Source organism: Siphateles boraxobius, unplaced genomic scaffold (assembly GCF_051911475.1).
Source record: "Siphateles boraxobius isolate OS27281-9 unplaced genomic scaffold, OSU_SipBor_1 6, whole genome shotgun sequence".
Taxonomy (NCBI): domain Eukaryota; kingdom Metazoa; phylum Chordata; class Actinopteri; order Cypriniformes; family Leuciscidae; genus Siphateles; species Siphateles boraxobius.
The window spans coordinates 30,678,843-30,800,738 of NW_027509186.1; the positions used below are offsets into that span (position 1 = coordinate 30,678,843).

Genomic DNA, 121,896 nt, shown 5'->3' on the forward strand with positions numbered 1-121,896 from the left:
CAATGACAAAATTCATGACTGGAAAAATAGTCTGCAGGTGCATTTTAAAAAATGTTTTAACTAATCATCTTGTAATTGATGTCATTTCAGTTCTGTTTTATGAGTATGAATTATCAAATGCATTGAAGAACAACAATATACAAGCACTGAAAAGGTTTTGCCACAAACTCAACTGACTGACTTCTCTCCTGTGTGATTTCTCATGAATTATGAGCTTCTAGAACTTCTGATTGAGGCTGTGTGTGACCTCCCAATTGAACTCATTTCCACAAATTAATCATAGAAATAAAAACAGTATAAATAACAAATAAAAAAAAATCTTAGTCTTATGAAGTGCAAGTGCAACCATAATCAAAGTACTCTCTCAATATTCAAAGTGCAAACAGAGACCAAAACAGAGACCACTAGCCACAACTACACAGCCCAGAGATAGGTTTGATATTAGGAGACAGGCTGTATGTATGCAGCTTAATTTGACCACATCAGGGAGCTTTTACTTTCACTTTCAGATTTGCGATCGCACATACTCTGTGTACAGGGAGCGGTGTGTGTTGAGAGTGCATTCTTCAAGATAAGACATTTGTCAGACGCTTAGGCTCTGTTGCGCAAAGAATCCTCCGCCATCGTCATACAATCAGTGAACTGTGATTCCTGCTGCACTGTGCGACTGCAACTCGTGCTGGATGAGCAGAGCAGACATTTACAATAGTTTACAATGTTTTTTATTTTTGTAAAAACAGCAAAACGACAGTGGAGGAATGTGAATGTTGCGATGGCATATTCTATGCTAATTTCACCCTCACGCTCCGTAATGGCAATATCACCAGATTCACTCGACGTGAAATCATCACATTTGAGTCTTGCGAGATTTCGTGCCCCTACTCTCTATCCTATTACTGTTATCCTCTTACTGTAATAATATAGTGCATAATCTGCTATGGAAAAGTGTCCTGATTTTCTTTTTAGAACTGTATCATATGTAACAAATGTGCTAGTTTTCAGCTTTATTGTAACATTAATATTACTTTTCTTACATTATTAAGATAGTGGTTTTCAACCAGGGGTCTGATGCTTACTAGGGGGTCCTCGGAAGACTTCCAAGAGGGCTGCAAGATGATACAAATATTTGTAATTAAATAACATAAAAAACATAAAATAAAGATGTATAGCATGTAGACTAATATATGATCAAATAATATGTATTTTATATATGCCATTGTATTTATTTGAAGAACATGCAATTGTTAAAACGTTTTGAATCATGAAAGTAATCATGTTTAACTATAAACTGTCATGATTACAACAAGTAGTATCAGAATAAATAACTGTTTATCCAATATTGTATTGAATAATGGCCGGGTCTAGGCCTTAAAAAGGAGAATCACTGCTTTAAGATGTAGTTTTTGCTGATGCACAGTCTGAAAGAGTCCCAGTGTAGCAACACTTGAAACAAGAGACTCCCTTTTAGCAGTTGGAATTCCAATTATTGCGAATTATTGTCTCGGCCAGTCTGTTGACCAACTTCACTGTCTGCAACTACTGTCTGTCACCAGTAAACCTTTGCCCTTTCCTGCCACTCAAAACATTCAATTTACTCTTTGTTTGCACAGAAAACAATGAAAAGGGTTGGTGGGGCATAACTGGGCATGGAAGTTTGTGTCAGCGCAGGGGATAATGTGCTCCATGTGTTGAAATCCGACACTGTGCATTGAGGCACAGCAGTACGGAGAGGCACACTGGTGATGGAAGGCTTCCTCCTGAGCCATAGACAAGGGGCCAAAACGTGGAGAAACCCCTCTCTTCCACCCTAGCTTACTAAACTGCAACCCGCCTCTCTCTCCCCCTCCAAAAGACCTAGAACTAGACGTGAGAAGCACTAAAGGCCAGTGATTTAGAGCTGCCTGTCTGAGTTGAACCACATAGCAACTTAGTATAGCATGATAGTTTTCCTCTTCATCATGACATTCCCAGTTGCCTCTTAAATGTGCTCATCCTGAGAGATGGTTCTAGAAGGATCCTCAATGTAATTTACTCTCCCCTTTTGGGTTCTTCTTCTTCACATTCCGACTATTTCCTCTTCGCCCCACTAAGCATTCAGTAACTTCCTCTGTTCTGGTTTTGCTGACTCAAAGAAGTGACAAATATGAGCCCACAGTTAATGCTGGCACCAAGAATACTGTATATGTGAGTTAAAAGAATAATATTTGTCACACCAATGCAGAACTACTTTTTAACTTTTCATCATTTCTTCTCTACATGAAAATCTTGGCCAAGTTTTCCATGACAATGATTACAGTTCCTCTCATAATCACATTATGTCTGTGTAGCAAAGGCAAATTAACTGTAATCATAGCCTTCTAAGTAAAAGATGGAGGTTTCAGTCTGGACAATAGTGTGGGCTTGGCCGTCCATGGATTTCTTGCAGATCCAACTAATTCACCAGAAACACGTGGATGGGTTTTAATTAGAAACAGACGGACTGGATCTGTTCCCAAAACTCAGTCGGAATTGATTAAGAAAGTTGTGAACAATTAGCAGGCATATGCGCCTGCCTGAAAGTAAACGTTTGAGCTTTTTCAAATATTTAGAGAAATGTTTTACTTTCTTTCCATGTGTGATATGAAAGCTCTTTGTATTTATATTGGTTTCATGTTGCTTTGAAAAAACTATCATTTTAAGATACATTACATTTAATGACTCTAAAAATGTCATGTGGTGAAACCATGAAGTAACATGTAATAACATATTTTCCTTACACCTTGAACAATGAGTGTAAGTGTACACATCTTATTTATTATTTCAAAACATTATATTTTTAAGGGTAAAAAGTTGGTCGCACCACATGACTTGGTTGGAAAAAAAAAAATTTCCCCTCAAATATTTGTAATCAGTTTAGTAAAAACTTCTGAGAAATATTATGCCAAACTATTTAAATAAAATTTTATTTTCAATAATAAAATTATTTTAGTGAGGCAAATTTCTTTATGCTTCTTTCGGAACTATGGAAGCCCATTTTAGGAAAAAAGACAATAAAAGTGAAAATTAGCCTATGACAATTATAAATTGACAAAAAGTCAAAATAACAAGATAATTATGAAATATTAAACATATTATTTAAAAAATGTCATAATTATGAAAATAAATGTAATGTCATAAATATCTTGGTATGTCATAATTTTGATTTATGAAAATGAAATATGATTTCCCAAAGCCACATTTTTTAGAAATAGGCTTTCATACAGTTGTATCACCTGGATATTTTGATTTCATGCCTGAAAACAAATTAAGAGAGAAATTAAAAACATACCCATCATATTAAGTGGTATATTCACACCATAAACTGACTAAGATTATAGTTCTCTGTGGACATTCCCAGCCCTTTCTAAAGTGACATTACCTTTCCAAGTGGCATCACCTGAAATCTGTTTCACACACTCATGCAAAGCTCATGAGGGATTTGGTTTATTGCATGGAAACAGCACGCATGTTGCAGGCAGTCCTGCATGTGCAAGCATATGTGAGGCAAGAAAACAGACAGAGGGAAGGGCAGATGGATAGAAGCTCTGGCGCCTGGCTCCGCAATGTGGCCACAACTCCAGATGTACTCCATCTTCGGATCTACAGATCCCACCCACACAAAAACACACACACAGACAATGGTCCCAAAACAGAGGCCGGCCTGCTCACTCAATCCACAAACGCCCCCACCCTCCACGTGACTTGTGCACATGTGCAGCTCATTCAGATGACTGAATTACAACAGCAGAGTCTAATAAAAACATCAGACCCTCCAAGAATGAACTGATATACGGCATCATATTAGTTCAAACGCTGATGACCTGCCATGATAAGACCTTCCCTATTAGCGAATATGACATGCTGCCTGCGGATTGGATTAATTGGAGGTCTGCCTTTATAACCTTAATTCTGCTGTCTAATTATAGGCCAACGTTTCTGATTTAAGTGTAATTATCAATGTATGGAAGCCCATTTCCATCTCTCCGGCCCCCCCATTCATTGTTGTCACAGGCAACGGATTAATGCAATTAAAATCTATTGTTTCAAATCTTTCCCTCCATTCAATTACTCATGCCCCACTGGCAGTTTCTGTCTGGTAGCCCTGGGCATGAGTGTGTGTGGGTGACATTTAGATACACTGTCATCTCACATAAGACCAAGATTACTGCTTATTAATTCATTACAATACGAAAAATTGTTTACTTATTGTCAGTTTTGGTGCCTGGAAGGTTTCTTTTGCATTGAGTAATCCGCATTTGATTAGAGATGTGCTGCATAATTGTGGGCACTCTATCTCAACATCATGTAATCTTAGTTGTCGTTGTCTCTGAGCGAGAGAGCAGCCAGGGGGCTAAAATGACAGCCAGACAAATGCAGTCAGTGTTGGTTTATTTTGACGCTAAAATGCTGTCTGCTATCATCCGTCTGCACTGTGACACACTGAAATAGCTGTACACTTCAACGTCCACATGGATTGACAACATATGGCACCGAAACAGGAGAGGGCCGAGGTAAGGATTGTTCTCATTAGATTCTCATTGTCTTTTTTCTTTATTTTAAAAATGTGTAACAAATACTACAAGTACAATGAATATACTTTATATTTAAATAATATATATAAACTTAAATAAAATATCTTTGTTTTGTTTACATTTCAGGGAAGGGGAAAATGTGAAAATGAAATGAAATTCAATTGAAGATGATGCCAGTGAAAATGGCATTATTGTCATAGTTTTTACAATTTTCTTATTAGGAAATAAAATATGACCTAGACATACTCTTGACAGCCTGTGTCAGATTCACCTGTAAATATAGTCTTGTCTGGAAGTGTTTGGTGGTCTCCCTCAAGAAATACAGTAAAAGTCGTGCTAAGATTAAGAAAAATGGAAAGCGGGATGTTGGGGGTCAGCCAACAAAAGGTCTTGTAAAACGCATTGTTCTTCATCAGCATGGCTGTCTAACCACAGCAGCCCAGACGACAGCACAAGAGTCTTTCAACAAGCAATACATAGCAGCCAGAGAAAGAGTCATGTGACATCAAACACTAACCCAAAGGAGACTACAATTCATTCTCGGTTTTTTAAATGAGGAAGGGTTTGTCTGTCATGTGGCTCCAGTTCAATAAAATATGTAAACAGAGCCAATATTCCTCGCTTGTAACTAAAGTGCAATGCGGTTTACTTACCCCTTTACTTAAGTTTAAAGCATATCTTTTAACAAGCAATAACTAAATTTAGATTTGATAAAAACAGCATTACTTATGCTGACGCTGAATGTCCCAATAAATCTTTCAAGCCAGTTTTACTAGATATCCAAGAAAATATTCAGAGTTGCAAGCTCAGTATAGTCTATAACTGAATTTGAAGTTAGATCTAGGCTATCAGAAAGGGCCAAACTCAGCAAAAAAACGAAACAAAAAACAGATATTTAAATATGACTTTCTGAGGTAAAAGAGCCACTGTATTCCCAAAGCCTCCTAGACTTTGTAGGTTTCCTACTGGAAAAGTAATTCAGCTGATAAGCTGAAGAGTCTGAGTGTATTCGTTTTAAACCTATGGGGCAAACCCTTTGCCAATAAATGTCAGCTTTGTGGAATGGCTTAGACCCAGCAACAAAACATTGATTGTTTCCAATTGGCAGGATTCCTTCCCCTCAGGCAAGGACCCGGCCAATCAGAAGGAACCTTGATGGAAAAGAGTCTCCTCACCCTGGCAACCGCTTCTCTCTACCTTTCCCTGTTGGCAGGTTTTCTCACAGGCAGACAGTCATAACAGCACGTGCTCTCAACTGTGACTCGTCATTTCCTTAACATGAGGCGTTAACTGGTTTCTCTGCCTCTCTTAAAGGAAAGATTTTCCATGGATTTTTCAGGCAAAGAAAAATCCAGGTAATTTGTTGAGTGGGACGTTATCAAACTTTATGAGCACAATCTCCACACTGATTCAATTCATAATGTATGAAAATAGTAACAGCAGGTTTAGATGATCTCTGTTTTATCTGCATTGTTCCTTTACCTTTATTTTATACATTTATTAATTTGGATTTTATAGTGTTTTAAATAGCAACATTCACTTACTTTTTTAAACTTTTCTATGTTTTTATTATTATGTTATAAAAAAATATTATTCACCTCATTTTTTTCCTTTGTTTCCCTCCATAGTAGGGTAGAACAAGGCGAAGGCGGTCTGGAGTGCACGCATGTTATTTGATCTATGGCACAGACAATCATTTGACACAACAGAGGGAGGTGCTGAATATTCTCACACAGACGTGATATAGTTGAAAACCGTCAGTGCTGTAATAAACATACAGAAATTACAGTGCAAGCTCAGCAGTTTCAATGTGTAGACTGTCATGTTAAAACTACTCTCCGATAAGCTGTGTGAGCGGTGTGGAGAGGTCAGCTGTGAAGTATTCATGCATAATCTTCCACTGACCATCTGCTGCAGATTTTCCACTCACTGTTTGTTTGGCCTCTTTTTAATAACTAAATCTGTGAGTTTTTATGAGAGAACAGACAAATGGCATTCATAAAAACCACAGGTGCCACCCCAACCCAAATATATATATTTTTTCAAAATCTTCCTTACAAGCAAAACTACTAGCCATATTTAAATCCATCTATATGTAAAAATATATAGATAAAAAGTCAATGACACATTTTTATAAATAAATTAAATCATATATATACGTATATAAAAACCCCATCACTTTTAAGTACCTATATATATATATATATAGTTTTTTGTGGATGTTAAAATACTTTCTGCTTTCTCAGCTTAACATGTACGCAGAGACAAATTAAAATAAGCTTCTTCCATTTTCAAAATGTATTTCTTTAAACCATGTTGTTAACAATTACAAGACATATTTACAGTATGTTTCAAATATATTTAGGCAAAGAAACATGATGAATGGGTGGCGATGTTAGTGCCACAGAAATTACACACTTCACCTTTAAATAGATATTTCTAACAATAAAGTGTCTAAAGAAATACCTGGAAATGTTCCCAACATCTTAAAAAAACAACAACTGTACAACTGAATCGCAGCGTTTTACTGATATCCCTCATCTGACGGCTTGAGAGGGCAAATCTCTTTTGTTGGCAGTGTGGAAAGGTGCTATAAAAGAGAGATCTAACGGAGATGTTTTGGTTATGATGAAAGTGTGTGTAATAGGATTAGCACAGCTTAGCAGTCGAAGCCATGATCTGGTTACAACAGCGTATCGCAGTCCTGGGGTGAGCGCTTCAGAGCTTGACCTTTGACCTTGACAAATTATGATGGTCGAATCTGACTGCGCTAAATGAAACAGGGAAATAAATAACACTTTAAAACAATAATGATCATCAGCTGCACCTGACCTGACTTCAGAATCTTTACAGCAGCATTTATGAAATCAATTATGGAATTCAGACAGACAGATGACAAGCAAGAGTGTTTCAGTAATCCTACTTGATCTAATTTAGTCAAAAACAGTCTCGTCTCTTCGGAGACTGAAAATACATAAACTCCTACTCCAACAGTTTTCTGAAATATGTCTCATTATGGAAGTAACACATTGTGAAAAATATTTACATGAATGTTACACATGGCAGGCAGCTACAGATACAGCTTTCTATCGGTCCAAAGCCAATATGTGTGGGCTTTATGTCAGTAGTCTTTCATCAGTTTTCTGAGTCTCCACTCAGCCTGGATACAGTTTGCATGTCTCTTCCTGTCACGCCAGATTAAAGGCCTCTCATTCACATCAACAGTGTACTCAAAATCTAAAGCCTAAACACTAAAATTACCACTATTAACTTCCAGGACATTCCTGTTCAAGGGATTTAGGGTCAAATGGAATACTGTAGTATGTGGGTTATGGCCTGGGTAGGGTTGCACCAGCCGTTCGTAAGTTCTTTCTTAAATTGCAACGTAAAGTCCACACTAGAGGCTTAGTAACTACTAGCTAATTTGTAACTAACTCTGTACTATATTCTGTTGCACCATTTGTTCGTAAGGCAGAACGTAGCTAGTAGGTCGTAAGCTCTCCGTAAAGTAATGCGCATATTATGACGTTTAGCCTCGATGAATCAGTAACAGCCTTCAAATACGTGAGCAGAAGTTGTGTTGAATTTCAGTTTATCCTTCATTCTAACAACTTTTACCTCACGTTACTAACGGTAATAATAAGTTTCCATTAAATACGATACTTGATCATAACATAAGTGTTTTTATATGTAAATAACATTCAGAAACTGTATTTGAAATGAAAAAACAAAAAACGTAAGATATTAGTACGTTTATGGATTATGACTGATATTTGACATGCACAGCATGGACCGATGCACACAGTGGCGCTGTTTAGGACGGGTTGGTGTTAAAGAACTACTAACAAAGTTATCTTTTCACATCATGTTCTCTCTCTTAAAATGTAAGCGAGTGTAAATGTCAGCATTATCATATATGTCTAAAGAATTGAAGTATGTCAGGTAAAAGAAGAGCTTATTGATGCATTTTAGTCTGTCGATATTTTATTCCAACCGTTACTCCTGATCGGAGGCTGCCGTAAATATTTAGTTGTAACGTAGAGTTACGTTTAAACTAAGTTTAATGGTGCAACGTAAAAATATTTCGTAGTTCGTGAGTTGTAACTTAGTTCCCATTTACGTCAAACCTACCAGTAAAAAGATGGAACTCGGTTTCTTTTGTGAACAGCCCATTTTTATACTATTTACCAGAAATCTGGTAAAAAAAAAGAATTTAGGGTAATTTACTGGGTTAAATGTGTGAAAGGGACTATTTGCACAAATCTACAGTACCCACAATTATGTGTGAACAGGACAGTTTGAGAGTTACACCTGTTGTGTAAAATACTGTTGTGAGTCCCAGACTGGGACTTCTTTCTTTGAACAACCTGTCCTTCTTCTCTTACCTCCACATCATAACTCTTTCCATCTCCTCACAACTCTAAGAGCAACACGAACCTTACACAACTTCTGACCAACAGTTTCCTGGCTCAGGGGAAACAGCTCCTAGTTTAGCATGAAAAGACACATTCATTGATGCGTCAGTAAGGAACATTTTCCATGAGTTACAGTTCATTTTCAGAAAAGGTAGCAGTGATACACACTTCAGCTGAGAGGAGTTCAGAAATTATGAGCTGAATAACTGCAATTCAATTTAATCTATAATCTAAAATGAGAGCTCAATGATGCATCTCCTGCATTCAGCTTTTGTGAGGATGAAACTCATGCCCACAGGCTGTGATAATGCCATCCTGTCTCTCATACCCAAATAAAGCGCCCTCCATTAAGAGCAGAGAGCATGACTGACGCAAACTTACAGAAAAAGACATCTCTCATAAAGCCTGTGCACGAATTCAGCCTCACAAAAGCTGCGTCGTTGTACACTAGTGCGTAATCGTTCTGTTGTTTGTGGATAAAACATCAAGTCAATGTCTATTCTTATCTGAGAGAGGGGAAGAGACAGAGAAAGTGAGTCATGCTCATGGGACTAAGTGCATATTGTAGTTTTACTCGTTTGATCAGGACTTTTACGTCAAACATGTTGTGCATAACAATTGTAAATTTATGCATGCTGCCTTCGCTCATATGGTGAACAGTGTTGACTATCTGCACTGTTTGGTAAAACCCAACAAAATGTAATTATTAAGAGAATACATTAAAAAAAAATCAATGTTGAAAACTCTGTTCTTGCCTCGAAACATACACTCACATTAAAAAAAATACAACTAGCGAAAGAGAGGCCAAAGTTCATTAGTGCACCTTTGATATTTACATGAATGCATTTGGCAGATGATTTTATCCAAAGCAACTTACATTGCATTCAAGCAGTGGTGGCTGGTGATACATATTTTTTTTGGGGGGGGGGGGTAAATACAAATAAACTTCAGATAGATGTTTGAGGTCTCTTACCTCTGTTGTTGTCCACAAAACTTCAGTGCCGACACTTTGAAATAAAAGACAGGGAAAGCAAAAAAGGGCATTGCTAACATCACATCCAGCCAGCCACCTCCGTTTCTCATAACAAGCGCGGGTGAAGCTCCGGGTGTAGCTTCGTCCTCTGTCACTGGCCTGCTGCTGGATTTGTAAATCGGGTCGGTCCGGTCCGAGATCCTTTATCCTTTTTTTCCCTTCCAGCGAACGCCTTGTTAAAGGGTTTTTTTGTAAATCAATGACCGAATTTGGTTTAACTGCTGCCATTATCTCTACGAAAGTGATCAGCCTAGCAAGGTTTTGGCGGAGTCGCCTGCGCACTCGCAGTAGTGGCCAAAAGCGTAAAGTTGAATGACAGGTGACGAGAACCATTTAGATTGGATAAAATAACATGATTCTGATTCGCCAGGGACGCAGCGACCTGCGGCCCATGAAACAGCATTAAACATATTGAAAAACATAGAAAATAGTTAACCGATTAAAGCCAGTTTTTATTAAATGCTGAGGCTCTTACTATCAGCCTGCACATGGTAAGATTATTATTGTGTAAATAAAGATATTGTGGAATCCGGCTTGTCCTGTAGATGGTCTGCTTGCGTGCTTTAACCTTGCGCACGAGCTGATCCGTTTTCTCGCTAGAGAAGTGTTTTTTCCGCTTGCAAATTCCGCCATGTAAATAACAATCTGCCATGGCTTTTAAAGGGAATAGGAGATGAGACTCTGATTGGTTTATTGCACGTAACGCTCAAAACACACCCATTACTCATTAAGAGAATAGAGACAACCCTTTTAGACCATGCGCCGTGCTCACCGACCATTTTTCCCTCGTTAAATTAGCAAAAGTGGACTCGGACATGCCCTAAGTGCATTTGCGCCCTGCGCTTTAGACCATGCGTTTAGATCATTAAAATAGGGCCCATTAAGTGCCATAATTTTAAATAAGATGCACATGGACCTCCACAACGGTGACAACTGACAAACATCAAGTAGGCCTAACGACAACGAATTAACAGTGACAACAAAACAACAGCAGCATAAATAAAGCAAAACAACAATCCAATTATAGTAACAGCATCATTTATTCATGCTGCAATGCATGTTTGGGGCTCACAAACCCTTAACAAATCAGTAACATTCTATAATATGACATTGTTTGTTTAGAGAACTCTTTTAGGATAGTCTGGATAACATTTAGTTTAACATGCATTTATATTTTGAAATATATTTCAAAATATATTTCAGGTTTATGCTGAATGAAATGTACCAGTTTGACGTCAAAAGACATTGAAGAATTGAACTGTTCTGTCAAGAAACACACCTCCTTCAGACCATGTTTATCTGTGAGGTAGTGGAAACTCTAAAATGCATGTTAAATACTGGCACCTTTGGTGAAAGAGAAAAAGGATAAATCGGGCGAGGGAGAGAGAAAGCGTAGAGATGGAGAAATGAAAACTGAAATAGAAAGAGATCTTGACCCCCTGTTACTGTCACACTACAGGACGTCATCTTTGATTTGAACATCCTTTGAACTTCTATTTCAAAGCGTTTTAGCATTCAAGGACAGCAGCAAACCATGACCCTTCTGAAAGCATCCATTTTTGGAAGCAGATGAAACTCCAGTTATATGCTTAATTTACATATTACACAGTCGGCCCAATGAAAACATTTCTGTTACCGAGATGAATGGAGCGCCGTCAGGTCAATCTCCTATCAACCATCTAGCAACCATAGAACACCATTGGAAGAACTTGGTAACCCCCTAGCAACTATCCAAAACAGCCTATAGCAACTGCACAGCAACATGCTAAAAACCACACAAAATACCTTAGCAAATGCATGGCAAGACACCGGCAACTATGCATAACATGCATTTTGACATTGAGTGTTCCACACACAAGAACCACTCACTTTTTTTCTCCAAAAATGTAAAAACTGTATAGGCTCATTGCATTTTTGCTTTTTCAGTGATTGTAGGGAAGGGGAAATAGCTTGTATTTTAGCTCTGTAAAAAGGAGAAAAAAATATCAATACAACAGCTTCCTAAATATACCAAAATAATCCACAACCAGGATATGCCCAGGATGACAACATTAACAGAAAGAAAGTGATAAATAATGTTAGGAAGTCTATTTCTCCCTCAACGTTTTTTAAAAAAAGGGACTTCGTACGCAATGTTACTTTAGAATTATTAATATCTATTATAATACTTATTAATCTTTTTTTCACATTTAATTTTTTTCAGTTTTCATTTTACTCTGTTTTAGTAATTTTATTCTGGACTGTGTAACTCTCTAGCAGTTAAAAATCGAAACTGCATTTTGAGGAAGAAAATAAACTCACAACAAACATCCCACAGATAATGGTTGACACTGACTGAACTCTGTTAAAGAGCTACTAGTGGCAATTTCTCTGTTCAATAAAATACTTTACTTACCTGTTGAGTGATAAAAACACATTTCTGCGTCACAGCATTTCAAATCCCTCAGTTCATGCCACTTCCGAAAAGCCAAGCCAATGTTGATTCTTGTTTTACTACGAGCTCTGTCTTGTGTTATTTTTCTTCTTCTTTTTTTTTCTTTAGTTTTCGTTTTTTAAAACAGGTGATTCCCCGGAGGTTCGAGATTTGCGCGCTCCATGTCAACATTTCTTGCTCCTTGAGCAACTTTTCTCTATTCTAGGAAATGGTGAGACATGCACGGGCGAATGACGTAGCCTACGTATTTCCCGCGAAAACCGCCGTCAGAAAAACAAACATTCTGTCAGGTCTAAAATATAAATTCTAATAACAGGCTTATCATAGTTAATCAGGGTAAGACAAAAATTAAACGCTATAGAAGTAGGATTGATGATGTATTGATGTATTATTATTTTAAATAAGTAACACATAATACACAATGTGGGGTATATGTAGGCTACCTAATTTATTTGATTTCAGTTAGTTGCTATGGCAACATTTCAAGTTTTTTTACATTTATTGTAAGTGCTTCATCTAATATTATATTTTATTTTATTTCATCTTTATTTCAATTGATAAAAGCAATTAATAGTTTTAGTTTACAATATCAAAATAGTTAACAATAACAACATTTACATCTTACAATGTGACTTTATTTCTCCCTTTAAACTTTTTCTTACAATCACTTTTTAATTTTTTAATTTTTACTGTGAGAAAAAATGGCTTCTACAAACAATGTGCAGAAAACGGACACAAGTCGTTGATTGAACAGCCAATAAACATGTTATTTGCTTTTTTTTCCTACATAGATGTTCTCATGGTGTCTCTCCAAATAAGCTACTAAAATAATTACTCAAATCAATATTTTATTTAGTTTTTTGATCTGCAATTAATAAACAACATTTGTATATGATTCTCAGAAACCTCTGCTGTTAGCTTATATGCTACATTTTATATTTTCAATATTCTTTTGAATATTTGTCATTATTCTAAATACCCATTGACAGTGAGTCAGAAAACAGACATCCCATCCCTCTCCACACAGGGCTCAAGGGACTCATTCAAAGCACACATCACTCTGGTAGGAAAACAGAGTTTAGTCCTTGAATTTGAGAGAGAGAGGCTTTTTTGTTGACTTATTGCATCAGTGACACACAGAAAGAGCGCTGAACAGTCTATAGCTGCATGGGCTCTGTGCCACACGTGACTGTTTCACTCCGAATGGGAAACATGTATGAGCTAATGTGTAATTAGATGTTACTATTTTCACTGAACTCTGCCCTAGATGAGCGCAGGGCTGCTGTTTGAACTCCCTGTGCCAGGAAACTTAGGGGCCATCAGTACGGCTTTGGGTTATTGCAGTTAACTTTAAATAACTCTGTGTTCAGCATTGCTGTGGAAAACGATACGGCTGGAGAAACTTACTCAGAACACTCTCAAAGAAATATGTAAATATGATTTTCTAAAACACAAAGTTTGCACATTCCCCTACCTTCACATCCACATTTCAAATATATAACATTTTAAAAAGAGGTCCGGTTTCTTAACATGTGGAAGTCACCTTTCAAATTCACAGTGAAATTTGAATTTTATGTTATACATTTTTATCTGATATTACATACAGTATATATAAACAAAATAATTGTAAATAGGAATAAGTATAAAAAATGTAATAAAGACACTACATATTTTTCAAGAACATTATTTTCATTAAAAAACATTTTCACTCAAATTCTATTTACTGTAATGTGTCTGGTTATTTTATAACCAGGGCCTACTGTATATAATTCCCATCGTTCTCAATGTTGATTCTCATTTGATCCCAATTGATTAATTATAATCCCCATTCATTTCTAAATGTTTGTTTCAGATTCTGGTGGTAAAATATGACCTGGACGGTTCAAAATCTTGGGTTTGGTAAGATTTTGAAAATTTTTTTTGAAAACATTATTTTATTTGATCAGAAATAAAGTAAAAACTGTTATATTGTGAAATCAATGCTAAATTTTCTGCATCATTACTCCAGTCTTCAGTGTCACATGATCCTTCAGAAATCAGAAATCATTCTCATTTGCCGATTTGTTGCTCAAGAAACATTTCTTATTATTATCAGAGTAATATTTTTGTGGAAACGGATATTAATTTTTTCAGGATTGTTATTTGATGAATATGAATCAATTTATTTGCATACTTGCTGAATAAAAGTATTAATATCTTTAATAAAAAAATCTTACTGACCCAAACTTTTGAATGGTAGTGTATTCATGACCCTTCCACAAACGTTTAGGTCTCAACACAAAGTTTTTAAAGCCCGTTTCAGGGTTGGCCTGTCTTAACTGCACAGCTTTTCTCATCTGGGGGACTTGTGAGAAGGCTTTATATGCCTTCTTTTCTCCAAAAAACTCCCATACACCCATACAGAGTCCAGAGAAAACCTCTGGCACAACATCAAAGTTGAGCACGTGTCTGCTTCACTTCCTCCCCTTCATCTCTGGGGGAGATCAGCACATGTGAGGGTAGTAATGAGATACAGCCCCCTTTCACTTATTGTTAAAACAAAGCAATAAAAAAAAAAACTGTGCAGACTTGGCTCTCGTCATGAATGCTTGCAAATGGAGTGAATGAAATAAAAGCTCTGACATTGTGAGCCATTTCAGCCAAACCGTATCTGTAAAGACCTTTAAGGGTTTCCACACCTTTTCATCAATGCATTTCCAGTGGTTTGTGATCACTGAATTAAGTTTTTATGAATCATTTCATAGAGATTGCACTCCAAAGGAGCAGCTGATGCAATATTTCAGAGCTAAGTGCAACAAGATAATGTATGTTCACAATAGAAGTTTGCATTTTATAACTTTTCCAGACCCAACTCTTGTTATTCCCAGTCCCAAACGTGTGAACTTTGGCTGTAGAGGCTACATACATCATTATTGAAAGTTTCTAAAGTCATTTAGCCTAGTTCAGACAGTCAGTCCAAATATGATTTTTGTGCATATCCGACTGAAATCCGATCAGATTTAGCAAAAGTGAAACGGCAAAAAAAAAAATCACATGAAATGCGCTTTTTACAAATCCGTTTCGAGCTACATTTATAATTGAAATCGGATTTCACGTGGTTCATGTGATTTTCTCAAGCCACAACATAAACATGTTGTTATAGGAAACATCCTGAAATTTGCTGCAGAAACAAACCCAGACCGCAACTTAAGTGTCGGCCCCGATCCGGTTACTGTGTTCAATCAATTAGAGTGGTCAGACTAAAACATAATTCCAGAAATCTGAATGTAGCTCAAAATGGATTTGTAAACTTATTATTTGCCGTTCCCACTTGAATATGATTGGATTACAATAAGATTTGGAATTGGAATTTGGACCGACAGTCTGGCTTATCGAAGTTAGTTGAGACTAAATTGGAGAATATGCTGTTCTTTTTTGGTCAACTGTGGGCTGTTTCTTCTACAAAAGCTTTGTGTTGCTGGTCTTGTGTGCGGCTCCTGAGGGATTGGTAAACATTTGCGACTGAAGGCCATGTAAACTTTGAGATGCCGACGGTCACGCGAGACAAACTGAGAGCTCAGAGGGGTTTTCCAGCAACATTTAAGAAACGAAACCTGATCAGAGCAGACCTTGTAGACAATGTTTTATTTCAAGTGATATTTGACAAGCAATCATCAAATCAACATATAAAAACATCTGCACCATTTCTTGTCAAGCTTATGTCATGGCGCTTTAAAATAAATACTTCTTCAAGAGGAAATAATACAGACATAATATGCAAAATCCAAACCAGACAAAACAAAATGGCTGAGAAAATGCCACAGACGTGAAACATAAAAAGGGTTCATAAAACGTCAACGTACAGCCCCCCGAAACTCATCGTCAAAAAGAGTTGTAGAAAACATCTGAAGTACTTTGTAAAATACAGAATCTTAGCAAAAATGTCTTTTGTTTTTTCTCCCAGGTTTTCTCAAAATCATTGCAAAATATTAGCTGGTATCATAGCGAGATTAAATGTGAAGAAGAATGTGCTTTTTGCATGTTTTTTTTTATTAGTATTCACATATAATATATAATAAGTATAGACAAAGTCTTCAACTGGTCTGTATGGAGCAATGGCAGCCATATTGCACAAGGCTCATCTTCCTCAGGCACATGGAAGAACTCTCCTCTCGTTCACATGCTGCTTTAACAGGCACGGGTAACCATGGCTACCAGCGCCACTCGAATATGACGCCCTCGCACTCGATGCGCTTTTGGGCGGCCGTTGCGAGTGCCCGCACCTTTCTATTCATCATCTGCCAGCGACAGCGTCCGACAGAGTAAGACAAAGAACAGAAAGATTCAACTGAGCATGCGAGTCCAGAGTTCACATTCGAAATCCCCCTCTGTTTATGACACAAACGCAACAGGTTGCTCACATTTATTTTTTTCACACATTAAAAAAATTTGGTTCCTTTTGCTCGTCTGCCCACCGCAACGCAACAAGCCCTCACACGCTGGTTAAGAATACAGGTATACAGTACAAAAAACTGGTCCACGTCATAGATCATGTGACCTGTGAATGCAACCCTCACAAACACCCACAGACTGAATGTAAACAATCTCTCGCATGGCTTTCGATCCGAACCGGAGTGCATGAGCTTGAAAAATGTGTCGTTTTTCCACTGTACAATAACGAAAAAGCTTGCCACCATGCTTTAGCACCTCTGAATCTGTCCCAAATGTTATATAGTATTGAAAAAACATAACGTATCATCAAATACTACTATGCACCGTTGTGTCGAACAAGTCTCGAAACACTAGAGTGAGTTAAGCTACATTTAGTTCACAGCTGTTGTTAGTTTACTTAAAACAAGTTAAACAGGAAATCAATGCTTTTTTGAGTTTCTGTTGAGTTTTTCATCAAGGACCGGTGCTGGGCGAAAGCGTGTACACAAAAGGGTAAAAACAGGGTTAGTGTGTGTACGCCAAATGCCTGCCACCGTGTCGCAGAGCTCCGTTGCCTAGCCTCCGAAGAACATTCTCAAAGTGCAAAGGTTATGAATAGCCTTTCACAGTACGCTTCAATCGTTCACTTGACATTTGCGAGAGAAATGACATAAAAATAACATTTAAATTAAAATAAATGTTCTAGGCACTACTGAATGTCCAAAGGCGTTGCTGTAAATTGAGGAAGAGAGTGTTAGAAAGCAAATCCAAAACGTTTTAAAGTGATGATTTTGCGAAACACTTCTACACGTAGATACCTCAAAACCAGCCAAATAACCAGATAGACGAGCTTTCGGTAGAGTTTCTGAGAGGAAGAAGGGTCCATAAAGATGTACGTCAAGACAAAACTTCCTCAGGCCATGATTTTTTGTGGGATCTCTATGGAAGCTTTGAGGAAGATGGAGTTGTCACGGATGTAGTTCCTCTTCTTGATCTCCTCGTGCGAGATGAACTTGGGGTAGCCGAAACCCAGAGTGCTCTCGTCCAGCGAGTTCCGGCTGCTGCACGGTTTCTGGAAGTTCTTCCAGTTGGGATCAGGGTTGAAGGTCTCCGTGATATGCTGAGGTTTGGACAGCGACGGGTCGCTCTGGTCCAAAATGGAGAAGGTCACCTTGTAGGAGAAGGGCCATTCCAGCAGGTTGTCGTACTCGCCGGGAAGAACGCGGATGTAGATGGACAGATGCGAGCCCTCTCCGCTGCCGTTGCCGTTCAGGAACGCGGACACCTGCAGCTTGTAGCCGTAGCGGTGTGTGTAGAAGGGCGGACTGAAGAACTCGTGGTTGTTGCGGAGTTTGGCCTCCTGCAGCTTGCGGGAGTAGTCGGTCAGTTTCCAGATGAGAACGCCGTCGTGACTCACCGACAGCTCCTCCATTTCACGTCTCAGCTCCAAGATTTCCTGTCGCTGCCGCCCCACCAGATTACACATCATGGTTAGGTGGGATTTTGTGCTCTCCTCCAGGTGTCGTCCGATTGCCATCTTTGGGCACTATAAACCAGAGCACAGAACATATGCATAAGTATAATATGAATTTGATTGCTGACTAAAATGTGCTCATCTTGTTTTGCACAATGCTATTAACATAACTATAGACCTTGATTATCATAGTAGACATATTTCATTTGACACGAATCAATGAATCAATGTATCAATTGATAGTGTATTAATTCAAAAATATAAATGTAAATAAATAATGTTTTCAAGCTGACAAATAAGCTGACATATTTAAAAATGTTTATATAATTAATGTAAATAACAATAAATAAATTGATAATTAATGCAACATTTAAAAATAAAAAATAAAACAATTTCATTAAGATTCATTAAATAAACAGTTTAAAATATCTACTGATTTGTCGATTTGAAATGTGATTAATTATTTTACTGTTACGTCTAACTAAAATTTAAAACATGAACTATATAAACAAAACATGAAACTATATGAACAAAAAAATATTAAATCACTTTTCAAACTGATAAATAAACAGACATATTTAAAATGATTTATTTAATTACTGTTAATTACTCAAAAAACATTATTAATTAATTAATCATTTTAAATGCAACATTTAAGAATATAAAGTATTTACAAATTACTTTTTTTGATTATTTGTCAATTTGAAAAGTAATTTATTAATGAATTAGTTTAAATGTAACAGTAAAATAATTGCAATACGCCTATGTATTTGTCAATTAGAAAAATTATTATTTAATTATTTTAAGGTTACATTTAACAATATGCTTTAAGCATACTTAATTATTATTAAATAATTAAAAGGTTTTACATTTATTTTTTTCATTTGAATAGTGATTTATAAATTTTTTTAACTTTTTAAAATTCTTTCAATTAATAATTGATAATTTCTTTTAGTTATTATTATTTTTTTAACTAGCACTGCTATTCCTCTACTCTCGGGTCTGTATACTGCAAGTAAAAACAGGAGACCTGCAAAGTGCATTATAAACGTATTTCCCCGAACTCCCTTGATCTCAAAAACTAGGAAATATGATATCTCACAGCAGACAGCCCATCCTTAAAAACAGTCTTCTACGATAAGCTTCAAAGGATTTTTTTACTGACTCCCAGACACATAGTTTTACAGGTGTTGAGGAAGCAAAACTGCATTGGGCAGCATATGAATGCGGTGAAGTTACAGCGCCGGACTCACTCTGTGTTTGCAGCCGGCCTCCTTGAAGGGGCAAAGGATCAGTGCGCTGCCACAGCTCTCCTTCACGTGGTTCGCCAGATCCTCACGTGCAATGTTTGGGGTGCCGCATTGATTAGGACACTGCACAGGAAAGCGAGGGCAGTGGTACTGGTGGTTCTGAGGGATGAAAGGCAACAGTCAGCATTGACGTGAATCAGTAGGTTGTACTGTGATATCTTGAGCAATAACAGCTTGAGGTCTAAGATGCGAGAACTAAAATATGCATGGATTCATGACAGTCGCTGCACTCGCGTTCCTGTAGCGTGGCACTAGAAACGCCAAAGTCATGGGTTCAGTGCACATACTGATAAATGTTCAGGATTTGGATTGAAGTGTAGGCCAAACGTTAGTCATAAATTAAGAAATGATGCAACAAAAGAAAAACGAAATGTGAATCCTCCTCTGTATAAGGAAATTTAAAAAAAGACCAGTTTTTCGGTTCCAAAACCTACGGGTGCCTACAGAGACTGTATTTTAAGGCATCATAGGCGTTCACAACATGAAGTGCTGTGCAAAAAGGTAGGCGACTTAATTACGCCGCCTCCTAATATCCCTCGTTTTAACCAAATTCTGAGGCAGCATTAAATGTATCCATTTAAATGCACTGTGGCAAAGTCTTTTTAAGACAAGTCATTTCACTTGGCAGCCATCTTTGAAACGCCTCTCGGGCGTCAAACATCAAATTTGCCAATATAGGCTGTCAAAGGAGGGAAATAAAGCTCTCAGATTTCATTAAATACATAGATCTCCATTTGTGCTCTGATGATGAACAAAAGACTTACTGGTTTGGAACAACATGAGGGTGAGAATTCATTTCATTTTTGGGTGAACTAACCCTATATATAGGCTATCATTGTGTTAGCTTAGCAACATGCTAACATCAATATTAATTGAAATCACCTACAAATCTATTATTTCCTGCGGAGCGCTATTTGTATGATTTGCTGCTTATGTAGAGCACTCCCATTTTGGTCATGAAGTTCCATGTCAGATGTAGCAAGGCAGCGCACTAGGTTTTGGAACAGAGCTATAGTGTGTTAGCTGGGGTGCAGAATCTGACTGTGTTTTCAGAATGTATATCTCTATGTGTGTGAACGCAGGTGTTATGAAAAGAAGCAAGGCCAGTCCAAGCTGTGATTGGCACCAAACCTAGAATCTAGAATGAAAGCCAGCATTTATGTAGTCATAGGCCCACTGCCATCCCACCCTGTGGAGCCTCAAAACCCTTTTAATTCACCACTGAGCGGCTACTGTTCCATTAACACAAGGCGTTGGACGTGCACACAGAAAAGTCAATAAGCAAACATTATTTGTATCCATTTTTCTGTCGTACAGATGTAAGACCACAGCTGATCGCGTCACAGTCTAAGTCAAAGCACTGAATGATTTGGTTGTAGGGGTTCGCTGTGCCGTGTCACTCACCTGGATGGTGTCGTAGACAAACTCTTTTCCGCAGTACTTGCAGGGCTGCGTACGTTTGGGGCATTCTGTCATGGTGTGCTGGGATAATAGTCTCCTCATCATTCTTGCGCCACACTTGTTCTCACAGTACACGCTCTCCTGCGGACAGATGCCCTGGTGGTTCTGAAAGGAGATGGAGATGTGAGAGGAAGAAAAGAAACTAGATTTGCATTTTCTGAAGATATTGCCAAAGCTTGCAAAGAAAACCACTGTTGAAGATTTAGGTTAGTTTAGGTTTTCCATAAATGAAATGATCTGCTTTGTCGCTGTCGTGGCACTCTTTTTTGTCGGCTGAAACATCAACACCCATCCCGACACAGTCTTTACAGTGTAGAGGGGGCATATAGATGGTACATCAATGGTTCAATGAAGAACCCCAGCCATTGAATATTTCTATTGCACAAAAGGTTGTTTACAGTGGAATTCTTAAAAATGGTTTCAATTTTTTTTTTTAAATTGATGCCATAGAAGAACCAATTTTGGTTTCCCCAAAAAACTTTAAGGGAACAGATCTTTAAAGTGTGAAGAACATTTTAATAATCTGAAGAACCATTTTCCACTATAAAGAACATTTTGTGCAATGGAAATGTTCTATGGATATTACAGGTTCTTCGTGGAACAATACATGCCATTACTAAAAAAACTGTTTCATGAAAGGTTCTTTGTGGAACCTAATTTGTTATTTAATGACACATCTGTAGAATCTTTATTTTTAAGAGTATATAATTAATGGCAAAAGGTAAGAACTCTAGGAATCATACACTTATTGATTTTTCTAAACGGTTCCAGAGAAAAACTGAGCATTATACATTAAATGCCTCACTAACAGACCTTCAAGTCATTCCAAACACAAACTCATGCAGAAACATGCAACACCTTGCTAGGAGAGGAATGACAGATGCTTGAAATGACTTTTTTTTTTAAATCCTTTGACTAGATGGATTCATAGTCTAAAGCAGAGTCTGTGTCCGTAATACATTATGCAATTCTCTGTGAAATTTGTCAACTATGACTGCACAAAATCTGCAGACTGGCTTTGAATTTACTCTTTAGGCAACTAGTATCTACTCTCTCAAACCTCAGATCAAGGCAATAGTCATGTGGTTTATTCTAGCCCTGACAAGAATGTTTTATTATAGGGATGCACGATATATCGACCATATATCGATATCGGCCGATAAATGGTCTTTTTTGATGTTATCGTTATCGATCCGATAAGAAAATTTGGCCGATATATCAAAGCCGATAGATAATAGATTATTTACTTCAGTTGAGAGATGCGCGCTGTTCGCCATGATGGTTCTGAATGATTGGATTCACTTCGAAAAGGAAGATACAGTTCAGTGCAACATGTGCAGCACAAATCTGTCACATAGGCTTCATAACATTATAATAAAAACGCCTGTAAAAGAATGTTGTGAATTCTTGTTCGCCAGTGTTTCAGCGCGACGAGCGCGTTGTTGTGGAAAGAGCGCATCGATGGAGTTAAGCCTTCATGACAAGCATAGTCAAGTTCTCTTGAGCATTCGCAGCATTCTGTGCCATTGTAAGTTGTAATGTTTATTTTGTGTATATATATCTGTATTATTATATATATTATATATATTATCCTATATTATTAATCTAATATAGGATGCGTTTGGTTGAGTTAATGAACGATGCAGTAGCGCTTCATTGTACCGGTGATCATCTTTATAGCCTATTTAGCGTGCGCGAAGCTCAAACAGCAATGCACATTCCTAACTATAATTGGGACTGTCATATACATGCCATTATAATGACAACACTATTGTAATAAAACGTTGTGAATTCTCTGGGTTTAGTTGCCGTGTTTCAGCGCGTTGTTGTGGGAATAGCGCGTCCAGAACAGGGATTACTACAACATTGTGACCAGCACAAGTTCGATTGTGCATTCACGTCATTTTGTGCAGATAAGTCGTAATATAAAGTTGATGTAAAATAAATATCTGATTAATCTCACATATGATGCGTTTCGTGGATTTAAACAGCCTGCTAGAAAAGTTCTTCAGTTTCCCGGTGCTCGTTCTCTTCAGCTTAAGCACGCGCAGATTGAACAACAATGCAAAACATTAAAAGCTATGATTGGGACTGTCATATAATTATAATTGTATTCACTATTGTAATAAATTTGTAAATTCTTTGGGTTTGCATTCTTCAGCAACCGTTGAGTTGATTAACCTTCTAGCAAAGCGATTCGGTTTAACGTTCGTTCTCTTCAGCTTCAGCGCGTGCAGCTCACACAGCAATGTCATTTGAAACAGTAACTAAGCTATTAAAGATTTTTACTATCACTGTAATATTAAAAATGTTTAATTTTTTTCAAAAATATTGTGTTATAATTAATAACTACCATTATTTTGTTCTCGTATTATTTTCATCAACGATATGGTTTAATAAAAATAATTTCCTTATTGTCCGTGCAGAGGCGATTCCATTTTATTGATCCATTTTGTTTCTTTATATGCAGCCCAATGTTATCCAATGACTTGTTTGCATTATTTAGGTATTTTATTTTTTGTTAGGCAATAGATTTTTTGATAACACTTTACAATAAGGTCTCATTTGTTAATGCATTAACTAACAGAGAGCAATAGCCTTTGTTATAGTAGTTAATAAAATATGTGTGTTCATGTTAGTTCACAGTGCATTGACTAATGTTAACAGATACAACTTTCTTAAAAATGTCTTATAAAATTGTTGGTTCATGCTAACTAATGCTAACAAAATTAAACCGTATTATAAAGTGTTACCATTTTTTTAATAAAGAAAGTTGCCCATAGGAGTGTAAAATTTATTTTAAAAGTTAAGGAATCTTACACTGGTTCAAACTAGGCTGTACTGTATTGTATATGTTTGATTTATGTTAAAAGTGTTTGAGACAAGGCTTTTAATGGTGAGCCTTTTGTTTATGTATACAGGCTATCAAAGTATATACATTTTTTTAATTTAGATTTATCGGCCAATATATCGGTTATCGGCTTTCAAATGTAAAGAATTATCGGTTATCGGTATCGGCCAAAATGTTCATATCGGTGCATCCCTATTTTATTAATATCATATCTGCCTTGCAAGCAATTTCATAGCACAAAGAGATAGACAAATTTCACCACTGGCTATAAAGTGGCAAATCCCAAATAAAATAGTTCTTTACTCATAAACTGTAACAATTTAGTGCAATTTTGCAGGCTACCCACAACACACAAAAGAAAGATTCCCATAAAATCCAATTAAAAATGCTTAAATGCCCCTTTTATACATTGTGAGGTTTGTATTACATGTATAAAAATAGGAGTGGCACTATATTAGCGAACAACCCGGTCCAAGTGCTACTACGATAGCAAGCTGCCAATTTGCTAATTACGATTTCTTAGAGTTCACACGTTGCCGAATTACACCATGGTGAGAAGCACACAGGCCTCTTCCTTCAAGTAGGAATCCATATTATAGAGCACAAACTCACAGTAATCAAATAAGAAAGATAATACACTAATGCATCCAAAAGGCTAATATTCCAAACAATAGAGTGCTGTCGGGATGAAGTTAGAATCACCCTGGTTCTCTCAACAAAAGGAAATAGGATTTTTTTTCCACTGACATTTGGATTGTTGAAGAAAATAAGCTCTGCGACTAACAAAAGTTTATGATTTTTACACATTTTGTTCATCAAGATAATCTTTGCAAATTAAGTTTACTGTAAATGCAACGGGCAGAAGTAAATAACTCTTTCAATCTTCCAAAAACTCTTTCAATCTCAACTTAAAATCTACAAGTTGAAAAGTTTGAGTACGAGTAGAGCGGGAGTATAAACACAGCAAAGTTAGTTGTGACAACCTCTGTAGTCCCATTTAGCCACTTTTTAGCATGTGTCTTTTTCAAGACATGTAAAAGCTTAAAAAATTCAGTGTAATGTATTACTAATGTATTTTGGCATAGTATAAAATGTGAAAGTATCTTGAGCTTGTATTTATCACAGACCTTATTTTAGGCCTTTAACCCAAAACACATTTTCAGAACGATGGAACCAGAAGTGCTAAAATGCTTGTTTCCAGGTCTTAGGACTCTACAACAGGCGTGCAGCACTCTATAACAATGTGTCTCGGACGTGGTTTGACCTCGGTACCTCATAGGCCTCTCCTGTGAACTCGCTCCCGCAGAACTCGCACTTGACCTTGCGCTTGGGGCAGTCGTGCTGCAGGTGTTCGGGCAGGTCTCTGCGCGTCAGCTTGACGGAGCAGCGGTTGGGGCAGGGGATCACGTTGAAGGCGCAGGTCGAGAAGTGGCTCTGGAAAAGAAACAGACAAGTATGCTTGTGTAGTGTACATTTATGGTGACATCATTTTTAATTTAGGGTGAAATATCACTTTAACACAACAACACATTTTAAACAAATCAGTGCTAGCTAACAGACAATACAAGCAGATAATACTAGACACAATACAAGCAGATGCTATGTTAGGAGACTAGCATTTTCACAAAGCATCGAAAAAAAAAAAACGTCTGGAAAAAGAGAATGCATCAAAAAAGAAAAAAGCATCATTACCTGTAGCTGTTTCATCTGGCCGGTCCAGCGGCAGCCCTCTTCACTGTGAATACAGCGGATGGCCAGCGCCAGTATCTGCTGCTCCAGCTCAGGGTCAGGATAGATCTATAACACACCATTACACCAAGGACACATTAATCAACGCTGTCTACTCTCTTAGAACACACTCATATATTAACCACTCAAGGACAGGACAGAGGTCTGGATTTAAACATTCACTTATTAACTATGGCACAGTATACGCCTGTGGTGTCTCCCACGCTAAAAGGGATTGTTTGTGAATATAATTTAATTATAGTCACGTCATTGATTTGGATAGGTGTGAGTATTTGACTACTCGGAAATGACAGACATGATTGACCATAAAACACAATAAATGTGTAACTTTACTGAGTATTTCATAAAATTTCACACGGATCAAAATCATGTTAATCACATTATTTTCAGTGATATCTAGCGATTCTGACAGATAATTTGAGTGTCAGGGTTATGCTATGTAGTTTTTTTATTCCCTGTCACTGTTTGCCTAAGTTCTTGTTACTAGTTTATTTCCATGGTTTTTGATTGAGTTACACAGTTTCCGTTAATTATCCATTGTGTGTATTCAAACCCTCTGTTCTTTCTGTTCATTGTACAGTGTTTTCTTTGTTATTGTGTGGAAAGACTATGTGTTATTCTCCTGAGTGTTCGTCTAGTTAATGGTGGGGTAAGCTATATTTGAAAAATACTGTTTGAAAGTTGGTCTGACCGACACAACCAAACACAACAACAAACGTGTAGCCAATCAGCATTAGGGGGCGTATGACGGAGGAACAAGCAAGAGGGAGATTTGAAGAAAGACCGTAGAAAGAGAGATGCAGATTTTGGATTATCAGATTCTGCGTGGAAACCTAAATGCAAATAAATAATAATTAAAAACATACAATAATAATAAAATAAGTAATCTAAATACATTTTTATTGAGGTACATAAGTTTTCATCTGTGCTTTTAACTTTGATTTTCATTTCTATTCGGCAATTTTCGGCAAAATAAAGGAATTATGCTTAGGCACCAAAATGGCTTGCAGCGGCACTGCGTAGTTACAATAATATCACTTAGTACTTATTTGAGTTAGAACAATTAACTACATGTACTTACTATAGAGTTTCGGTTAGTTACTTGTAATTATGCATAATTTACTTGAATTAATTTGTTACTACGTCACCTTAAAATAATGTGTTACCTTTTCCTGGAAGTCGCAATATTTTTCGCTTGGGATGAAAACTGAATCCTGATTAACTGAAGTTAAATTAAATTCACAGCCAGTTTTTGTAATTCTGACACAATTTGAATCAATATTGACACTGTGGGGGAAATTCACTAATAATGCATTGTTCCTGTTGTTTTAGTGCTTTATTTAGTAATTAAATTATTCAAATTAGGTAACAAAATTGAACAAATATACTCACAAAATCTGTGATAACTGATGAGAAAGATTGCAAACCACATACCTAAACTGGCTCAACAACGTCTAAATTGAAGATATATGTGTAGTTATAATAAGATATATGATATCTATAAGATATATGCTCTTTCCATAAGTTTATTATAATTTGATCAATTACTGCTGCCATAATAATTTTTCTAGTGAAATTCCATATATAATCATCTATAACGAGCCTAATTTCTAAAGAAATCTAGATTTCTAAATTTAAGTTAAAAAAGTCTTCAATGTCTTTAATTTTTTTTTAAAATATGTTTAAATTGCACTTTTGTAGTCATTCATAGTCAGTTGTACATTGATGCTTTTATATTGTTATTCTACATAAACAACAATGATCAAACACCATGAAAAAAAATGCAAAGCGTAAAACAGATTTTGAGAGACAGGGAAAATAATTATGTTTTGTCAAAAACACAAATGCTGCACGATCAAATTCAATTTCACGGAGACGGATGGCCTCAACTAGAGCCCCGTGAAACGAGTGTGTACACGTGCGTCTGTGTGTGTACGTCACATTCAGCGGCTATTGCATCTTCCCTTCAGCATAAAGTCGATGAAGGATGAGACGGTACTCCATCCAATCAGCCCAAATCCGCTGCAGGCAGGATTCACACACACACACACACACACACAGACACACACACACAGACACACACACACACACACACACACACACACACACACACACACACACACACACACACACACACACACACACACACACACACACACACACACACACACACACACACATCTGCTGTGTTAAGACAGCACGTGAGGCAGCACTGAAGACGTGGCTGTTCGCCACCCATGTCATCCCATACGGAGCCGCTCTCCCTCCCAACCACACACACACAAATTCATTTTCATTGACAGATTACATACTAAGATAAACTCTCGCAACTGTGCCATGCTGTCATACACACAATCACTAATAATTGTTGGAAGATTTTTAGATAAAAAATAAATAAATAAATAAATAAATACATATAAGAAGGCAAATCTTCAGCATAAAAAATGCAGAATTGTACAGCCGCTAATTTGCATAAGTTGGATAACTTCAAGGCGCTTTGTCACTGTTAACCATTATCAATAATGGGGTTCCAAATTTAACGCATCTTTGCTGAATAAAAGTATTAAATTCTTTCAAAATAACATCGCAGCACTGACCCCAAACTTTTCAACGTTAGTGTACTTATTCACTTTTGACAGAGTAGGTATACCAATGAGACATGAGACGTGTGGTGAACCCAACCTCAAACAGGCAAAGACAGGCACTGAACAACAGCCCTGCGGAGGTGGATGGGTAATCTGTGGGCGACTGGACGGCTGTCAGGTCTTTAGAAATTACTGCTTGTGCTATAATTGTGTGTGTTTAGGCCTCATGAGCATCAGACGCCCCTCCTGCAGCACTCCAGGCTTTCCAGGATGAGTAGAGTTATCCCCCTGACTTCATGAAAATCACAGTTTCAACGGATTAGTGCGCTAAAGCTCTTTCCAACACAGAACTGGTTTAACTTCGTGCATGTGCCCTTCCAGAAGCGTGTCAAACGCACAGCATGAGAAGATGACTCAGATGTTAGAAGAGTAATAGGGCTGAAAGTTGAAGATGAATTTACGGCAAAAAAAAAAAAAAAACACAGACTGATTTAACGCTGTTTTTGATATCAGCAACAAAAGATTTGGGAAGCATTTTGTGTACGATTGTGTATTTTATCACTGGCAGCCAATCACTGATTGGAGTAGCTTTAAAATCACTGTTGTCAAATTCAAGCTACAGTATGCTGATGATCTGCGGAGAACTCTGAGGTTTCGTAATCTCACTTTCTGGGGCACCACATGAGTAAAATGACTCTTTAAAGACAGCAGACTCTTCTCAGCTCAACTGGATAAATCAACCAAAGGATAAAACGAAATATTAGCCAAAACTTTGATTAAAGATTTGGTGAAATTCCTTCTTTAATGTGGCATGGTGTAAATTGGCTAAACCGCAGAAGAAAATTGCCTAACAGAAATATTTTGCGAGAGGAAACGCTTACAGCGGAGGCTACTGTATTAATATGTAACACCTTCAAGAAGAAATCATTTTTAAATTTAACACAGATGTTGATCATGCTATCTTTTTAATTTTTTGTTTGTTTTTGAATTGATGCACAATTTATGTCCAATTAAACATGCTAAATGATTCTAAATCATTGTGAAAACAATGGTGTGAGTTCTTATTTGTCCAAACAACCTGGACTGTTTATATGTATATTTTTATTATTTAGAAATATATTTATATATTTATATATATATATATATATTCCATGCAGAAAAAACACACTGCAGCATTAAAGCAGCATAAAATATATTGTCATGTTCCCAGCAAATCTATGTGTCATCTCCATTTCTTCCTTTCCTCCACATTCCCAGGGAAACAAGTGGCCTGTGGTAGTTCATTAGTGTGATTACTCGGGTGGTTTGAGAAGCGTGGACGAAGGGTTAGCGCCTGGGGCAGTCACTGACTCACAAACATAGCCTGCTATTGTTGAAACATTAGCATTTCGTACACTCTTGCAGAGCCACTCACGGGAAGTTGTACAGAAAAAGGCCCCTGTAACTCCACTGTATAGTGCAGGGATGTAAATGACTGGGAGATTGAACTGTAATCTGTTCTACAGCAGAATGCATGAGAGATTAGTGCTGAGTGCATTACTACCTTGGCGTAATCCAGTGGGAGCTGGTCCTCCGGGCACTTGAAGACCCCCTCACTGCAAACAGAAGAAAAGAAGGATATATTCACAACTTCACTGAACAAATCAGATACAAATAATTGATTCAGTTCAGGGTTGTTATAAACAGCAGATTCAGTGTGAAAGCAGTTAGGGGAAACTAGATTTGACATATTTTCCTTGAAAACATATGTGCACACATCTTTAACGTCATTTTTTCAACACAAAGTTTTTAAAAATATGTTTTTCCAATGTTTCTTCTTTTTTTTAAAACAAATATCATGAATCATTAATTCAAGTTTTTGGGGACATTTAACAACCTGAACTAACCTTGTCCTGTCATAAAAAGGTCAAATTATCTGATATTTTAAGAGAGTTATTGACCTTGACACAGTCAGGACTGTCTGCAGGGGTCCCTCTGTGATGTCATTTTTGTCTCTGTGAGACATAATAATAAAAGATGGTCAAATGTTATTTTATTCTTTCCTCATTAATGAATTCAGGATAGGTGAATCATCCTGACATTTTTTATTTTATACCTCAAAAAATAAAACAGAATCAATTTCAATACAGAAATAATAATTATAATCATAAAAAAACATGCTCATCACAGAAAATGTACATTTAAAGTCCCCATGAAATCAAAATGGAAGTTTTATTGGCTTTTAGTACGAATATGTTGGCCTCAAGGTTATCTATAAGCTAGAGTGCTCCAAAACAATGACAAATTTCACATATAGAAGATATAAGCATTTAAAACTTACAGTCTCTTACTTCTGCCAACATGGACCAATGATTTTGATGACATCATTCTACACTTCAGATTTTCTGTCCAATCATATACTTTCTAGAATCTAAAGCGTTCCGCCCCTACACTATAAATAGATGCTGAAGCTGCGGCTGAAATCGGAAAATTTTTCACACGCACTATTTCCTATGGTGTATGTCAAGTCAAGTCACCTTTATTTATATAACAGTTTATACAATACAGATTGTTTCAAATCAGCTTTGCAGTGATAACAGTAAAATCATGCATTTCAACTGTTGTTCAGCTGATGTTCAGGGTTGATTCAGTTCCACAGTAAAGATCATCAGTCGGTCGAGCTGTGATGTTAACAAAATGCTATTGGCTATTTTAAAAGGAGGGGAGGGGCTGCTCGATATGTCCTGCAATGTCTTCCTGTTTCAGTTGAAATTACATCAAAACATTGAATAACTCTGCGTTTCAAGGAACTTCAGTGGGACTTTAAGATATTGTATGCATGCACCGCATTTTAAAGTATATTTAAATAAATTAATAGATGGGACAAAAAATGACCGCTATTCATGTCTGTAGTGATTTACACACTGAAGTCTAATGCTTAGGATTAGGGGTTTGTTCGAATCCCTTACTTTAAGTATGCGCACCAGTAATAGTGAGTCATGCCTTGGCAAGCACCACTAAACATTGCTTTTCTGTCTGACTGTTTTTTTTACAAGGATGAAGGTTAATTATGTACCCTAGTTGTGAACTGCTTACAACAACGCCAAAAGGAGCCAGAGAGAAAGACGCTGTGGTGGGACATGAAGAAGAAAAAGAAAGACATGAGATTTAGCCCGGCTGTGAGGTGACCAGCTGAGAGGGGCGTCGTGCCTCATTAGCGGGGGCCCCTCTGGCAGCATTGGGCGTCCAGAACACTGATGTCACCATGAAATATTCACATGGTAAATAATGGAAGTGACTGCAGATAGCAGTGACGGCGCAGGGGGAGGTATGTGTGTGTGTCATTGTGTCCTACTGTACAGCACTGTTATTTACATAAAAAGAATCCAAAAGGACCATCTGTGGAAGTGGTCCCGAGAGATGTGTTAATACGGCCCCTCAACTGCCTCTTACTGCCAACAGACAGTATATAGAGGCCATTAAACTGTGCTTATGAATGTGCCACATACCAGCTTTATTTTAGTATTATTTCTATACTACCATTACAGTATTTCATAATATTTTGAATTAGCTTTTATTATAATATTTTCATTCATTTTAATTTTAGTTTAAAGGGTAGGGTAAGCAATTTCACATTCATTCATTGATGGTTCACCTAAAATAATAAGAATGATGTCACATGACGTGGACTGTCCCGGGCTGATTGGGGGCCAGACGGAAAGGGTTTAACGCCTCAGGTGACGACAGAAATATCCATTAAGGTCAGTGTGTCAGTAGGGCTGCAATTAATACAACAGGCTTTAACAAAAAAAAAAAAAGTCAATTAATTACCCACCAGCGGCAGACCTACTAATGCAAATGCATGCTGGACTATATTACTAGACCATCAATGCGGTTCCATTTGGGGCTGTTCAGCTTTGCAGATGCGTTCTGATCTACAGCTGAGTACTGCCCCTTGACTGATAAACAAATATGAGACAGAGAGAGAGGTGGGGAAGGTAAACTGGATGCTCTTATTTTTTACCATGTAAATAAATGACTTGTCAGACCGATTGTTTCCAGAGAGGACGAGAAATCCAGGAGCTATGCATTCATCTGACGCAAGATTCAAGATTGCCACATCAAGACGCAAAGGATAAAAGTTCAATGCTCCTCATACAAAAAAAATGTGAGTTGAAACTGTACATTTAGGACTGTCAAAGTTAATGTGTTCACTTGAAATACCAAATATGTTTAACAAAATATTTTAAGATATTTATCAAATTGCTTTCTAAATACAGCCATAGAAATGAATATTTTTATTCAGTAAGGATTCATTAATATTTTAAGCAGCACAGCCGTTTTCAACATTGATAATAATAAGAAATATTTCTTGAGCACCAAATCAGCATATTAGGAGGATTTCTGAAGGATCATATGACAAGTCAAATAAAAAGCAGTTATTTTAAATTGCAATACTATTTCACAATACTACAGATTTGACAGTGTTTTTGACCAAATATATGCAGCCTTAGTGAGTAGAAGAGACCTCTGTCAAAAACACTTACAAACATTTGAACGGTCGGTAATGTAATATAATGTAATGTAATATGGCAGACACAATACGCTTTTAAGTTACTTGACTGCACCAATCGCACATGAGCAATGGGCCAAATAAGTGAAAGCTCAGTTTCCTCCAGCACGCGGGCCGGCCTGACAGATGTTCTGCTAGAAAGACGACCAATCGAGACGAAGGCCCATGTGCTGTAACAGCAGGACAGACGAGAGTGCCTGCAGGCTAATATATATTCATGTCTGTCCCCCTTCACCTAACACAGAGATACAGCCCTCTGATCTCGCCTCGAACCTCATCTTCTACATCGCATAGGCACATTAGGGTCAGCAGTGTAGCATTAACAGAGCAGTTCACTTCTAATCGATGATTCTTGATTGCCTCCCAAGCTCCTTAAAATATCTGCCTTGACCCACAGGTCAGATTAGTAAGCCGTCCGTTAGCAAAGTGATATAGATGAGGACAGGCGTCAAAACACTGCACTCACACCTTCCACATAGCCTTTGACAGGCAGACCACCGGGAAGTGGCCAATCGCTGTAGAGAAAGCTCAACAAAGGGAACCTTAGAAAGGCTGAGAGCGAATCTGATTGCCTTCTTTATGATGAAACATCTCTCTCTTTCTGTCACAGAATTGTATGGAGGTCTACAGTCATCGATTCAACAGACATGAATAGTAAGTGCACTTGAATACGGTTGAAGACAGCTAAATCAATCTCTGCCCTTGAAATGTGCACTCTATGTTCATTTGGATATAAGAAACCAGAATTGTGATATGTCAGATCTTACAAAAGATCTTTATGTTGTTCACTGCTAACTTTCCTATGAAATCCATTTCCATTTCACAGTCAAAAAAGAAAAGAAAAAATGATTGACTTCATTTATCAAAGTTTCATCAATATATATCACAATCTAACTTTACATCTCACACTTTTTCTCGTAATACTATTTGTCTAATTTATATTTATTACTTATAGTTTAATTCTTACATTTGTGATTTTGGTAACTGCACATTTAGTTTTCACTTTATTTCTCGCATGTTCTCATAATCATCACTATATTTCTCGTAACTCTCACTTTGTACCTCACAATTGGGTCTTCTTGTAATTGCAGCTGTATATCTCACAATGTGGCTTTGTAATCACAAAACTGCAACTTTTTTAGATTTGCGACTTTTTCTCGTAATTGCGAATATATTTCTGATTGTTTTCACATTTGCAACTCGACTTAATTTCTCATACTTCGCACTTAATTTCTTGATTGTCAGTTTGGATCGGACAACTGCATCTATATTACTTGTAAATATAGTAGACTATTTTTCATAATTATGACCATCTCACAATGTGACCATCTCACAAATGGGATTGTCTATCTCGCACCTGCAACATTCTTAAAGTAGATGACCATGTCATCATATTCTCATCATTTCAACTTTATTTCTCGTAATTATCAATTTATTTCTTGTAATTGCAACTTTATATCTCACAATGTGACCATATCTCATACTTTTACAAATGTATGAATTCTTTTAAACTGCAAATTTATTTCTCATCTTTTTCACATAATTTCTCACATTTGCAACAACTCATAATTGCAACTTTATTATCACTGTATTTGTCACTCCAGATCTTCCAACTGCAACCGTTTTCTTGTAATTGTGATTTTATAGCTCAAATGTGATTTTATTTACCAGATTCGACCAGATATGCAGATTACGTTCCGCCCTGTGATCTCATTCCTGCTCTCTCTTCCCAATGATCTCTTTTTCACTCTATACTTTCTCTATTAACAAAGTGAAAAAGCACAGAAAAGGCTGTAAAGTTTCCGACTTGACATTTAGGGTGGACAATAGTGTATCCGATCACTCCACCCACCTGACTGTGAAGATCACAAACCTCCGCAGGCGGCCTCAGGTCAGCACAACACCGTGACTGCTTTTAGATTGTGAGGGCTTGACCATCATAAATCTACCATGTCTGTTGGTTTACAACACAGTAGGAGCTGAGCACTTAACACCGGTACTTAACTGATACTCATTTTTTGCTGCCTACCCTTTTCATTGAATGTCCTATGCACTCATAATGCAAATCCTGTGCGTGGAGAAGATGAATCAACTGTACATTTATGATGATCACTCAGAGGAAGTGTGTGGTGGTGTCTTGGCACAACTCCGAAATCGCAATGGTGGGCAACGACCTGTCAAAATTCTGTGCTGGTATTTGACAAGTAGCATCATGGGTCACACGGGTTCATGCTTACGCAAAACCCTTCAGTTTTTCTCCACACTTTTCTCATCACTCTCTCCTCTGACACTGTTGAGACAAGCCATCTGGGATTCACACAGTCCCTCCGTATTCAAAGGTTAGCAAAATATCAGTCTTTATAGGAATGTCATATTACTAACATAATTTACATTATAATAATGTTGATTAAAAAAATCATAGTTATTTAAAACAGATATATTTACTCCTAAACACCCATTGATTTCATTCTTTAGAGTTTTTAGAGAATTTGAGGGGCCGTTTACATGACTCCGTTTGAAAAAAATGTTAAATACGGAAAACTTTTTATAAGTTTCGGCCATTCATTTTCAAAAGCGTTTTGGGGGCCTGAAAATGCAAACTTTTGAAAATGGGATACAAAGTGCAGGTTTTTGAAAACAATACTGTTATCATCTCCATGTAAATTACAAAAACGCAAATTTGTGAAAACGGTGACGTCATGTGCATGCATATTACTTGTTCAGCCTATAGGCTCGTAGTGTTTCTTTACAAAGTGACATCGCCAACTACTGGTGTGGCATGAATAATACAGCGTTTTTAGTCGTTTTTGCAGATCCGTGGGAACAGGGATCGTTTTTGACAACGCAAACGCGGAAAACGGAAAGGAAAATCGTTTGCGTTTTTAGTACATCATTGTTGTGTATAAACATACCCTTAATCCATGTTTGTTAGGTTTGAGGCCAATTATACGCTACTCTACTCCTAAAGATTTGACATACAGTATTGCTTTCTTTCACATGTTTCTGATATTTTTCTGCAATAATAATAATAACATTAATACAGACAACTTCTGAATATACAAAGATTATCTAGAACAAGAAATGTGCTAACTGTTCTTATTCATACCGATGGCTTGAAGTGTACTTTAGAAAAATATGTGACAGAATGAGGATAGTGGAAGACAGAATCTTTGATGGGAAGTTTTTTTTTTTAAGTTTAGAGCTTAACATATTTCATCCATCAGCAATGATGAGGAAGCCTGGAGGAGACAGGCATCATTAAACAGTAAAGGTAGGAGAGCCGCTGTGAAAATAAAAGTACTCCAAACCTCCATATTCTGCTAAAGTCCCAACTGTTTTTTACTACACTCGACCTTTGTGCGTCTATCAAGAAGTTCATCATCAGCATGCTTTTAGCATGTCTGTGCAACTAGATGAGTGACTGAACATTTGAAGGGCCTCTAATCCTCATACACTATAATGGCAAAAGAGAGATTTTCTGCCTTGCTGACTGTAATGGAAACCACAGTCAATCGTGATACTGTGTGACCTCAATGACAATCCACACTTAAATCTATACCCACAATTACTGGAGTGACAACAACAGTATCCAGGTAGCAGAAGCTCAGGTAAATTTGAACTGAATGCGAATGAATAAAATGAATATTGAATGCATGAATTCCTTTTTAGGGAGCACCAGAGTATAGCAAAATATATCAGGGCCACTCTAGGGGCATCCTAACCTTGACATCAGCATCTGAACGTAGATGTAAGAGGATTCAAGAGCAAAAGCTCACTCACGGAGTCTCTTTATGTAATTGGTTAGAGTACAGATGCATGAGGGAGGCAAAGGAAAATCAATTCCATCTCATTAAATGATCTGCACCAGGCCGAGCGGCTACTATTAGTCCTGACGGAGATGCCATTCGTTTACTTCCTCTGCCATCAACTCAGTCCAGCAGAACCAGCATGTCCAGTTCTGCAAGATTCTGCACTATTTGTAGGTTTGTAGATTCAATACGCAAATTTGTAGCATTCATCATCATGTCACACTTGTGGTGTTCATGCAGCTTTAGTGCTCCTGCAATTAAAGTAAGAGGTCATCCTCAAAAGACTAAAATATTATGAAAATAATATTAAATATTCACTCAAATTGTAATTCAGAAAATGTATCATTTGTAATGATTAAAAACAAAACAACTCTAACCTAATATTTTGATAATATAATACAATGTTAAATATAATTTGTAAAGAAATAATCATAAAAATCTAATCTTAATGTTAAAGGGGTGGTTGATTATGATTTAACTTTTTTAACGTAATGTTGCTGTTTAAGCATAAACAACATCTGCAAAGTTACAACGCTTAAAGTTCAAAGAAAAGGGAGATGTTTTCTTTTAAAGAAATTGCTTTTTAAGGACTACAACAAACAGCTGGTAGGGACTACACGAGCTTACTCCCGGGTTAGTGACATCACCAACCCTAAAATTTACATAAACTCCTCCCCTCAGAACACGATTTATAGATTATCATGACAGAATATGCTAATCAATGACTAGAAAATAACAACACATAAGCTACACATTCAGAAATGTTGTCTACATGTTGTCACTTCTTCTTGAGTCTCTCTATCTTTGCCTGACTTCGGTTTGAACATAAAAGGCTAAAGGTTTTTGGAATTCTCAGGACACAAGCTGTTGTAGCTCCGCCCCCTGTGCCGGGAGCAGCAGATCAGTTGCATTTAAAGGGACGGACAAAAACGGTGCGTTTTTCCTCACCCTCAAGAAGTGACAATTTTAACATGCTATATGAAAATATCTGTGGGTATTTTGAGCTAACACATCACATACACACTCTGGGGACTTTTTATACATCTTTTGAAAAGGGCATTATATCACCCCTTTAATATTAAAATGCAATTGTTACATTTTCACTCAAACTGTAATTCTGAAAATGTATATTTTTTATTGAATTTTTAAAATATCTCACCTAATCTAATACTTTGATAATATAATACAATGTAAATTTCAAATATAATTTGTAAAGAAAAAAATATGATCTAATATTTTAATAATATAATGCAATATGATCGTGTAAAATTTTGACTCAAATTTCCAATTCTGAAAATGTAATATAATTTGTAATGGAAAAGTTTTAATATTATAATACAATATAATCGTCTTAGATTCACTCAAATTGTAATTCTGACTATTTTAAATGTGATTTGTAATGAAAAAATATGAAAATCTAATATTTTAATAATATAATACAATGTGATATAATATTCCTGAAAGTTCACTCACATTGTAATGTTGAAATTTTAAAATAGAAGTTGTAATGAAAAATATATAATCTAATTTGATATAACATTTTAATAATATAATACAATATAATTTTCAAAAATTTTCTCTCAAATTGTAATTGTAAACATAAAAAAACAATTTAAAAATAATTTTAAACCTATTCTAGATTTGCTATTTTCATAATACAATATATTACATTTGAAACATTTAAAAAATAAAAAAAATAAAAAAATAAAAAGAAATATTAATAATAATATATATATTAAACTGTTATTTTCTTATTTAGCTGTGACTAGTTATTTTGGCACAATTATTGCACATTACATACGTAGACAAGGTAACACTTTATTTTACAGTGTTCTTTTTACAAACGTTACATGTAATTACCATAGTAATAACAGTACATTATGCATAATTACATGCAACTAACCCTCAACCAAATCATAATCCTACCCTAACCCTGTAGTAAGTACATGTAGTTGCTTAATATTACTCAGTACTTAATATAATTATACTGTAACAATGACAACTTAAAATAAAGTGTAACCTTAGACAATCCTTTAGAGACAAACTGGTGTAACAGTGCACACTATAAATGCTGTGATGGTCCTAAACATCTCCTAAAGTGTCTTACAAGACACATATGACCTAGCGCTGTCCACCTGATCAGATCCCCGAGAGAGACCGACAGATGCTAAAAGCAGGGGTAAATGGGGCCTGGCATTAGACCTGGAAGTGGTGAGCCCATGAAAGGTGTCAATCACGTATAATGGTTCCTGGTGAGCTTTTGATGGTGACTTGAAAGAGCAGTAGAAAGAGCCTGATCTCATATGTGAATGTTCAAAGTGGTTAAGGAGCGTTTCTCCATTCGACTTTGCAGACCGGCCCGTGTAGAGGTGCTAAAAGCTACAGTCAAGTGCAGATGTGAAACAGCCACAGCCTCTGCTTTTGATGTTCACTCGAAATTTCATCTCCTTTTCTACAGCTTTCTCCCACTCGTTTTACTGTCACTTCCTTTGTTTGCATCTGTCTTCCTCCCCCCTAAATAACCATGCATGTATATGTACATGCTGGCACACAGTCATGAAAAATGGCATGAATGCCAAACAAAGTTCCTCCGACAGGCTGCTTTTTCTGTTTAATTACAGACGGCAAGTCTAATTTTAGCTTCCTCGGTAAAGGGCAGATGTTTGCTGAACGTTCATCCGTGAGAAGGCAAATGCTTTGAGGGGTGCAGCGAGCAGCGACGCTATAGATTCCTGAAGAACGCACGCGCATGACTTCTGTGCTGACAGCTTTATTAAAAGAGACACTTTCCATACGCACCAAAGTGCTTTGATGTGCCTCGGCGATCCACCGTTTTAATGCTGTCAAAGGTCATTGTGGCGCTAACTATCACAATCGGGTAAGACGGGGCACAAGGAAGGCTTTGACGGGGTCAGACGAATCCGGCTCTAAAAATAACAGAAGATATTAAAGAAGTGTCACACTAATCCCAGATACTGAGAGGACGGATAACCAGCACATCTGATGGATGACTCCGTTTTATGTTAATCCTAAGATTTAAGACACTAGAAAACAGCAGTTCTCCTGAGGATAAATTATGGAGTCTTAAAGGAATAGTTCGCCCACAAATGAGAATTCATGTCATAACAAACCCGTTTGACGTTCTTTCTTCCGTGGAACACATAAGGCGATTTTTTAACAATGATCTGGTCAGAATAATGAATGTAAATGAGGACTGAGGCTTTAAAAAAAGAAGAAGATCAAAGTAGTTCTTTATGACTCATTCACAATATTAAAAGGGATAGTTCACTCAGAAATGACGTCAAACCTGTATGACTTTCTTTCTTCTGTAGAACACAAAAGAAGATATATTTTTGTATACAGTTATATGCAATTAAAGTCATAGGGGTCTAAAACAACATGGGACTCCACTGACGCTTATTGTATGAAAGAAAAAACAGACATTTTTCAAATATTTCCTTTTATGTTCCACATAAGTCAGTCAAACATTTGTGGGTGAACTGTTCCTTTAAATTTTGTTTGAAGAACAGACCAAAATAAGTTATTTAGTCAATTTAAGTTATTCAGACATTCACCAGTGTTATTTTATTACTATTATAGTTTTTATTCATATTTTAATTAGTTTCCATTTTTTATTATTTCATTTTAATTGCGTGTGCTTTTGTTATTAGTTATTATTGTTATTATTACATGTGCGTTTGTTTGTGTAGAAAGCCTGCCTTTATTAAGCAACTGTAGGAAGAGATTCGGAAATGTCAGCAGGATGAGTGCATCAGCGCGCACGGAGAAACAAGCGCACTTAACGAAGGCGCGCATGCACGTGTTTCGTTGTCACGGCTACATAAACAAATTTCCGAACACAGGAAGACAGATGTTATGGTAATATTTTACATGTATTTTAATCACAAAAATGAACGTTTGCATCACGTGAAAGCATCAGGGACATTGGCTACCAACATAATAAGCTATTTTAAATTTAAAATGTTCAATGCCATATCGCGCTGGTGTGACCGAGCCCGACCTCAACCCGAACATAATTTCTAAATATCTGTCCGAACCCGGCCCGGCCCGTCGGGTATCCATCTTCTAATGCACATGACAAAGACAAAGCCAGTCTGAATTAAAAAGCTCCTTAACAGTTCGAAAGGATTGTGAATTCAATGATGTGGATATTAGTAGGGAAAGTATAAGCATAAAGGACTGCAGGGTTAGCGTTATTTTAGCTTATCTTCCAGCTGCGAGCCCATCTTGCCCTTCTCATTCGATAGGCGCGATGCTGAAAAAGGTCCGGGTTTCAGATGGCTATGGGGCTAGATGCGAAAGAGTAAGCTCTCGCAGCTCATTCTGGGATGAATACATAATTCATTAAAATGAGAAGCTCTAAGAACAAGCTCATAATGTCTGTTGGATAATCTTGCAACGGCTTGATAAATTCAAAGGGTTTCTTTTGGAAGAAAAGTAAGTTTGAGAGCCTTTGAGGAAGTTCAGAGCTCTGGGTGTAAGATATGAAGCTTATGGCCAGCTCTAAATGTTGTCGACTTTGTTGTTGGGTCCAAAAGATAAAGGAGCTAATGCAATTGGAGATTATAATCATATATAGAGATACCAGCAAATATGAGGGTGCATATCAAATGATCTGCATGTTTGTTCCTGATCAATTCCTTTTAGTCTACACCGTGAAGCAGCACATTAAAATACTGTGTGAACCATAAAATAGAAGTCATGAAATTTGACACAGTTTTCGTTATCTTCTGTTCTGAAAAATGAAAAACTAAGAGTTGGGGACAAAAAATAGACTCCACAACCTCGTGATCCGCTAGAGGCAAATTAGCAGCATGATAATCCTTAGCGCTGGTGACTGAGGATGGGTGGATTACCCTCCTGAATGTCATGCGCTGTTCTACCATAACAGCAGGTGGAACGGGACAGATAATCCCGGCCAATGAATACTTATCAGGCAGAAATATCGGTCATTAGACTGCAAAGGACATACTTTTCTCTCCTCGGAGCACAACAGTGACTCATGACTTCTAAAATACTTGATTCTGACTGGTCAGTCACATCATTCTGTGGTAAATTATTGTTGCATAATGACCACTAAACTATATAATTGACCACTGTACCAAGCAATTCATTTTCTATAGCTGTACTAGTTTCATGTCTTACGAATCACTCAATAGTTTCTTTTTTAATATAACATCAATTTATTTATTCATTTATTATGTTTGGTGCAAACAGGGATAAAAAGTAGCCCATACCCACAGTTAAATATACCGCTGGATCTTTTATGTTGTGGGCCTGTTTTTTTTTTATTGCTGACATGGTATCATTGATTCTAGCAAATACCAACAGATAAAAAATCGAAACCTGATGGCCTCTGGTAGAAATCTTATAATGGGCCGTGGCTGGATCTTCCATCAGGACACTGATAGAAAGCAAACATCAAAATTAGCACAAAAATGTGTCACTGAGCACAAATTGTAGCTTTTGCCATGGCCGTCCCAGTTCCCTGACCTGATGAGTGGAGTGAACTGAAGAGGAGAAGCACCAACATGGAGCTGGGAATCTGAAGGACCTGGAGTGATTCTGTTAGGAGGAATGGTCTCTGATCTCTTGTCAGGTGATTTCCAAACTCATCAGGCATTGTGGGAGAACACTCAGAGCTGTGATCTTGGCAAAAAGAGGTTGCACAAAGTATTTAATAAAAGAGCGCCAATAATTATGGCCAACATGTTTTGGAGAAAAACATTTATGTCATAATGTGATTTCCACCCCACTTTCAATTATTTTACTTCAATGAATGATTAGATTTTTGCAAATTTTTGCAAAGGGTAATTATAAGGATAACAATGCAGATTTATTTTTACAGCCATATTTGATCATATTTACCAGAGGTGCCAATAATTCTGACCACAACTGTATTTATTTTCAGTGATAACGGCTTAAATTTTAAACTCAAATGTAAAAGATTTTCTTTATGAGTAAACTTAAAAAATAAATCAGAAAATAAATCATGTCACTGATTTTTTATATCTATGAGCTCAGCATCTATTCCCCCATATCTATTTCCACAATACATATTCCACTTATCATCAGCTCTTCATAATGCTGCATTTTCCCTCATTTAGAGAGTGAATAAAAACAAATAGCTGCCTTGTCATCCAGTGAGTGAATGTATTAAGCATCAACACAAAGCTTCTTCTCAGTGAGTCGAGTTGTATTGAGCCCCACAAAAGGTGGCTTGAATAAACTGTAAATGAACTATTATCTATAGGCAAGACTTGAGCGTGACACGCCATTGACTGACAGAGCTCTTTATTGTGCGTCTCTGCACGAGACGGTGTACAGTACCAGGTGCAGAAAGAATAAATGAACATACGTGTTGTGTGGGAGGCTTGATTTAGCTCAGCTCAATACACGCTCCAGGGAAAAACTCAACCACACCCCAAAAGCACAGTTACACCGTCTAATTATACCATGCATTTCCTCATGTGACCAAGAACCGTTCTGAAAGAGTGAGTGAAAATATCCACTTGCGGCTGCAGATACGGACAGCGGTGTTTATAATGCAGCAGTAAAAGTGACTGGAGAGTGGGTGAAATGCTTTGTGAAAGCAAAAGAATTTATCCTAGTTATCGGCTGTCTGAGTCACCGTGTGCTGGTGGACATAAACTACGCACCTAATACGGGATGAGTCACCTCCAGCGTCCCGAGACAACACCTCCCGAGCGTTCTCCGCCTGTCTCGGAGTTCCTGACTTCCAAAAGTTTGAAAGCCAACGTTAAACCCAGTGACTCCCTATGTAGGAGGATTATGTAATTATAATTTGAGTTCATTGATTAGAGGGAGACAGTCAGAGAAAGCCGAGAGGGCGGCTTGTCAGTACCTCATCAGGGATGCTGTGTGTGTGTGTGTGTGTGTGCGCGCCTCACTTGTCAGCGGTGCCACCGATTGGCTAGGCCCGGAACTTCAGTGGCCATGGTAACGGGGTGAAGGTGAGGCTCTTAATGCCGGAGAGAGAGGTGTGTGTATGTGTGTGTGTAAGGGAGCGGCGAGTCTGTTAGGAAGCTAGATGTGCACTCATGTAGCTGATAAGAACATGCTAGAACTCCTGTGCTCGCCGTCCTCCCACAGCGCAGGCAGTGTACCCTCACATGGAGCGGAAATACAATCCTCTCGTTTTCTCTCCCACATAGGTTCTGTCTTGCCGTCCCCTTTAAGTGATGTGGTGTTCTTTATGCACATTTTAAGATGTTTTTGCACTAATATATTACCAAACATGCATATACAATACATGCATACACTACAATATACACACACACACACACACACACACACACACACACACACACACACACACACACACACACACACACACACACACACACACACACACACACACACACACACACACACACACACACACACACACACACACACAATAAAAATGCATTTACATACACAACCAGAGTTGAACAGAGTTCAAAATGAAAAAAATACATTTTATTTTTAATCTTTAAATAATATAAGTTATATATAAATTAAATAATTTACATTTTTATTAAGTAATAAATTTATTAAAAAATATAGTCAAGGAGTTTTAAATTAATATTTAAATTCATATTAATATAATAAAAACAATTAAATTAAGATAACAATTAAAATTGTATTAGGATATTAAAATATTTTCGAATAAAATATGTCAATTTATATTAATGAATTAATATTAAAAACTATTATTATTATCATTATATAAGATTATATTACTATTCATATTTTAATAACATGTGACAAGAAAATAATATCACAAAAAAAGACATGACAAGGTCATTTAGAGATGTCACATGGTATAATTTCAATAAATCTTTACAAATATAAAAATGGGTAAAAATAAATAAATAAATAAATAAATAAATAGCATATTGAAAAAAATAAATTAACTGATTTGATTTGATTTGAGTTTACATTATATTAAGCAAGAAACTGATATGCAAGACAAACTAGCACAACTATGTAGAAAATCGGACAGCGCTCAATTATATAAGGTTATACAGTGGTCATTATGCAACAATATTTACAACAGAATGATGTGATTGACTTGTGTTAAAACTATTTTTTTGTAATAATTTTTTTTGAAAAGTTTATTTTTATAATGATTAATGAAAATAAAGACGTGTACACACCGTCAAATTACCAAAAAATGTCCATTGTCTGTCCTTACAAAAGCCAAAAAAGAGACAAAACGACATTAAATTCTCCAAAAACGAGTTCAAACAGGAAGCTCTTTAACATCTCTCTCTTCTCCAGCGGAAAGAACGACCAACGAGGCCTGGCATTGAAAATGAGGAAGTGGTTTTCTCAGTCCTTTCATAGAATCAGTGTCACTGGTTTAGAGTCGGGTTAGGACGTGGGAGCGCGAGTTTTTGTTGCGCTGACACATTTGAGAGTAAGCCAGGGGAGCGAGATGAGGGTATCGTGCCATGCTGGAACTGAAAGGGCATCTTTGAGCTGTTATATAGAGCGGATCTGCGCAGGGTAGGGCAGGAAGGAAGCGATCACAGTGCCTCTTTCACGAAGGGGAACCAATGGCTGTGACCTTCAATCCGGCCGGCCTCCGGAATTGACAGTCAATAACAGCGAATGAGTGTACGCTTTAACCGAAGAGCTTAACCGTTCTGCCAACACCTGTTGCACTCTACAAGAGAGCCTTTCACTGAGACAGGTGCCCTCGGAGCGAGAGACACCTCCTTCCTCAGAATCTGGCCACCCCAACTGCTCGCTCACCAGCAGATTCTTCACATGCCTGCCTGTCAACTACACAACAGATAGCATTCTCACACCAGTGGTCTCTCAGCTGTCTGAGCCCCCTTCAGAGCCCAGGAAAATGCATTCGGTTTTGATTAAACCATGTTATTCGTTGGATAAGACATGATGGAGTTACGGCAAAATGAAAAACACACAAGCTGCGTGTGCGGAACCGGATGCAACTGGGATTTAGAGGTTTACATTAGCACATAATAATTAAGCCGAGAGAAACTAATTGCATCTAGATGCTCTAAATGACCATCAACCGCCTGTCAACCTAGGGGACATTTTCTCTTAAAATAGATTTGTACATATGAAACAAAGTGTAGAATGTGCAATCCTCAACACAATATGACTGCTCAAAACTAGATTTTTCCATTGAGAGCATAATGCGTAATACTAATATATTATATGTTAAAGCTTTATTTAAATAACCAGCGTTTTTTTGACTGAAAAATTAATTTAAATCTATCCAACAGACCAGGCTAGGAGACCAATTAAGACCAGCAAACCAGTTTAGGCTGGATTAAAACTAAAAAATATAGAGGCTCATGTGGTCAAATGTTTTGGGACAGCCACATTATGGGAAGAGCACTAGCCGTTTAAACTTTGTCGGCTGAAGACCCAAGTTTGGTTTGAAGACGAAACGCATAAAAAGCACAATGTTCTCTCAACATTCCTGATTTCTAACACGCACTCACAGCATTCGGCATGGTCTTGCGGCTGTCAAAAGAGAGCTGATGTTCTCCGTATGTTTTTCCGTCGTCTCTCTCCGTTATTTTGTCCATTAGGATGAAATCTGAAAAAAAAAACATACATTTACCTGCCCATAGACCCTACCCTCGAAGGAATCAGGACAGAAGTGGTTGAAAGTGGGCAAAAGAGATGGATTAAAATACCAGATGTAATCGGAAATGTGTCTCCCTCGTCTACTTGTGATCCGATCAACCAAAACGCATCTTAATACCAGGTGTAAACAGGGCCTTGTTTCTATGTGGTTTGGTTCCTAGGGATTTATGGGTAGTTGCTAAGTCCAACTGTCAAGTTTCTACAATACGTTATATATCTCAGACCCCTCCTTCAATGACTTTTATCATCCACCAGACAAAGATCACAAGTCTACAACCTTGACAGCACAAAACATAACAGCACACAATTTAAGGCATCAATCACATCATCCATTGCACATAGAGTGGGATGGCTAGTGTTAGAGATTGTTTCATTTCCCAAGTATAAGCAATAGTAATAGCGATGTTTGTCTTATCACAAATTAGCTATTGTTTGAAGCATGCTAGCTTCTGGCAGGTCTAGGTTAAAGCAACCTGGCCTCAGCATGAATGGCGTGAGTGACAAACTGCTGTACTGCATAACTGAAATAGTTCCCTGCGTATCTGCTCCCAAGGGGAGTAAAGGTATGATTATTTGATTTCTCTTCAAATATAAGCATGCCCAGGCAAGTCCTGGATCCCCACGAACACTTCTATTGACTTTGTTTATGAACCCCTCACTAATATCACTGAGCGTCCCAGGTCGTCAAGCACCACGGTTTTTCACAAAGGAATGTTGTCTATGCGCTTGCAGACGATGGACATCTGAATGGGGCAGAAAATCCAGTCAGGAATGTTAAGAGCTCACCCACTTTTTGTGTCGCCCTCATTGAACCTCCTTTAGCTCCTAATAACACCCTCTACGATGATAATTAACACAGAACCCTTACCGGACTTTCAACCAAAGAAGCGCTGATGCAAAACATTTAAATGAAATGCATCGATAACAGCCTCACCCTACGCCAGCTTGCAGCTGTGTGGAAGGCATGGAGAACTTTAACTCCAGAATGTCCCGTTTACAGCTGGAGCAGAGGTCCACTGCACTCATAACAACATCCCTAAAGACTCATCTATGACATCACTCAGCCGAGACCTGATCTCAGTTCATTCACACCAAACTATGTACACTCTTAAAATTAAAGGTTCTTTATTGGCATCAGTGGTTCCATGAAGAACATTTAACATCCATGGAAAATTTCAATTCCCAAAACACACACACACACGCTCAAAAAAAAACCTTTTGGAAGCTTTAATTTTTAAGAATGTACATTTTGTACATGTATGAAAATGGTATGAAAATGATGTGAAAATCATATGATGAACATGTTTTTAATTTATGAATTAAAATTAATTTAAAGGCATAAAGTCAAAATATCAAGGTGGTACAACTCTCCTGATGTTAGAATGAAGAAAAAAAAGCTATATTAAAAGAATAAAATTCTTGATAAGAAAACTTTATTAAGTAGTTTGTCATAACCTTATTATTTCTAAGTAAAAACTATACAATATTTGAAAAAAATATACAAACAATACAAATAGCAAAATTACTTATTAATATTTGAAAAACGTTTTTACGTCTAAAAAGGGTGAAAATAAGGTGAAAATAAAATATATGATGACTTTATACTTGATGGTTTTCTTGTCTACATGACATTTTTTGACTCATTAAATGCAGTGTTTCCCCTCCCAGACAGCAAAATGTATTTGGGCCAGATTTGGGCCAGGTCTTCATTAGCATTTGGCGCAGATCCGCTAAACGGACCTGGACCGGGCTCATTCTTTCCAACGGCCCAATACCGGAACAGGTTGGAATTACGGATCAGAGACAGATCTGGGCCAGCACTGGCCCAGTACAGTTATTAATGCCATGACATGTGGTGCAGATCTGGCCCAGATCCGTGACTCATATTTTACATCTGGGGCTCATCTGGCCCTGGTCTGTGATTCATATTTAGGCTATCAGACAATTAAGGCACAAACACCCAGACAATTTGTAATTTTCAAAAAACTTTTTTTTATTTTAATCACATTTATTGCTCATTAGTTGGGTGTGACCGGGCACGGTGGCCACCCCCACGGTCGCATGCCAGATTGAACCACCTGATGTTATACTGGTTTATCTCGGTGTCTGTGGCTTTGCCAGACATGCGATTCTTCCTCACTGCTCCTGTAAGACGTACAAAAAGGACACAAAGCAAAGAAACAAAGAGTAAATATTAGATCCAATATTCAAAGATTCTTTATTACATGACATTATAGTACAATGCTTGCACAAATAAATAATAATAAATGTGACTTAAGTCTAAAGTGGTGTAGAATGTAGTAGTATAAAGGTAAAAGAGTAACAACACTCAAGAGCACGTAGATGTGAATTTGAAAACTTTTACAATAAATATTCATACTTGTACGTGAACATTTACACTCACAGCTCCAATGTGAAAACCTGTCAAATTAAAATCTGAAGTTGAATGTTGAAATTTGCACTCGCAGACAAAAGTCACAAACCTGTATTCTGAATTTGAAGCTGCAGACAAGTAGTCACAAATGTGTAAAAAGCCATTCACAGAAATACGACACGCACAAACTTGTAATATATATTTGCATTTAATCGCAGTACAACCTCAATTAGGCACTTGCAACTTCTCAAATCTGTCACTGCAATTTCAAATTTCGCGCCTTGAATTTTGCTACTCTTTTCGTGCAAGTTGCAAAACTAACTTGTGCACTTGCAACTCCGTGGCAGTAAGAGAGAAAGGGGGACGCCCTGAAAAGCTAACATGACTTAATGCATTAGACTGATATTTAAAGAAATAAATGATATTATCAAACTCAGTAAACACCATACTAATAATGCAATCAACAGAAAAGCCGATGAGCACAGAATATGACTAAATATGACTAAATTTGTGTTCAGAGCAAATAAACCTGCTGCCTGTGTTTTATTAATAATTTATAACGAATCGTGTTTTATTTTTTATAACTGTTGGTCCATTAAGCCTCATTAAGCGTTTTCTATGGGAGGGAGAAAACACCCCCCCCCCCCTTCTCTCTCGCCGCCACTGAGTTGCGAAAAAAGAGTAGCAAAATTCAAGGCGCGAAGTTTGAAATTGAAATTGCAGTGACAGATTTGAGAAGTTGCAAGTGCCTAATTGAGGTTGTACTGCGATTAAATGCAAATATATATTACAAGTTTGTGTCTGTCATTGTATTTCTGTGAATGGCATTTTACACATTTGTGACTGCTTGTCTGCAGCTTCAAATTCAAAATACAGGTTTGTGACTTTTGTCTGTGAGTGCAAATTTCAACATTCAACTTCAGATTTTAATTTGACAGGTTTTCACATTGGAGCTGTGAGTGTAAATGTTCACGTACAAGTATGAATATTTATTGTACAAGTTCTCAAATTCACATCTACGTGCTCTAGAGTGTTGATACTCTTTTACCTTCATAGAGTAGTGAGTGAATGAATGAGAGAGTGGTCATTAAGTAAAGTGAAAGGCATCTATATATAATACTTACGAGTCATAATAGCCTTGGTTGGTTATGATGTTTTTGGTATCTCTTCCACCAATGAAGGCCCGGATTCCCACCTGTGGAAACAAGAGACTAAATTAGTGAGAAGTAAAAGATTGATAAATGAAAGCGAGGTATGGGCAACATATTCATAGACAGTATATTTTGATTTACAGGATAACAAAAGTAGATGTCCATAAATCCCTCTGTAATTATTTCTCCATCTAATATGTGAACACAATGAAAAAATAATTTTGAACCTAATGAGAGAAAATGTTTTTGCCTGCCGTGTCTAGATCGTCTTAAGAGGATTTAGCATTTCAAATTTATGCATTAAATTATTATTAGTATGACTGTATTATTATTATTGTTGTTGTTATTATTATTATTAGGGAAGGCCTACTTTTATTGTTAAATTGATAGGCTATTATTATTATTAATATGCCACGCAATAATTTAACTGCGCATCACCGCATAGACACGCTGGGAGGATAATAATATTATATAGGAGCTTGCTTGGGCTGAAAATTATCTAAAAACATTTAACGTTAGATCGATTATACAATGAATTATAGGCCTATAATTAAAGTTATTAACAGCCTATAAATAGTATGTCCGAACACTGCAATAATCAGTCATCAATGGAAATTAAAAACCGCTTTAGGCTATTTCACAAACAGCTTGTTTAACAAATTAATAAAAGAGGCACATCGCAGTGGCTTAGAAGACGTGGGTAACGTTAATATGGTTTATCCATTTTGCAACACGAACTGGAGGTAAGCAACAATAATTTGCAGGTAGTTTGATAGCTAACATATCGACATATCACATATATGTCGCACTCTACAGCCGGTATAATACAGTGAGAATTGATATGATACTGACGTCGAACTAGTTTAATGTATTTGGACGTGGGAAGTCATTAATTTGTTATTGTTGCAGTTGCTAGCAGCGGTCACCGCTGGTAACGTTAGTGGGTAGGCTAACGTTATACGATTTTGCAGATAACACACAATGGACACGATATTCAGCAATTTTGGAGAATAATAAGCAAATACCCCCCATTCAGCCTTAAAGCATATGTTCACATTAGTTGTGGATGTTTAAAATAACCTATACTACCAGCTAACCGCCTGCTACTACCCAGCTTATCTGACACGTCTCAGGTTGTAAGAATGTCAGTGTAATCGTTTGTAAACTTTTATTTTTAATATAATTATGTAACAGACTAATATGACATCAACACCAGTTTACTTTTATAATGTACTTACTAAATTATACGTGTATAATGCACTTACCAATTAGCAGAGACGGTGCAGCCTGCACTCTTCCACTCTTGTCAGCGGGTTTATGTGGGGTGCCGCCCGCGCGTCCGGTCTGCGCAGCTCGCGCGGCTCCGGTCCACAACCGGCAGGCGGACTCAATTCAGTTGTGGCGCGTATGGTCTGCGCAGCTCGCACGGATCCGGTCCAAACCCGCCAGGCGGACTCAATTCAGTCGTGGCGCGTATGGTCTGCCCCGGATCGGCGCCGCACCCGCCGGACGGACTGTCACAGTCGAGGCTACTGACAAGTCTGGCGCAGAGTTGGTGCAGATCTGCATATTGAGTGCGACTGCTGCGCGAATCTACTGATTCGAAAACGGACCTGGCACAGATGTAAATGCTGTCTGGGCTACCATTGTTTTGGGGGGGCGCCCCCAGACTAGTGTGTGTGAATATTAAAACACAAAGACTATTTAAATACGAATCCTGCATGTTCTGTGTGAATGAATGGTGCCGCCGACGCGCAGTTTCATTTACCACACACACACACTGAAGCACGTGTGACGCTGGCGCTATTTTTTGGCCTATATGAAGACACAAACGCATGAACTTCCTCTCCAGGCTCTAGATCCACTCTGAAAGTCACCAAAACGACCCCCCGCCCCCCCTAAAATGCTGACGAAATCCAGTCATAAAAAAGGAATTTAGTGTATAACGCGGAATTTCACGGAATTTGTAAATTTGAGGAAAAAATAGAAAGCAGTTCAGTACACTTGAAATCAAATCGCGATGTAGACTAGTGTGTGTGAATATTAAAACACAAAGACTATTTAAATACGAATCCTGCATGTTCTGTGTGAATGAATGGTGCCGCCGACGCGCAGTTTCATTTACCACACACACACACACACACACACACACTGAAGCACGTGTGACGCTTGCGCTATTTTTTGGCCTATATGAAGACACAAACGCATGAACTTCCTCTCCAGGCTCTAGATCCACTCTGAAAGTCACTTCGTAATAGGGTTGGGAACCGAGAACCGGTTCTTATGCAGAACCGGTAGTGTTTTTGGTTCTGATGCGATGTGTGGACGAAGTGCTGGGAGCTTATCCTTTAATAGCGACGTCTCACCACATAAATATTAAAATTGTAATGAATGCACTGTCCCTCGCGCTATTCGTATAACAAGTTAAAAAAAATTGCGTCAGATATCAACGCAGAGAGAGAGAATAAGACAGTAGAGCAGCACCATTAATCTTTAAACGATCTCGATTCAAACACCCACGCGATCTTATTCCTAAATGACAAAAACTTCACACCGGGACATTCAAATCTGTTTGCGCTGTCGCTGACATGAAACATCTAACGTTAGCTTTACTGTCTTTTCAACAACACAGTATCGATATTTCTGTGTTAAAAATATTCAAATGATCACAGAAGTACTGAGATAAAAGTTTATAGTTCGAGAATAAACACTGATGTTAAAACAGTTAATCACCTTTTGAAAGTCGCTTCAAATAACGAAAATTCGCTTCAGAATTTACAATATGTATATAATGAGCGATTACATCATGAATGCCTTTTTTCAAAACGTGTTTTTGTCTTATCCTGAATCACTACGGTAAGGCTGTAATAAGCGTTTAGACTCAGACTACTTTACACTGGTCGGTTCGGCACTGCTGCGGAGTAGCCCAGTTCCTGCGTGACTCACTCGCGTCATTGACATAAACATAGAGAAGTAGCTCCGGCTACAATGTTCTTCCGCAAGACGCATGCATTTCTGTTTATTAACTGCTAGAGCACTTTTATCCAGTAAGGAAACAAGTGAAGTTTCACAGAAATCAATCATTCAAACCGATTTAAAAAATATTATGTTTCACCTGTCTGGATCTTACATGTGTGTTCAAGCATATTCTACCCCTTCTGAGAGGGTATTCCACTGCTGGATATACAATAAGATATAGGAGAGGTCCCAAATTATCCTTGAGAATGCAACATTTTTTATTTTCCTTCAAAAAAAAATATTTGTCCCAATGTCCCAATGTAATAATACACTAACACTAATCCAAATAAATTATCATCAAAACTGAAATTTTTAAGGAATAATCCATGTTTTAATTTTAACAGTAAAGCTCATTGTGGAGCAAGTTATTTGACAAAAAGTTTATTTAATTTCACATGATTAAAATTGATGATAAATGATACAATTTTTGTTTTATGTCTTCATTTTATTACCAGAAAAAACACAACACAGAATTAGTGTTAGTGTGAATTAGCGCAGAATTAATTAGTGTGACATTTTTTTTCATATATTTTTTAAAAAAGTATTGTTTAATGATTCATAATACATGATTTCAATTAATTAGACATGCTTTTTGATTGCAAAAAAATTACACCACGTATTACACAATTACACCCCCCCCCCCCCCCCCCCTAAAAAAGAATCCTAGGGGAAACACTGAAATGTAAACTTTTCTTTTCCTTGAATCTTATCTTATCTGTCATGGACCCAGCTAACAGATGAGTTATATGACCAGTGGCACCTGTGAGAGGATGTGAGGGTCTTTGATGAGGCTGCGCAGGAAGTGAGAGAGGATGTCCATGTCACTATTCATCTGACTCAATGGCTTGAATCCTGAGGGGGGTTGCAGACTCCCAGCTGTCATACCCAGTCTGGCTTCCTCTCAGTGGGCACAAATGCTTCCTCTAAATCTCCCATTCCTAAAAGAACCTCTCACTATCTGGGACAGGCCAAAGACGCTTCTTTCTGTATCTCAATAGACAGAGGGCAATTCATTTGAGCTTTAATGTAAAAAAGATGTAGTTCACACAGATGGCCCTGGCTGGAAAGAAGTCAATCTTTCTTTTCCCACTTTGCCCATCACCAGTTACCCTGTTCTACCCTGATTAAACCCATCCTTCCGTTGCAAGGCTTTAGTGTTCACATGTTGCAGACCATCAGCTCTCAAGAGAACGCAGGAGGGCTTGAGTTCAATAGAAGACACAGAGAACTCTATTCAGACTCTCTGTGAAAAAAACATTCTGTTTGAGAAAATTAGGCTTTTTGTGCTCCTTACACACCAGGATATTCAACTTCTGTACTTTTGTGCTCCTTACACCAGGATATTCAACTTCTGTACTTTTGTGCTCCTTACACCAGGATATTCAACTTCTGTACTTTCTTTGGATACAAGCAGCTTCTGAATGGCAGCCTTGTCACGCATGCTTTTTTATAAGGCAAGATACTACAGGTGAATATGGTAAAAATTTGAACTAATACCATAGGTATCACCATATTTCCCCAGTTGATTAATCACAAAACATTAAGACAATTGTTTTTGTATTTCAAGTTTTCTGAAATGTTATGTTTAAATATACAAATAAGGGTAGTTCAATTCTAATTAAATACTAATTTGCATGCATTTCCAGAACCGAAATCTAAACATTGGTTAAAGCCAGATTCAATATTCTTAATTTTGTTAAGATATTATAATAAAGAATTGTACAGAGAGGGGATTTTGGATATCTTTTTTATATCAGAAAAAAGATGTCAGATGATATCACCATATATCAGAAAATACTGATAACAGACAGAAGAATACTTTTTTTTAGGAATAAAATGTTATACAAATCAGCTGAATATATATATATGAACAAACCCTTCTGTAACAAGTGCTCCTGAAGTGGAAATTTCTGACTTATTTTGAGAAACAGCCTTTATTGTAATAAATAGATATAATTTAGTAAAATTAACACTTTAATATGGATTTTGGATTACCTTAATGCATCACCCGAAGTTGTGCAAAGCAGCAAGAGAAGAAAATCGTAGATGGAAATCTTCTTAATGTTCTAAAACCAAGTGAGCTGCCTACCTAGACAACATAGCTTCATAAACTTCTCCAAAAGGTATTGTTTCGGCCAAATTCTAAATAAACATCATGTTTATCCATTGCCGAGAAGGCAATCCTGTGAAAAATGGTAAAAAAAATAATCCATCCAGGATGGCAGACTGAGCAGAGAGAAATGCTGCCTACTAGAAATACATTTCTTTTTTTATTATCAAACAGTAACAATAAAAATAGGTCAATTGATTTAAAAACAGAGTAATTTAAACTGCCTACTCTGAGTAATCTGCCTACTCTATCTGCTAACATCTAATGCAACAGGAATTTATAGTTTTGTCCCAAATGGCTTATGCACTAGTGCTCAACTGCCTAGTCTAGTGTATGACATTCAGACAGCTAGTTTGTTGCCCAGCATGGAGTCTGATAGCCATCCTTCTCCGCTATGTAAATAAAGCCGCGAATTTTGAGTGTATGAACTTGTGTCTAACATTCCACACACTTAGTTTTTTCGGATAATTAGGTGCATCACCCGGGTTTTTGAAGTGCAATTTTTAATTGTTGGAATTTTCAGTTTAAAAACACTGCTTCCACTATTTATAGAACAAAACAGCAGAATAGTGTGCGAATTGGGACACACCTAATGTGTATTGTGAGCAGAATATGTACACAAAAATTTCATACCCAAAACAAACAAAGCTAAAGCTTGAATAAAAGACTACAAACCAATAACCGTTATCTCACAAAGCACCAAGTGATAACATTCCAGGGTTTATTTGACTCGACTCGCCTAGTCTAAACCATTGATTTATGACATTAAGGGTGCCCTTGTGTGCATTCAGAGATGTTAGCCCATATTATGAGAACTTCTTTTGTGTTATGCCCGTGAACCAAATGCCCTCAGTTCAAGGTTCACCTACTCTGCATTAGCGTCACAGTCATGTGACTTGAGCTGATTGCGGAGTGATAAACCCTGTGGGTCGGCCCCTCCTGACCCTCCCGGCGCTGATTAGGTCTTCTGAGACAACCGCCTTTCTTACACATTCCTTCTTCAGCGGAAACACGCTCCATTTACAACGCAAATAGCCAACAGTCAAAGCGTGTTGCCATGAATGGGACAAATCCAATGCTATCAGATTTACACCTGAATCGAGTTTTACAGGGCAAGTCTATAGGTGTACATGTAGCGTGAGACTCAACCTGAAGTAGCTGGAGGCCCTTTTCCAATAATGGTTAGAAGGCAGCAGATGGTGAATCATAGCTGGGTTTTGTTGTGCAAGAGCATAACCCATGTAAATCCTTGCACATATGGCAACATTTCCCAAAGTGACAGCAGGTCTGAACTGATCACAGGCTGACTGAAATAACGGATGGAATAACTTTAAATGTGTACTGTACACAACAAAGAAGAAGTAAATACACGGTTTTCACGCAATGTCAACAAAGCACATGCTTATCCTCATGATCTGCCATGTGAGTTTGTGATTCACAATACTCATGGACCATGATTTAAACACCCCTTTCAAAATAATTCAACAAGTAATGCTTAATATAATCAGAGCTGCCAACTTTTGAGTTTTGCTTGGAGTGAGATTTGTAACGGGGGGGTAGGCTACTGTATCACGTGCCGTTTGAACTGACGCGCTACATCGATCTGTCACATTTAAAAGTGCCAAAACGTTATTTATTGTGTGAATCTCGTAAAATATTGACAGAATCTGACAGCTGAGAATTTGTTCCATATCAAAAGTAACCTTCTCTGTCTTGTCTGTCGGTGTCAGTGTCCTCTTTGTCCACGATTTTTCTCTGCGTGAGAAAATGAATGTGTGACGTGAGAGCGTGTGAAAAGGGTCGATTGCGTGAGTCTCACGGTGAATGCGTGAGAGTTGGCAGCTCTGATAATGTTTAGATCAGTGGTTTCCTGGTAGTTGAAACTGAAAGCTGGTAGCATGAAAAAAAAATCTTATAACATTTTAATAATTTACAAGACATTTCCAGGTCAATAAATCACACGTTTAAAATGAATCTACCTCCTATATCCAGATATCCTATACTGTTCTTGTTTTGTCTTAAGCTGGGTGCAGACTGTACGATTTTGGCCACGATTTGGCAGTCTGAGACAAATGTTAAGATTCCTAAAAAATTCCTCTAATCCTAGGTCAAAACCTGAAGTCTTTGATCTCTAGTTTGACATGTTCGCCGACACCAGATCAATGACTGCTGTAATCAAATTTTACCTCAGATGAAATTCTAGCAGTGTCAGAAGATTTGACTCCAACAAACAGTCCTGCAGTGTAACTTCTCCGGCGACAACCGTCAATTGTGAAACCCATTAGTGAGACAATCACAAACCACCTAGGGCTGAAACGATTCCTCGAGTTACTCGATTACAAAAATTCCTCGAGGCAAAGTTAGACGCTTAAACATTCGCTCGAGTAAACATTTTTCAACGTGCGCGGAAGACGTTCGCGTCATTCGCGACGCCCAGCGCGAATGATGCGTCTATTCGCGTCTTTGAACTGACTTTGTACAATCTACTCGCGCAAATAATCAAAGTTGCGTTCGGTGAGTGAACCCCTTCACTCACTCACACACACACACACACACACACACACACACACACACACACACACACACACACACACACACACGTCTACGCGCCAGTCAGATCAATTGCGGCAATGCATCACATATGCTTAAACTTTCATGTAGCCACGCAACAATAATTTCAGCATGTATTCACTGTAGTGATCGACCGATGTATCGGTTTACCGATATTTTTCCCGATATTTAAGCATTTTCCCATAATCGGGAATCGGTTTTGTAATATCGGATTTTCCGATAAACGGCGCCATCTTGTGGCCGTTTTGAGAATTCCGCCATTGCAGCCCGCGTCTGAGGAGATCAGTCAATAACAACTCTGTGCACAGGTAAAGTATATGTTCTACTTGCTTTGCTTTAATTATTCAACTTTATTTAACATAACAGACATGCATGCAGAAATGAGATTTGAGACATAAATGCCTGATATAGTTTATTTATGCAGCTTGGTTCTAAAAAATTGAGACTAACTCATTTAGCCAGGTAGCGTAATCCGTCATGTCCTTCCCCAATAAAGACGTAACTTTACATTAATTAAATAAAACAGACATGAATGAGTGCATGTTGAAAATAAAAGCGCTGAATTTAATTCTCTATCTGTTGTATTTGCTCACCATTAGTCTCGAAAAAAAAGTTCGTTCATATTGCTGAGCACTCACTGGGTTGATGATCAGGAATGCTCGAGCACGGCCACTGAATGAAACTTTTGACAAGATTATCTTGTTTAAACACCCTAGATTATATTATCATTTACTACATAGCAATTATTTCGCTAATACACATCTAAATATACCGCTTTGTGGAAATTAATTATTTATTATCTGCACGCGCGATCGCGGTTGAGTATAGCCTAATGTTATAGTTATGTGTAAATGCATAGATAAACAGCACTTTGTCATAAAGCATTTCATGATCTAGACCGTCAAAAATATTAATAATAATTAATAACATACTAGTTGGAAAATACAATGCTGTTTTGTTTGTTACTTTCCTGATGTTATAGGCTATTCCAGCTAATATTATGCAGTGAATTAATATTACCCAGTGAATTATTCCTCACTCTTAGTTTAAACCTATTAAACGGCACATAAACCTTCTAAAACTGTTTAAAATGAATTACATTTCTGCAAAGGTGATATGACTCCCCTGTCAATTATTTTTTCCATATGAAAACATTAGACTTTTAACATTTATTTTGCCTATTGTTAACATTTTTGCTGCTGATGCTTATAAATGATATGTATAATTTAGATATAAATTATATAATGTAATAATATAAATGTTTTTATTGTAATTTGATTAGTTTACCATTTATGAAAACAAATAAACATATCCAAATATGTTAGAATAGTTTTTGTGCTTTATTTTTTACCTCATCAAAGCTTTTATTTTTAAACAAAGACACTTAGTAACAGTGCACTTTATTTTTTGGACTCAGACCCCTCTATTTATTTGTGTATAAATATAAAGGGTTTTTTTTTGTATGCAAGGAGGGAGTGATTGTTATAAATAAAATGGTTTGTTCAGTTCATTTGTGTTGTAATAATTGTGCCAAAAACAGAAGTATAACAGTAAATAAATATCGGTTCTGCATATCGGTTATCGGGCACATACACATGCAAATAATCTGTATCGGTATCGGTTATAAAAAATCAATATCGGTCGATCACTAATTCACTGTATACACCGCAACGTGATGGAGGAACAAATATTGTATTGCAGTCTTTGCGAGACCTTGTTTATATGTCACGTCTTCCAAATAGTTACAGACAACAACAAAAAATGAAATTCCCCAGCCTGCTTCTCCAAATCCACTCGTACTTTTGGGGAAGACATTTTAATTGGCTACCAAAGTAATTGAGCATAGAACAATGTTGACACTTATACTAAATGGGTAAAAATTGCAATAAATAGGCCTAGTTTTGGAGCCAAATGTTTTTTTTGTTTGTTTTTTGAGAAATAAAAGCCAAATGCTTGATCATTTTACAGCCACTTCATTTTCGTTATGCATTATTTGTTTTATTGTTTAAAAACACACAAAAAATTATCAGATTACTCGATTAATCGATCGATTAAGTCTTAGATTAATCGATTACAAAAAGAAATGATAGCTGCAGCCCTAAAACCACCACTTGCTCCACACACAGTCTTCACTTCACTACATTTTTCTTTTCAAGACAAGCCATGATCAAAATGAATGCTAGATATTGTTTTTGTTTGCTAGCCACCATTGCTCGGTTAGTGCTGTTCATTTGAATAAGTGTGAACACTGCAATCCGAACCCTGGTGCGCACCAAACAAGTGGACCGAGACCACTAAAAAGTTGCTTCAAAAGAAACTCTGGCACGGCTCAAATGAAACATGAACGCAACACAGACCAAAGACATGTAAACTAACCAAAAACGGAACATGATGTCACAAGATGCGACCCTAAAATAGACAGAATGTTCAAGCATACTTGTTTTTTCTCGTCATAGACGCGATGTTGAACATCAGAGTTTGGTACAGACATCAGAACAGCGTCTCCTCGAAGCAGATCTTCGTTTGTGTGTGTGACGGAGAGAATTCCTGCCGCTGTTTTGACTCCTTTACACATTTTATAAGCTCTTCACGAGTCCCTTCCCTATGCCTTTAGTGTTAAAATGCTAAAATGAATGCTAAGCATACAAGGAGTACTTTTTTTGGTCCAGACCAAACTTACTGAACCACACCCTAAATCGCGCATGTAATGCAGCTCACAGTCACCAAACATGTCATGGATTGATGATGTAAAACTCCATATGAGTTTTCGTGTGTCCGTTTTTAACACGTCTTGACTGTCGTACAGTCTGACATTAATGACAACTGAGATCCTACAGTGGCTACAATGGCTTACAGCGGGGATCATGTTCATACAGTCTGACAAGCAACAATCGTAAGGTACTATTATAAAACATGCAGTGGGCTCCAGGCTTTATTTTAAGTAATCTTCAGGTCTCATTGGAAATTTGTTAAGGCTCCATAGTGGGCCCCGGCCCTCTGGTTGTGAACCACTGATTTAGATCAATTGTTTGTGTTGTGGAGGTTCAAATTATTGTAGTTTTAATTCAAATCACTTCCAAATTCTCAAAAGACCTTTCTAAAAAAGAAACTGCACTTTGTGCTTCTAGTCCCTTTAACTAGCTTTAACTAGTGTTAAAAAGTCACTCATTAGCTGGTGAAAAAAAGTAGATCAGATTTCTTCCCGGTGACACACTAATGACCCAATGACTCATAAGCATTGTCTGCTTTCATTCAGTCTTACTGTACATTAAATGTCTTTTATTTGTATTATCTCAAGCAATTCTGAGAAAATGAAACTGAGGAAAGCTTCATAGCGTTCTAAAAGAATCTTTCTCCTATGTAGGCGTGAGAGGAATGAGATTTACTGAGAATAGAACAAACATAAACACACAGAGCCTTAGGCAAAATGCATCATGTGTTTTCTTCTTCCTCCCAATATCCAAAAATGTACATGATAATTCAGTTTCTATGATTGTCTCTATAGTGGACCTTGCATTCACTGTAATCTGAACGAGATGCAAACCTGACCTGAAACCTCTTATCTTTCACCGCAGCATCAGCACAAGTTCTGTTTATACTCCACAACATGCAGACAGGAAAGAAAAAAAACCTGTTTGGATATGTGGGAAAACTAGATAAGATCTTTGTGACTCGTATTGTGCCTTTGTCGCAATTGTTAATCTGTCAACTTTCTAAATATATATAAATACAAAGATATTCTGTTAGTGTGCAAAATTTATGAAGGCATAATGTGATCTATTTGCACTGACATCCTATTCAACTGGATTCCCACAGGCCAAATCAGGCCCATGTAAGGCTGCCAGATAACTCACCTTGTTCAAAAGTTTGTGTTCATTTTCTAAAGAAATGAATACTTTTATTCAGCAATGACACATTAAATTGATCAAAAGAGTCAGTAAAGACATTTACAATGTTTTAAAAGATTTCTGTTTCAAATAATAGATAAATAATCTGCCATGGTTTACTAAAAATATTAAGCGCAACTGTTTTCAAAATTAATAAGAAGAAATGTTTTTTGAGCAGCAAATCAGCATATTAGAATTAATTCTGAAGGATCATGTGACACTGAAGACTGGAGTGATGATGCTGAAAATTCAGCTTTGCATCACAGGAATAAATAATATTCTAAATTGCAATATTTCATAATATTACTGTTTTTACAGTATGTCACAGGTGAAAATGAGCATCTCAGCCGTCAAACATTCAGTATGTCATGTTTACATTGTCATCATGTCATTCCCCGAAGCAAATGACTTGATGATACTTGCATAACATTATACACTTATTAGTGAAGAATCATTTAAAGGGCACTCCTGCTTTATAACTGTTAACTGTAAATGTTCTGTTTTGAACTTCCTGGTAGTTGAAACTAAAAGCTATAAAACCGATGTTTAATGTATGTCGACAAATACTAAAACTGCTGCAGAGTTATTTTGTTGGCCTTGAATGCCTAAACAAATTTTTCCATTTGACTTATTATTAAATTTGAGCATGTCTATTTTATGCATTAAGTCGTTCGTACATGACCTAGCAAACAAATCACATATATCACAAATTAGTGCTGTGTCAGCGGCCAGTCTTCCACCACACTGATTCCAATAAAGGTTTCGCTTCCCAATCCTACATGTGAGACTGACTGCCCCCCTCAAAGAGCCTTGTGGTGCCTCAGGTCAAAATGACAGACAGGGCCAGAGCTGAGGGTCTCTACTGCCTGAATACACACACACACACACACACACACACACACACACACACACACACACAGATCCGAAAATATTTTTCTCCCGCGTTTATAAAGGTAGACCACAAATGGACAGGCTCAAGGAAAAATATTCAAAATATTTTCTCCACAAGTAGGCTACTTATTTTCTGAATGTGACAGGAAATGCTTCGCTAGTGATGGACCTGCTCTTGTTTGGTATACAAGCTGGAACTACTGCAATAATGTTGGAGTGCAGATTTTGATAGTAGGATTTCATTAAACAGGTAACCCACCTGTCCTCTCTTCTTCTAAATGAAGTGTCTAGTGTCTCGTGACACTAAACAGCAACTAACTTCATTTGCAATATATTTGCATTCAGAACACCCCCAGTATCCTATTGGCCGCCAAATCAACTCAAGGCCTACGGGCAGAAATAAAAATGTCAACTGTAGCGCAAATATGACTGACTGCCATGTGTTGAAACGATAATTGATGAAACTCATTCGAATACACTCCACTGCTTACAAGGTTGGTTGTGTGTGTCCTAGCGTAGTTGTTGTTGACACAGCTCATATACGTTTCTCAAATGCGTTTCCTTACCTGAGAAATTCCTGGAGACATGTATCGCAGAATCTGTGTCCACATGTGGAAACTTGGACGGGTTCCCTCATTGCTTTGCTACACAGAGGACACTGAAAGCGTCTCTTGGGCTTCTCCAGGAACTTGTAGTCGAACCCCGGCATTGCTGGTTTTTACACTGAGCGTCTATAGGGACTGTCGTTTGTTGTCCTTTGCAATAAGGCGCTGACAGAGCGCGTATGAAAACTGATATTCACTTGCCAACGACAACACAGGCTCGCGCTCCCAAACCGTCGGTATTGTTCCTTCTCAGCTTCCTCTTTCGAGCAACACGGCTCGATCCACCATCAGGATGACAGCTTAAACCCGACGATCTGTCTGTATGACGAGGCTGTCAATGCAGCGCTCGAGCTCTTTGATGAACCGAGACGATGCGCGCGATGAGAAACCTTCACAGCGCCTGTCGTGAATAACACTGACAGCCTGGAGACAAAGCTCGGATCCCATCTGTTTAGGTATATCAGGCCCCACCCACTATTCATGAGGGAGGAGCCACGTTTAAATCCCTCTCAGCTTCGCACAAATCAGAAGGGCAGGCTTATTTACAGTTATTTACAGTAATACTGACTGTGAGCGTTATAATGTAGCCATTATAAGGGATTATTTTAATAGAATTTATGCCAGTAATGGCCGGGATTTCTCTCGAGGTCCCTCTCGCAACCGAATGGGTTTTAAACAAAACGATTTTTGTGGTATGCATGCTTGTAATGTATTATCAAGTCAAAATAGGCTAATAACATCTGTGGTTGCACTTAAAATGTTGTTCACTTAAAAATACAGGTTTCAAAAGTTTTTTTTTTTTTTTTTGCAGTAGGCTAATGCCACAAAAGAACTGTTTTTGGTTCCTCAAAGAACCTTTGAATGAATTTTTTTTAAAAAAAAATGTGTGAAGATCAGTTTAAAGAACCCTTTTCCACTTTAAAAAAACTTTTTTGGGAATGGAAAGGTTGAAGGATGTTAAAGGTTCTTCTTGGAACCAATATTCAATAAAGAATGGAAAGGTTCTTCATGGAACCACTATGTCGATAAAGAACCTTTTCTTTTTTGAGTGTATAAAAATTCTTTTAAAATGTATTTGTGCTTACTATGTAAAAAAAATCCCCTTCCCCATTATTCACATCTTGAATAGCCTATAACTATACAGAAGTTGTATTCCTGCCCAATTGTAACATGAAGATATTTTTTTAAAATATTAAATGTAGGCTACATAAATATACACGCAGTAATATAATATTAAAAACGATATAAAAAGCGAATAAGGAAGAAAACGTTTATTTATTTATTAAATAACACTCCAAAAGTGTGCATACAAAGGCAATAACTGGTAACAAAAGGTTGCAGAAAGTTATCAGTAAGGCAAACGAGTCCCTCTATCGGTGAAAAGCGCACGACATTCGTGCAAGAGCAGACATTACGTCAACAGAACAACAACAGTAAACGAAATCATGGAAATAGAGTAAGACAGTTTATTAGAGTAAGACTATTTAATAGCTCGGCTACATTTAAACATATTAAACTCTCGTCAACGATAAATATGTTTTGCATGAAAAAGGGCGCGTTACATTAATGACACGCTCTGAGCATCACGTATTGCACAAACATTACATCATAGCATGATGGACGCACGAGCTCTCGAAGTGATTCAGCTGAAAATAAAACAAGAATATGCTTTTTAATATGCAATATTCATTAATTTGCATTCATATTAGAATTGTTATAGCTAAAAATAACATTGCTAAATAGTTCAATATTCTAAGCTTTTATTTATTAAAAAAATATTTTGGCAACAAATAAGAACTCCCACATTAGAACTGTCATAATGTCCAGCAGGCATGCATTTATGATATACTTTAGAAATTGTGCTTTAACTTCCAAATTAAGTGGAAACATAAGCAGCACTTTATTATCTTGACAAAAATCATTTTGCATTGTTTTCTTCCATTCAGTCCGGCCTCAGTGAGCAATCAGGAATTATTTAACATACTACATATTTATGATTAATTTTAACTTAATTCAGTCTAATGTATGTACACAAAATATGTAATACTGCAAATAGAGAATTAGTGCAATTCTGCTGTTATAAGTAAACAGATATTTACATTTGTTTAAAAAAAGCTTTACATAGCTGGAAATCATGTTGTAAACGCAACTGCATGGCTTATAATTCTCAATGAGGCGATCCCTCAATCCTTATGCCTCTTCTGCGGAGTGTGTGGAGGAATTCGGGCAGAGGCAGCGCTGTCACTTTGAAACAGGCTCTTCAAAAAATGCTGAAGAAAAGAGAGAAATGATGAGTAAGAATATAGTCACTGTGTTTTAAGGACTGATGAGAGAACAATGACAACAACATTTGTAATGCCAAATCAACAATAGATAATTGCAACAAATACAATACAATAATGTCTAGATTCTGTAAACAGTAATTATAGCTGAACATTACGTTTCACAGCCAACAGTGTGTTTCCATGGCAACAAGCCACTGACGTGACAGTGAACGGGTGGCTCTCATCCAGCTGCACTGTCTTTGGTATCCCAGAATCCTCTTCTTTCCTTCCAAGTCGACCACGTGCCCCTTTACCCCAGGTGTACACATCCCCCTCTGCCGAATGAAGCAGCAGAACATTTACTCACGATTCTGACACAATTTGGCTGAATAACATCTTTGTCAGTCTATTTCTCTGCATGTCAAATCCTGTGAGAATCATGAATGAACAAAGACAACATGAAACAATAAAGGTCTTCAGAGTCTTCTAAGCCTCTGGGACACAGTCGGGGTTACATGCTGACCTTTAGCCACATGTCACATTAATTAACCTACCTGCCCCCACTAGAGCACATTCTATGACAGAAGAAATTGATGGCTTGATAGCAGCCTTGTCTGGGATGCATTGCATTTATTTTGAGCTGATGTAGTTTGGTTGTCTAGTTCAATGTTTATCCCAGTATCAATATATATATATATATATATATATATATATATATATATATATATATATATATATTCTACTTACACGAACCCTAACACCTATAATCTTAACCTAACAGTTGACTGATACTCTAATGAGAGTTAGTTGACATGTAGATGCAAAGTTACTTATAGTTAGTAGAATGTCTAAAATGGACCATCAAAATAAATTATTAGCATTAGCATTTTTTAGGCTTTTGTTGAATTGATACTGTTATAAATAAAAACCAAAGCCAAGAGGTTTTTACCCACGCTGGATTGGATGTAACATCAGATTTACCAATAAACATTAAACCTGAATGGTTTAAAATAGCTTTTAAAAATTAGAGGGTTGAAATACATTGTATTACAGTATTTTTTCACACTATCATACTATAAAAACGACTGTATTACAATAATTACAATACACACTTATTAATCATGGGTGAAAAATCAGGATCATCATGTCTGGATGCATTGCAGTAATGAAAATTGGGGCGGAAGTATACTTTGTTGTCATGAAAAGATTCATGACAATGGGATTTTAAAAATCTTCATTGTCCTAAAAATAGGCTTCATCAGACTTCAATGTGACCTGTTTTGTGAGATTCACCAGTATATGTCTTGTTTACCTGCTCCAATAGCCAGAGTGAACGCATCGCCACACGCGGCCATGGTGATTCCTTGCAGTCCTGAGACTTGATAGGGCACTCGACCGGTTCTGCGGGAACTGCAGCCAAGCTGCCCATGCTGGTTACTGCCGAAGGTGAAACACTGACCTTTCTCTGCATTTAGGGCACATACTCATAGACTGTGAGTCGGTCCTCAGTCTAAATCAGAACAGCACATTGAGTTGTAATGTGAATGAAGTGCCTGTGACTTACCTGTGACTGCAACAGAGTGTGCTGTGCCGATGTCTACATAAACAATCTTCTCAACATTTAGAGGAGCAGACTGGACAGGCTGGAATGTGTGGACCTCCTCCACCTGACAGTGAGATGATGGCTCCTCTGTGCCTGAGACCTTATCCAAACCCAGCTTGTTAAATCTGCATTTAAGATGGTTATTTATTCATTCAAATATCAATTTAGCAACTCTCTGTGAAAAGTATTGGATGTGCACTTGTAGTGTGCTTCAGTATATAAAAAAATCTACCTGCAGATAATATAATACTTCTCAAATAAAAGGCCATTTTAGTGTACTTAAAGAAAGTACGTTTAGGCCTGGTTTCACAGACAGGGTTTAGATAAAGCCAGGAATAGGCCTAAGTTCAATTAGGACATTTAAGTAGCTTTTAGAAACATGCCGTAGAAAAAAACATTACTGGTGCGCAAACAATGGCACTGACATATTTTAAGATATGTTAGTGCAAGTAGCTTCCAGTTAAAACAGCTCAAACATGCATTTTAGTCTGGGACTAAGCTTAAAGCCTTTGAAACCAGGCATTTAATGTCATTGTTTCTTGAAAGACTTGTGTACATTTTTCAAAAAGTGAACTTTGTAATCATGTCAAATGAGAGGTTTTACTGAAGAGTACATTTTAATTTTGAATAATCGACTGGTCGTGCTTACTAAAGAAGTACACTTACTTTCGATGTATTAACTAACATACTAAAGCACTTGATTATAATTTTAATGCAGATTGCTGTTTGATATTACATTAAAAGGTAATGTATTTTAAATGAAATAAACTGCAATTTCATCATTACAAATGTAAATGGCAAATATATTACAAATATTTGTATAATATACAAATATATTTAAACACATTACTTACAGAACAAGATTCAATAGAAATGACTTTAAAGTATATTTTAGTGTTCCATAAATGCTTGTCAGTACATTTGGCAGTACACTCTATTTAAGACAATAGAAGTAATTGTGAAATGACATTTAAAGATGTACTTAAGTCTAAAGTGGGTCAAAAAGGCACTCTAAAGTTCAGCTAATTGTATTCAATACAAAATTTAAACTACAATAAAAATTTTATAATTGCCATTAACATTCATTTAAGTGTCAATCAGTGTTCTTTTTTAAAGTATGGTACAGTTTACTTCTTTTTCACAAAGGGCAACGGGTTTATTATGAAAATCTGCTCTAAGTCTGTGGGGGTCATAAACAATGATATTTAGCACTCCAATGGTGCCGCTGACAGGGTGTGACTGTTATTTAAAATATGGTCATTGTGTTGGTCATTTCCTGTGATGAAATGTCTTCATATTTCGCAGTCTTTTCAAATGCTGAAGTAGGAATGAGGAGTGTTAACTCCCTAAACTGGTTTGGCAATCTGTGAAAAACTGCCTAACATAAGCAAAACTGCTTAGCAAGACATTCATGGAGATTTCTTTTTTTTTTTTTTTACATTTTGAGATGCATTATTATTTATAATTGCAATTAGACTCATACCAGGATTTTGAAAAATCCACTTTGAGGCTCATTAACCGGCAACATGCCAAAATATAGACAGTTTTGAGAATCTGTGACAGTCAACACCTCAACCAACCACATGCCATTTGAAGCTTTGGTAAATTACGCTGCCTTCAAGTCATGAGAGCACATGATGTCATCATTGCTAATGGGAAATCTGGGTTTTCTGTGAGCCTTTTTCTGTCTTAAAGATGATTAAAGAACTGTCAATAGCAAATCTGAACTGGAAAATAACTTTTTATTAATGCTGATTATATAATTTAACATGTACATACTTAATATATATCCTAAATATGTGAACTAAATATCCACATTACCCATCATTCAATGTGGAAGACCGAAAATAAATATAGTAAATAACAAATAAATAAATAATGATTTACTTTGCATTTTGTTGCAATGTTAGGAAAAGTTTCAGGAAGTAAAAAAGAGAGAAATAATATATATATATATATATATATATATATTACTGTTCAAAAGTTTTGGGTCAGTAAAAAAAAAGTAATAGTTTTATTCAGCAAAGATGCAATAAATTGATCAAAAGTGACAGTAAAGGCATTTATAATGCTAAAAAAAGAATTAAATATTTCTATTTCAAATAATTTCTGTTCTTATGAGCTTTCTATTCAAAGAATAATAATTAAAACATTGTTTCACAGTTTCCACAAAAATATTAAGCAGCACAACTGTTTTCAACATTGATTATAATAAGAAATGTTTCTTGAGCAGCAAATCAGCATATTAGAATGATTTCTGAAAGTTCATGTGACACTGAAGACTGGAGTAATGATGCAGAAAATTCAGCTTTGCATCACTGGAATAAATTAAACTTTAAAATATATTCAAATAGGAAACATTTATTTTTCATTGTAATACTATTTTTTTAAGTTTTTATTTATGAATAAATAAATACAGCTTTGGTGAAAATGAGAGACTTCCTTCAAAAACATTTAAAAAATGTTACTGACCCCAAACTTTTGAGTATTATATAAAAATAAAAATAAATAAAATATAAGCATCCAGCCAAAATCACTTGAACAGACATTACTCCATTTTCCCAATGTAATATGTTTTATTAAAGTAATATGATATTTTTCATTCTGTTTTTGTACATAATGAACTGTGAGAAGACATATGGAGTACCTGTTGTTCCCAGAGGCCAGGATCTGGTGCTGTGTGCTCATGATCATGGAGCAGTCCACCCCACACAGCACACGCTGGGCTTCAAAATCAGCTGGCAAACTCACCTGCCGCGGAGAGTTGTGGCAGTCGAGTGTGGCCAAACCAAGCCGGCCTGTCAAACAGAGACATAATACAGAGAGTGTGGCGGAGAGAGAGAACTAGAACGATGGAGCACAAAATGCCAGGTCTGCCTGGAGGCGCTGCTGCTGCTGTCTGCAAGAGTACAAAGAGAAACACAAAGAAACACAGTATTCAAGTGACAAGTGATGTTGCTCATTTACCGTTGTCTCCTCGCCCCCAGGAGAAAACCTCTCGCTCATTGGTAACTGCCAGAACGTGGGATGCTCCACAGGACACTTGGATCAACTCATAACCCAGAAGAGCCTCTACTATCTTGGGCTGAACACAAAGACAGGAATATGGAGAACTATGAGTATAATTAACACTAGATTTTCACATTTTGTAAGGAAAACACTAGAGGTGTCCTGATTTGTCGAGCTCCGTTCCTGGGTCAACATATTTTGTTGATCCTGGAACAACATTTCTGTCCGAAAATGTAATCCTAACCATATCCCTAGGTGTTGGGAAGGTACTGCTATGCAGTTGCTAAGGTGTTTTTTAGCACATTGCTATGCAGTTGCTAGGGCTTTCTGGTTGGTTGCTAGGTGGTTGCATACTGGCCCAAGTCTCTATCAAAAGCCCAGGCAGGATTTTTCTGATGGCAGTTTTGGGCCAGTAGTTTTGCTTGCTCTACCATTGTTTTCACGTAAATGTATTTTATATTTACATGCTATTGTTATTTGCAACAATAGCTATAAATTATTATCACTGTACAGTAAAAACTTATTTTTTAAAGAACTATATACTATTATTTATATTTTAATTTTCAGTTTTCATTTTAATTTTAGGTTTTAGTGATTTTGTTATGTGTTTTTTATATATTTCTATTAGCTTAAATTTTCAGGTTTAGTAATTTTAGTACTTGAACTTAATTTATTATTAAGTTTTTCATCTAATATTCATATTTAATTTTCAATTAACAATATTTGTTTTTATCATTTTAGTTTCAGTTAACAATGAGAACAATCTCACAATGATCCCAGGTCAGCGGATCATCTTTATTTTTTAGTCCTGAGGTCAATACTTAATGTCAGTTTGTTTAAATCCTTAGCTTACCTGAGCAGACATCTCTAAATAAACCACTGCAAACAAAACACAGATAATCTAAATCTACCTGTGTCACATCGTTGAAGTTCCCATGTCCAAGACAACCATTGCTTCCACTTCCAAACGTCATGATTATACCTCTGTCTGCAGAACCGAAAGTAAATTAGGCAGATTGTAGTTTCTCTTGCATATAAACAAAGAATTAAACAACAATTGTTTCTCTGTCAGTGCAAACCGCTGCACAAGAAGAGCATCTTAGCTGGAAGTCAAGCCCTTTAATCCTCTATATCTGCTGGGGACTAATGATTCCCCTGCAGAGACGAATAGTTATAGCATATCCTTTACTCTAGAGCAGACAAATGTACACTGCTGTGCTACAATGCCAGGGGACAAGAGATTAGCTTTTGCAGTGTGAACAAAAGCTGCTTAATTAGCTCTGTAGGAAGGAGAGTAAAAAGTGGTGATTACATTCTCCTTTCATCCGTTTTTCATTTCGTCGTAAATGTTTAAATCACTTAGTGCTTCATTTTGCAGAGTTTGATGGACATGCAAAGTGACTAAATCTTGTTTGTTTTGGTTGTATGTGTCGTTAGGGCCCGGTTGATTCTGAAATCGATGATGCCACAACCTCTGTCGGAAAATTCTGGATTGTAAGAAGCATACCTGTTAGGCAGGTCGTGAAGAGATCACCACATGAGACAGATTTGATCGTGACACCAGACTGTCCCTCCAGGAAGCGGGAGATAAACTGGGGCTGCATCTGCTCAACAGCACCGGGCAGAGTGGGCTCAGTGGATCCAACCGAGGGGGCCTGGCATAGAGTCAAGCAGAAATAAAAATTAAAAAACGGAAATAAAATATGACTGATACTCAAGAAAAATCATCATTTCACCTCCCATGTGATGAGCCTCCCAGATTTGGTGATGCCCATCTTCTGTGTGCGGCCCAGGGACACTTGTATAACCTCTGTATTTAACATGGGCAGACGCAGAGGAGTGGAAATGCCACTGCCCCACGTGTACACTGAAGATAAAGGCAATGGGTGCATCATCTTTGTTGAAGTTAGACAGGACAGTCCTCCTAGAAGATGAAATGGAACAAATGGCACCAGAAAATCCTCATGCTGACGGTCAAACCAGCACAGCTAAATGAAAGCTTACTATGAACTGCAAACCTGATGTTTAATCAGCAAAGCCCAGGTTGGATTAATACAATATTCGATGATGCTTTAAAACATAACATTAGTAAATAAGACAATATTTAGGGAAATAAAACCCCACCTCTGGTTCTGGTACTGGTCACGCGTCCACCAGGTCTTCCATGAGGACCTGTCTGTGCAGTAGAAAGTGGCTTTTCTATTCTAAAAAGAGAATAATTGAATCAATTTAGTAGCCAAACAAAGTGCATAAGTACATTTACAATACTTAACGTGTACAATTAAATGCGATAAATAAAATAAATCTACCTGCGCATTTTGACGTTGCCTATGTCAGTGTAGAGATTGAGCAATGGCCTAATGCAGATGGGATGAGCCATTATCTCATTGAGCTGGGGTCTTTTGGATGGGTCCAGATTCAGCATGTTGAGAATTAGTTGTCTCAACTCTGGGCTGTAACGATCTGAAATGGGGGCAAATGTGCCACTCATGATCTTCAGCACCAAGGCTGGCAGGTTCTGGAAACAGAGAAGTTGCTAAGCTTGTCATTCAACATTATTTTAATTTGACATGTTTGGATTCTTCAAAATCAAGACAACCAGAAAATAAGAAAATATATCTTACTGCTGCCTCAAAAGCTCTCTTGAGACTAGCAAGCTCATAAAGCACACAGCCTAGGGCCCAAATGTCACTCTTCTGGTTGTATGGCTTTCCTTCACAAAGTTCTGGAGAGATATAACACGGTGTCCCGACAACCTGTCATGAGAAGGAGAATCTGGACTGTAACCAAATCGCATGCTGTCAAACTCAAATCATTGCAGAAATACAAACAATTTTGTTACTTACAGTATAAGCTTTGCTCTTGCTAACAAGAATTTTTGAGATTCCAAAGTCTCCTATTTTGACTATCATCTGGTGCTTGTCTAGGAGAATGTTCTGGGTTTTGAGGTCCCGGTGTAGGATGAGTTTATTGTGCACATGATAAAGGGCCAGTAAGATCTGAACAAAGAAATGTAATATAGTATCCTCATCTAACAAGGAGTTGCAGCGTTTCTGTATGTAATCAGCCAGGGTTCCACCTAGGATAATCATAAAGAGAAAAATGATAACAGATCCTAAGGTTATTGAAGCATAATTCAAAATGCTTATTATATTACCTATTTATTTATTATATTTTGCATAAAGAAAATTATTGTCCATCATATATTTTTTTAATTGTGACATTACTGTGATGACACTTTTTTGTATTAAAAGGAATACAGATTAACGGCTTTAAAACAACTCCTACCATACACTTTAAATATTTTTGTATTATTTTTGCATCACAGTAATAAATATTATGAACTTTGTCCCTGACTTAAACTGGACGAACATATTAAGTGACCATCAAAAATGAGTGAAGAAAGTGTATACCTGGAGCATATTCCATAGCGATCATTAGCGCCTTGTCCTCCAGGAAGTTTTCATAATACTCAATTATGTTGGGGTGGCTGAGTAACTTGAGGACTTGGCATTCATTCTGGGCCGCGAGACGTTCATCACGGGACATCTGCTCAACTGGGATTTCCTTCAAGATCACGAGCGCGCCATCGGTGCGTCTGCGACAAAGGTGCACTATCCTGTGTCAGATAAAAAAGTCAGGATGCAGGTCAATGTGTGGATTCACCGAATGTAACAATTTCAAGTTTAACAGCTGAATTTAAAGTTTAACAATTCAAGGTTTCAGGATAGAGGTTGAAATAACAGGTTAAAGTGTACTGACGAATGTAATGACAAGCATGGTAAACGACATTATACTTTAATGTCATTTCTACTGAAACTTGTATTTAAATATATTTGTAATTACACTTTTGTAATGATGAATTTAGAACTTAGGTAGCCTAAGACTTTATTTTAAGGTGACCTTGTTACAGTGTAATTACACAAATTAGTACTGAGAAATTAACTACATGTACTCACTATATTGGGTTAAGGTTAGTTGCTTGTAATTATGCATCATTGTTATTACTAAAGTAAGTGCATGTATCAGCAAGTGTCAGTAATTATGCCAGTTTAAAATAAAGTGTTACCGAATTTAGTTTAATTAACTTTAAATTAGTGCTGTCTAATCGATTAATTGTGAATTTTAACACACTAGTTAAAATTGAAATCAAGTATGTGTTTTCAATTTTAAACAGGAGTAGCTGCACAATAGAAGCACACGAAGAAGAAATCTCTAGAACAGTCTTTAATACAAAAACTCAAAGTACAGGCAGAAAAAATTCAGGGAATCACTGGAGGAAAAAAACATTAACATTAACGAGACAAGACGAAGAACTGAACCCTAATTTTAAATGTACTTTAAGATTTTCAAAAATCCAAGTCAATCCAATTTAATGCACTTCTTTACCACAAGGTTTTGGTTTGATCAGTTTCAAAAAGCTAATAAAACCTTACTACTTTTTAATTTACTTAGCCTACTTTACTTGAATACAAATTAAAACATTTTTACTTCTCCAATATATGTTTTTTACGCTAGAAACTTAGAATTTTGAGCAGACAACAATTTTCACACAAAACAGTACCCCACATTTTAACTTAGCTTATAAGTGAGAAAGTGTCATTTCTAAGTACTTTTTTTACATCATGTTTGCAACTGGACCGTTAAGATTCCAAATTTCGATACTAATTCCATTAGGAAAGCTGTAAACATTCCAGGGAAATTTAAAACGAGTAGGGCGAGCTACTCATCATTGCCCAACAGTTCCTTTTTCCATTTGAAAGGGAGAGTGTCGAAATCTTATTCAAACTCTTAATGCATCTGTTACTCGTTGAATAGGATGATAATGGCTCTGTAACTGTACTGATGGAATGCGGAAACGCGAGACAGTGATGCGCTGTATATTCCGCTACAGCTCGCGCTCGCGCTGATTCTGAGAGGAGAGCTGCAGATTTAAAGCTCTTCAACTGAGTTTCTCAAGTTAAACTTCAACCGAGTTTAGAACGTACAATAATATTTTTGTGAATCGACTAGTTTAGACAGACGAGTGCACATCAATAAAACCATTTCACGAACCAATAACGCGTTCGTTTTTTTATTTACCCGAATGCTCCTCTGCCGACCACTTTAATCTTCTCGTACTTCTCCATGTTTTCTGGATTCTAAACGCGCCCCGTCACTATAGGCAACACTTCCTGTACCCCTACAGAGTTCTAGAGGGGACAAAATACAGCAAATTAGCAGAGGGAACTGACTCTGAAACCAGGGTTATGTTACTTAAAATGTCTAATTTGTGAAGTTTGTGTTCAGTTATTACCCAGCTTACAGAAAAATAGTCTCAAGGTTTTGCTAGTATGGGTAGCCTATTGTGGGAACATTACTTTTGAATGTTCTCAGAAGTTTAGAACCATCTAAGTAGTTGTACGTTTAAACATTAGACTAACATCCAGTTAAAATGTTTCAGAAAAACTTTCCATGAATTATATAAATAACATTTTTGTAGGCCTAATGTTTTGATTTTTACATTTATTCATTTAGCAGACGCTTTTGACCAAAGAGGATACCAATTTAGGAAACAACAAGCGATTCATCTTAAAAGATGCAATAAACACGAGAAGTGCTTGTAGTTTCAGCCATCGCTCAGGGCTGTGTTTCTTAAAACCATTATGAGCTAAGTTGATCGCGGAGAACATTGGTGACAAAGGTCAAGTCAGTCACCTTTATTGATATAGCGTTTTTTACAATACAGATTGCTTCAAAGCCGCTTTACAGTGATAACAGGAGAATAATGAAGAAAGAAGAAAATAGCATCATAGTCCAGCTTAAGTAAATTCAGTGATGGTTCATTTTTGTTGTAAAAAAGTTATTAATTTAGTTCATTCATGTATATAGCCGCTCTGGAGAAAAAAGTCATCGTCTAGCTCAGTTCAGCTCTCATATATTGGTGTCAGTGCAGGCAGATCAATAATATGCCTGCATCTTCACGATCAACTTGGGCTCACAATGCTTTTGGAAAATGTATCCCAGGATAGTAAAAGCTAGAATGGGGAGGGATTAAGATAGAGCGACAAAGGAATATGGTGAAGTAGTATTGTGAAATAGAATTTTGGGAGGGTTGGGAAGATCCTTCCACCACTGAACGAAAACGTTCTTGAGAGTGATTTTGTGCCTCTCTGTGGTACCACGAGGTGCCGCTGGTCTATTAAAGACCAGATAACATTTAACAACGGTTGTATTTACATTAACTGGAAGGACGATTGTTCATAAGTTTGAAATAACCTTGCCAGAACGTTAGGGAAGTTCTGAGTATGTTCCCTGTTGGGTAGATATCAGGCTTTGATGCTGAACAGACAATTCTGATGTCTGTTCCTAAAAGCTAGCACCATTTCTGCATCAGATGCCATCGCAGCACAACAGCTAGAAGCTGTCTACACTGGACATGACAAAGCGACCGTTGCAAATGAATTTGTTCTTCGTACCAGAAGTAGCGCAAGCACTTGGGGTCATCAAAATTGGACGGGGCATCAGTTTACTGTTGGGAATTTGTAATTCTCAAGACAAGTTCTGTCTGTAACTTCTTCCCTCAGCATGGCTTCCCTGGCTTCATGTTTTTGGCCTATCAAGACCAGATCTTTAAAGGGGGTTGAATCACATTCTTCTCAACACCACATAACACACGTAAAACCATGGCCAGTGGACTGCCTTTACACAACCTAACTATTATGGTGTCACTTGATTCTCAATAAGAAGATTGTTCACTGTTGATTTAATGGCCTGAGATAAAGTGTCCACAAAATATTTTCTTGGCTTATCTTTATGGTAACCTCCTGACCTTTTTGGCCGTCGGAAGGGATTTAGACCTCAGTTAGATGCTTTTAAATCTTTTGCTTTTTTAGTTCCTATAAATAAAATAATTATGTTTGATTCATTTCACAAGTTTCAAAACAGGATAAATCATCTTCATCATCTGAGCGTGCTGACAAAGTTCTAATATAAAAACACATATTAACCCAAGATGAAACTCTTTCATTTCAAAGGCTATTTTCAAATTATCCAAGAGCATTTAAAAAAGGTAAAAGTATCAGTACTGTAAAGAAATATACTTTCGCCTCATATTGTTCTCTTAAATTACAAAGCAGTTCCGGTGAGTATATAAACACTGAACATTCCTGATCACTGACTGTCACATTCTGAGGCATGAAACATTTCAAACTTGGATTACAGTGTGCTTTATGGGATGAACCAAATATGTAACCAAGCTGGTAAGCATAGTTTCAAAACAGCGAGGATAGCAATAAAATAAGTTTCAGCCTAATGTTCTTTGGTTTATATAATTTTGCTGTATTAAATGACTTAAATGTCCTAAAAATATCTAGGTCATAAAAATAATCTTAGGTTGAGCACAACTGACCTGAATGATTGGATCGAGGAGGGCTAGAAAAAACACTGACCGCTGTGAAACAACCTTGGAGGTTTATGCTGTCCTGTCATGCAAATTACTGGTTAGTTTCCCTGAGAATTTCTGCAGTAAATCAGCCCTGAGCAATTTCTCAGTTCTCACACTTTGAGACTCAAAACATTTATAAAATTCAAATCATGTAAATTTGCTTAAACTGTGACTATGTAATTTAATGCTAATCTGAATGAATTCTTAATATCTTTAATAAACATTTCAACTAGAGAGTATTGGCCATATTAACACTTGGTGTAACATTATTAATCTGAATAAATTAGCATGCACTGTGCATGCAAGTATCATTTATTCAACAAAACCTAGTTAAAAGACTATAGGGTTTGGAACACCCACGCACAGGCTGCACATCGATAAAGGATCTGATCTTCACAATCTGTTCATTTCATTGTCCAGACATCGGTTCAACAAAGAGAATGTAAAATCTGATATTCTTTCAAGTTCCACCACATTGTAACCACTGATCTATATAGACTGTTATTCTATTTAGATCAGTGATTGCAACCGACTTAGTCATTTGGATAAGGAAGAGCCCGCCATTATATTTTTTCTGTCTGCTGCCCTCTTGTGGCTGATGGCAAAAAAAATATCTTACAAGTGGTGGAATCAATTAATTTAAGCATATTAACTCTACACAAGATTACATAATTATATTGATAGATAGCCTACATTTAAATATTTTTATGCTAACTTTTATAATCCGTAAAAGGTTTTGTTGCTTTTTGCATTTCACTTACAACTCATTAGACTGTTCTCGGACAATTGCATTTTGAAATTATTTAAATTAATATATTGAGAACACAACGGGTTAACGTTTCAGTTGCCTAAGGGCAATGCTATGCATTACACTTAGGCTATATAGGGTTAACATAACATCAAAAACACCGACTCTGGTGGGACTCGAACCCACAACCTTTGAATTGCCACAGTCAGCCTAGAAGTCCAATGCGCTATCCATTGCGCCACAGAGCCGGACCATCTATGACACGTAAAGATTATTCTCCCCGCTTTATGCCTTTCGAGCACTGAGTTTGCATGCTCTGTGGGCAAGAGTGGCAGGTCCTCGGATCTCTGCACAATGAAGCCTGGTTCAATGCAGACGCACGACTGTCATTGTCTCCAAAACCCAGCCCAAAAATCCCAAAGTGCAGGGATCCCGGACCTACCCCAATGGATTGCAAGACGTCGCCGCCTTTTCGCGACTGTTGATCATTCTTATAATGAGCGCACATTTAATAATAAACCGCTGGGACTCGAGCCCAGGATATCTTGTTTACTAGACAGGCGCTTCAACCAACTAAGCCACGGCGCCAAAATGCAAGAAATTTTCAGGGTGCACCTCATAATGTCTGATGGTGGCGCTAGAGGTTTGGACGGGAAACCTTCAAATAGGTCTGGCGACAGTCCCAAGTTTCTTGGTTTCTTTTTGAGTTATTTTATAAATTTGTCACAATAACTGAGGTAATGGTCTTGTTTATGGATTGTGATTCTGGTTAACTGGAAATGGATGATATAATTAAACTTCTCATTCTATTTAGAAAAAATCATATATATAAAGCAAAATGAATATCGACTGTAAGACTATTTTCCACTGATCTGAAGATTTTTTATGACTCTCTAACTTCAATACAAAACAATCGAAAAGCTCTAAAGACATCAAAACTGTTGAAAAGGATACATAATGTATTAGAAACATGATTGATATCTGATATAAGATGCAGAATTGTGATCTTTTTGTTTTACGGATTCAAATGTCTCTGTATTCCCCCTTACTGTTATCTCAATAAAAAAATAAAAAAAAAAATAGGTCTGGGGACAATATTGTAGGCTACTCCATTTTTCTAACAAATAAATTTCTCTAATAAAAACAACATTAAGCTGCAGTTTATAATTCCAACATTCATTCTAATCACATAAACTACATGCTACTTCTATTCTATAAATTCATTCAATAAATTCATACAAAAATGCATAGATCTTTGCAAAGCTGAACAGCGATATCAGGCTAATATTAGGCTATATATTATAATATTCCTATATATTAATGTTAATTTATATAGTTGTGTAACATTATAAATGTCTTTACTGTCACTTTTGAATAATTTTAAATGTATCCTTGCTGCATAAAAATGTTAATTTATTATGATTTTTAATTTTACTGACCCCAAACTTTTGAATGCTATCGGGTAGGCCTAGGCCTAAAACCACTAGCCTATGGTACAACCCAGAACTTTTTGCAAGGGATGACACAAAATAATGAAAACAAACATGTTAATGGAGTGCAAAACGTTTCTAAACGTTTTTTTTTTATAGAAAAAAATCAACATGTTTTTTTTTTTTTGCAGCGTTTGCGTGTTTAAGTTCTATCTTTAAAAACAGATGACCAAACCCGGTCATAACATGTATAATAACATACTAACCACATTATTAAAAGAGATGCACGGTAACAACCGTATTATAACAATGGCTGTAGGGGGCGTTTGCTATCCCTCTTTCCTGGTTTTGGAGAGGAGAGACCGGGGGATTGGAGGAGACGGATCATCTGTATGCAGTTCCCAGCGCTTCCGTCGGTCCGAGACGGAATACCCTTCCGTTTTCATGAGAAAGTTGGAAACTGTACGCGATAGATGAATGCGTCTCTCCCTCCAGTTTCTTTTCGTTTTTCTTTTTCTTGCATTGAACTTATAAAAGCATTTCAAACTTCTTTGTCTCAAGAAGAGAGCGCTTTACATTCACAGTAGCGTCCTGAGGTAAGAAGCACACGTTTGTTTGTAGCAACAGTGTTACGGAGCACGGATATGATTTTGGAAAGATGGATTGAAGATGAAGGTGGATTAAAGAATGTATCGTTTGTTTTTAAAATGTGACGTTTGGAATGTTTATGTACATCATGAGTCATAAAACTCATTAAGTAGCTACAGTATTTAATAAATCGTATATCCTTTATATGACTATGCAGTAAGCAACACATATTTCACCAAAAGTAGACACAAACAAGGTCAAACACGTTTTGTGACCAAATGATGTGTTTTTCTTTGTTCTCAGATTGACTGGGATTAACGAATTACAGATTAGTGAGTCATCATCACTCTTCTCGCTATTTAGTTACCAAGTAGGCAACTATTTAAAACTAAGCAGTTCCTATATATTCGTTGACGGTCAAATTTACACATAAGCTAAACTAAAATAAATATTCTTATTTTATTCATGCTAGTCTTCCTCTCTAGAGCCTCATCCTGAGCAGCCATTACTCATTCCTCCTTTTAATGGTGTGTGCCATGTTACAAAACGCCAAGCTGTGATTCATAACTTAGTGGTTCTCCTGCAGGAACATCATCATGAGTGTACTGCCCCCTGTACGAAAAGACCGCATAATCGGACAGCTTCCTAAGGTACATGTTTTACACACAATGCACTGATGGTAGTGCTGGTTCTGAAATTCCTCCATTGGCACATTTCCTCAAGTGCTTCCTGAAGTAATGAGTGTAAATATTCCCTCCTCTTGTAGTGCTTCAACAAAGGCGCTGCTTTGAACACAGAGAATGAATTCCACAGCAAGGTGAAGACGGCCTGTCAGCAGCAGAGGACAGGAACTGTGGGGTGAGAAGTTATCTTTTGTTTTGTTGCATCAGTGGTTTATGCAGCTTTGTTTTATCCTGTGCTTTTTGTCCAGTAGGTTTAAAATCTCTAAGGTCATTGTGGTGGGTGATCTGGCAGTGGGGAAAACCTGTTTGATTAATAGGTGAGCAAAGTTGCAGAATTAACTGATTACGTCAAAGCAGTCAGCTTGCTTTTAGTTAGTGTTTGGCAGAATATAGTAATTAATTGGTAACACTTTACAATAAGGTCTCATTTGTTAACATTCGTTAATGTATTAACTAACATCAACTAAAAATGAGCAATACATTTATTACAGTATTTATTCAAATTTGTCAATGTTAAATGAATAAAAAATACAGTCGTTCATCGTTTGTTCATGTGAACTAATAAAAATGTATTATAATAATGTATTAATAAATGTTAAAATGAACTAAGATTAATAAATGCTGTAGAAGTATTATTCATTCTTAGTTTGTCATCTAAAGTTGATAACTAATGAAACCTTATTGTAAAGTGTTACCTAGTAATTTAATCTTTTTAAACTTTTTTCTTTAGATTTTGCAAAAATGTCTTTGACAAGAATTACAAGGCCACCATTGGTGTGGACTTTGAGATGGAGAGGTTTGAAGTTCTTGGGGTCCCCTTCAGTCTACAACTGTGAGTTTGACCCAAATCTTATGAAAGCCTAATTATTTCTAAACAAGTTATTTATACAGCTATATTTTTTGTTTTTATTTTTGAGGTGGGACACTGCAGGACAGGAGAGATTTAAATGCATTGCCTCTACATACTACAGAGGAGCTCAGGGTAAGGAGTGGTTGACCAGAACATAACATTAAATAGTACAAACAAACAATATCATTGTTTAACTAATATTTTTTATTCCATTTTTATACATTATTTAATGTAACATAATATTAATGTTAGTAACGGGCAATTTTAGGATTTCAATATTAGGGGGGCACAATAACAAATTTTTGTACATTTTTTTTGCACTGAAGTACAAAGTATAGCAAGAGTAGGAAAAGTCATAAAGTCTCATGCCAAAAGTAAATAAATAAGCCCAGATTTTACAGTGGATGAGAAACCATCTTGAATTGCCCCCGCATCATATTATGTATACTGCATTTACGACAAAGAACTACACAGATGCATATTTGATAACAATCTATCAATAAATGCACACACGTTGTCCTCTGCCTCTGACGCTGGCTGCTGCGGATTGAAGAACACACTGAATATCTGACTAAAAAACGGGGCTGAGCCAAAGCCTGTCGTTGTTTTCATATGAGTTTTAAAGGGGACTGAGGCGATCACAAATTAGTGTAGACTTAATTGCAAATTGGTGGGGGGCTGGGTGGAAATTTAGAGGCTAAAACCCTCCTAAAATGGGCATAGTGATGACTCTGGTTAGTAATAATAATGAATCATTTTTTCCCCATTGAAATGTTTGTGCCCTAAATTTTGAGATACAACAATTAATATTCTTTTTAATTTCCTGTGTCCAGCTGTAATCATTGTGTTTGATTTGACGGATGTAGCTTCACTGGAACATACAAGGTAATTTTATTTCAAAATATTGCAGTTTTTATTACAAATGATTGATCCACGTGCATCAGTATTTTTTTTAAATTCATATGCCTTCATTAGCGTCTCCTTCCCTTCGCAACAATATTTCTTTTCTGATGAGGTTTGCACCAGTGTGTGGGTTGAGCAATAATCCCTTACCTCCAGCAATCTGTCACTCACATGATATCACAGCAATTAGAAAACGACCACGATTCAATCAATGCCCAAAGGATCAAAATCATTTTTTCTAGTTTACGATGCTGTATCACTTGGATATAGACCACAATAGGGAAGAAAAGACGATTTTTTCCATTTCATTCTTGCTTCACACATTGAAATGTATCATCCTCTTCTAAAGGCAATGGCTAGAGGATGCAATGAAAGAGAATGATCCTACAAATGTATTGCTTTTCTTGGTTGGCACAAAGAAAGATCTGAGTGTGAGTGACCATTTTTATTTTATATCAACATTACTGTATATTATTTTATAATTCATAATTGTAAATAAGTTACATAATATTATGTGACTCCATTAATATGTTTTTTTATTAAAGTTCAAGGCCATGCATACAAAATATGTGTATATTTATGTCAAACCAATGTGTCTTTCCTGCAGTCTCCTGCACAATATACACTAATTGAGCAGGATGCCATTAAACTGGCGGATCAGATGAAAGCAGAGTACTGGGCTGTGTCCGCTTTGTCTGGTAAGTTCTTAACTAGAGACAATACTATAGAGTAGTATATTTTAAATCAGGGATCTGCAGTTTCAATTTTGGAGTCATATTAAGTATTTGGGAAACCTTAGATCAGCGTTGCTACTTTTAATGTTGTTAAATTATTGTTTTTGTGACTGTAGGGGAGAATGTGAGAGAGTTTTTCTTCAGAGTGGCGTCTTTAACATTTGAGGCCAATGTACTGGCAGAACTGGAGAAAAGTGGATCCAGACGGATTGGGGAAGTTGTTCGTAAGTACAATAATACGGTCGTCCAGTAGTGCACAACACAACAAAATTTAAAAAGCAAACATAAGTTCACAACACGATGAAATTAAGCCACAACACAACGGAAAATGTACAACACAACAAAATAAAGCCGCAACACAGCGGAAATGCTCCTGGCCACTAGAGGGCTCTCGGAGCACGATAAAGTTCGTTTTCCTTGCCATTGTTCTATAAAGTTGGCAGTCTCAATATATCAATACCACTATTAATTTTAACAGTATGTAACCATTGTATATTGACATAAAATATACTTCAAAATCGCCTACATGAATTAAAGCTGCGTATTTATACTCGAGAATGCTTTGACGCGCTACCACAGCGCATGATCCCTAAGGGAACGTTTGGTGATTCCACCAAGTGGTTAAAACGTATAATTTATTATAATATACAGTAATTTGATTGAAATTACCTAAAAAAATAATTGATTACTGTAAATACATGAAGGTAGGTATTGGAAAAAAGTTAGCTGTAGTAAGTCAGTCTAATACCAATATAATCAAGCTTGTATGAACATGTATGTTTTTGGATGTTAAAAGTGATTTTGATTAATACAAATTATACGTTTTAACAACTTGAAGGAATTGGCAGACGTTCCCTTACGGATCTGCGCAGTGGTAATGCGTCAAAGCATTCTAGAGTCTAAATATGCAGCTATATTGCACTTAGGTGATTTTGAATTAATAAATGTCGATATACAATGGTTAGCTACATACTGTTAAAACTCATCGTGGTTTTGATATATTTTTTAGACTCTATAGAACAGTGGCATGGAAAACTAACTTTATAGCGCTCCGAGAGCCGTCTACTGGTCGGGAGCATTTCCGTTGTGTTGCGGCTTTATTTCGCTGTGTTGTACATTTTCCGTTGTGTTGTTTCCGTTGTTTCGTGGCTTAATTTTGTTGTGTTGTGAACTTATGTTTGCTTTTTAAATTTCGTTGTATTGTGCACTACTGGGCCACCGTTCAATAAGATTTTTATATCCATGAAATTTGATTGAATCATGAAAAGTTGGCGATGACATTAATGGTTCCTTGCCTGGGTTGCCTGAATTTATTAAAGAAAGTCATTTTCAAAGGATGAAAAAGTTATTGCATTTTTATAAAAGGTTATGAAACAATGGTTTTCTGTAGAACAACGTTGACTGATGAATAGTACATTTAATCAATATTGCATTTGTATTTAAGTAAAACATGTAAACCTTTTTTTATCCACACAGAAATCAACAGCAACTCAAAAAACCTGTATGCAACTTCCAAGAAGAAACAGCCTAACTGTTGTCAGTAAAGACTGACATTATGAAAATGCAAACATTTGCACCAAAAAATAGGGTACCAAAGCAAAACATGCCTGCAAACTTACATGTACGTACAAAGGGAGAATATAAAAAGTAGGATTGGCCTCCCACAACAGTGTGGTTTATTATTCATAGGGTGTAACTGAATATCCGCTGGATAAAAAAAAAACATTCCTTTGTTGGACAATCTGAGGTTTGCATTTTTTGTGGCAATGGCGGTATTCTGTTTTACCTAGACTATGCACAATTTATGCATAATAGTCATTAGTGATTAATTATTATATTGTGTTATTTACAAAGACATTTTTTTTCTTCACATTTCTGCTTTACCGTCAGCAGTGATTTTAAAAGGTACACAAGAGAATCATGCATGAGTTGCACAAAAAGCAATAAACAGTGATAACTGTATTTTTCTATATAAAGATTCCTGTTTATTAAAAGGGTCATTTATCTTGAAGTTATATAGGAATTCATTCATAAAGCTTCAAAATGTGTTTTGCTGTAAAGACTTATAAGTATTAGGACATGTATACATGGTTTTCTGTGACTCATATTTTTATTCTAAATAAAATGCTTTTCCTTTTTCTTAAAGGAGCCGTTTATTTATTTTAAAAACCTCTCACAGTAAATTAAAGAGGTTTTTTTTTTCAAAAGTCCTAATATTAACTGTATTGTCATGTTACAGGGTTTCTGCGGGTCTTAAAAGGATCTTAATTCACCGTTACAAAAATGAAAGCCTTAAAAATGTCTTAAATCAGAGTTTATAATGCCATGCCAATAAATGTATATCTTCCTCACTATTCATATCCTGTTTCCTATACAAATCTAAACATCTTTAAATCAATATTAATTTACTTGAGATACAAATGCAAAATTAAGTCTGGACAAATTGAGCAAAATTAAGCGAGTTTATGCTTTTTACTCATTGTGTTTCTACTTTGAAATTTACATTTAGGGAACATATTGGCGTATTGTTGTCCCTTCAATTTATTCTTTACATTTTTACAATTGGTCTTAAAAAGGACTTTAAAAATCCTTTAATTCATCTTCATAAAACCTGCAAAAACCCTGTATTAATACTGTTTAATTAACGTTTCATTTACATTCAATTCATCATTATTGATTTTTACCATTTTCAAGTTAGTAATAAAGTTAGAAAGTTAAATTAAAGGTTATATCGTAACACACCTCAGAATATCTCTATACCTATAACACTATACCTCAGAATTTCCTATTTTACTATTATAGAACTGGATGGTCCAGTGTGGTGGTGGTGAAAGGAGCGAGGACTCAAGTGCAGAGATGATGGGTTTTTTATTAATAAAAATAAAACCAGATACAAACAAAGCTACCCCATAGGGGAAAACAAAAGACTTGACAGGACACAAGGGGTACATTCGACGACGAAACAGTACAGGACTGCAAACACTAGGAGAATAAATGGGGAGAACAAACAAAGGAGGTAACGAGGGAGGACAGGCGGGGCAAATTAACCAATAATCAGGTAACAAGATGGGAGGGGCTAGACAATCAACTGGAGAGCACATGGCACAAGGAAACATAACATGAAAAGCCATGTGCTCACACCAAACATGACTAAAAAACACAAGCACAAAACGAGACATGAACACGCAGCCAATGAGAACAGTCATAAGCCACGTGTTCACACCAAACTTGACAACATGATAGCACACAGCTAGTGAAAACACAAGCTGCGTGCAACACAGAACAAGACAAAACATGAGTGTCAGGGCTCTGTCACAAAACCAAGAAATAGACTAGACAGAAGTGACTGAACCCTGACACTATAGTCATTGATGGAAAAATGGTTGAATTTCTGCAGTCATTATGTAGTACAATGGGATTATATAGTAAAATAGGACAGCAGAGCTGATCGATAATTTATAAAACACTGCAAACATTGTATTTAAAAATATATCTAATTTGATTTTTCTGTTTCTGTTATCAACCGGACTTGAGAGTAAAGGTCTTTATTGGCACTGATGGTTCCATGATGAACCTTTATAATGGAAAAAGGTTCTTTAGATTATTAAAATGTTCTTCAAACTAAGAAAAAATGGTTCTTTTAAAGAACTGTTCACAGAAAGGTTTTTTGAGGAACTAAAAATGGATCTTCCTTGGCATTGCTGCAAAAAAAACCCTTTTGGAATCTTTATTTTTAAGAGGGGCATTACATTGACATATATACGAGTTTACATACATGAGTACCTGGCTTTAACACATCAACACGCACTTCCATGCGTTTCTCTCGTCCAGAGTAGTCGTTGTAGTCCTGGTTGCGAGTTACAACACACAAGTGACCTGCTTTTCGAATGGCCAAAACTCCTTTTCCTAAAGTCATGGCCACAGTTGACCCTGAAATTGGAGGAGAAAGTAAAAAATAAAAGTAAACAGTTTTTCAGTTATTCATTCATCTCAAACTAGTGATTAGATAGGCTACTATATACATTTCATTAAGTCAGGCCGTGAAATATATCCCACTCTATATTTAGCCTATTCGCCCAGGAGTTATATTTACTTTTCCTGCAACATGTGAACTGAGCTAAAAATATCATCTCTCCAATTCAGACTGCCTTACCCCACACCAGCTACAAAAGAGAAAGTTTTATACCGAGGATGAAGCCCATGGCATCTATTCCAGCCACCAGGTCAATGGTCTCATTCTTGAATGGTTTTAGAAGATCTTTTACACAATCTGACAGTGCCTGGATCAGCCAGGAGTAACAGATAACAGAGATCAGAAACTGTAGTCAAGTCAAGTCATCCTCATTTATATAGCGCTTTTAACAATGTAGATTGTTTCAAAGCAGCTTTACAGAGATAAACATATAATTTAAGGTAACAGAGATTGGTTTGGTTTTATAGTGGTTCTTGAATAATGTTTTTCCAGCTAAAGTTAGTTTTGATTGATTCACTTCCGTCTAAATGATCATTTGTTATTAAATTAGGGGCCGCTAAGACGACACCGTTCTCTCTAAACAGACTTTAAACGTGAACCTGTGATAGACGCTGATGGCGTTCACATGCGCATTAAGAATTGATTCTATAGTTATGTGCGTTTGAATATATGTGCGCAGGTTTGTAATTCCTTACAAACCATGCCTATACAAACTACTTGTCTTGTCTATAAATTTTGATGCAGAATTTTATTTTATTTTATCACTTCGTGCTGGTACGCAAACTGAAAAATTCCACAATGCTTTATCTGCAGAGTGGTATATACTTAAACAATAAAGCCCATGGCTGTCAATCACACTGCTTACTTTACCTTCCAGACTTTAAGATACAAAGTTTCAAAAGCTAAGTTATTCAATAAAGTACATTGTACACTATAAGTTTTGCATGCAACAGGAGCGATTGTTTACCTGTGATTTGCAATAGAGTCTTGATGGATCAAGCCATGCAAACTTTGGTCCCTTTGTATTTGGTGCCATAAGAGAGAAGTGCCAGCCGTATTCTCTCTTTTGGGGACCTGCGTAAACATCCATTCTGGAAAGACCACTAGACTTCTTAAGACTCACCCTGGCAATGGCCTGTACAGCCTATTCGGTGTCAAGTTTAACTAATCTAAAGAGGGCGTTTACATGTCTCTTCTAGAGTAATCCATTAGCTCCAAACCAGACTCATAGGCACTGGGCAGTGTGTAAAAGATTACTTAGACATTCACCATTTTAGTAAATAATGAGGTAATGAGAAAATCTTCAATGCCTGTTTCCCCCCCCCCCCCCCCCCCTCAAATTTTTGGAATTTGTAAATATTTTTTTCTGAAGAAAGACAAACATAAATAGTGATGAAAGCCAAAATATTAAATGTAATATTGTTGTGGAAATTCTCAATACGAATACAACCTATTTATCTGACTTCTTAACCACGGACAATCAAGCCATCACGGACTTTCAGTTGTTAATGATAAAATAATATACCAGAGTACCTTAAGGTAATTCCCTTCCCGAATACTTACAATACAATCTAATACTTCCCTGAAGAATGGTGACGGCGTCCCATCAAAAAGCTACTATTACTACCTCAAACCACACATGAGCACTATAAAATCTCACTGTCCTTCTCAGCTGTACGCTGGTCCGACACGGGATCATTTATACTAACTCAGAGTATTACAGCCTCAAGAAAAAGAATCTTTAGCACTTCTATTCCTCAGCAGCGCAGCATATACCTGACACGACTCCCAAGTTGCTCTTTGCAGGAATAAAGTTTTGATCGCGGCCAGGAGCTCTCTGGTCGCAACAACCAAGAAAGACTATTAAACAGAAAGATACATGTATTTTTAAATCTTACAGTTAAGTAAAAATCAATGTCACTCAAGTCTTCTTCACTGTAATTTGTTCGGGCGATTGGTTTATAGTAATCTAAGCTAAAGACTTATAGTTCTGTTTTAAGTACTTTTTGGGGAAGTCTACATTTGACTGTGGGTGTCTACATTTTTCTGTACATTTCATGTTGAAAAACCCCTTTGACCACTTCTGAGGCCATCACATCAAATATTTCTATCACAATATCGACTGAGTAAGCCACTATTTTTGTAGAGTGGGGTCAAAATTACAATTTGGAGCCAAATTACAGGGGGGTAAAATGGTTTTAAAAAGATAAGGGCATCGTTATTTTATTTTTACTCAGGGATTGGTAGGTCTATTAGTTAAATCTTTTTTTTGCATTATATGCCAACAGTGACCGTTCAAAATGGGAAAAAGCACTTGTGTTTTTTGACCCAAGTTTGCATGCCTGTAACTCAAGGAGTATTAAAGATATCTTAATATTCTTTTATATTTTAGTTTTTAATGAAAATTTCTTGTGGTATCTTCATGATAAAGGCACTGTATGGTTCAGTCCCAGAGATATGGAGATCTTAATGCGCCTTCATGAGTCAATTGGTCGAACTGATGGAACAACTCTTAAGAAAGATTATTCTTCTGGCCACGAAGTATAATCTCCTGTTTTATATAGAACCAACAGTACAAAAGCTTGTAACAAGAATCAAACGTTTAGAGTGACTCTTACGAGCAACAACAGAGGCAATCACGCGTGGACATAATAAATGGCTTTAATAAATAAAACGGAGAGAATATATACATATATATATATATATATATATCTATACGAAAAGTAAAGAAAGAAGTAGAGAAGATCAAAGAATGGCACATTTTTAAAAAAGGTTAACTTGAAAGCAAAGTTTCCGGAAAATCAGGAAGGGGTCAGTCTCAAGGGAATAAGCATCGATGTTCTAGTGTCAGTGTTTTTTAAGGACAAATCAATCCACATTCCACATATTTTGTGGTGGAATGACCAAGACAGGGATGTGAATTTCGAGAGGGAAAAAGTTATTTGTCTCCCTTCCAGCCTATTTTGCATGTTTTATGATGGAGTACGAATTGTTACAGTTTTTACCCCAACTTATTATAAAACAACAACAACAACAACAAAAATTAATTAAGGCATAAATAAATAGAGTAACATTGTAAGGCCAAATATGATAGGATTGGAAGACATTAAAAGAATGCCATGCCTACAGTCTCACATCAACGTAGGCTATATGTGCCTAGCATAAGTGAACACACCCATGCTAAAGTTGACTAAAAAGAGGAATAAAAAATCATCTTTTGGAAATTGATCTTAATGCCTTAATTTAAAAAATGAGGAAAAATCCAACCTTTTAGGACACCAATTTTCTTTGTAAATGAATAATGTATTGTAAATAAATAAATGTTCTTCCTTAAAATACAGGGTGCATAAGTCAGTACACCACTATGTTAAATTCCTATAGAGGCAGGCAGATTTTTATTTTTAAAGGCCAGTAATTTCATGGATCCAGGATAATATGCATCCTGATAAAGTTCCCTTGGCTTTTGGAATTAAAAAATCCCCACATCATCACATTCCCTTCACCATACCTAGAGATTGGCATGGGGTACTTTCCATAAGATCATCTCTCAATCCAAATCATACCAGCTATTAGCCTAACTGAAATAAACGCCACGCCAATCTCTAGGCAAACTTTAGTGTCTAGTGTCCTGACTTACGCAACCTGTATTTTAAGGAAGAACATTTATTTATTTACGATACATTATTCATTCACAAAGAAAATTGGTGTCCTTAAAGGTTGTTTTTTAAATTAAGGCATTAAGATCAATTTCCAAAAAATGATTTCTTATTCCTCTTTTTAGTCAACTTTAGCATGGGTGTGTTCACACACTGTGTGTGTATATATATAATATATATTTAATATTTCCCTAACATAACTAAAGAATCACAATAGGCTAATATAACATGGGGACATGCATACACTCAGGAATATACCATATAACCTACATGTTGGGATATAACTTGACATGTATTGGTACCGCCTTACATTCTCCTTTGCCACCCTCTCGTACCTAGCATGGGGTCAGTGGGTTAAAAGGGGAGATCTTTTGAAGTCACCAAGGAACCTAAAGGTGTTTCTGTTTAGCATCTGCAAAGCAACTATATGAAAAATCGGTAAAGACTCATCGGCGCTTGGCCTGTGATTTACACGAAGAAGTCAGAGTTTAAAGCAACACCACGGAACTTTTCCTCTGCGGTCGCCCTACAGGTTGGAAGCAGAATTGTCCATTACCGCTGTCGTAAATAATTTAGCCTACCGCAACCTACTGTCCCACGCGCTCGCTCGCTGTTTATCCAGCACCGGCTTTGGAATCAACAATGGCCACAGACAAGGTAGAGTATGATGCATGATTTTATGAAAGACATGCCGTAAAGTAGTCGAATTTTGTAGTTCTTTTTGTGCTCCGGTCACTACCCGAAACCTGAAGTTACATAGTGCCAGTAAAAGCGATACAGACCACGTCAGGCTATGGCAGACGTGTCATTTAACCTATTGTAAAGGTGATGATACACAGGGCAACTTTTTGAGCAATGTTGCTGGGCAATGTTGCCGTAAACAGGGAACCAGATGAGACACAGGGCCCACGACCGATCTAAATTATCCAGATAGAAATGTATTGCCCATTTTCAGTGGGAAAGTGCCCAAGCAACAATCGCTTGGCTAGATTGCCCAGCAACATTGCTCAAAAGTTGCCCTGTGTATCATCACCTTAAGTCGATGTACCATCACAAGGGTCTTGGAAATATATTATGAAGGTTGAAAAACTACATAGTGTTACTTTAAAAGCTTTGCTGAGCTTATAGAGTGGAATCCATCATCGCGATTCACTCCATGTTACAGTATGTGGATGTGTTTATGTATACTTGCTGGTTGTTTTGAATATATTGTTGTGTGCATTATAGCATCAAGACATCAGTGTGTGTGTGAGTGTGTGTGTTGCTGCATATTCATTCATCTCACATCCACTGTGGCTGTTTCTCACTAAAACCAATGAAAATTTGATGAACAGTTTATGGTCAATTTAAAGACATAAATAAAATAATATTAATATTTAATTAATTAACATTAATGTTCATAAAACATCAACATTAGAATTTTTCTTAGCTTCGAAAGGCTTGCACAAACTTCACAACCTTGCACAACTAATTTGTGAGGTTCCTTCTGGTATCTAGTCCTGATGTCCATTGTGATGTGAAACTTAAAAAAAAATATGTTCTGCAACTCTGAAGATCTTTAAAATAACTTTGAATACTTGATACTATTAATAACAGGTTTATAACAGGTGCAAGTTGATGAGGCTAAGATGAACATAATCTGCATATAAAAGATTAGAAAGGGCTCCTCCCCCTGTCTTTAGTTGGTTAGCCATGCCTGTCTGGTGATTGGTTGACCAGAGACCAATCAGTGACCAGGGATTACTCATATAATAAAAACATGACATTTTATTGGTTTAAACCAAAAACCATGTGATGTCCATTCCAATGACCCAGGGTCTGACTGGGTTAAGCCAGAGCCCGTCTAGGGAGAGCCTGTTCACTCCCTATTAAGTCCTATTGTACCGAATTTTGGTTGTAGTTCCACCAGAGTTCCACTGGGGGGCGATCGCCCTGACTGCAAAATGAATGGGAGTCTATGGAGCTAGACGGCTAAATTTGTCTCTTTCACCTGATTGCCGTTGAGAAATCTCAGATTTGATTGTAGGTTTTGCAAGTTCAACATGGGTTATAGGTCGAAAGTTGAATGGACGAGTACTTATGTCCTTTCGATTTCTTACAGGTTGAGTTGTTGTTGCCCATTACACCCTAGAATTCTGCTAATGAACGTTGATTGGTCAGTGAAGGACTGATTACGACCAGAGATACCGCTTGATGGCATCGTGGCATCCGAAGCGGGACCAGAATGTGTGTGTGTATTTTCGGCGTGGTGTTTAAAAACAACAAAACAAAAACTCTTCTAGCACGTGTATTTACCTGTGTCAGCTGTGTTGTCGATGCCTCGAGAGAAAAGAATGTGCAGAGCGCGAAAGCACCAAAGTGACTGAAGGATTGCCGTAAAGGAGTATCTCTGGTGGTACGATGTGTATGACGTCATTGACATTTTAAAATACTTTTTAAAGCAAATAAGTGACTCTAAAAAATCTAACACCCAGCAATGAACATTTTTTTGCATCTCCTTTCGAATACAACATTCAAATTACTAGACAAAAAATTATATCCTGAGAAAAGTGGATTTTGAGGGGTATATCTCATAGACCTCCATTCAGTCTGCACTCGTCCTGTGAGCGCCCTCATATGAAGCCAGAGTGGAACTGCAACCAGTTCCGAAGCCAGAATTTTACTGAGGGTGGAAGTTCTCCCTTTATTAGACATTCTCTGGTTAAGCTGTCTCTGGGTAGCTAGGCAGCAGCCCCTGCGGCCTGCGCAATGTTTCTTATATGGTAAAATAACTATTAGGCCTAAATAAACAAATACAATTATGGACCCATACATTTAGGATCTGTTTTAATAGGAAATGCCCAATACATTCCTTTAGTTGCGCTACTGACGCATATGGCCAATCGGACTGAATGCTCCCTTCCTTCATATCATCAGGATATCAATCCGCATTCTCACTTGTGTTGCGAGCCCTGCACCGGACTGTCACTGCGGTGATCAAGCACATGAGCCAAGCAAAAATATTGGCCACCTAACAGATTCAGAAAGAGAGAGGATCAAACACATACGACTCCTCGAACAATAGTTCTTCTTGCAGAAAAAAGACGTGACGTAGGCTAGTTCCTCATCAGTGCAAGTCAGTCATGAAATTTGAAGGAGTGAAGATGAGCAGAAATAGGCGAATACTGTGGGATAGTGGCTTCAAATAATCAATGAACTATTATTCACCAAATTATTTCATGTTTGTTTTTGCAACATGTTTTCCTTTTTTTAAATCTGTTTTTCCCTTATTTTATTGACGACTCCTAATGATGTAACAGTACAGACCGTGCAGAGGAAGTAGTAGGCTATTACATCAAGCTAGGAAAAAATAGTTGTCTATGCACATTGTTGCACGGGGTTACAGGAAAGCTAAAACATCATGATATTTATTTTCCAGATTAATTTCAATATTCTTATTATTTTATATAATTTCCAACATACGAGATTTAAGAATTTATTAGCTTGTCTATACGCTATCTTGGTGTAGGCTAAATGGAGTGTTTGAAAAAGTGCAATGAACATTTTACAAGATTTAAGGTTTTCTATATTGGGTTGTTAAAAAACAGTGAAATCCATAAGCAATATCCTATAATCAGACGGCTAAGCATCTTTATGTGAAAGGTGCCAGGAGGCGCCTGATTCCAATGAATTGGACCTCATTTTGCAGGTAGCCTAGGCATAGCTTACAGTACATCCACACAATGCACAACAGATCGAAATTATGATGCTATGGACAATTGTATGCAATTGAATAGTATGGTCTTTAATATATATTTTGCAGAGATTTCTCATAGCCCTCATATATTAGAATTGATCTCATATGGTGTTTTCACTTTAACCGGCAACTTTTTAGATTTAGCCTATGCTGCAAGAACTGAGAGAAATAGGCTATACTGTATCATAAACATGAAAGAAATGTGGTGTTTCGAAATTGCACAGTGAGTTTTGATGAAATAGCAATTCGTCAGGTATGTGAAACACGCAGTGATTAAAATCCTGGCAAAGGTCTTTAATGAGAATTAAATTAATAATACATCGTGCGGATTTTCCAACAATGTCGCATGTTGCCTCTGCTGATTTTACATCATTTGTTTCCACCCCCATCAATCCGAATTCCTTGCCAAAGCCCACTGTTGGAATCAGTGCGGGAGCTATTTGAAAGCCGACCATAAATATTTTTGCATAAGGGCTTGCACATACCAAATTCTGAATTATTCTTATTCTTTTCTTGGTTCGTTGTTTGAACCCCTTTCAACAATGTAACACCATTTACAAAAAGTATAGGCTAACTAATATAGTAACATATTCCTGCAAAAATCGAATCTCAGAGAATTTAAGTCATATCATCTTTTTGTTCTTTTCTTTATTTCTTATATTTTTTTAAATAAACAAAATACAGCACTGGAAATCTAAATATTTAATTGCTTGATCGCAGCAATGTATAATGTACAAACGTGCATTTGTACACGTTTGCATTTGTACCCCGCCTGCTACCATTAAAGTCCCAAAGTTAAGATCCATGTAACCATAGGAAAAGGCTGACTGATGTTCAATAACTGCGTGGAGATCTTCATTGGTCTGCATTGAAAAAGCCCACTGTTCCAAATTAGGTCACTACCCATTTCTTTTGTGAAACTAGAATGCCCAATCTCGTTGGGTCGGAAGAATCACCCCATCTCTTGTTACTATGGAAAGCGCCAAAGGAACCTCCTCCTTTCTGCGTCACCAAAGTAAATCTCGAGGTGTGGAGAGCGCTGGGGTTACTTGCGGTCAACACACAGATATCAATTACACCCTTCATTCATTGGGATTACATTATAATGATGCTCGTGCACACAACAAATGGGTTAATTAAAAAAGAACCTTGCATTCAAAATATTTTTGCATTTCATTTAAAAATATGCTATGACTATTTGTAAATATGATGTGATATGATTGTTTGTACCTCTGTGCACGGAATGACTTTCAGGAGGTCAAAAATCAATCATTCTGCCAATATGTTCCAATTTTTCCGCGCCTATAGCACACTCAACTATCTTAAAAAATTTTAAACGTGATAAATAATTACTATAAGATACTGATCATACAAGCCTATAGGCTATAGGTGATGTGGGCGCTTATTTAGCGTTGTAATCTAACTTTTAATGAAAGGTTGTTTGAAAACCCACATCCCACGTATTTTGTTTGGCATTTCTATGCAGAGTTCATGTCTAAATGTCATTTAAATAGGCCTACTTGTAATTCTCATGTCGTGTGCATTGTTTTATGCTTGCAATTGAAATGTTAGCTTTCTATTGTCCTTTAATTGAATGAATAAAAAGAAAATAGCCTAACACAAAAGGTGGTTTCAACAAAACCTTGCAACATGTTCCTCTCGCAAATACGATAAATAGAATTTGCCTTTTGCAAATCTAAAAGGTTTTTGCATAAAAAATGGGCAATCATTGAACATTGTTCACTTGCCACAGAGACGAAAGGAGGAGGAAACAGATGCACCAGGCTATTTAAGTTCATAGGAGGAGGAAAGGGTTAATTAAATGACAGACCCCTCCCATTATTGACCGGTAATATATGAATCCCCGCGGGCGGCAGACAAGAAGAAGCCGGTCCTCGCTGAACAGAAGAGGACAAGGTGCTGTCTGAGTCTCCGTGGTGCTGAAGTGCCGCCCGCCGCGATGTGGTCCGTGTTTTTCGTGTTCCTGTCTTATCTAGACAGGAACTTTGTTAAAGGCGAATTCTTAAGCCAATCTTTAGATTCCGAAAAAGAGAGCAAAGAGCTATTTTACATGCTCAACAACACTCTTTGCGCCAAAAGTTCAGTTGTCGGAGAGTATCACCTTCACCAGGTTACCGATGGAGCTGAAGAGGTTCGCTCTGTGCATGACTCCGAGGGCAGCCTGGTCGACTGCTCTGTGATCCAAAACGAAATGCAAGTTAAATCCTTCATGCATGTTTGCAGACTTGGTCTAAGAAACCAAATGAGCTCCGATTTAAAGATGAGTTTGACTGGGGTGTTCGAAGCGAAGGCGAACTGTAACAAGTTGAAATCAAAAGGCGACAGAAACGTGATCGCGAAAACAAAACAAGCAGAAGAGCCGAACTCTGATGGAGCGAACAATAAAAAGACGAGAACCAAGCGAGGCTTCACTTATCCCGGGACACTTTGGTGTGGTGCAGGAAACATCGCGGATCATTATGAACAGTTAGGTGAGTTGATTTTAATTAACTTAATTGTGTAATGAGTAGAGATTTTAATTTTCGGACTGTAAGCAGGTGTTTAGCCAATAGTGCATGTATTTTTTACCTACAGGCGAATTCGAAGAGACCGACAAATGTTGCCGCGTCCATGATCACTGCCCATACATCATTCATGCATTCTCCTCCAACTATGGTTACACCAACTTTAAATGGCACTCCCTTAGCCACTGCGACTGCGACAATGCGTAAGTTAATGTGGTCGACGATATGCAAGTTTGATGACAGCACTGTCCTGCAGCATGCATGTTATACTTTTTTTTAAATCTACTTTAATTTAAAAAGAAAAATCTTACTATTGCTTACTTGTCGTTTTTATGAAGTTAATTTAATTGAGACATGGAAATGTTTTTTTTTTTTTTACAATTTCATGTTAAGACTAAAAGGTGATTAAAATGATTTTAAAAAAACTGGACACTTATGCAAAATTATACATTTTAACCTAAAATCTTGATGATGTTACTACCTACAGTGAAAGAAATGTTAACCTAAAATGTCCATATAACTTAAGTTAAATTAACTCAATGTTATTCAATGCCAAATTATATATTACAATCAACATATTATAAATAGGTTACACCAGCAAAACAAAATTTAAGGGTTCGATCAGGTAGAAATAAAATCAAATTAATGATTGCTGCAGATTACCACTTTTTTTTGGTATGTTTTCAAATGAAAATTTTGTTTAAGCGTGAGATTTACTGCTAAATTATCTTAATGTGAAAATGCTCAACAAATCTATATTTATATGTGCTTCTTACAGCTTAAAGGAATGCCTAAGACTTGTAAATGACACTTCATCCCGAGTGGTCGGACAGGCTTTCTTTAATGTGATCGAAGCTCCTTGCTTTGAATTCTCATTTGAAGAGCAGTGTGTTGAGCGTCATTGGTATGGGGTGTAAGTATCAAATTCCAGGAATTTGAAAGAAAAAATTCTTCTTTATGCTCCGGTATACTCTCCAGCAGCCAAATTAATGCAATTTTTACTCTTTTCTCCATCATAAAGGTGTAAAAAGTATGACAGAGTTCCCGTTGCAGTGATTAAAGAATCAATCCCATATGATTTCGGGGGGATTGATGTCATTGATGTATTGTCTATCGCTCCTCATAAGGAGAAACAATCAGACGAAGAAAAGCAGAACAAGACTGAAAGTACAACACAGTCGTCATTCTCTGAATCAAAGACCGCCACCCCAGAGGAGCCCTCGCTTACAAATGTGGTGACAGCTGCAGAGGATTTCATTAAAGTCCTCGCCACAGTCTCCACCTCGCAAAGCTCGTCCACGGACACAGCTAAAGGAGAAACTCAGGCGTCAGAGAAGAAGAGGAAGAAAAATTCTGAGAAAAAGAAAAAAGAGAACAAGAAGAAAAGAGGGAAGGGTAAAGGCAGGAAGAAGAATAAAAAACTTGATGCCGTGTTAAAGGTCGATGAAGGAACGGCCGGTGCGCCACCGCCAACCGGTCAAACAGAAGAGGTCATGGGTAAGAACAACTTCAAGGAGGAATCAGCGAAGATGAATCGGTTTAGCATTAAAGAAAACAATTTCATGAACACTGAGCTAGACTCTGTAGGAAACGGGCCGCTTTCCAATAAGATGATGAGAGATGATCCTCAGAGGACAATGAGTGATAATCAGAATGTTGTTGGCATTACCACTTCAATAAAGCCAGATAAAGAACCAGAGATTCTAGAGCACAGACAAGCAAATGACACAGAGTTATCCTCTTCCTCTCCTACAGCTCACATAGCTGTCCGTGATAAGATCAGAGCTAAGCTCAGACAAAGAGGCGGGAAGAAAAAGCGAAGAAAAAACAATCCGTCCACAGAAGTCACCCAACCTTATTTCAAGAAAGAAACGCTCTCAACAAGTCCGACCGAAGGCGTTACCCTCGCAACGCCAACAACCGGAAGTCCAGGTGATACCGTAAGAAAGGAGGTGATGAAAAGTACACAGTACACTGAAGAAAAGGGACCTGTAGTCACTACACAAAAAGCACCCATTGTTAGAACCAGAAGGCCAGGTTCAAGGCAGAGAGAAGGAAGAAAAAGAATGAGGAAAATCATTGCTTCCTCTACAGAAGAACCCCCTCATGTTATCAGCTCTCAGGATCTTCTATTGTTCACAAGTTCTGCGACTGTCGGGCCAACTGACATGCCAGAGAACCTGGGGTTGGACCGACTTGAAAACCCAATGGAAAGCTTCACATCATCATCATCATCATCAACAAAAAACGGACAACAAGGTTTGAAGGACACCAAGGGAAGAAGTGGAAGGCGTGTGATCAAAATCTGCTATGAAGCGGTTTTGCCTGACGTTGCAGACACAACACCCCTCCCGACCCTGATGGAAAAGGACACTGCGTTTCAGTTGAAGGATCCTGAGATAAATACGGCATCAATGTTTCCCCTTCTACAGACTAACACTCCGTACATGGCTACCCGCAGACCTAGGAACACGAAAATGAAGAGAAACAGGGAGCGCGGAAACCAAGAAAAGCGTGGAAAATTTAAGAGTGAAATTCAATAAGCTCCACATGGTGTGACCTTATCTTCTAGGCTGCCTTATGATATGCAGCAAATTTGTTTTAATAAGCAGCATGTTTTTACCTACTCTGTTTTTATAGCTCCATTGATGGTAGACTGACAGATCAGATCAATTTTATAAAGCATGTGTTTCTCGACATGATTGCTGAATAAAGTAAATAAGAGCACTGGTGGTTCTCATATATCGTTGTTTAAGAAAACATATGGGTTTTGTTTTTAATAAAACAGAGTTTTAAGTGTTTAGTGTACTTCCAGGTAACCTGATTATTTACAGTACCAAAAAAAAAAAAAAAGTTTCTGTGCTAGCACAGACTTTGGCCTTCCTAGGCCTTTGACAGTGGACTTAAGCAGAAAGGATCACATTCTTTTCAAAGGATAATCCGGTTTAGGTGCCTCACCCACCCTCCGACTTGAAATGAGTATTGTAACACTGGACTCAAATCTCCCATCAGCTGACCCTCACATGCTCTTGTTAAAAAGTGTGGCCTTCGCAGAATCGCAGTCTGAAATATGCCATTTCAGGGTGCGAATTATGGGGTTTGGGGGATCTGACCTATATGAACTATTAAGGTTGGGGCTTTTGAAAGTATGTATGTTTCAATAGGGTTTTTAAATGTCTAAGTAACCACAAAAGTTGGTCAAGGTGGAAATATACATATAGGCATATATATATATATACGTGTGTGTGTGTGTATGTGTGAGTGTGTGACGATTACACGGTTAAAGAGAGCCAAATGTGAGATTTCCATTATTCAAATGAGGGACCACCCAAATGTATTCATATTATGGCCTGAGCAGAACATCACACCATTTTGCATCACACCCACTTCCTCCTCCATGACCCTGCTGTACTCAGCAGTTTCAGAAACGAGCACATGAAAACAATGTGGAGTCTCATACCAGCTCCCTGGTTCCCAGACATGGAAAAATAATCCAGCATTCGGAGGGTGTAGGCATTATGAAATAATATACATTCCAAAAACAGTACAATAGTATCACTTACAAAGCATAAAAGACAATTCATGATTGATTCCACCGCGTTTCCTGCTGTTACGGTCATGGAAATGGTGTTAAGAGGGCGGGAACATGTTCCCATGAGAACAAGAGGCTTTTGCTGAGTAACTGCACGTTCTGTCCACATGCTGAGACAAGACAGGTCATCGAAAGGCAGCAGAGGAACTAGAATGAATGTGAGGGGGTAAAACGTATGAAAAGTGGCTAAATAACTAAATAAAAGACACTAAATAACTAATATTATTTTAGGTTTGAAGCAAGATAATTGTAATCCGCTTTACAGTTTTAATACTTTAATGGCAAAACAATGAGCACTTCATGCTTCCCTTATAAACTTTGGACAGAACATTTCTGGTTGCTCAGTAACTTTCCTTGAGATGCCACTCATGCATGAGGAAACATTGGACCAAGAGCAGCAACAGATTCTTAAAACTAATGCAAGAGCAACATCAGTCATCATAAAGGAATTGGAAAGCAACATTTACTTTTTAATACCTTTCATTATTATACACTCTAAAAATGCTGGGTTGTTTCAACACAAATTTAGGTCAAATATGGACAAACCTAGCCGTTGGGTTACATTTTCAAATACATTTTTTAACCTAATAGTTGGGTTTGTCCATATTTGACCCAAATATGGGTTAAAACAACCCAGAATTTTTTAGAGTGTACTATACTACTGTTGTCAGTAGTGTTGTATAGTAAACTTAACAAGGTGTCACACTCTTTCACTAACCTCAATCATATTCGACAAGTTAAATAATTTATTAAGGTGTTGTTTTCAGCTCTTGGCGTGATAAACGTTGGCAGTACTTTTAGTACTTTTTAATATTCAACAGCTGTCACGCTTGATTTCAGAGAGAACCAGAAAAACCAAGAAAAGAGCCATTTGGTAGTTTCTTCACACACACTTTAGGAATCAAAATACAATTCATTTTAAAGTGAAAATCAGGTCTGGTCATGGATATAATAGTGCTGTCAATTCAAAAATGCTGATCTGTCATTTACTTACTTTCAAGTTGTTCCAACTCATATGATTTTCTTTACCCGTAAAACAGAGGTAAATGTTTGAAAAACCTTTGCTGTTCTTTAATATAATGAAAGTGAATGTGATGTATAAATGTATCATAAAAGACTGCACAAGTCTTCACAAGCGAATGTCTTAGTTTTTTATCATCATTAATTCTTGCATAATTTGTTCAGTTGTTAATGTTTCTTACTATGTAAAATTAAACCAATCTTACTGATTCCACAAGACAAATTTTCTTTTCAAAAGTGCATTAAGGTATTGAGTTAGGTAATGCATCAGGTTACAAGGGTTTATGAATTTGTGTTACTAAACTCAATACCTCAGTCAATGTTTTATTCAAGCCAATAATGCAATGCTGAGCTGTAAACTCAGATCTAAAGTAAAGTTTGTGAAGAAGCATCAGCACGGGTTCTTTGTCTTTGAATATTCATCAATACGTCATGCAAAATAAATGACACCGATTCTGCATTTTGCAAGGCAGATAATTGTTCTAATATTTAATTAAAAAAGAACCAAGAGTATTTTAGTTTCTAAAAATGTAGTCTAAATAAAATGATAAAACAAAATTTTACTTCAAGGTGAGGCAGAGCAGTGTTTTCTACTTGATAATTGCCACAAGGTGTCAGAGATTCTTGATCCTGTTGATCTGTTCATGTTACATCAGATGCTCAACGGGCGTTATCTCAATGTCACCAATCTACACAAAGAGATATAGAGAAAAAAAAAACAGCCATTAAATAAAGATTTTACCAAGGAAATTCCCCACTGCTGTTCAAATTGATTCTGTATCAGCATAGAGAAAATAGATTTCATTCTCCATCTTGTCACATGAGGCTAATTTCATCACCAAAGTATCCCATTCACCTCATTATCAGAAAATTGTGACTGCAAACATTAACCGCAAAATAGTGATAAATGATTCTTACTTGAACATGAGGAGGAGCACTTAGGACATACCCCACTGCATTGGTTATGTCAGCTGCTTGCAGACACTGTGAATATGATATTTAAATATTTAAAAAAATGATGACCTAAAACGTGTAGAAAGGAATAAGAATTTGTCTATACCTTTACACTTTTGTACATAGCAACAGCTTTTTCTGGGGTTTCACAATAAAGCCGGTAGGCAAATTCTGTCTCCACTAAACCAGGAGATATACACTGTTAAAGAAAGAGCAATCTTAGTGCCAACAAGTCTTAGAACTTTAGTTTTAAAGTTAGAAAAGTTTTCATCCTGTTCTTACTGTGGCACGTATGTGGGTTTTGGCCTCGCGTAACTCTTGCCGGAGACCTTCAGTGAGAGCAGTCACAGCATATTTGCTGGCAGTGTAGAAGTGTGCATCAGCGTTGTTGATAACCCGGTGTCCGCAAATACTAAAACACATTTTAAGGTCCTGAATGCTTGGTACCTGGACATAAACAGGAATATGCATAAAAAGGTGCAATGGAATTCTACTGTACCTGTTAATATTGATGATATGGCCATCGTCTACTTTTCTTTCTTTCATGGAGTGGTAAGCCTCACGGGTGCATAATGACAGGCCAATGACATTCACCTGTAAAAATGTAACATTTTGAGATGAGATGTCTAACATCACACTTTCTTTTTATTGGCAGATTAGGAATACCTGCTTATTTGTGTTCCTGCTGAGTTACTTACATCCATCATAGTCCGCCAGCCACTGGTTTTGCCACTCAATAGAGGCTCTGGGAGAGCCAAACCAGCATTATTAATGCACACGTCAATGCCCTGATGTTGAACTTTGATCCAGGAGAACATGGATAACACTTCGTCTTCTTCAGACAGATCACATTTATACGGGAACAGAGTACCGCTGAATCCATTGCTGACACACTCTGCTGCCAAATTCTGCGAAAGAAAAAGTTCTTAGAGATTCATATCTCATGACGGGTTTAAGGTCAGAACCATTATTACTGCTGTTGTATCATATATTTTGCAGGAATCCAATATAGGCCTACTGTAGGCTACATTGCATTGTTCTTATTGAATAATCTTGGACATTTTTGCTAAGATTGGACACCTTTTAAACATCTTTTAAATTACATGATAGAAATTAAATTCAAATAAATTATCAAGGTATTTAATAAATAGTGAACACAGACTATCTCTGTACAAACACTTTCTTGCCTGCTCATGTCGTGCGAGGCGTCTTTAATATCTTCACTACCTTCAATTTCCACACGATGCCGTTTTTTTGTCATCAATCAGTATCATCGGCAAAGCATTTTTCAGCAGATAGCTGTATAATTACCTCAATTTGGTTCACATTTCTGGCACATCCGACCACCTTCATGCCATGCTCCACAAGAGACTTTGCGATTGCAGCTCCGATTCCCACTGAAGCCCCAGTGACAAGAGCAACCCTGCCTTTCCAGCGATCCATGTTACAAGTTCACAGAAGTCTAACAGAAGAGCTGCTGCCAGTCTGTAGTCAGAACTTCACTGCAGCCCTTTATGTAAACGAACACTCCCTGAGAATCTAACCAATAGCAACACACTTCCGATTCTCCTATAATTTCGCATAAAATAGGCTAATGCAAAAGACCCCACGGTATTTACAATAGCAGCAATTTTGTCTAATTCGTAAGCAATTGTCCCAACTATAGAAATAACTAATAATAGCAAATCAAGATCCATAAACAAGGCTTTAATCAAAGTAAAACATTGTAAGTGACACTAGGAAATATTCATGACAGCAAAATTCATTGTGCGGCAAACAACAACTCTGCATCCCAAACAAACTCACTTGCGTTTGAATTGAACATAAAAGCGTCCCGACCCGTGCAGTGATTTGTATTTTACCTTTGCCCCGATTCCCTTCTGGCCAAAAGCCTACTTAAAGGGGTAGTTCACTCAACAATGAAAAATCTACTCTCCCTCGTGTCGTTCCAAACCCGCAAGACTTTCGTTCATCTTCAGAACACAACACAACGATATTTTTGATGAAATCTGAGAAAAGTTCATTAAGAGGTCATAAAAATTCATATAATGAGCAGGTTCCAATACATAAGATGTTAGTTTAAAAAAATATCTTTTTTTATATCCTTGATATTGCATGCTTTCAGTTCGCTATTGAATATTGGCATTTTTTTTTTCTTACAAGAAAACCAGAAAGAGCTATTGGAAAACCACATAAAGTAGGCTATCACATTGTGTCAAATTAAACCTTTAGCTACTCATTAACACCAGCATATTTTTTCAAATCATTTCATTTACTACAATAAAAATGTAAAAATCATCATGAAACAGAGTAGTGCTTTGTGTTTTTACAAAATGCATTTAATTTAATGTAGAGACTCGACAATTATTTATTCGATTATATTGGACAGTAAGAACAGGATAGATTACAGGATAGATAAGAACTGTCTTTGATTTCATGTGAATGCTGGTCCCTGATATTGGTACTTGATCCTGTTTATCTTATGTCAACTGCTCCACTGGTCTCATCTGAATGTCACCAATCTACACAGAGCAAAGGAAAAACCTCTAAATTACAATAAAATAATAAATAAAATAAGTTTACACCTAAAAATATGTGGATATAATAAAATTTAACAAAGTGTGATCTCATATGACTGAAAGACAGCAAACATGAACATGTTAATGCTGCAGCACAATAGTTTTCTCCAGTGATGGATGACACTTACTTGAACATGAGAAGGTGCACTGAGGACATACACCACGGCGTTTGCTATGTCATCTGCTTGCAGGCACTGTAAATATGATTTCCAAATTTTATAAAGGTAAACAATGACCTATTATGCTCTGCAGACAAGAATCAGGATTTGTATTATACTTATACCTTTATACTTTTGTATGTAGCAGCAGCCTTTTCTGGGTTTTGACTAAAGAGTCGGTAGGTTAACTCTGTCTCCACTAAACCAGGAGATATAGACTGTCAAAGAAAGAGCAATCTATAGTGCCAGCACATTTGAACATTGGACATGTAACACTCATTTTCATAGATAAAGTGTTTATCGAAAATATGTCTTGTTTATCCTGTTCTTACTGTGGCACGTATGTGGGTTTTGGCCATGCGCAACTCTTGACGGAGACCTTCAGTGAGAGCAGTCACAGCATATTTGCTGGCAGTGTAGAAGTGTAAATCAGCATTGTGGAGAACACGATGTCCACACATACTAAAATATAGTACGATATTTAGAGTCAGGATTCTTTGGTGCATGCCACAGGAATATTAATGCAGAAAATATGTCTAAAAATGTCAATTAAAACATTATAGTACCCATTAATATTAATGATATGGCCATCATCAATATATCTTTCTTTCATGGAGTGGTAAGCCTCTTGGGTGCACACTGACAGGGCAATGACATTCACCTGAACATTTTGAAAAAAATGGACTAAAATCTCATTCTCTAGCTGCATGTTGTCAGAATGGAAATACATATCTATATATTTATTATGTGATATTATACTTACATCCATCATAGTCCTCCAGCCACTGGTTTTGCCACTCAATAGAGGCTCTGGGAGAGCCAAACCAGCATTATTAATGCACACGTCAATGCCCTGATGTTGAACTTTGATCCAGGAGAACATGGATAAAACTTCGTCCTCTACAGACAGATCACATTTATACGGGAACAGAGTACCGCTGAATCCACTACTGACACATTCTGCTGCCAAATTCTATAAATGGAAAAACACTTTGAGATCTACATTTCATGAAGGGTCAAAGCTCAAAACCATTGGCAGAGAAACAGCAAGCAATAGCAGAGCAAGCAAACAAATTGTGAATGAGGTTAATTATTATAGCATGCCTACCAATTTTTGAACTTTTCCTTATGAACATATTGTTCCCTGAAGCATATGTCTTATAAGAAATATGAAATGGTTGTAATGTAAAGCATTTCAAACATTAAGATTAGCCTATATTATTAAAATGTGATGTGGCCAACAAAAGACATAGGTGTTTAAATGATGACAGAAATGTCATAGTTGGCTTAATTTTCTCACCCTCATATTCCTCTAAACCTGTATGACTTTTTTTATTGTGTGAAAAATCAAGTGAGAAATTTAGAATAATGTTCATGCTGCTTTTTTCTCCATTAACTGACTAGAGTGTTGTCAAACTTTAAAAAAGTAAACAGAAAGGTAATCACTAATGAATCAACAGACATTCAGTTCATCATATACGCAAACCTTTAATCCTCTGCTACAAATGCGTAATGTAAATTACCTCAATTTGCTTCACATTTCTGGCACATCCGACCACCTTCATGCCATGCTGCACAAGAGACTTTGAGATTGCAGCTCCGATTCCCACTGATGCCCCAGTGACAAGAGCAACCCTGCCTTTCCAGCGATCCATGTTACAAGTTCACCAAAGTCTAACAGAAGAGCTGCTGCCAGTTTGCAGTGATCTTTACTTCACGTGCATTCCCTGTTGTTAATGAATATGCACTGAGTCTTAAGAATCTAGCCAATAGCAATGCACGATCTACTGTGGCACGCCTGATCACTCCCACTGTTCCTCCGAGATTTTTTGCGGTCTCAAGTAGGCCTAACTGTTGTGAATTCAAACAATAGGGCTCGCTCTTTTTTTTTTTTTTTTTTTTGCAGTTTGCTAATGCATCTTCCGCATTTTCCAGTGTAGCAGTAAAATACAGTACAGTAAACGTGTATAACCGTTAAGATTGTTTCTGCAAATTCTGCGTCCCATTCTGTTCTGAGTCACTTTCGTTTGGAAACATCACGTTCCTGCAATGCTACAAAATTCGCCCTCAATGCAGTAGCTATATTGCATAAATTTGTATGAAAACTTAAGTGCTGACTGTATATTCAGTTTTAATGCCACTGACAGCATGGTTATTGGTGGGTTTCACTGAAAAACAACAATTAAAAAAAACACTACACATAACCTTTCATGTTTATAAAAGCAGCTAAATTCAGCTATTTTAAGCCTGTCCTCAACCATGTTTGTAATAAAATGTATTAATTTATTTCTCCTTGACTTCATAAATTTTCTCTGTCCAACAGCTGGCACTTTACATTTCAAAGAAAAAAGCTATTTGATATTTTCATCACAAACAATTTCAGAAGAAAATCATGATAAAAATCCCTCCTTTTTATTAGCGCATTCAAAAATAGCAGGTCAGAACTGCAGACACAGAACTAAACAGAAATGTATAAAAAAAGATTTCCTGAACAATCTACAAAACATACACAGTTGTGGTCAGAATTATTGGCACCCCTGGTAAATATGATCAAATATGGCTGTAAAAATAAATCACAAATATGTGCTGAGTATTTGCAAACATGCAGCACATCAGAAATATGCTGCATATTTCTGATGTGCAGCAAAAGATTGTTGAGCTTCACAAAATAGAAAGTGGCTGTAAGAAAATAGCTAAAGAACTGATAATCTCCATTTGGACCATCAGGGCAATAATTAAGAAGTTCCAATCAACTAAAGATGTTACAAATCTGCCTGCAAGAGGACAGGTTTCTATATTGTCTTAATCCTTATTGTCCTTGAGGAGGAAAGTTCAAGTGGCTAAAGACTCTCCAAGGATCACATGAAGAATTGCAGAGATTAGTTGAGTCTTAGGGTCAGAAAGCCTAACATATAATAATTAAACAACACCTATATCACCAACATATAATAATTAAACAACACCTATATCACCACATGTTGTTAAGGAGGGTTTCAAGAAAAATCCTCCTCGCTCATCCAAAAACAAACTTATTTTTTTGGATGATTCAGCATATTCAGTTGTCAGACATGACTGGAACTTCAAAAGGCAGCAGATTCTATTGTCAGATGACACTGACGCTTTTTTGCAGCAAACCCACCAGATGGGTTTGGAGCAAACAGGGATAAAAAGTATATACCCATGGTTAAATATTACTGCTGGATCTTTAATGTTGTAGATCTATTTTTTTTGCTGGAGGTCCTTGGACTTCTTGTTCATATACATAGTATCATGGATTCTAGCAAATACCAACAGATAAAAAATAAAAACCTGATGGCCTCTGGTAGAAAACTTATAATGGACCGTGGTTGGATCTTCCATCAGGACACTGATCCAAAACAAACATCAAAATATGGATTCTGGTGATTCAGCAGTGTTATTTTTATTAGATTTAATCATACATTCCAGACTTTAATACAATTTATCACAGGGTGCTGCTATCGCGGCTAGAGGAATATGTTGGGATTCAGGGGAAGGCCCTAAATTGGTTCAGGTCATACCTGACTGCTAGAAGCATGGCAGTGAGATTCCCCCAGTAAACATCAAGATCTACATCACTTATATGTGGGGTGCCACAAGGCTCTATCCTGGCCCCAACACTTTTTTCGCTTTATATACCTTTGGGAGATATTTTTAGGAGGTACGACATTGCATTTCAGTGCTATGTAGATGACTTGCAAATATATTTACCATTAATAAACGGAAGTAGCCTGGAGCCTTTAATGTCCTTCCTGTCTGATCTTAAATCATCACTGGCTTCTAATTTTTTTTATATCTTAATGAAAATAAGACTGTGGTTGTAGTGTTCGGACCCAGAGGAACCATGGGCGCATGGCGCAACAGAGTTACATTTCGGCACACTTTCAAAATATGTTAAAGAACGTGTTAAAAACTTGGGTGTTTATATTGATAGCTCCCTGAAGCTGAATTCACAGATAAATCATGTGGTAAGGACAAGTTTCTTTTATTTGAGAAACTTGGCTAAGATGAAATCATGTCTGACATATACGAGCCTTGAAATTGCAATTCATGCTCTTATATCGTCAAGACTTGATTATTGTAACTCTTTATATAAGGGTATTAGTCAAGCATCCATTCTACGGCTGCAAAAGGTTCAAAACGCGGCAGCAAGATTATTATTGAATATCAAAAAACGTGAACACATCACTCCATCTTTGATCTCTCTACATTGACTCCCTGTAATATAGGATTGATTTTAAACTTCTTTTATTGGTTTATAAATCACTCCATGACCTTACACCGACTTATTTGTCAGGTCTGTTAATGGAGTATCAGTCAGGAAGAACTTTGATATCATCAACTCAAAAGTTGCTGAAAATTCCAAGGACCAAGTTAAGCTAGAAAGGAGATTGCTTTTGCAGTAGTAGCGCCAAGACTTTGGAATAGCTTACCATTATATGTTAGGGATGCTGACTCTATACATGTTTTTAAAGTACAACCTAAGACATACTTGTTTGCCATGGCCTATTCGTCCTTTTGATGGATTTTTTTAAAAATTATTTTATTTTGTTTTATTCTATTACTATTGTAGTATTTTTTTCCTACTTTTCGGTGATGATGTAAAGCACATTGGTCAACTTTTGTTGTTTTAATAGTGCTATATAAATAAAAGTGACATTGACATTGACAAAATCAACACAAAAATGTGTCACTGAGCACAAATTGTAGCTTCTGCCATGGCCGTCCCAGTTCCCTGACCTGATCAGTGGGTTGAACTGAAGAGGAGAAGCACCAACATGGAGCTGGGAATCTGAAGGACCTGGAGTGATTCTGTTAGGAGGAATGGTCTCTGATCACTTGTCAGGTGATTTCCAAACTCATCAGGCATTGTGGGAGTACACTCAGAGCTGTGATCTTGGCAAAAGCTATTTAATAAAAGGGTGCCAATAATTATTTATGGCCAGCGTATTTTGGAGAAAAACATTTATTTCATAATGTAACTTCACCCCCACTTTCAATTCTTTTACTTCAGTGAAAGGTTAGATTTTTTGCTATTTTTTAATGAAAGAACAGAAGGATAAACCATGCAGATTTGTTAGCCATTTTTGATCATATTTACCAGGGTTGACAATAATTTTAACCACAACTGCATGTTCACTTGTGTATGTTGATAAGTATAATATAAAGCAAAAAATTACACTGATTCTGCATTTTGCAAGACTGTTAACTCAATATTTGATCCCAAAACCACCCAGCGCACTTTGCATAATTTCTTCGATACTAATTATAGTCTTTTTTTATACAACATATAGATTTAATAAGTAATTGTAAAATGTAAACGTTATGATTTGACAGATCAGTGTTCTGTGATCTTGTTATTTGCATTTCAAAAGATCTGGAGTGCAGAAACAGTTTATAGGGACATTTCTGTAGCTTTCCCTACATTTAATATTTGAAACTATATATTGAGCTTTTAAGATTATTGAGATGTCAGCGATGCCTGTTCCTGTTTATCTCTTCAAGTTAAGTCAACTGTTCCACAGGCCTCATCTGAATGTCACCAATCTAGAGATGGGGAAGGAAAATAACAATTACAGGAAATCTTCCTAGAAAATACCCTGCTGAAAATGACCACAGCAGCTCAAGCTGATTGTATGTATATGAACAATCTCAGCAATCATTTACAGCACAATAGTTTTCTCCAGTGATGGGTGACACTTACTTGAACATGAGGAGGAGCACTTAGGACATACACCACTGCGTTTGATATGTCATCTGCTTGCAGGCACTGTAAATAACATTTACATATTTAAAAGTGCAAACAATAATCTACAACATATTGTATAAACAAGAATCAGGATTTGTCTACCTTTATACTATTATAGGTAGCAGCAGCCTTTTCTGGGTTTTGACTAAGGAACCGGTAGGCAAATTCTGTCTCCACAAAACCAGGAGATATACACTGTTAAAGAAAGAGAGACCTTAGTGCTAACAAGTCTTAAAACTTTAGACATGTAATAATCATATTACCTAAATAAAGTGTTCATCCTGTTCTTACTGTGGCACGTATGTGGGTTTTGGCCTTGCGTAACTCTTGCCGGAGACCTTCAGTGAGAGCAGTCACAGCATATTTGCTGGCACTGTAGAAGTGTGCATCAGCGTTGTTAACAACCCGGTGTCCACTCATGCTAAAACATAACAAGAGATTTAAGGATATCGAATGGTTTTTGCCTTGGCACACGCAGGAATTTGAAGACAGGCAAAAAAAATTTGATAAAACATTCTTGTACCTGTTAATATTAATGATATGGCCATCGTTAATATTTCTTTCTTTCATGGACTGGTAAGCCTCACGGGTGCACACTGACAGGCCAATGACATTCACCTGAAAAAAAAAAAACAGTAAAATTCTTTATTTAATGAGTTTAGTCTGAAGAGTTATTTTTTAAAACCAATCTGTAAGACATTTAGGAGTAAACCAAGCCATTGATTGATAAAGCAAAAAGTTACTTTAAAATACATATGATCATGTAAGTTTTTAACAGTTTAATCAACATATATATAAAAACAGATGGTTTTAATAGTAGGCCTACTATATTCAAACAACATTCAAATTACAATTGTAAATGCAAATTTATATTTCGATTCGTTTTTATAAAATGGAGCATACAACAAACCGAATGTTGACACATGCATTAAAAAAAAACTTAATAAAAAAATTTAACCAACACCCCACCACAACTTATGCCTAATATGCACGCCGGGATGTCAGAGAGCCCGTCATGACGTAAATGAATCACTGACTCGGAAAAAATCACTAACTCGGTCAAATCGGCTCACTGAAAGAAATGAAATGATTCACTAACTCGCTATGTCGTGCAACATTATTCAGTTAGCCTACTTACATCCATCATAGTCCGCCAGCCACTGGTTTTGCCACTCAATAGAGGCTCTGGGAGAGCCAAACCAGCATTATTAATGCACACGTCAATGCCCTGATGTTGAACTTTGATCCAAGAGAACATGGATAACACTTCATCTTCTTCAGACAGATCACATTTATACGGGAACAGAGTACCGCTGAATCCACTGCTGACACACTCTGCTGCCAAATTCTGCGAAAGAAAAAGAACACGCGATTCTTTAAATAGTTCGTATAGTCTTATATGGTGCGTTCACACCGGACGCGAATAGCGCGTCAGGCGCGAGTGAATTCAATGTTAAGTCAATGCAAAGACGCGTTACGCGCGTAAAAAATTCCTGCGGCGCGAATGAGGCGTAGAGCGCGGCGCGGTAGACGCGAATTCGCCTCATTCGCGCGTCAAGTTCGCGCGAATGGCGCGAATTAAGCGGCTGGCGCGTTAAGCGCGTTACGCGCGAATGATTTAGTTAGTGCTATTTGTGCATTCACGCGTTTGACGCGAATTCGCGTCTGCCGCCCGAGTTGAAAAATCTGAACTTCTGCGTCAATTCGCGCCGCGTTAACCAATCCGGAGCCTAGCTGCATGCTGCTGTCATGTGGTGAAGTATCTGGAGGCTTCAATAAATTATTTTGTAATATGACTGGTTCTAATGCACAACAAAGCAAATATTTTATCACATAAAACTTGATTTCAATATATGAGACATATTCATTTTGTATTGAATGCTATTTATTCCATATCTAGATATATGAAATATTATTAATGTAAAGACAACCAACATACTCTGCATAAGTTCGTGTCTGGACAGTGTTGTTCGAGAGAGAGAGAAAAATCACAGGACAGATTAATCACTTTTGGAGGCTGGCTCCATTTATCATCAAAATAAAAATAAATGACAGATTAGGTGGATGAGGGCGAGGGTGCTCCTCGCTCCGATGCGGGACAACAGGTCATCAAGCTGGGCGCGGGACAGGCGGAAGTACCGCTGAAAGCCGCCGTCATCCAGGCGCAGCTCCTGGAGCGAGCCAATGGTGAAACTCGCCACACTGGGTTCGCCTTCGAAGGGTCTGATGGACACAAATACGGCGACGATTACCCCTACGCCGCCGTTCTGCTCTCCAGAGCAAATACAGAGGGGTGACTCTCCGATGAATGCTCGATCAACATAAAAAAGATTGCCGCCAAGTTGCGCCAACGGGTTTCGATTCTGACGCGCGTGACGCGCGTAAATTTCGCTTCAAACTTTTGTTTTTACGCGCGTCAGTTTCACTCTTGACACGCGAATTAACACAAAGTGGTCAAGCGTCAAACTAGACGCGGTAGACGCGAATTTGACGCGCTATTCGCGTCCGGTGTGAACGCTACTCGCAAGTTTATGCAGTTAACCGCACTGCTGTTTGCTCGTTAACGCTAGATTACCTGTATTTGCTCTAAATTTCTGGCACATCCGACCACTTTCATGCCATGCTCCACAAGAGACTTTGCGATCGCAGCTCCGATTCCCACTGATGCCCCAGTGACAAGAGCAACCCTGCCTTTCCAGCGATCCATGTTACAAGTTACTCTTGGGAAATCAAGTGGTCGACAACTGACTGTGCGGTCACACTTCTTCAAATGTGAGTTTGCAGTGATGATCAGGGTGTTGCCAGGTCCAGCAAAGCTTTCCAGGCCATGGTTGTTTTAACACCTCTAGACACGACTGCTGGATTTCCATCCAGGACCTCAAAGCACACATTTAGCATAGCCCCCCCCCCCTCCCCCCCCCCATTTACCCCAGTCTTTTTGATTGTCCAATAGTTTTATCTGTAAAATCCCTAAGGTTCTCACTTCATTCTCTCCCTCTCATCTCTTTTATTGGTTGCCAGATATATTCAATACCAAAATCAAATCCCTCAATTTGGCCTGTCAATGAATAATCTGTCTCCAGAGAATCTGGCCAATGAAAACTCACTTCCCTTTTATCCCATACAACTAAACAGGTGCAGTAAAGTCTAGGTAGACAGGGTTCAGGCTGTAAAATCTTCACAGGGTTAGTTATTCATTATTGAAATAAACAATTACCAATGAGTAAGATAATTTATTTGTTTGTCTATGTTTTTTTGGGTTTCTTATTCATTTAGTTTTTTAATCGTTTTACAATTAGGACTACCAATACAGAAAAACAAGAATACAGTATTTAAAATCATAAAAATCCCCCAAAACACTTTGTATACACAAAAGTATTGTCTCATGTGAACTTTGTTTCTCTATGTCCGTATACTTAATGGGCTGTGTCCTTTTGCACATACATTCCACAAATATGATTCAAAATAAGATAATATATATTTCACATTCTTATAACAGACACAGCTAAATATTGTTTTATACAACAGTTTTTTTCAACAATATCAGTTCAATTATGACTTTTGTATAAATAATTTTCATACATTCGAGAAGGCCTGATGTGGGATATGCTTTAGGGTCATTTTATGTTAAATAATAGTAGCCGAACATGGCTGGACAACAATAAAGTTTGATTTGTCTTGAATTAATAAGAAATTATTTTAAAAAAAAACATTGCCATAAATCAGACAGTGAGAACATAGAGTGATGTGAAAACAGAGCTGATCAATAAGGCAGTGCTAACACAAAAAACAAAACTCCTAGAATAAGACACCTCACGGTCATTCCGCAGCTGAACGGGCCGGTATGTGTTTACCATGGCAGTCCCATCAGAAAACATCAAGTTTGAAAACACAGAAAGCTGCAAGAAAAAGATATGGGTTATATTGTATTTATGGTATGGTACGGCTATATGGTATCCTTTCATTCTGTGTTAAAATTTCACTTGTTTATCCCCCTTATTTTTACATTTGTAAATTGAATTTGTCTTGCGTCCAGTATCATCCGCTTATTGTTATTTCTAGCTGTACGAAACGGCTCGGTATGCTGCCTGATATTGCCAACTGACTGTTAATGGCACTACGTTATTCTTCTAGTTATAAGAAGATAACTTTTATCTTGTTTTCAGGCGAATAAATTGGAAGTCTCGAATATTCACAGAGCTTAATTTTGCGTCGCAAAATAAGGTGGATACATATAATAAACTACCTGTTCTTTGCTGAGTGGTATGGTTTTCTCAAATATTGTCCAGACCACAGCTTCAGAGCAGGCTGGTGTGGTGAGAGACCCCTGGTAGCGATAGTACTTCTCCAAGTCATCATGGGGTAGAATAAGCATGTCCAATGATACATCTCCAAGTGTTACATTGGTGCCTAAAAAAGATGTGGTCACACAGGGTCCAATTCTCACTATTAACTATAACTATTAGTTGCCGCCTGTTCTATCAAAACATTACACGCAGAAGACAATATTCCTCCGCCCAGGCGAGCAACCACCAAGAAAAGGTGCTAACACCAATTCTCGCCCAGGACAACTGGAAGCTGCTAGGGACTGGAAGATGCTGGCTGATCTTGATCAATGGCTTATTTTTCCAGCTGAGATTGCCACCACTAACCTACGACCAGATATTGTTTTGTGGTCTGGATCAGCACGCATTGTTCAACTGATAGAGTTAACAGTGCCATGGGAGGATGCGGTAGATGAGGCATATGAGAGGAAGAAACTGTGGTATGCTCATCTGGCCACTGAAGCAGAACAGCGAGGATGGATAGTCCAGGTTTATCCAGTGGAAGTGGGTTGTCGAGGTTTTGTGGCACACTCTACAACCCGGTTCCTCAGAGACGTCGGATTCAGTGGCCAAGAGTTGCGTTCCACAGTAAAGAACTTATCTGAAGCAGCAGAAAGGAGCAGCAACTGGCTTTGGTTGAGAAGGAAAGATTCTAGCTGGCTGTGTACAGGCCGCCATGCTACGGTTTCGTAGAATTCTTGAAAACTTGAAGAGTCTGTTGGTTTATTTGTATAGGTTGTATAGTATTTACAGTCATTACGTTCCTGTGTATATTGCGTGAATGACGGGTGGTTGGGCAGATATTGTGTTTTGCGGTAGGTGGTATGCCATACGGAACCGTTGCCACTGAAACCTCATATTAACGCACCAGTGGGGCTCGACAGCCTTAGTCAAACGGGTTGGCGCGTATGGTTGGGTTGCGGAGAGATTGTGAGATTGTGGTTAGGTCTCAGCAGCAGGAGGGATGTAGAGGTCAGTAAGCTGGTCTGAGTTTAGTGGGGGGCGGAGGGGGGGGGGGGGACTCTGGGACGCTAGAGTCACTGTCGAGCCCTCTTGAGGTGTCGTGGGCTAGTCGACGAAACACTGAGGACGGAAGGTGCCCACTTGAAGACCCTAGAGATGTTCCCTACTCCGCTCAATCCAGACGGTTGTCATGGGGGGACCGCACTGTGGTTGCAGCCGTTGTGTGTGCTGACGCGTGTTAACACTAGACAGAAGGAGATTTACATCACCATATGGAAAGAAGCGTAAATGGATGGAGAAGCATAGGTTACTGTAAAGCTATGTCTTAGTTGGTCCTTATCTTGGCGAAAGCAGAGTACAAATCAGCATGAAGTTTTAACATCGACTCTCGTGTAATGGAAATCATTAAAAACAACTTTTGCCTCAATAAATTCCTAATTACTGCTTATCAATAGTTAGTGAGGTAGTTGTTAAGTTTAGGTGTTGGGTAGGATAAAGGAATGTAAAATATGGTCATGCAGAATAAGGCATTAATATGTGCTTTATCTGTACTAATAAACAGCCAATATTCTAATATGCATGCAATAAGCAACTAGATAATAGCGAGAATTGGACCCTAAACTAAAGTGTTACCAAAGATAAATATTTATAAACTGTCATATAGTTCCTCTTCTTCTCTCTAAATATAGCGGGTTGTTGAACAATAATACATTATACAGGTCTCCCATATTAGAGAATAGATAGCCTGTGCCCTTGAGTGACATATCATAGGACCTCATCAAAAAGCGATAAACAACATATGTATTAAAATTCAAAGGTAGATAAAAAATCTTACCAGGGTGTGTAATATTTTTCAGAGAATTTATGATGGCTTCATATTTTTTATTGGCATTTTCTGATTCCTGGGAGATAAGAGACACAGTAAAATACTTTTATTGGCTGTAAATAACAAACATTGCTAAACATGCTACTATGCACATACAGTACATAAACAAAATATTAAGTACAAGGTACTTATTCTGTTCGTGTTGTATTGCAGAACACTTTTGTTGCTATCGAGATATGGATAAGGTTAGGGACAGGTTTAAGTGTGAGTTAAGAGTCAGGAAAGGGTCAACAGTGTAATTTTAGATGTAATTGCAGAAGTTAATAACAGCTAAAAAAAAAAAAGTCCAATGTAAAAACATGTATGTACACAATAAGTGCATTGTATCAATGCTTAATTTTAATGTCGGTACACACTTCATTTAAATCTGTGGTTTTACCTCATAAAAAAATCCAAGAACAGCCACTCCAGAAGGGTCGTCAATGGCTTGTTCCACAGAGGTGTAATTTTCTCTTATATGTACAATGTGCAGCTGTTAAAAATACATAATGCATGATTACAGTTCCTTGTTGATTTACAAATAGGTGTAGGAATAAAACCTGTCTCAAAAGCGTAATACCTCCATAGGGTATTTCTCTCCATCTATAGTATGTTCTGATCCAGGTCCACCGTTCTTGCCCCAGTGCAGGTGAAGCTGCTGAGCTTTGTAAGTGAATCCTAAACTGGCCCCATTAATTGTTGCTCTATTTGGCAGGTTCACTTGCACTAAAGATGGAAAAATATGAAAAAAGGTGTTTATAAAGTGAAATAATGTGTGTTAAGGCTATTCACTATAAAAATAATAAGTTCACCCACAAATGAAAATTCTGTCATCATTTACTCACCCTCAAGTTGTTCCAAACCTGTATGAGTTTCTTTCTTCTGTTGAACACCAAATATATTTTAAAGAATGTCGGTAACCAATCAGTTGACGGAAGCCATTGACTGCCATAGTATGAAAAAAACATATGGAAGTAAATGGGGTACATCAACTGTTTGGTTACAGACTGTCTTCAAAATATCTTCTTCTGTGTTCAGCAGAACAAAGAAACTCATTCAGGTTTGCAACAAGGGCGAGTAAATTATGACAGAATTGTCATTTTTGGGTAAACTATCCCTTTAAGTGAAACTTACCTGTGTGTCCATTGTTTATAATGACACCACTGATAATCTCTTGATAGCCTGTAAACTGCACTGGGGTCAGATGACTGTCTGTAGAAGTATTCTTTGTTACAATGTTAATGGGTGACTGTTTTCTATTTCCACAATTTGCAGCAACGGTTGCCCATTCATCCGGTCCTATAAAAAAAAAAAAGGATCATACTATGTTAGTATGAATCATAATTACCATTCAAAAGTTTGGATTTCTTAAAAATGTTTTTGAAAGAAGTCTCTTATGTTCACCAATGCTGCACTTATTTGATCAAAGATACAGTAAAAAAAACCCCACTGATTCTGATTTGTATGATAGTGTATTTTTTCTTTAAAATTTAATAAATGACATTGAACTAGGCTCAGTTCTCACCTACACACGTGTTGTTGCACGTTACTTGGTACTGATAACACCATTCTGAAAGAAAATAAAGTTCAGTCATTCTAAACGAATTTATTTTGTAATGTTTTAATAATGGAATAAAATCACGTGTAATAGGTTATGCACATATGAATACGATCAACAATCAACAACTCTTGTTGCCAGAAATCTTGATACACTATACTTCCGTTATATAATATTGGTACATAATTCTTTAACTCAGACAAAGTTAATTTTACCTGCTGTAAAGTCAGGCCTTCCAACACACACAGTACAAATGTTTACTAAAAGTCAATAAAACTAAAATCCAAAATGATGGATTGATGAACTCAAAGCTCCCTAAATTCAGCAGTAGCTAAATCTGTATAAATTATATGACATATACTAAAATCATTTAACCCACCTGCACTTGAAGCAAACCTGCATAAAATAGCAAGAATGGAATGATAGAGCACATTCATCCTTAATATTTAAATTGGAAAAAAATCTCCCTGAAAGATCAATCCAGCTAAAGAGCAGAGAATGTATTTTATGATGGGATTCATCAGTGGTACATTTTATAACATCGCTATCTCAGTGTCCCCTCCTTTTACGTTTTACAGCACCCATGGTGACCAAAAAACACATTTGTATTAAAATGTATCATAAAGTTTCCTGTTAATAATGAGTTATATGCTCCATCCATAACAAACCTTCACTTGTTTTCAACTACTAGGCCTACATAAAAAAACATTTATTGTCAGTTATTATCATTTATCACTCTTGGAGCAGTAAGTAAACATGACAACAGTAAAATGAAATAAATGAAAACATAAGAAGAATGTAATAACTGTTGTAAGTATACTCTAAAAAAAAGGTACAAAAGCTGTCATTGGTGCAGCTTTCAAAAGTCCATATTATACCTCAAAGTTACATATTTGAACCTTTTTACAGAGTGACCAGTTTTTTCTGAGAGTGTATTAATGAGAGTTTTGTCGCATGGACATATAGCATAATGTGACGGGAGGTTGTTTTGAATAGAGCATAACCCATATTGGCAGTTACAGTCTCTGATATTTACATAGTTACGCCATCTAGTGGTGATTATAAAATATACAATCTGCGGTCATTATACTTTTTTCCGGACTCGCAACTCTAAGACAGTATTCGTGATGTAAAAGTTGGTAAGACTTTATTTTACAGTGTCCTTGTTACACATGTAGTTACATGTAGTTACTGTAGTAATAACTGTAATTATGCATATAATTACAGGCAACTAACCCTAAACCGGCCCATATTCCTAACTCTAACCCTATATTAAGATGTATTATTATGACTTACTTACATGTATAATTACACTGTAACAAAGACACCTTAAAATAAAGTGTAACCTAAAAGTTTTCTGTTCAAATGTTTAATGAACTTTTAATGACAATTTATTGATTAATACGTTGATTGTGTTTGAAATATCTGAAGTGCACATTAAAAAAGGGGGAAATCTTTAATGTAACTTTTATGTCTCTAAAATGTAATGAAGCCATGCACAATAAAGACATATAGCTTGTCTTACATATTAAGCCAAAGAAGATAATTGAATTAACCCTAATCTACCTGTCTGGATAATACCCATCTTTTCACGCAGTTAGTTTAAAGACGCTATCTACACCGTAGTGTTTATTTCAGGAGTTAACCCAGTATTGTACAGAAATAGATGTATAATCTCAAGTTCAACGCCTCCTGCTTGACCAGTGAGAATACATTTTACAGGACATTGAAACAGCTGTAAAACACTATAAAGTTCATGGTGGAGTTGATAATGGATCCAATCATGATTTGTGTGTCTGATAAAAGAGAGGCAAACAACGTCCTCTAGGTTTGACCTTTAGTTTCAACCTTCAGGTTTCATAAGCTCTGATGCTAGTGTATCTCACACACACACACACACAAAAAGGCTGTCTTTTTAGCTTTGGGCAATTTCATGTCTCAGGTATTGCTTTTTATTACTAACATATCTTCATATTACATCTCTTTTCCTTTTATTATATGGAGGTCACACATAACAAATTAACTTTCTTAGAAACTTTGAATCACGCCTCCATCATTTATTTTTACGACGTTTGAGTCGGTTTTATGTGTACATTTTATTGTTTTACCCTTGTCCCAGACACAGATGTAAAATCATAAAATATAATAAAATTTCATTGTAAAAAGATGAAATATTATATGTTTAAAAGAAACAAAAAATGAAATAATGATAAAAAATGTATTTATAAATGTTCTATTTTATATTTAGATTTAATTTGTACATATATTTATATACTACTATACTTTAGAGCGTGACTAAAGTATAGCAGTATATTTGTTGTCCAAGGCGACAAACATGTCAGTGAAGATTTTATCTGAAGAGCTTGAGATAAAATATGGGAATAAGTGAGGAAACCGAAAAAAAATATGGTACTTGGGTACTTGTGAAAATAATATTTTTCTTATGCATAATTTCCAATCAAGCTGTAATATTTTCCAATTTTATGCAAATACTGTGAATATGTTTTTTTAATTGTGCGTATTTTGGATGAATAACTGCTAGCCATGAAATTAACGGAGGTAATCCCAAAAATGTTCACAAATGTTTCTCTGAAACTATGAATCTGAGAGATTTCTGTCCTTCCATTGACAGCTACAACTACTTTGATGCTTCAAAAATTTCATAAAGAGATTGTAAAACGAATCCATGTGAATTGATCAGTTTAGTACTAATTTTCTGAAGAGACTTGATAGGTTTATGATGAACACATTTAATTTAGGATTTTATTCACATATAATATTGATCAGCGAAACAGAAGCTCAACCGAACTTGCTTGAAGCGCGAGAAAAAAAATTATTGTTTCTTGCTGAAGCTCAAACGTTCTGCGTAACACAAGAATGAACCTAATTGGTTCTTGCTGAAGCTTAAACGTTCTGCGTAACACAAGAATGAACCTCATTGGTTCTTGCTGAAGCTTAAACGTTCTGCGTAACACAAGAATGAACCTCATTGGTTCTTGCTGAAGCTTAAACGTTCTGCGTAACACAATAATGAACCTCATTGGTTCTTGCTGAAGCTTAAACGTTTACCGTAACACAAGAATGAACCTCATT

General features: G+C 37.1%; 8 protein-coding genes and 1 non-coding gene across 17 annotated transcripts; 2 read left to right on the forward strand and 7 right to left on the reverse strand.

Annotated features, from left to right (window-relative positions):
- Positions 1-16,037: 16,037 nt before the first annotated feature.
- Positions 16,038-63,369, reverse strand: traf4a (tnf receptor-associated factor 4a). 2 transcript variants are annotated; one of them, XR_013195977.1, is made up of 8 exons: positions 62,856-63,318; positions 29,816-29,867; positions 25,631-25,735; positions 25,211-25,372; positions 21,031-21,192; positions 19,570-19,725; positions 17,661-18,388; positions 16,038-17,574 (listed from the first exon to the last, which is right to left on the reverse strand). XR_013195977.1 is itself a non-coding variant. In XM_077208869.1 (7 exons), exons 1-7 carry the CDS (start codon positions 62,996-62,998, stop codon positions 17,756-17,758), a joined length of 1,413 nt encoding a protein of 470 aa, XP_077064984.1. In that variant the 5' UTR covers positions 62,999-63,369; the 3' UTR covers positions 16,038-17,755. The 2 variants fall into 2 exon arrangements, 1 of the variants encoding a protein (XP_077064984.1); XM_077208869.1 differs by having other exon boundaries at positions 16,038-18,388; positions 62,856-63,369.
- Positions 63,370-64,150: 781 nt separating this feature from the next.
- Positions 64,151-79,803, reverse strand: nek8 (NIMA-related kinase 8). Of its 2 annotated transcripts, none has more exons than XM_077208871.1 (15): positions 79,672-79,803; positions 73,184-73,389; positions 72,617-72,849; positions 72,395-72,526; positions 72,080-72,288; positions 71,895-71,974; positions 71,507-71,694; positions 71,278-71,425; positions 70,682-70,758; positions 69,729-69,846; positions 69,409-69,559; positions 66,723-66,886; positions 66,471-66,623; positions 65,335-65,493; positions 64,151-65,164 (listed from the first exon to the last, which is right to left on the reverse strand). In XM_077208871.1, exons 2-15 carry the CDS (start codon positions 73,317-73,319, stop codon positions 65,136-65,138), a joined length of 1,977 nt encoding a protein of 658 aa, XP_077064986.1. In that variant the 5' UTR covers positions 73,320-73,389; positions 79,672-79,803; the 3' UTR covers positions 64,151-65,135. The 2 variants fall into 2 exon arrangements, with proteins under 2 accessions (XP_077064986.1, XP_077064985.1); XM_077208870.1 differs by lacking the exon at positions 79,672-79,803 and adding an exon at positions 74,853-74,962.
- On the reverse strand, positions 78,106-78,192 carry trnar-ucu (transfer RNA arginine (anticodon UCU)). The gene is given in 2 exon segments: positions 78,106-78,141; positions 78,156-78,192. It is a non-coding gene; the product is annotated as a tRNA-Arg (tRNA).
- rab34a (RAB34, member RAS oncogene family a) lies at positions 79,719-85,277 on the forward strand. Of its 3 annotated transcripts, none has more exons than XM_077208873.1 (11): positions 79,719-79,970; positions 80,549-80,612; positions 80,729-80,820; positions 80,897-80,962; positions 81,376-81,477; positions 81,563-81,627; positions 82,329-82,380; positions 82,748-82,829; positions 83,006-83,096; positions 83,249-83,356; positions 84,609-85,277. In XM_077208873.1, the coding sequence occupies exons 2-11, from the start codon at positions 80,559-80,561 to the stop codon at positions 84,674-84,676; spliced, it is 780 nt and encodes a 259-aa protein (XP_077064988.1). In that variant the 5' UTR covers positions 79,719-79,970; positions 80,549-80,558; the 3' UTR covers positions 84,677-85,277. The 3 variants fall into 3 exon arrangements, with proteins under 3 accessions (XP_077064988.1, XP_077064987.1, XP_077064989.1); XM_077208872.1 differs by having other exon boundaries at positions 79,727-79,970; positions 80,894-80,962; XM_077208874.1 differs by lacking the exon at positions 80,897-80,962 and having other exon boundaries at positions 79,831-79,970.
- Positions 85,278-96,382: 11,105 nt separating this feature from the next.
- Positions 96,383-99,749, forward strand: proca1 (protein interacting with cyclin A1). The gene is made up of 4 exons (XM_077208875.1): positions 96,383-96,989; positions 97,093-97,225; positions 97,801-97,935; positions 98,044-99,749. The coding sequence occupies exons 1-4, from the start codon at positions 96,458-96,460 to the stop codon at positions 99,563-99,565; spliced, it is 2,322 nt and encodes a 773-aa protein (XP_077064990.1). The 5' UTR covers positions 96,383-96,457; the 3' UTR covers positions 99,566-99,749.
- A 1,118-nt stretch (positions 99,750-100,867) lies between these two features.
- On the reverse strand, positions 100,868-104,459 carry LOC143716359 (dehydrogenase/reductase SDR family member 11-like). Of its 5 annotated transcripts, none has more exons than XR_013195979.1 (8): positions 103,900-104,137; positions 103,287-103,496; positions 103,088-103,182; positions 102,871-103,000; positions 102,695-102,787; positions 102,553-102,618; positions 101,590-102,323; positions 100,868-101,118 (listed from the first exon to the last, which is right to left on the reverse strand). XR_013195979.1 is itself a non-coding variant. In XM_077208877.1 (8 exons), exons 2-8 carry the CDS (start codon positions 104,029-104,031, stop codon positions 102,282-102,284), a joined length of 768 nt encoding a protein of 255 aa, XP_077064992.1. In that variant the 5' UTR covers positions 104,032-104,098; positions 104,395-104,416; the 3' UTR covers positions 100,868-102,281. The 5 variants fall into 5 exon arrangements, 3 of the variants coding, with proteins under 3 accessions (XP_077064992.1, XP_077064993.1, XP_077064991.1); XR_013195978.1 differs by having other exon boundaries at positions 100,868-101,160; positions 101,245-102,323; XM_077208877.1 differs by adding an exon at positions 104,395-104,416 and having other exon boundaries at positions 100,868-102,323; positions 103,900-104,098.
- Positions 104,460-104,940: 481 nt separating this feature from the next.
- On the reverse strand, positions 104,941-107,045 carry LOC143716360 (dehydrogenase/reductase SDR family member 11-like). The gene is made up of 7 exons (XM_077208880.1): positions 106,849-107,045; positions 106,089-106,298; positions 105,892-105,986; positions 105,658-105,787; positions 105,451-105,543; positions 105,296-105,361; positions 104,941-105,110 (listed from the first exon to the last, which is right to left on the reverse strand). Exons 1-7 carry the CDS (start codon positions 106,978-106,980, stop codon positions 105,069-105,071), a joined length of 768 nt encoding a protein of 255 aa, XP_077064995.1. The 5' UTR covers positions 106,981-107,045; the 3' UTR covers positions 104,941-105,068.
- A 1,676-nt stretch (positions 107,046-108,721) lies between these two features.
- Positions 108,722-113,997, reverse strand: LOC143716361 (dehydrogenase/reductase SDR family member 11-like). Its single transcript, XM_077208881.1, has 7 exons — positions 113,668-113,997; positions 112,231-112,440; positions 111,616-111,710; positions 111,384-111,513; positions 111,195-111,287; positions 111,048-111,113; positions 108,722-110,890 (listed from the first exon to the last, which is right to left on the reverse strand). The coding sequence occupies exons 1-7, from the start codon at positions 113,797-113,799 to the stop codon at positions 110,849-110,851; spliced, it is 768 nt and encodes a 255-aa protein (XP_077064996.1). The 5' UTR covers positions 113,800-113,997; the 3' UTR covers positions 108,722-110,848.
- An 817-nt stretch (positions 113,998-114,814) lies between these two features.
- Positions 114,815-119,243, reverse strand: ca4b (carbonic anhydrase IV b). Its single transcript, XM_077207439.1, has 8 exons — positions 119,183-119,243; positions 118,771-118,815; positions 118,380-118,544; positions 117,826-117,971; positions 117,646-117,738; positions 117,216-117,282; positions 115,339-115,502; positions 114,815-114,991 (listed from the first exon to the last, which is right to left on the reverse strand). Exons 1-8 carry the CDS (start codon positions 119,238-119,240, stop codon positions 114,815-114,817), a joined length of 915 nt encoding a protein of 304 aa, XP_077063554.1. The 5' UTR covers positions 119,241-119,243.
- Between the last annotated feature and the right edge of the window lie 2,653 nt (positions 119,244-121,896).

Coding starts and splice junctions, on each gene's coding strand:
- traf4a (XM_077208869.1), bottom strand. CDS start 62,998: ATGCCGGGGTTCGACTACAAGTTCCTGGAGAAGCCCAAGAGACGCTTT. Junction 25,736..29,815: donor TCCCACTGGATTACGCCAAG/GTAGTAATGCAC, acceptor GGTGTGTTATAG/ATCTATCCTGACCCTGAGCT. Junction 18,389..19,569: donor AGGCCGGCTGCAAACACAGA/GTGAGTCCGGCG, acceptor TCTGGTTTATAG/TGCCCAAAGATGGCAATCGG.
- nek8 (XM_077208870.1), bottom strand. CDS start 74,899: ATGGAGAAGTACGAGAAGATTAAAGTGGTCGGCAGAGGAGCATTCGG. Junction 72,289..72,394: donor AGAGAGCTTTTGAGGCAGCA/GTAAGATATATT, acceptor CTCTGTTTCCAG/AACCTGCCAGCCTTGGTGCT. Junction 65,494..66,470: donor CACTCTGGCTATTGGAGCAG/GTAAACAAGACA, acceptor TTCATTCGGCAG/AGGGGGATGTGTACACCTGG.
- rab34a (XM_077208872.1), top strand. CDS start 80,559: ATGAGTGTACTGCCCCCTGTACGAAAAGACCGCATAATCGGACAGCTT. Junction 82,381..82,747: donor GCTTCACTGGAACATACAAG/GTAATTTTATTT, acceptor CCTCTTCTAAAG/GCAATGGCTAGAGGATGCAA. Junction 82,830..83,005: donor GCACAAAGAAAGATCTGAGT/GTGAGTGACCAT, acceptor TCTTTCCTGCAG/TCTCCTGCACAATATACACT.
- proca1 (XM_077208875.1), top strand. CDS start 96,458: ATGTGGTCCGTGTTTTTCGTGTTCCTGTCTTATCTAGACAGGAACTTT. Junction 96,990..97,092: donor GGATCATTATGAACAGTTAG/GTGAGTTGATTT, acceptor TTTTACCTACAG/GCGAATTCGAAGAGACCGAC. Junction 97,936..98,043: donor GAGCGTCATTGGTATGGGGT/GTAAGTATCAAA, acceptor TCCATCATAAAG/GTGTAAAAAGTATGACAGAG.
- LOC143716359 (XM_077208877.1), bottom strand. CDS start 104,031: ATGGATCGCTGGAAAGGCAGGGTTGCTCTTGTCACTGGGGCTTCAGTG. Junction 103,183..103,286: donor GCTGGCGGACTATGATGGAT/GTAAGTAACTCA, acceptor ACATTTTTACAG/GTGAATGTCATTGGCCTGTC. Junction 102,324..102,552: donor GTGCTCCTCCTCATGTTCAA/GTAAGAATCATT, acceptor CTCTTTGTGTAG/ATTGGTGACATTGAGATAAC.
- LOC143716360 (XM_077208880.1), bottom strand. CDS start 106,980: ATGGATCGCTGGAAAGGCAGGGTTGCTCTTGTCACTGGGGCATCAGTG. Junction 106,299..106,848: donor GAAATGTGAAGCAAATTGAG/GTAATTTACATT, acceptor TTCCATTTATAG/AATTTGGCAGCAGAATGTGT. Junction 105,544..105,657: donor AAACCCACATACGTGCCACA/GTAAGAACAGGA, acceptor TTTCTTTGACAG/TCTATATCTCCTGGTTTAGT.
- LOC143716361 (XM_077208881.1), bottom strand. CDS start 113,799: ATGGATCGCTGGAAAGGCAGGGTTGCTCTTGTCACTGGGGCATCAGTG. Junction 112,441..113,667: donor GAAATTTAGAGCAAATACAG/GTAATCTAGCGT, acceptor TTTCTTTCGCAG/AATTTGGCAGCAGAGTGTGT. Junction 111,114..111,194: donor CTACCTATAATAGTATAAAG/GTAGACAAATCC, acceptor TGTTATTTACAG/TGCCTGCAAGCAGATGACAT.
- ca4b (XM_077207439.1), bottom strand. CDS start 119,240: ATGAATGTGCTCTATCATTCCATTCTTGCTATTTTATGCAGGTTTGCT. Junction 117,739..117,825: donor GAGAGAAATACCCTATGGAG/GTATTACGCTTT, acceptor TATTTTTAACAG/CTGCACATTGTACATATAAG. Junction 117,283..117,645: donor TTCTTGGATTTTTTTATGAG/GTAAAACCACAG, acceptor CTTATCTCCCAG/GAATCAGAAAATGCCAATAA.